This window comes from Nicotiana tabacum, chromosome 6 (assembly GCF_000715075.1).
Source record: "Nicotiana tabacum cultivar K326 chromosome 6, ASM71507v2, whole genome shotgun sequence".
Lineage (NCBI taxonomy): Eukaryota > Viridiplantae > Streptophyta > Magnoliopsida > Solanales > Solanaceae > Nicotiana > Nicotiana tabacum.
This window is the reverse complement of record NC_134085.1, coordinates 83,929,755-84,073,933: the sequence shown is the minus strand read 5'-3', so window position 1 is coordinate 84,073,933 and position 144,179 is coordinate 83,929,755. Positions and strand designations below refer to the sequence as shown.

Sequence of the window (144,179 nt, the reverse complement as noted above, 5' to 3'; positions counted from 1 at the left end):
TACTCCTAAGTTCAAAAACGTACCGAGCAAAGAATTTCAGTATACCTATAGATGTCTAGAGAGACAATTTATCAAGCTCTATATGTGTTTACAAAGAAGACTATTTTTATTTTATTCCTCCGAATAAAACATGGCCATAGGGTAGATACCCCTACTATCTGTAGAAAGACCTATAGATAGTGAAGGAAAAAGCTGGAGGAAAAAGGAGAGAAGTGTCGCATAGGCGCACTTACAAGGTCAGTATCGTATAGGTGCATGATAGAAGGTTAATGTTAGTTTAAAGTATATATATTTATATGTATATCGCCTCATGTTTTACTTTTGTTTCGTGGATTTAGGATGTAAAATGTGTTGATTTACATTAATTTGAGGTGTTTTTATTTGTATGAATGATCCGAGAACAACTGGGGGCGAAATGTGCAAAACTAGAGCCAAAACGAACGAAAACAGTAAAAATTGGAATTTGCAGCGCCTAGCCCTACCTGTGACGCCAAAAACAGAAACTCCAAATTGGCAGCGCCATGGAGGGAGCTAGGCACTAGGCAGGGCACCGGTGGCATGAAACTTGTCCAAATTCGCCTGGGACACGGTTATTTCAGCCCAAAACCTACCCAACACATATAAAAGCAAGACTAAAACATACTTTTTAGGCGAATATGCCACTTTGGAGATATCCAACATACATTGAAGGAGAATTCATGTGGGCGAACACACACCACACTTGGAGGAGGCTTCTAACTAGTTTCTCTTCTCTTCTCTTCCTTTAATTTCATAGTTCATTAGTTCTAGAGTTTTGGGTGCTACATAAACGTTGTAGTTTGAAGCTTTAATTGTTCTTATTATTTTACCACAATCATTTATTTATTCAATCTTGTGCTTAATTATTTGATTACTTAATCACCAATTGAATACTCTCTACGAATCTAGGATTGAACTCGGGAGAGGGAATTCTAGATTGCATATAAAATTGAGTAGAGCAAGATCTTAACTCTGAGGGGGGCGAATTTGCGGTTAGGATAGGAATATACCTAATCACCTTGGTTGGTTACTATACAGAAATTGTTAATGTGTTCTTGTTATTTACAAATTCCATAGGAATATAGGCATTAGATTAGCATGAATAGGCGAGTTGTACTTCGGGAGAAGGCTACGAGCAATATTAACTCTGTCAACCAATAAACCAGATAAATTAATTAGACTATTTAAATGGAAAATTCAACGGGATTGTTAGCTAACCCATAGCTCAAGAATATTCACTCACATTGAATTCTTTGTTAAGCTTGTTGTTGCTTTCTTTAATCTCCTTATTTGCTACTCTAGATTAATTTAGTTAAATATTCATATGTTAGAATTCACTTGAATAGATTAATTGTTTGGTTTAATTTAGTTAATAGTTAATCACAAGTCCCTCTGGGTACGATATCTGGACTTACAATCCTATATTACTTGACCATGTATACTTGCATGTGCGTTTGGGAGCAACAAGTTTTTGGCGTCGTTGCCGGGGACTTAGAAATTAACTAGTCTACTAGATTATATTTTCTCTTTCTCTACTCAAGCTTTTAAATTTTTATCTTTGTTTAATATTTACTATCTTTGTTGATATGACATCTTGGAATGAAAGTTATTCGAATGATAGTTATTCTTATTTTAATGATCTCTGTCCATATTGTGGAGGACCTCACTGGTGGAAATATTGTCAGAATATTTCTGGGAGCGATTTGTGCGCACAATCTCAATCCTTTGAGTGGAATATTTGTAATATGTTTGGTGGTCAAGGTGGCCATTGGGATGATTGTATAATTCTTCTTATCCTTCTCTGAGCCCTTATTATGATCTTTATAATGATGTTTGTGAGTTTGATAGGGGCAATGAAGTGCAGGATATGGAACTTGATGCATATATTAGGGATATTTTGAGGCAAGTAGCAGAGCAACAGGATGAACTCAAAAAAGATATGAAAAGAATGAGGGCAGCAATCACAAGAATGAAGGACAATATGGAAGTATTGAATGAAGATAGCGAGTACCAGCAAGAGGGAAATTTTCAAAAAGAGGAGATTTTAAGTCAAACTTGGCTGGTAGAGCAGGCTGAAAAGTTTGAAATATATGAGGCTCAACGTGAGAAAATTACAGATGGGATAAAAGACTTAATAGAAGGAAGAGCTGAACTGGGACAAGAGATCGAAAAATTTGGCACTGTTATTCACAACGTGGAGGCTAAATTGAATGCAAAAGTTGATGCGTCTAATGCCCATCAAAATAGTAATGAGTTGTGTGAAGCTGAAAAGGAGCTTATACGCCAAATTGAGGAGCTAAAAGTGAAGGGCCAATCATTCAACATACTTTTATTGATAATGTCCATGTTGAAGAAAGCACTCTAGAGTCATGTGAGCAAATAGATAATATTATATTTGAAGACTCTATTGTGTTTACATATGAGGATGTAAAGAGTAATACAATTCTAGAGTTGGGGTGTACTGGTCCTCATTCAATACATTTTTCAACATTGTGTTTGGATGATGACATGGAAATCGATTCATCTGAGCCTTTGGAGGAGCCAATGGATGAGGAACAGGGTGCTTATATTCTTGAATTCGTCGTGCCAGAGTGACAGAATTACATTCCTCATCCGAAGGCCAAGAAGTATAAAATGCGAAATTAGTTACTTGGCCCAATTACATTTGTCCCACCACCCCGGGAGCATAACAGAAAGCTTGAAGCCATATTAGGGGCTCAATTCATAAGTTCGAGGTGGAGGCAAAAAGTGGTTCACGTCGTGACGCGATGTTAAATTAGGCGCTTGTTGGGAGGTAACCCAGCTTTACTGCTTTCTTTTATTTTTGAATTTTTTTCTTATTGTATTATTTTTATATTATTATTTTATTTTGTAGGATTTTGAGCATAGGGAGCAAAGCTATAGGAAGTGTGCAAAAGTGAGCAGGTGGTTGAAACTAAGTGTGAGGTACCCGCACAACGGACCATACCTGGGAGAAATCTGAGTATCCCGTGAGCTGCTAATTCTTCGGCCTTTGGCCTTCCACGGAGTCTCTTTTACCCTCTTGTTATTTTAAGTGTGCATTGAAGACATTGCACAATTTTAAGTGTGGGGTGAGGAGATTGTTTGGGCAATTTTCGTGCGATCCTAGTTTAATTGTAGTACTCTTTCTTAGTATACTAGCTTTTGTGTTAAAAAACGGAAAAAAAAAATAACAAAAAATCGGAAAATTTGGACTTTTCTCGACGATGGATTTTGTGGACAGCTTTCTTGAGGGATTAAGCTCTAATAAAAAATTAAAAAAATGAAAAAAGGGTGAAAAATCCAAAAATATGTCTTTTATTTTTCTTTAGGTAGCAATAATCCCCCATGATTTTTCTTTGTGCATCGGTTCTTTTCCATGTGATGTAGTTTGAACCGGGTAGTAGTTTTTTTTATTTTTAGAATAGATTAGGACTTTAGGAAATAAAAAGAGGAAGGGTGATGAACTTAGGTCCCTTTGACTTGTTTGATAGTAGCATATTTAAGCTTTGGCGTGTGGAGTATTTTCCCAATATTTTGAAATTATTCATGATGCCTTGATGAAATTAGATAGCATGTTTTTTGACGCCTTTGTCTCTTTTGCTTGACTAATATTCACTTTGTGCTTAATGCTTAATTTCTTGTGGCTCCATGAATACTTGCATTGTTTGAGAGTCGGAATGAGACTGTCCTTAGTGAGTCATTTGCCATGTGTGAAGTGAGGTTTGTGTAGTCCATGTTATTATGATTGAGTCAAGAACTTGCCTGGTATGTGAGTTGAAGCGAAATTTTGGGCGATGCTCGGTTTGAAAAATGATTTTAGGCCTTCTTTGATCTTGTTGAGCTTAATTGCTTATCACAAATAAAAATTGAACCCTAGTAAACCTTTTTGAGCCTACAGACTTTTAATTGGCACCCACATTACGAGCCTATATCTTTTTGTTCTTAATTGACATTATTTTGATCATGTTACCTCTGAAAGCACTTTAATTATAAAATGAGAACTAGAAGAAGTAAGGACTAAGTGTGGGGTGGCATTTGAGGGGAACCAATGGAAGAAGAAATGTGCACTTGTTTTGTAAAAGAATACACCAGTAGTAGAAATTGAAAAAGGAAAAAAACTAGTTGAAAGAAAAAAAAAGAAGAAAAAAAAAAGAAAAAATCGACAAAAAAGAGAAGGAAAAATTGAGAGGAATAAATTGTTGTCTTGTTCTTGCCAGTGAAGTATAGATTAAAGTAGTGCATAAAGAAAGAAGAAATAATTTTGGGGAATGATCTTGTTTGTGAATTTGAAGTGGATTGAAGAAATTGCGGTAAAAGTTTATTATGTGATGTGTTAAAGTGCTTATGAGGGTGAACCACTAATCTTAAATATATCATACTCGTCCCTTAGCCCACATTACAACCATATAAAGTCCTAATTGATTTTAGACCGAATGAGCCTACATTAGTGGAGAATTTACATTATGGGCAAGCATATGGTACTTTTGCATGCATGTGACTTCTTTGTGAGAGTGAGAGATTTTCTTTGATGGATGTGAATCCTTAAATTTTATTTGATCATGAGATTCGAATGTGTGGATTAAACATACTCTCTTGTTCTTGTTGTGAGGGAACATGGTTTCACGAGGGATAGGTAATATTATTAGACTTCTCCATGATATTGGGTGTTCAAGCCATGAGCGCATTATGATATTGAGTCGGTTTTGGAGGTTAGGTTTGTTATGAGCATGCTGTCTTCGATGTGAATATTTCTTTTGAAGAATGGTATAAGTAAAGGGAAGTGTAAGTGATTGCAAATGTCATAGTTTAATTGTTGCTATCAACCATGGTCATTGGTAGAGTGTATGTTTAGAAAAAAATCGAATTGCCCCATTGTTTATATGCACGTTGTTGGGGGTATATTTGTTAGTCCCATTGCTTGAGGACGAGCAAGAGTCTAAGTGTGGGGTGTTGATATTAGCTCAAAGTATATATATTTATATGTATATTGCCTCATGTTTTACTTTTGTTTCGTGGATTTAGGATGTAAAATGTGTTGATTTATATATATTTGAGGTGTTTTAATGTCTAGGAATGATCTGCGAGCAATTGGGAGCGAAATGTGTAAAATTATAGCCAAAATGGATGAAAACAACAAAAATTGGAATTTGCAGTACCACAGGCAGTGCTAACCCTATTTGTGGCGCCAGAAATAGAAACTCCAAATTGGCAGCGCCATGGAGGGTGCCTGGCACTAGGCAAGGCGCCTGTGGCGTGAAACTTGTCCAAATTTACCCTGAGACATGGTTATTTCGGCCCTAGACCTACCCAACACGTATAAAAGCAAGACTAAACATATTTTGAGGGGAATACGCCACTTTGGAGATATCTAACATACATTGAAGGAGAATTCACGTTAGGGAACACACACCATACTTGGAGGAGGCTTTTAAGTAGTTTTCTTCTCTTCTCTTCCTTTAATTTCATAGTTCATTAGTTCTAGAGTTTTGGGTGCTACATGAACGTTGTAGTCTGGAGCTTGAAGTGTTCTTATTATTTTACCATATTGGTTTATTTATTCAATCTTGCGCTTAACTATTTGATTGCTTGATCACCAATTAAATTCTATTTACGAATCTAGGATTGAACTCAGGAGAGGGAATTCTAGATTGCATATAAGATTGAGTAGAGCAAGATCTTAACTCTGGGGGGGGGGGGGAGTGGTTAGGATAGGAATATACCTAATTGCCTTGCTTGGTTACTATACAGGAATTATTAATGTGTTCTTGTTAATTCTAATTCCATAGGAATATAGGTGTTAGATTATCTTAAATAGGCGAGTTGTACTTCGGGAGAAGGCAACGAGCAATATTAATCATGTCAACCAATAAATCAGATAAATTTATTAGACGATTTAAGTGAAAAATTCAACGGGATTGTTATTTAACCAATAGCTCTAGAATATTCACTCACATTGAATTCGTTGTTAAGCTTGTCGTTGCTTTCTTTATTCTCCTTATTTGCTACTCTAGATTAATTTAGCTAAATATTCATCCGTTAGGATTCACTTAAATAGATTAATTGTTTGGTTTAATTTAGTTGATAGTTAATCACATGTCCATGTGGGTACGATATTTGGACTTACAATCCTATATTGTTTGTCGACCACGTATACTTGTGTGTGCGTTTAGGAGCATTAAAGGTAGCAACAGTTACGAAATTGGAAGAATTCCGATCACGAGCCATGGTGTGGGAAGGAGGCCTAAAGGGGGGAATGCCCTGGCCTTTAGATTTATTCACCGAACAGTTACTTAAATGGCAAGAAGAGTATTAAAGTATTTGCAAGAGCTATGGGTTATAAGAATGATAAGTGCATCAGTCAACATTCAAGGACGAATGTTCCAAAGGGGGAAATGATGTTACACCCCATATTTTTGTACGTGAAAGTACGCCATAAGTAAATTGATGGAAGCTCAAAAATGAGATATTACATCCCACATTTTCATGTGTTAAAGTTTCGTCGTAAGTTAATTGACGTAAGTTCGGGGATGAGATTTTCTTGAAATTACAAGCATTATGCTATTTCAAATACATGATGAGTAATTTTGTGAAGGAGAGAAGGTAAGCAAATAGAAGAAAATGAGTTTCGTTAAAGGTTGTCGATTTGAGTATAAAATACAATCCAAGTATATACCTCGTATTTATGGACTAGTGTAACAGAAGGTACCACGTGACAATGATAGTAAGGTGTATAAAGTGTCTTAAAAGTAAGTAGTATTTTAAGTAATTTGAGATAATTCCTAAATTATAGGGATAATTGATTAATGGTTGGGATAATTATGATATTAAGAAGGATTATGTGGATAAGGATATTCTTTTGGGGTTTCCATATGGCATTAAACCAAGCCAAAGTGGCAAAATGTAACGACATGAGATTGCCTTGATTACACGTTCTTCTTTGTATAAATTAGAGAATTGGATATAAGTTGCGTAATTTGGTTTCTTACTTGAATGCCATTTAGAAGATATGACCAGCAAGCTAAAGCCATGGATAATCTTCCGACAACTTTAAATAAATGGCTTATAAAGGAAGTGATTTGAAAAAAGAAATGCATACAATCTTAAGGGACTTCCAACTAAGGGTCTTCTATTTAATACGACTTGAAAAGTCCAAAATGGAGGAATTCTCAAATTAATTCATATGAATTTCATAATGCTACAACAGTGTGAGACGCAATTCGGTGATAGCACGGCATAATCTTTCTCAGGAATATCATACAGATTTTCTCCTACTTCGATCTGCCATTACATATTTTATCGCAATCAATGTGTATTGGAGGGATTGTCAAGAAAATTGGTTCAAGTATGTTAAGGCTATCTCTTCTTTCTTTTTGGCATGATCTATACGACACAAACGAAATGAGCAAATGCATAACTTCCATAAATAACTCTACTAATAGAAGTATTAGAGGTGCCTATGTTCTTAAATTCACATATGTCTTATTGTTCTATCATCTGTTCATGGGTCTTAGAAAAATAGGTGTGACGACCCGGCCAGTCGTCTCATGAGTTACCACTCTGTTTTCCTCATTTCTGCTTTCTTATGCCTTGTTATCCGTGTTTAATGGTATCGGGTTGGTCGGATCGAATCTGGAATAATTTTGGCAAGGTTTGAGACACTTAGTCTCTTTTAAGGAAGTTTAAGTTGGAAAGGTCAACCGGATGTTGACTTATGTATTAGAGGGCTCGGATGTGAGTTTTGATGGTTTGGTTAGCTTCGAGAGGTGATTTGTGACTTAGGAGCATGATCGGAATGAATTTTGGAGGTTCGAAGTAGATTTAGGCTTGAATTGGCGAAGTTGATATTTTGGCAATTTTCGGTTGGTAGGCGAGATTTTGATAAAGGGGTCGGAATGGAATTTTGAGAGTTGTAGTAGTTCTATTGTGTGATTTGGGATGAGTGTGCAAAATTTCAGGGCATTCGGACGTGGTTTGGTTGGGTTTTTTATCGAAAGTGTAATTTGGAAGATTTTAGGAAATTTGGCTTGAATCCGATGTGTTTTGGTTGATTTGATGTTGTTTGAGGTGTTTTGATGATTGGAACAAGTTTGAATAAGGTATTGGGATATGTTTGTGCTTTTGGTTGAGGTCCCGGGAGCCTCGGGGTGATTTCGAATGGTTGACGGAAAGGTTTGAGACTAGTGAAGTTGTAGAATCTCAGCTGCTTCTGGTATTTCCGCACCTGCAGATTGGGGACCGCAGGTGCGATGCCGCACGTGCGGAAGAGGAGCTGCAGAAGCAAATTTTGGAAGAATCGTCAAGAATCGTAGATATGGCAGTGTGACCGCACCTACGAAGGCGCAGGTGCAGAGAGTTGACCGCAGATGCGGATTGGGACATCTAAGTGAAGAACCGCAGAAGCAGTACTTTGGCCGCATATGCGGTATCGCGGAAGCGGGTATTGTGTCGCAGGTGCAAAAAGGCCTGGGCAGAAATTATAAATTGTGGCCTTCGCGAATTTTAAGCTATTTCATCATTTTTATCTCGGCTTTAGAGCTTTTTGGACAATTTGAAAAAGGGATTTCAAGGAAACTTCATTGAGGTAAGGAAGCGTATTTGACTAGAATCTATTTGCTATCATTATTATTTGGGTTGAATGTATATTTGGGCTCCGTTCCAACTATTTGAACCCTTCGAGGATTTTTAATGATATTTCCTCAATGTTTTGATTTTTATACTTGAACTCAGTCATGTTATTTTCCACTATTTTCGTACTCAGCCATGTTTACTCAATTTTAATACTTAAATGATATTCTAAATGATGTTTGGGCTGAGAAACACTGTTTTACTATTGCCCGAGTGGCTTGTGAGGATTTTGACTGAGTAAGGCCGATGGTCTATGTTGTGAGAAAACATTTGATACTGATTATGAGGCCGAGGGCCTGAGACAAGTACGCCACGAAGTGGCTTGATTGATATGAGGCTGAGGGCCTAGTGATGAAGCCACGAGGTAGCTTGATATTGCGCTTGGGCCATAAGGGGCCCCTCCAGGAGTCTGTACACCCCCAGTGAGCGCGGGTACCCATTGTGATGTGATATTAAGCCCTAGGGGCTGGTATTGTTCTATGTGATTGCCCGAGGGGCTGGTACTGTTCTGAGATGTTGCCTGAGGGGCGGATTTGTTGATATTGTGCCCGAGGGGCGAGCCTTTATGTGTTTACTTTTCACAATTGACTGTCAATTACCTGTTTAATCATTGAAAAGGCTTTTCATGAAACTACATTTGACTTAAAGAATTTTACCTATCTTTCATTGATTTACGGATTTTAAATGGTTTTACTACTTCATTATAGCATGCTTTGTGCCTTACGTGATTTCTTGCTTTCAGTCTTTATTTACATTTGTTACTCACTGAGTTGGAGTACTCACTTTACTCCCTGCACCCCTGTGTGCATATTCAGGCGTTACTAATCTTACCAGTGCGAGTTGAGAGCTCCCGATGGACATTCGGAGTTCATGAGGTAGCTGCTTGACGTCCGCAGTCCCGTGTTTCTCCCTCTTTATCATTTCCATCTCTTAGCAGACATTTGTAACGGTTGTGGATTTGTCAGACTTGTATTAGGTTTTATAGATGCTTATGACTAGTGACACCCCGGTTTAGGCCTGTGTTGGGGGTTATTTTCCGCAAATTATGTTTTTTTAACTGCTTAAACCTTGGTTTGACTGCCTATGCTTATTATTGTTTCTTAATGTTTAACTGCTTAAAGATTGAACTGGGAGTAGTTGGCTGGCCTTGTCTTCACGAGAGGTGCCATCATGATCGGGTCTGGGTTTGGGGTCGTGACAAGTTGGTATCAGAACCTAGGTTACATAGGTCTCACGAGTCATGAGCAGGTTTAGTAGAGTCTCGCGGATCGGTATGGAGACGTCTGTATTTATCCTCGAGAGGCTGTAGAACCTTTAGGAAAAACTTCATATTCTTGAAATTCTTGTCGTGCGAACTTGTTGATCCGAGTATTAAACTTCTATTATTCTATTCTCTCAAAGATGGTGAGGACACATGCAACTGGTTAGGATGGACGACCACCAGTACCACCAGCTATGGCCACCAAAGGCCGAGGACGCGGTCGTGGTCGTGGTCGTGGTAGGGGCAGAGCAGCTAGGGCAGCACCTGCAGATCCACCGGCTGCCACAGTTCAGGATCAAGTCCCAATTTTTGGGCGCTCCAACAACACCAGCTCAGGCAACAGTTGTGCCCATTGTGATTCCGGGTCTTCAGGAGGCCTTGGCTTAGATCTTATCAGGCGGTTTTAGCCACTACAGCCGCAACTACTTCTCAGGCCGGGGGAGGCAATCATACTCCCACCAATCGCACACCTGATCAGGTCGTGCAGGGACTTCAGATGTCGGGGGCACATCCAGCCCAGCCGGTTACAGCTGCTTAAGACTATATAGTTCCTGCTATGCTAGAGGACTAGCAACGTAGGTTGGAGAGGTTTGGTAGACTATAGCCTCCGACCTTCCGTGGTGCAGAGGGCGAGGATGCCCAAGGTTTCTTAGATAAGTGCTAGAGAATGTTTTGTACATCGGGTACTCTGGAGGCCAGCGGGGTCACTTTCACTACTTATCAGTTTTCTAGAGCTGCCTTCAATTGGTGGGAGGCTTTTGAGAGGCGTAGGCCTGTTGGTGCAACACCCCTTACCTAGAAGCAGTTCTCGTTCTCTTCCTGGAGAAGTATGTGCTGCAGTCCCACAGAGAGGAGCTGCGTAGGGAGTTTGAGTGGTTGCATCAGGGAGAGATGACTGTGATGCATTACGAGATGAGGTTCTACGAGTTAGCTCGTCATGCTCTTTGGATGGTTCCGACATATAGATAGAGGATAAGGAGGTTTGTTGATGGCCTCACTTATCAGCTTCGCATTCTCATGACCAGAGAGAGGGTGATTGGTGCTACTTTCGAGGAGGTTGTAGATATTGCCCGTGAGATTGAGTCTGTTCGTCACTAGGAGCACGAGGAGAGGGAAGCCAAAAGGCCTTGAGGATTTGGTAGTCACAGTGGTACTCCTTCGAGGGGTCAGTTTCAGCACGGCAGAGGTCGTCCATTTCGGCATGCTTAGATAGCTCGCCCAGGTTATCGTGGGGTATCATCGGGTCATGGTTCTCACAGTTCTTATCAGGGCCAGTCATCACTTAGTGCCCTTCCAGCTCAGAGTTCGTCCCGTGCTCCATCAGTACAGGGGTATTCTATGCCGAGTGCAACTGCTAGTCACTCCGGTGTGAGGGGTTCCCTTCAGTCCCCTTCTCCAGCATCTGAGAGTTGTTATGAGGGTGGTGAGATGGGTCATATGTGGAGGTATTTCCCTCGTCGTCTTGCGAGTTCATCTTAGAAGAGGGGTTAGTCATCGTCTTCAGCGCCAGTTACTTCACCACCACTCGCCCAGCCAGCTAGGGGTGGAGGTCAGTCAGCTAAGGGTCGTCCTATAGGGGGAGATCGATAAGGTGGCGGTCAGGCCCATTTCTATGCACTTCCAGGCAGACCCGATACTATTGCTTTAGATGTTGTTATTACAGGTATTGTTTTAGTCTTCCACAGAGATGCCTCTATATTATTTGATCTCGGTTCCACCTTTTCTTATGTGTCATCATACTTTGCTCGTTATTTGGGTATGCCCTGTGAGTTTCTTGCTTCACCTGTTCATGTATCTACCCCGGTGGGCGATACTGTTGTTGTAGACCGTGTGTACCGGTCGTGTGTGGTGACTATTGGGGGTCTGGAGACCCATGCAGATCTTTTATTATTGTGTATGGTGGATTTTGATGTACTTTTGGGCATGGATTGGCTATCTCTGTGTCATGCTAAGATAGTCACATTGGCTATACTGGGTGTGCCATGGATTGAGTGGCGAGGTGTGACTGATTATGTTCCCAGTAGAGTGATCTCATTCTTGAAAGCCCAGCGTATGGTTGGCAAGGGTTGTCGTCCATATCTAGCTTTTGTGAGGGATGTCCGAGCTAAGACTCCCAGTATTGATTTTATCCTAGTTGTGAGGGATTTTTCCGATGTGTTTCCTGCAGACCTGCCGGCCATGCCACCGGACAGGGATATTGATTTCGGTATTGACCTGGTGCTGGGCACTCATCCCATTTCTATTCTACCGTATCGTATGGCACTAACGGAGTTGAAGTAATTAAAGGAGCAACTTCAGGAACTCCTTGAAAAAAGGTTCATTCGGCCTAGTGTGTCACCTTAGGGTGCGCATGTTCTATTTGTGAAAAAGAAGGATGGCACTATGAGGATGTGCATTGATTATAGGCAATTGAACAAGGTAACAATTATGAACAAGTATCATTTGCCTTGCATTGATGATTTATTCGACTAGCTTTAAGGAGCGAGAGTGTTCTCCAAGATTGATCTCCGTTCAGGTTATCACCAGTTGAAGATCAAGGACTCGGATATTCTTAAGATAACTTTCAGGACCAGATATGTTCATTATGAGTTCTTGGTGATGTCTTTTAGGCTGACCAATGCCCCAGCAGCATTCATGCATTTGATGGACAGCGTGTTCCGGCCTTATCTTGACTCGTTTGTCATAGTCTTCATTGATGATATTCTGGTGTATTCACGTAGTCAGGAGGAGCACACGGAGCATTTGAAGGTTGCATTGCAGAGATTAAGAGAGGAGAAGCTTTATGCAAAATTCTCTAAGTGTGAGTTTTGGCTCAATTTAGTGGCGTTCTTGGGGTACGTGATGTCCAGCGAGGGTATTTAGGTTGATCCAAAGAAGATAAAGGCGGTTCAGAGTTGTCCCAGACCGTCCTCAGCCATAAAGATTCGCAGCTTTCTTGGTTTGGCGGGTTATTATCGCCGTTTCGTTTAGGTATTCTCATCTATCGCATCCTTGACCAATTTAACTCAGAAGGGTACTTCATTTGTATGGTCGGACGAGTGTGAGGAGAGCTTTCAGAAGCTCAAGATAGCTTTGACCACAGCTCCAGTGTTAGTTTTGCCATCAGCTTCAGGTTCATATACCGTGTATTGTGATGCTTCAAGAGTTGGCATTGGTTGTGTATTGATGCAGGAGGGTAGAGTTATTGCTTATGCTTCTTGTCAGTTGAAGCCTCATGAGAAGAACTACCCCGTTCATGATTTAGAGTTGGCTGCCATAGTTCACGCGCTAAAGATTTGGAGACATTACTTGTATATTGTGTCTTGTGAGGTGTTTACTGATCATCGCAGCCTCCAGCACTTGTTCAAACAGAAGGATCTCAATTTGAGGCAGCGGAGGTTGTTGGAGTTGCTTAAGGATTATGATATCACTATATTGTACCATCCGGGAAAGGCCAATGTGTTAGCCGATGCTTTGAGCCAAAAGGCGGTAAGTATGGGGAGTTTGGCATATATTCCAATTGGAGAGAGACCTCTTGTAGTTGATGTTCAGGCCTTGTCCAATCGGTTCGTGAGTTTAGATATTTCGGAACCCAGTCGGGTATTGGTTTGTGTGGTTTCTTGGTCTTCCTTATATGATCGCATCAAAGAGCGCCAGTATGATGATTCTCATTTGATTGTCCTTAAGGACGGAGTTCAACATGATGATGCCAGAGATGTGACCATTGGTGATAATGGGGTGTTGAGGATGCAGGGCCGGATTTGTGTGCCCAATGTTGATGGGCTTCGGGAGTTGATTCTGGAGGAGGCCCAAAGCTCATGGTATTCCATTCATCCGGGTGCCGCGAAGATGTATCAAGATTTGAGGTAGCACTATTGGTGGAGGAGAATGAAGAAAGACATTGTGGGATTTGTAGCTTGGTGTCTCAATTGTTAGCAGGTGAAATATGAGCATCAAAGACCAGGTGGCTTGCTTTAGCAGATAGATATTCCAGAGTGGAAGTGGGAGAGGATCACTATGGACTTTGTTGTTGGACTTCCACGGACTTTGAGAAAATTTGATGATATTTAGGTGATTGTGGATCAGCTAACCAAGTCCACGCACTTTATTCCTGTGTGTACTACCTATTCTTCAGAGCGGTTGGCAAAGAGCTATATCTGGGAGATTGTTCGTTTGCATGGTGTCCCAGTTTCCATCATTTTAGATAGGGGCACTCAGTTTACATCACAGTTTTGGAGGTCTATGCAAGGAGAGTTGGGTACTCAGATGGAGTTGAGCACAGCTTTTCACCCTCAGACAAACGGGCAGTCTGAGCGCACTATTCAGATATTGGAGGGCATGTTGCGTGCTTCTGTCATTGATTTCGGAGGGTCATGGGATCAGTTTCTACCACTTGCAGAGTTTGCTAATAACAACAGCTACCAGTCGAGTATTCAGATGGCTCCATATGAAGCTTTGTATTGGAGGGAGTATAGATCTCCAGTTGGTTGGTTCAAGTCCTGTGAGGCTAGACTATTGGGGACACACTTGGTGCAGGATGCCTTAGAAAAGGTAAAGGTGATTCAGGAGAGGCTTCATACAGCACAGTCGAGGCAAAAGAGTTATGATGACAGGAAGGTTCGAGATGTGTCCTACATGGCTGGTGAGAAGGTTCTATTGAAGGTTTCTCCCATGAAAAGTGTTATGAGATTCGGGAAGAAAGGGAAATTGAGTCCGCGGTTCATTGGGCCTTTTGAGGTGCTTTGTAGAATTGGGGAGGTGACTTATGAGCTTGCTTTGCCACCCAGCTTATTGAGCGTGCATCCGGTATTTCATGTTTCTATGCTCCGGAAGTATATTGGGGATCCGTCTCATGTTTTGGATTTTAGCACGGTACAGTTGGATGATATTTGATCTATGATGTAGAGCCAGTAGCTATTTTGGGTCGTCAGGTTTGAAAGTTGAAGTCGAAGGATATAGCTTTAGTGAAAGTGCAGTGGAGAGGTTGGCCCATGGAGGAGGCTACCTAGGAGACCGAGCGGAGATGCAGAGCAGATATCCTCACATGTTTGAGGCTTCATGTATGTTTCTTGACTCATTCGAGGACGAACGTTTATTTAAGTTGGGGAGGATGTGACGACCCGGCGAGTCGTCTCATGAGTTACCGCTTTGTTTTCCCCATTTCTACTTCCTTATGCCTTGTTATCCGTGTTTTGTGGTATCGGGTTTGTCGGATCGAATCCAGAATGATTTTGGTAAGGTTTGAGACACTTAGTCTGTTTTAAGGAAGTTTAAGTTGGAAAAGTCAACCGGATGTTGACTTATGTGTTAGAGGGCTCGGATGTGAGTTTCAAAAGTTCGGTTAGCTTCAGGAGGTGATTTGTTACTTAGAAGCATGATCAGAATGAATTTTGGAGGTTCGTAGTAGATTTAGACTTCAATTGGCAAAGTTGATAATTTGGCGATTTCCGGTTGGTAGGCGAGATTTTGATAAAGGGGTCGGAATGGAATTCTGAGAGTTGTAGTAGTTCCGTTGTGTGATTTGGGATAAGTGTGCAAAATTTCAGGTCATTCGGACGTGGTTTGGTTGGGTTTTTGATCGAAAGCGTAATTTGGAAGATTTTAGGAAATTTGGCTTGAATCCAATGTGTTTTTGGATGATTTGATGTTGTTTGAGGTGTTTTGATGATTGGAACAAGTTTGAATGAGGTATTAGGATATGTTTGGGCTTTTGGTTTAGGTCCCGGGGGCCTCGGGGTGATTTAGGATGGTTGACGTGTAAAGCCCCAGAAAATTTTGCTTAGTAATTTAAGATTTCGTGGTGCCAAGGTAGGCCAAATATTTTATCTTGCGTGCAAATGAGGATTAAGGAGATTATGGATATCAATTGGATATGTTAATAAGTGTATAAGTCATAGTACAAGTGAATTGGGGTCTAAGGAGAGGCCTAAGTCTAAGCCAAGTTGGAAAATTTCATAAGAGACGAAAATTACAAATGAGTGCTCACAAGACCTCACTTTGGACAATCATATCTCCATTTATATAAGGATTTGTGTGATGAACAACCTATCAAGTAAAAGGTCTTTGAGTCTAGTTTCCAACGCTTCAAACCGTTCGTCATTCGGACACTCCTAACAAAAGTTATAACCAAATTACCAAAAGCACAGCAGAATTTTACACTACCATGCCGTCCCATACGGCGCGGCTGTGTAAATTATTAGAGCACCTCCAGTTTCGTTTCTAAACACATTTTTCATTACCACGCCGCCCCATGCGGCGCGGCTGTGCAAAAATCGGGATTTTTGTTATAAAAAGACCTCATTTCGTCAAATAGATTCAAGGGACCATTTCTTGAGCAAAAATCAGATATTTTTAGAGTGAGAGAGTGCCCTAGAGTGAGAAAGTATCCCTCATCAATTCTTCTACAACTCTTGCTAAAATCTTAAAGGATTAACAAGGAAAACCACACTAGGCCTTCATCCTTGAGGTAAGATTCTATACCCTAACCTTTAATTTCGAATCTAGCTAAAGATGAGTAATTATAAACAATGTTTGTGGGTATTGGAGTTGTTATCTTGTTTGCATGTGTTGTCAAAGGTTGTAGAAACATTGTTGAGCTAAAGATGGTAAAGTATGGGTTGAGGGTTGATGAAATCCTCTATAAAAGGACCATAAAGATTTAACGCACATATGGTGTTTGATAAAATGCTCGAATGAGCTAGAATTATAAATATCTTCCTAATTTGTGTTCAATTTTGTTATGTCTCGAAGTAGATTGGCATTGCTAGAATTTCCAGAACATTGTAGTAACTTAAGAAAAGCTCTTTGAGGTATGTATGGCTAACTTTAACTCTTGTAGAATCCCCTTGTTGTGACGAGCATACGGTATGTGTACCTTGTATGAAAATATGTGTATTGATTGTCTTAGTTGATTTCCATACCACCGTGTTATATGTGATTGTGAAAAGTGATTTGATGTGCCTACCTTATTATGTGCTAAGCTTGTAAATGTTTGAGGATGACGATATGGGAGTATGTGTTAACGAATGAAAGAACGTTAATGTGTCCAAATGTCGGAATGTGTATAATGGCTAAAACCATGCGTGGTAAGTAATGAAAGATGGTATTGTGAAATGACGTAAATGAGTTGAACGATTACGACAACACCTTGTACATGAATTACTGCTTGGTGACATCTATGGTGTCCTGGGCCCAAATGTATGAATTGTTGATATGAACTTGTGCTTCCTTGAAATGATGATTCTTGTGATTAATATGCTTTGAACGTTGTTGGTTAAGTCTCGCGATATAATGGTGTAAGTAAATGGCAACAAACCAAGTGTGTGTGTGTGAATGTGTTCATGTGGTAAGAACTGTGTAACAAATGATGGAAAGAAATCATAATTGATGCAATTGAAACAACTGTGGTAATATCATACATGACTTGTCGCGGGCAATTATCGTTGTGACTTAAATTATATATGGGTTGTTGCATATGATGGAAATGGTATTGATGTTATGAAAATTCTTTGTGAATTATTGTTATTGTCGTGTGAAATTTGATTGTCCGGTGGGATCGGGTTGCGCGCCGCAACACGAAGTTATAAGGTGTGGGTTGTGGTGATAAGGGTGGCCGAGGTAATAAGGGTGGCCGAGGTAATAAGGGTGGAAAAGTGATCGAAATCACTATTGAAATGAAAATATGTGAAAGTTGTGAAACCATTGATGTGATGAAATAATGTTGAAAGGGGAAAAGGAGAGATTGTGGAACTTGTTTGGCTTTGGTTGTTCCTTTCATGTGCATTGGATTGTTGATTCTATTACTGTTTGTTACCTGTGTATTTCTTGATTTTACTTGGGGTAAAGTTTGTTCATACATACCAGTACAATTCAAATGTACTGACGTCCCTTTTGCCGGGGGCGCTACATTCGTGTTATGATTGTAGGTGGTTCTATAGCGGGTACTCCAGTCCACCAACAATAGCACTCCTTCACTTTCCGTCAGCTGTATTGGTGAGCCCCTTTTTCCTCTCGGGGCCCTGAATGGCTCATGCCGCTTTTCCTCCCGGAAATCTTATTTTGGTATTTGCGTAAGGTATAGCCGGAGCCTTGTTACTGGCAAGTATTGTTACACTCTTTTGTATCCCTAGAGGATCCGTAGACAGGAAATATGAGTTATGTACTTATGTATTTTGTATTTGGGTAGTGTAACTTGTAAACCACGCATATGCGGATTGGGCCATCTAAGTGAAGAACCGCAGAAGCGGTAATTTTGCCACATATGTGGTACCGCAGAAGCGGGTATTATGTCGCAGGTGCGAAAAGGCCTGGGCAGAAAGTATAAATTGTGACCTTCGTGAATTTTGAGCTATTTCACCATCTTTATCTCGACTTTGGAGCTTTTTGGACGATTTGAAAGAGGGATTTCAAGGGAACTTCATTGAGGTAAGGAATTTGGACCTAAAACTCGTTACTATGATATTATTATATGGATTAGAGCTAGAAATCATGGAAGTTAAGGATGAAAATTAGGGAAACTAGGGCTTGGGAACTTAGGCCTTTGATTGAGGATTTGAAGGACCATTTGGGGTCGGATTTGAGAACTTTTGATATGTATGAACTCGTGGGGAGATGAGGAATCTATTGATGTAAAAATCATCGAATTCCGAGACGTAGGCCCGGGGGTCGAGTTTTGGTAATTTCGGAATTTGGGTAACATTTTGATTATTTTTGCTTGGGCTTCGTTCTCTTAGCATATTTTGATGCCGTGATTCTGATTTTGGATAGATTCGACGTGAGTGGAGGCCAATTCGAGGGACAAAGGTGTCGCGAGCTAGAGATTTGACTAGTTCGAGGTGAGTAATGATTGTAAATGATGTTTTGAGGGTTTGAAACCCTAGATTTACACATCGTAGTGCTATATTGAGGTGAGGCACACGCTTGATGACGAGCGTGGGGTCGTGAACTATTGGGGATTGTGGCTTGGTCCGTCCCGATTGATGGTTTTATTGCATATTTGACTGGAATCTATTTGCTATCATCATTATTTGGGCTAAATGTCATATTTGGGCTTCGTGCCAACTATTTGAACTCTTTGGGGATTTTTATTGATATTTCCTCACTGTTTTGATTTTTATACTTGAACTCAGTCATGTTATTTTACACTATTTTCGTACTCAGCCATGTTTACTCAGTTTTAATACATAAATGATATTTTAAATGATGTTTGGGCTGAGAAACACTATTTTACTATTGCCCGAGTGGCTTGTGAGGATTTTGACTGAGTATGGCCGAGGGCCTATGTTGTGAGGAAACATTTGATACTGATTATGAGGCCGAGGGCCTGAGACATGTATGTCACGAGGTGGCTTGATTGATATGAGGCCGAGGGCCTAGTGACGATGCCACGAGGTGGCTTGATATTGCGCTTGGGTCGTAAGGGGCCCCTCCAGGAGTCTGCACACCCCTAGTGAGCGCGGCTACCCATTGTGATGTGAGATTGAGCCCGAGGGGCTGGTATTGTTCTATGTGATTGCCCGAGGGGCTGGTACTATTCTGAGATGTTGCCCGAGGGGTGGATTTGTTGATACTATGCCCGAGAGGCGAGCCTTTATATGTTTACTTTTCACAATTGATTGTCAATTACACTACTTAATCATTGAAAAGGCTTTTCATGAAACTACATTTGACTTACAGAATTTTACCTATCTTTCACTATTTTACGAATTTTAAATGGTTTTACTGCTTCATTATAGAATGTTTTGTGCCTTACGTAATTTCTTGCTTTCAGTCTTTATTTACATTTGTTACTCACTGAATTGGAGTACTCACTTTACTCCCTTACCCCTGTGTGCAGATTTAGGCGTTGCTGATCCTGCCAGTGCGAGTTGAGAGCTCCTGACGGACATTCGGAGTTCATGAGGTAGCTGCTTGACGTCTGCAGTCCCATGTTTCTCCCTCTTTATCATTTCCATCTCTTAGCAGACATTAGTAACAGTTGTGGATTTTTCAGACTTGTATTAGGTTTTATAGATGCTCATGACTAGGGACACCCCGGTTTAAGGCTGTGTTGGGGGTTATTTTCCGCAAATTATGTTTTTTTTAACTGCTTAAACTTTGGTTTGATTGCCTATGCTTATTACTGTATCTTAATGTTTAACTGCTTAAAGATTGAACTGGGAGTAGTTGGCTGGCCTTGTCTTCATGAGAGGCGCCATCACGATCGGGTCCGGGTTTGGGGTCATGACAATAGGTAGTTGATAAAGTTTATCCGAAAAGTATATTGATCTTATTAATATATTTTTATGCACTTTATTCATTTATACATTTACATTGACCCATGACCATTTGGCATTATATACGTGTGTATATGTATATTATATGTATATGGGATATGGGAAAAGGTTACGGCATTATATACGCACCACCACCTGATCAGCTGGTATACGTTGATGATTTTGCCCACAGTGGCCGAGATGATATGATGGGATGTCCTTAGAGGCTTGATGATGTTATGAACGCATATACCTATGCATGGTATGACATTTATACGCATATGCATGACATTATAAAAATGAAATGATTCACAGAGCTATGCAGACGTACATGTAGAGTCTTTTTCTCCATGTTTCTCTCATGTCTATTATTTACTGATTTTCATTCCTTACGTACTCAGTACATTATTGTAATGGCATCCCTTTTGCCTGGGGACGCTATGTTTCATGCATGCATGTCTCGATAGATAGGTCGAGAGTCCTCCAAGTAGGCGATCAGCTCAGTGGAAGATGTTGGTGCACTCCATTTTCTCCGGAGTTGCTTGTTTGGTTAGTATGATTTAGATGTGTATTTTTTGGTATGGCGTGGCTCTGTCCCAACCTTTATGACAATTATGTATCCTTAGAGGCTTGTAGACAGATGTCATATACATAAAAGATTGTATGTCCTTGTCGGCCTATGTTCGGTGTATGAGTGGTTATTTTTGTCTTAGAGGCCCATATGTCTTATGTATAAGTTGGTATTACATGTTGTATTCTACCTATTTCACGGTAGCCTCTCCAGCTCAGTTGTCTATGATAGTATGATATGAAAAGATACGTTATGTTGGTACTCGGTTGAGTAAGGTACCAGGTGCCCGTTGCGGCCCATCGGTTTGGGTCATGACATCATCGGTGTATTAGTGGGTTATTATGGCTAAGGAAATAAAAACATTAGGGGTAATTCGAGCAAAGGATTTAAGGAATGCGTGTTATATTTGGACCTTATTGATTCATGTTCAGGTTTTGGGAAGATTCAGAGTTTATGCTTCTTGTGGGTGTAATGTACAAGAAAAAGAATTTAGTCGGGTGCTTCTTTGATAGGGTGTTCATGTGCTGGCAGAGCACTAGAGTTTGTCTTATATTCGAGGCCACATCAGAGTGGGTGACTCTCAACGGTGGTCCTAATGGATTCAATAATTTAAGTGCAATGCCTAAAGACTTGGAATGATTTACATTATCATTGGGTATGCCTTGCAGTATTGGAGGAATGGAAGAAATAGCTTCGGATTCGCGGAAGCTCTTGCAAAATGGGTATACCAGTTGGTGATGCTATTGTGTGCGTAAGGAGAATATAAGATTGTTCATGGGTACTGAGATAATGTGGTCTCGTGGATTGGGTCTCTCGGGATGAGTGTTGTTGGGTTTCGTTATGTTTTGAATGGAGCTATTATTATTTCTAGGGCAAGTCCTGAGTAAATTTGAAGATATGGCTCAGTTGGTAATGGTTAAATCAGCACGATTGTGGCAGTGATCAGTTTCTTCAGCGTGAAGTTATACATGTAGGTTTGTGGTTGTACACTTGGGCTTGAGCGCCACCACAACTTGGTTGATTTGGGAGGTATGTGATTCGAATGGCTTTGTTATGTAAAGGGATTCCAGAAGAGTTATGGTAGTTTAGATCACGACCTGAGGTTTGTATTTTATGCAGTTTGAGAATTTAGTTGTATATTGCATTGGTTCTTCTGAAATGAGCTAAGTGAAAGTTCTCTAGCCAATAAAGTGTTTTACTCCACTAGTAGTTCAAGGATTATGGTGAATACGTGTGTTATCACATAGCGGAAGGATAGGTGCAGTGAGCGGCATAGGGACTGGAAGTTGAAGGTGAAGATTGTGATTTGGTGTTGATAGAATGTTACGATCTTGGATGAGTAGGAGTGAATTCAGATGTTCAGAGTAAGCTGGCATTTTTCTTTAATGTCACGTGAGAATGATTTTCTGTGGAAGAGGCTTTGTGTATTGACTAGCGTATTTTGGATTTGCTTTATAGAATTAGAACGGTAGGTATGGATGCGCGGACTTTGCTACCTGAGTGGAAGGTCGTGGGAGCGTGCCCTACAGGGAGATTCGTATAAATGTGACATGTTAGTAACTTGATTGTTAAAGATTGAAACCAAGTATGGAGGTTATGGTAATATCGCAAATGCGAGAGTTTATGCCTGAGAGGCATTCTATTCCTTGTGATGTGGACCGCGTGAGTTTGTTTCGGATTTGACGGTTATTCTTATGTGTCATGAAAAAGGTTTATTGTGGATCCTTCAATATTATTAGCCCAGTACGGTACGATCAGAATCGTCTTGAGGTCCGTTGATGGGTCAAGATATGGATGTGTGCTCTACACCAGGCTGGGTGTGTTCATTCAACATAGCATTTCTTATGGAGGAGTATTCGGCCATTAGATGTTATTTTCATCGTTATATATTTCAAGTAATACTCTATCATGCCATGTGAGTTGTGAGACGGCTTGATTATTCGCACATGTGTTATAGTCCCGCATAGCGGTGGTGTTATGTGAGCAGGATAGCTCTCGAGATGCAGATCACATATCGCACCTTAGTTATGCTTGAGCTTCGTCGAGTATGGCACTATCTGTCTCCCCAGGATTTGTATTATGCACTTGGCATGCTTGTGGTTGATATTTAGACATTTCGTGAGTATAAGCTCACAACTTGATGTGTGTTCACTTTTGATTGTTATGTGCGGGTCGGGTGGCGTGCCGCCATAGGTATATTGTTTGGATCGGTGGCTTGCCGCCACGGGTATGTGGTGTGGATCTGCCACATCATTATCATGTTTGGATCGGGTTGCATGCCACAACAATGTCACATTGGATTGGGTTGCACACCGCAATAGTGAGATGTTAAGCACGGTCCCTGATATTTATTTTCTGTGTCATGTTTCTTGCCTCTAAGAAAGGCTCATAGTATTTGATGGCCGTTTTATTCATTATACGGGCTGGATAGTTCTTTTCCAGAGTTCGTTTTTCCTTATGTGTCATATTCCAGTTGTAACTTACGGGCGCATTAATGGCGTTATATGAAATCTTGGATAGTGTTTGCGGTGGCTTATTGTCGGAGTAGCTTATACTGGGTGAGACGAGATTATTGAACCTAGGATAAGTGCGATTAGATTTATATAAGGCATATTAAAGAGTAAATATCATTATGTTGTTCAGAATGAGGTAATGGTTCTTGTCAGGAGGAGAGACTCAATGATTAGCTGATTCGGTGGGTGTTCATGAATTTCTACATATCTTTTCCGTCGAGGAAGAATTGTGAGAGTTGGAACAGGACTTACAAGCATCATTGTGACCACCCGGCCGGTCGTCTTAAGAATTAACGCACTGATTCCCTATTAACTGCTTTCCCCGTGTTTATTTCTGCTATTTGGATTTGTCAGGATGTTCAGTTTTGAGTTTCGGAGAGTTTTGGGACACTTAGTCCCTAAATGAGAGCTTAAGTGTTGGAAATTTGACCGTAGTCGGAACAGTGTGAAGACAGCCTCAGAATGGAAATCTGATGGTTCTTTAGCTCCGTTGGGTTATTTCGGGCTTAGGGGCATGATTGGATTGTGTTTTGGAGGTCGGTAGCTAATTTAGGCTTGAAATGCCGAAAGTCAAAATTTTAAAGTTTCCGGTCCGATAGTGAGATTTTGATCCGAGGGTCGGAATGGAATTCCGAAAGTTGGAGTAGCTCCGTAGTGTTGAATGTGATGTGTGTGTAAAATTTCAGGTCATTCGGACGAGGTTTGATAGAATTTTTTATCGAAAGCGTATTTCTAGAGTTTTGGAGTTGTTAGGCTTGAATCCGTGGTTGATACGTTGTTTCAATGTTGTTTTAGGTGTTTTAAGGATTGGTATAAGTTTGGACAGTGGTATTAGACTTGTTGGTGCCTTTGGTTGAGGTATCGGGGGCCTCGAGATGATTTCGGATGGTTGACGGAAGGATTTTGGAGTATGGAGTTGCAGCTTCAGCTGCTGATATCTGTCATAACCGCACCTATGGTTGGGGTTCCGCAGGTGCAGAGCTGCAGTAGCGGCGGAGCAATCGCAGAAGCAGAATTAGGGAGGATCAACAGGTTCCGCAAATGCGGAAGACTTACCGCAGAAACGGTACTGCATCTACGAATGGGTAATCACAGGTGCGAAAGCTGGTCTTTAAGTGAAAGGTTGTAGGTGCGATCATGTCCTCGCAGAAGCGGGACCGCAGATGCATTCCCTGGGCCGCAGATGCAGAAATCATTGGGCAGATAAATACTTGCCTTCGCAAAATTTAGCTATTTTTCACCACATTTCAAACGGGAAGAAGCTTGGGAAGTACTTTTCAAGAGGGATTTTTAGAGGAGTTCATTGGGGTAAGATATTTGGTCCCTAAACTCATTATTGGAATGATTTTTATCAACTTAAGCATGAAAAATTAAGGAAAATCAATGGTAATTTGTGGGTTAGGGCTTGACTAATTAGAGGCCTTTGAATGATGATTTGAGGGACCAATTGAGGTCCGATTTTGGTACTTTTGGTATGACTGAACTCGTGAGATGTGAGGATTCTGGAAATGTAAATTTTACCTGATTCCGAGACGTGGGCTCGAGGGGCGTTTTGGTCATTTTACCTAATTTCGCGTATTAGCTTAGAATTTCTTTATAAAATCAGTTACTTGAGGTGTTATTTACATTATGAAATTGAATTGAATAGATTGGGGCCATTTGGAGTCGAGTACTCATGGCAAGAGCGTGGTTTCGGATTGATTGAGCTGGTTCGAGGTAAATGGCTTGTCTAACCTTGTGTGGGGGACCTTCCCCTTAGGATTTGGTATATTTGATAATTGAAATGCCCTGTACGTGTGGTGACGAGGGCGTACTTGAGCTAATTGTTGAAAATCCGATTTTCTTTAAACAATTTCACTTGTGTTCCTTTTTCCTGTTTCATTTTCCTTGCAATTTAAACCTACTGTTAGCCTAGAAAAAGCATGTCTAATTGACTTAACTGTTTATTTGCTTAAATTGCCTTAATTGAATTATGTGAAGCATGTTAAATTAGAATTACCTGTTTTTACTTGGTACGAAATTGAGCTTAAATGAGTATTCTTGTGCTTCTGCTGTGTGTTTTACTTTGGGACTACGGGACAGCATCCCCGGAGATCTCTTGCATGTCTTCATGATTTGAACTGAGGTGCGGGATACCAAGAGATCTCTGACACGTATATTGAGTATACCAAGAGATCCTCAGGATACCAAGATATCCCTAGCATATATTGAGGATACCAAGAGATTCTCAGGATACCAAGAGATCCCTTGTATACATTGAGGATACCAAGAGATCCCCGGCATATATATTGAGGATACTGAGAGATCCCCAGTTATCATCCTTGTTATGAGTGGTCTTTCCTTGTGTTTTGTCTTTATCTCTGTTTCAGTTATTGTATTCCTTATTATCTTGTATTAAATTCTTACTGTAGATTCTCAATTGTACTGCTTATCTTATTCTGTCATTTCTATATTTATTTAATCTCAGTAGGGCCCTAACCTTCCTTGTCACTACCCGACCGAGGTTAGGCTTGGCACTTACTGAGTACCATTGTGGTGTACTCATGCCCTTTCTGCGCATGTTTTCCATATGCAAATCCAGGTACTTTAACTCAGACTTACCATCCTTGAGGCGAGGCGACCCTTCGGAGACTTCGAGGTATATCTGCCGCGTCCGCAGATCGAGGAGTCTCTCTCCACTCTCTCTTATAGTTATAGCCCTTCTATTTTTACCTTGTTTTAGACTATTCTGGAGTTAGAGCACTATGTAGTATCCTTATCTTGTGATTCATGGGTTTTCGGGTTTAGAGAATATGTATTGGTTTTTGAGGGTTAAATATTGTGTATGCCGAGCGGCACTTTTAAATGTTGTTTTATTACTCCATTTCTATTATAAATTGTTTCCTTCCGCAAATTGGTTTGTTTTTTCGCATTATTAGGCTTACCTAATCGTAAAGACTAGGTGCCGTCATGATGGTTAAAGGAGGGTGAACTGGGGTCGTGACAAGTTGGTATCAGAGCTCTAGGTTCATAGGAGTCATGGATCACAAGCCGGTTTATTAGACTCTCGCTGATCGGTACGGACACATCTATACATATCTACGAGAGGCTATGTAACTGTTAGGAAAATTCCACTTCATTTGATTTCCTTGTCGTACGAGATTTTGACATCACAATTCTAAACTTTTGTCTTCTATTCTCTCACAGATGGTGAGGACACGTGCTACCCGAGATGATCAGGCACCCGCGCCCCCTACTACTGCCATCAGAGGTCAGGGCCGGGGTAGAGGCCGAGGACGCGCACGTGGTGCAGCCAGAGCACCTGCACGAGCTGCCGCCGAGTTACCACCAGCAGTTCCAGCTGATGTCCAGGCACCTGATACGCCTACTATTACTACTACTCCAGCTCTTCAAGAGACTCTTGCGCAGTTCATGAGCATGTACACCACTTTGGCTCAAGCAGGGTTGTTTCCCCTTGCTATAGCCACAACTCAGGCCAGAGGAAGAGCACAGACTCCCGCCGCCCGCACTCTTGAGCAGCGAGTGCATGTTGATCAGGTCCTATAGATTATTCATGTACCTCCTGCAGTACCAGTTCAGCCCGAGGACAGGGCAGCGGCTTCAGAGGATGAGCAGCGGAGACTTGAGAGGTTCAAGAAGTATGATCCTCCAGTGTTCAGTGGGTTTGCATCAGATGATGCCTTGGGATTTCTGGAGGAGTGCTACCATATCTTCCACACTATGGGATTTCTGGAGGAGTGCTACCATATCTACCAGATGATGCCATGACTTAACTGTTTATTTGCTTAAACTGCCTTAATTGAATTATGTGAAGCATGTTAAATTAGAATTACCTGTTTTTATTTGGTACGAAATTGAGCTTAAATGAGTATTCTTATATTGCTGTTGTGTGTTTTACTTTGGGACTATAGGACGGCATCCTGGGAGATCCTTTGTACGTATTCATGATTTGAACTGAGGTGCGGGTTACCAAGAGATCCCTGACACGTATATTGAGGATACCAAGAGATCCCTAGCATATATTGAGGATACCAAGAGATCCTCGAGATACCAAGAGATCCCTTGGATACATTGAGGATACCAAGAGATCCTCGGGATACCAAGAGATCCCCGGCATATATATTGAGGATACTGAGAGATCCCCGGTTATCATCCTTGTTATGAGTGGTCTTTCCTTGTGTTTTGTCTTTATCTCTATTTCAGTTATTGTATTCCTTATTATCCTGTATTAAATTCTTATTGTAGATTCTTAATTGTATTGCTTATCTTATTCTGTCATTTCTATATTTATTTAATCTCAGTAGGGCCCTGACCTTCCTCGTCACTACCCGACCGAGGTTAGGCTTGGCACTTACTGAGTACTGTTGTGGTGTACTCATGCCCTTTCTGTGCATGTTTTCCATGTGTAGATCTAGGTACTTCGACTCAGACTTACCATCCTTGAGGCGAGGTGACCCTTCGAAGACTTCGAGGTATATATGCAGTGTCTGCAGGCCGAGGAGTCTCTCTCCATTCTCTCTTGTAGTTACATCCCCTCTGTATTTACTTTGTTATAGACTATTCGTTAAAGTGCTATGTAGTATCCTTAACTTGTGATTCATGGGTTTCCGAATTTTGGGAATATGTATTGGTTTTTGAGGAATAAATATTGTGTATGCCGAGCGGTTGGTTTTTTCGCATTATTAGTCTTGTGACTCTATTTCTGTTTTAAATTGTTTCCTTCTGCAAATTGGTTTGTTTTTTTGGTATTATTAGGCTTAACTAGTCGTAGGGACTAGGTGTCATCACAATAGTTCACGGAAGGCGAACTAGGGTCGTGACAGTCATGAGGTGTGTTGTGGGCATCGGATTCGTGGAATTGCGGCCATTGTTGTTAGAGGATGTTATTATGGTCATGTGTATTATGCAGTGCATTGTGTGAATTTAGTAAGGGTATACAATCATGTTTTGGTGCAGGGTGTAGTGACTGATACGGTATTCATATGATGAAAGCAGGCCTGGTAGAGAACTCCGAATGTTAGAATTTGGCTCTAAGGCTTATTTGACTAAATAAAAGGGAGGATCTTTAGACTAGGTTGAGCGAATGTTGTCAACTAGGTTTTGGTAGCACAGATAGGTGCACGAGGTCTTAAACAATGAGTTTGGACAACTCCGGAGCAATTCTTAGCACGTTCGAGGACGAACGTATGTTTAAGTGGGAGAGAATGTAACAACCTGACCGGTTGTTTTGAGCTCAAGCGTGTCGTATGACAGTTTGAGGCCTTGGGTAGCTTCACTTCAGGCATAATGACTTGTACGTTTTGTCAAAATTGAATTTCAGGAAGTTCGGAGTTGATGTTGAAAGAAAATTCTCATTTCAGAAGCTTTAAGTTGGAAGAGTCGACTAAAGTTTAACTTTTGAGTAAACGACCTCGAAATTAGGATTTGAAAGTTCCAATAGGTTTGTATGATAATTTCGGACTTGGGCGTATGCCCGGATTGGGTTTTGGGTTGACACGGGAGCATTTCGGTGCTTATTATGGAAAGTTAGCATTTTGGAAGAATTTCATAAGTTTGGTTTGAAGTGTATTTTAATAGTATCGATGTCCGTGGGATTCTGAGAGTGGGAATAGCTCTGTATGGTGATTCTGGTCTTAGAAGCATGTCCGAATGTGGATTTGGAGGTCTGTAGGTCATTCCGAGGTCGTTTGGCGAAAGCTGGAAGTTGAAGGTTTTTGGAAGTTGACCAGGAGTGGACCTTTTTATATAGGGGTCGGATTCCAATTCCGGAAGGGGGAGTAGGTCTGTAATGTCAATTATGGCTTGTGTACACAATTTGAGTTCAATCGGAATTGATTTGATAGGTTTCGGCATCGAATATAGAAATTGGAATTTCTTAGTTTCATTAGGCTTGAATTGGGGTGTGATTCGTGTTTTTAGCATTGTTTTATGTGATTTGAGGCCTCGACTAAGCCTGTGTTATGTTTTGTTACTTGTTGGTATGTTTGGACGGGGTCCCGAGGGGCTTGGGTAAGTTTCGAGGTGGTTTCAGACCATTTCTAGGCCATTTTTAGCTGCTGGTTTTTGGCTACAACAGTATTCTATGTGATCGCAGGTAATTGCTCACGATTGCGATCAGTAAAATGAGAGAAATCGGCCAGTGATTGTAGCCCTTTATGTCTAGTTTTTATAAAATCAAACCATTTGTAATTTGGAGTTATGTACAAAAAGTTATGATTGGTACACTACAGCCTATCCGGGAAGAGTTTGGAAATCGCGAACAAGAAATTTGTGTTGCACATGGCTGCTTTGGCAGCTTATATCTCCTAATCTATAAGGAATTGGGAGAGGAGAAAAGGAAGAAAGTTGTAGTCCTTGGTGTCAAGTTTGCAAAAAGTTAAACTTTTTGCAATTTCAAGTTTTGTACTAAACGTTATGACTATTATACTAGAGGTTGTCTGGAAGACCTGGGCACTTGTTCTTCGCGATCGCGTAGCATTTTCCACGATAGCGAAGGGCGAATATTGGGCTGAAAAAATTTGTGCTTCACGATCTCGAAGCATTTTCCGCGATCGCGAATAGTAAATACCTGGGCATAAGCTATATTCGAGGTTTAGGCCATCTTTAACATATTTGGAGCTATGGAGCTCGGATTGAAGCGATTTTCACCATATGGATTGGGTTAACTGTTCTATATCTGAAAGTGATTACACTTCATGATTCTATGGTTATATTCATTATTTATTTCGGATTTAAATAGAAGAAATCAAGATTTTTTGCAAAACTTTTCAGGAACGAAAATTTAAGATTTGAAGGTCATGTTGTTATACGAATTTGATAAAATTTGTGTAGTTGAACTTGTGATGTTCCGAGATGTGGGCCTCACTGCCAAATTTTCGAGCGGATTTGAGAATTTTTATAAATTGTTAAATTTCAAGCATTGGAGTATATTTTTGATTAATTTGCATGTTGTTTGAATAGTTTCGGATTGAACGACACCAAGTTGAGGCTTTAGAGCGAAATTGTGACTGGAAAGTGGTTTTTAAGACGAGGTAAGTCTCTTTTCTAACCTTGTAAGAGAGAATTAACCCCATAGGTGAATTGATTTAATATGTGCTTCTATTTGTGGCAGCTACGTACGCACGAGGTGACGAGAGTCCGTACGTAGCTACTAATTATGCCTATGTCTGGGTAGTCTAGGACCCAAATCATATTATACTTGTGATGTTCGCACCCTACTTGTTAATTTAATTTCGTAAATCATATTGAAACTTGATAAAGTAATTTTAAAAGGTTAAACTTCATTTTACTTGAGTTTTGGACGGGTCACTTGGCCATTGATGAAAATTGGTATTTCTTTAAATATTAGCCCCTTAATAAATCTTGAATTGGTTGTTTTAATGTATTTTCTCTTTTGTGGAGCAGGACGAACACCCCGGTAGCAGATAGATGCATCTATGGTTCACGTTGTTCGACCCTCAGCAGTGCATAGTTTAAATATTTTATGTTGGATCGGTCCGTACGACCTCGGCATGACTTGCGCATGATAAATCTTTGGAACTAATAATGACTGATATTGCTTCATTGGCTTGAGATATAAACTGTTAAATGACAAAAATAAATTTGGAGAAATTTCCTATTAGTAAAAAACTTGTTTACTTACTTCTTGTTATTGAGCTTTCAGCTATTTTAATACATTCCATGTTTAAGTATATCATCGCTATTTTATTGTTAGCCCATAGTAAGTGTCAAAGTCGACCCCTCGTCACTACTTCTTCGAGGTTAGACTAAAAATTAAATTTGTCTTTATTTTGTAAATGGAACTCTAAAAATATGTGATCTAATTTTATGCTAGTTGTTAGAGCAGTAGATGCTAAGAGTATGAAGTTTAACAAAGAGATTCAAGCTAAAACGGGATAGTAATCAAACCTATGAGATTGCAGCCCGAGCCTCGGACTGGTTGATGGAGGACCTCGAGATCGATACCTGGCTCGATCTCGAGCTATCGGGGTAGTCGAGAATGGGGAAATAGTTAAAATATGATCAAGCAATGCTCTTTATGGCCAATACCAAGCAATAAATGAAGAACAAGTGAGAAGGTAATAAATGTTAAAGTGGCCTCGAGCGAGTAAGTTAGAGAGAAGAAAGAGAGAGATATTATTGATATTGTGTAGAGTACTTGGAGCTCTGCCTTACAGAGTGTTAACGACTCCCCTTTTATAAGAGGGGAGAGCCGAAACTTAGTACAAGATATGTTGACTGATAAAGGAAAGGGGATGGGACAACTACCTAGCTTCATGACGTATGCGTAGGCCAATGTTGAGCCGCTCAAATAGACTTAATCGACACTGGATGCATTCTTTGGAGGCTTCCTGTGTTCGTTGGGATTTAGGCCATTGTTATCCTCGGCTGGGTATCGACAGATCTTAAGGGAAGTGACCGGCTCGAGATCCCAGGCCTCCGGGGTGACCTACTGAAGCAATTTGTCAATGAAAAATCAGTCCTCCGATTTCACCATGCACAGATAGTCTCCGTGTTTCTTAGAGGGAAGCGATAAGAAATGATTTTGACACCCCACTTCGTGAGCTCCCGTAATGACGTCGTGCTGCCGGTGCAACCCCTTTTTATAAGTGCCGAGGTATTGCACCCTTTTGCTTTTTCAGGATCATCTGACATGTCGTGACTCCTCATTCTTCGGGGTCATATCATTGTCGTCGATTCAGCTTCCATGAATGCATTGATTGCGCCTGCTGTTACCCTTTCGAGGGCAATAATGGCACTATCGATTACTTTGCCCTCCCCCTAAAAATGGGGCTTCTTGTGATCAGTTTTTCATCCAAACTTCCTTTGATACCCATATTTTCCTCCTTTCTTGCCATTTTTAGTTTTTTCCATCTCGTCATGTTTGTGGCCCACGGCCTCAAGATCTTACGTCATGTGTGTCATGGCCTAACTCTCAGTCCTTCTTTGGTTGGAAGAAGTTGTGCTGCTATGATGCTATTGTTATTGTTGTTGTTGTTGTTGTTGTTGTTGTTGTTGTCTCTGTTGGCTTGGGGCGATGAAGCAGGGGACAAATTTCCCCTGACACGGGGAGATACTTGGATTATGAACCGCTGCTCAAGAGGGGGATCGGATTATACACCATTGCTCACCCTCCTTCCTTAGCTTGGCATGTTACACCCCCTTTAGATTCCTGGGGGGTATGGCGACAGTCTCCACTGGTTGTTGCCTCCCGAGCCGAGGCAACATCTCAAGAAGTGGCTTCATAATGGTATTACTGGCGGGGTTCATATTAGCCAAATATTTCACCCAGCCACTTCTTGTCTTCTTCCGGCCTCTCCTTCGTCATTTTGCTCTTCTCCCTCGCCTTCCTCTTCTATATCCTTCCTTTTGAAGATGCCATTCTAGGAGGATCGGGATGAGGTCCCCAAGGGATTGGACTTGGAATATATTGTCTTTGAGGTCATACGCCTGGGGAGATGATGCCGGAGATGCCGCATTTTGGGAATAGGCTAGATTCTTAGGCTCTTGTTGTATGCATATCCTTGAACTTCTTTATTTCTGTGTAAGGATCCCCTTGCGGGCTTTTTTAATCATATGTAAGGACCCCCCGAGGGTCGTTGTAAGTGAAAATTTTTATGAATACAAAGATATTTCCTTGACTCCTGCCTTTGATACTTGTTGTATTTCTTTATGTTTGCGGCAGCTCTTAATGCACGATCCTGTTTTGTCATTGCTAACACTGAGCCCAGACGCGGGTACTTCTTCCGGCCCTTGGTTGATGGAAATGGCCTCGCGCGGGGCTCTTCGCGGTTCCTAGGACCGAACCCGAATAAGGCCAATAACCTCGGGCCGCCGGAATCTTGACTTCGAGTGAAAGCGAGGATAGTGTTTTTGGGCCTCATAATGACCTTTGAGAAGAAATTTGCTCGGAACCCGTGGATGGGGGATGATGATGATTTCCTGAAAGCAGCCTTTGAGCAGAGCCTCGCTCGCACTTGGACCATTCTGGACAGCACCCGAAACTCAGTTCGTACGGGTGACGTTAAAATCGTTTATTTCTTCATAGGCTGGTTTCCCTTGACAGAGATCTTCGAAGTTGCGTGCCATCCTTGTGTTGGTGTAGGCATTGTTGGCTCTCTAGAGCACCGCCTTACTATGATGGAGGTCTTCGAAATCAGGTATTGCCTTGAGGCTGGAGATGGTGCTATTGGTTAGCGTCTCCGGTCAGCTTCGAATCGTCGTCGCTCTTCCAATGTATGATATGAGGTTGTTTCCGCCCTCTCAGAGATTTCCCTGTCTCACACAGTTGCCATTTTTTGTGCCATGTTTCTAGTATCAACATGCCTGTATGTCTTTCCGCTTTTTAGTCTTTCAACTTTACGACTGTTATGGCGGTAATGACGGGATTAATCTGATAGGGGAAAGGAAGAAGCTCCCCCTCCAGTTTTTGGGGCCATCGGGGTCTGCTGATTTCGTGGTGCTGGTTGACTACGCCCTCAATCGCTATCGTCGGGGACAGTAGAGACTGGGCATGGGCAAGTCGCTCTGCTTGGTTGCTGACTGTCGGTATTATACCTTAGGAACCTGTATTATTTGCTTAGAAAATGGAGCAATACCTTTTAGGCGGCATGCCCCGCGCTTTGCCAGTTCTGCCTATGGTGAGAGCGAACTTAGTAGCCATGTCTTTGCTCTTCTATTGTGTTTATACAGGCGTTGCTGGTATCGGATGATCCCCCAGGGGCGGGGTCGTGCTCCTTCGGAGAGGGGGAGGTAGTTGTAGGATTCCGAACCCGAGGACAATGGCGATAAATGGGATATGCGCTCGTAGTACGATGGAGCTTTTAGTGGGACTAAATGGGTATGTTCCTCCTGTGAGAGAACATCATCCGAGCCTGCCGTTCTTGAAGTTTTTGACTCCATAGTGGTGGTTCTTCCGAGTGAACATGCTTTAACCGAGATTGGTTCTTTTCAAGGCCAAGGGGGCTAGGCCAGCAGGAATGTGCTTTGGCTTTCGTGGGGGTCCGCCGGCTTTACTTTGTGGTGATCTTAGCCACAGTTCTTCTACGTCTTGCGTCTTTCCTTCCTCATCAAGTTTTCCTTCTGTAGGACTTTGATAGGATCAGGTTTGAGTTTCTCTGCCATGGGGCTAGATATTGGGAAGCTCTAGATGAGGGTAAGTCCCTTAGGCTCCTTGGCATGGAGAAAGAGGTTGAGTTGATGCTTTGGCGATATGGGGCATATCGGAGCTCGAATTACGAGAGCTACTCGATGAGGCAGGTGACCTCTCGTAGTAAGCTTTTTGCTTTTTTAACCTTTGAGGTTAGATTTTTGCTTATTTTTCAGTGGTAGATAAAAGACGAAGGCTCAGGAGTACCTTAGGGGCGAAGCCGACTGAGTTAGGAATGCTTGTGGCGAGCTGAGGACTCTGGTGCAGGCTTAAGCTTCAGAGGAGAGGGGTGTTTTGGCCAAGGTTCCTGCTTTCGAGGCCTAACTCTGCCTGTCTCATGACAATGCTATATTTCAAGCGGATATGATCGCAAAGCTCGAGTCCGATCTCTCGAAGTTCAGGGCTGAGATAATCGATGCCCGGGCTGAAGCAGCATTAAGTCAGACCAAGGTTGATTAGGAGATGGCAATTCATATGAAGGACGTTGCTGATGCCCAAGCCGAGTTGAAGCGGGCCCTCGATCATGAGAATAGGATCGAGGAATATGTTCGTTGCAGATCCCGAAGAGAGGTACTCGAAGAGATCGGCGCTAGGGGCTTTGTTCTCTTGGAGGAGTTGGCTCAAGCAAGGGCGGACGAGCACAATGCTTGGTCACTTCTTGCTAACGTCATGGAGGGCGAATCTGGGGCTGGTAGGCTATAGCCTTCTGGAGCGGAGCATGGATTTCGCCGCTTTTCAATTTTGTATTTGATATTTGTAGAGCATGTTTGTCGATAGAGAGCGCGCCTTTTGCGTATGTAAATAAGAGAAAACTTGAAGCTTTATCTCTTTTGTTTCTCTTTTTTGCATTGCTATCGACTAGGCAGGCTGGTTTCGGTGTTTGGTGGGAGCCCTGTGGATTCGGATCTCACTAGACAGGCCTGGAGGATCTTAAGTGCGATTTTTTATGCGAGTAGGCGTCAGGGCCTTTGTGCTTTGCCCGGCTGTTTAAGCCTTGTCTTCGAGTCAAGCTTTGACTCGAGCTTACCTGACCTTCAATCTCTTGTGCCTGCATGGGCGGATGACTATTGTTCTTATTCCTTGCCCTTGGGCATTTGTGTTTCAACTATTTTGGGTTCAGTCTCCGAGTCGTGTTGCGACTCGAGCTTTAATTGACCCTCAAGTTTTTTCGTACATTTATGGGCAAATGATGATGGCTCTTGCACTTCGGGTCGAAGTGACCTTTTAAGTGTGTGGCCCAGAGGCTTGTTTGGTTGTCGACAATGGCACTTATGTTGTGCCCTTAGGCATGTGTAGTTAACTATTTTGGATTTGGTCTCCGAATTGGGTTACGACTCGAGCTCATTTTAATCCTCAAGTTTTCAATTTTCAAGCTGGCGACAGTGACTCTTACGTTGTTTGGTCGTTGAGACCTTTTAGTGTGCGGCCCGGAGGCTCATTTGGCTGCCGACAATGGCTCTTACGCTTTTGCCCGTGGGCATTTTGTAGGCTTTGTTTTCCTCTCATTAAGGTCTTTTTGAAATGATTTTGCCTGACCCGTCGTCAGTTCGGGAAGAACCTTGATTTCAAGTCGTTAGCGGCGATGTTCGAGCACCTCGAAAGGTTTTTAGCTCGTAGGCTTAGTAGCTAGAAGCCTTGTGATTTGGAGCTGACATGGTCGAAGCTCATTTGCCTGTTGAGGGAAGCATGTTTTAACCGGTTCTTTTCGAAGTATATTCGAAGTAATGGCCTGCGATTTTGTTAGCGACAGTCGGGCGTCCCCGAGTCGTGTTAATTTGGCTGGTGCAGCCATTTTGACCATAGTCATATGTGTTTGGCCGGAGCCATTATTGATCTCGAGTGATAGTTTAGGCATCTACACCGAGGGTATGCCCTTTCAAGATTCTTACAAATGCGATGTATAGCCTAAACTTCGGGATTGGGTTTTATGCCTATAGTAAGGTCTTACAAAATTTCCATGCATGTTGAGGTCTTACAATTTTTTCATGCCTGTTGAGGTCTTACAGTTTTGTCATGCTTGTTGAGGTCTTATAGTTTTTGTTGCTATGTAAAATAGATCTGGTTATACTGAGTCTGCCCGCTCGGGGTCTTACAGTTTTGGGTTTTCCAATGTATGGCGATTGACGATAGTCTCCGAGTCATCGAGTTTGTTTAGGCTCGAAGGCCATTATTCGTGAGCTCGGAGTTGCCTTGTTGGGGCCTTATGAGCTCGGAGTTCCGACCTTGGGGTCGTGCGGGTGCCAAATTGTTGACGCTAAGTCTCCGAGCATTTCGGGACGCATTCGGTGGAGGGACCCCTGCTGCAAGCATGCTGAACTTTCTTTTTGGAGTACGAGGTGCTTTTGGTGACAGATACCCTTTGATCTATTGATGTAGCTACATGTTGTTGTGTTTAATAGTCCTTTTCTAGACCAAGTTTACTCTCTCGGGGTCTTATGGCCTCGGATTTTCAAGCGCATGGCGACTGGCGAAAATCTCCGAATACTCAAGGTACCCCTGATGTTGGTGACGCTGGGCAATTTCTGCGTTGCCTTACCTGAAGGTTCCGTGATTTCGGAATTTCGACCCGGAGGTCGTCTGAGCGTTGAATTGCTGGCGTTAGTCCCCGAGTGTTCGGGATGTTTTTGGCAAAAGAATTGTTATCTTACTTTGCGAAGGTGTATTTGACAAAAGGTATTCTTTGATTGCTTGGTACAATAGTACACGTATTTGCCGATGGGTGCCTTACTATACGGACACGGTTCTTTCGACCATTTGGCCTGATACATTGCTTCCCTATAGGAACCCCATTTTTTGTTACAAAAACCTTTTCGAGCGGGTAGCTTTCTGGGGGAACGCCCCTCATTGTTCAAAAGTTGTCTGCAAGAGAAGTCTTGAGCATTTGCGAGGTTTTCCTTAGGCAGCTCGTAGACGTTGCCTCATTAAAAACCTTGCCGGTAAAACCCTTCTTTTGGGACAAAAACTCGGTCGAAGGAAAAGAGTGCAATGGGTGCAGTTTTAGACCCTTGAGGTCTTCAAGCAGTGCCAGCGCTATGACAGCTCCGGTCGGGTGCCTGCGCAAGGGTTAGTTTGAATTCAAAACAAAAAGGGAGATGGTCGTACCTTGAAGTGAGATATGCTGGCGATGCCTCGGGATTTGATTTGTTATAATTGCCTGAGGCGAATACGCGGCATGGAATTTCTGCTTCGTTTTGTCAAGTTCGATCGAGGGTGAGAACCGATTCGCCCTTTGGCTTATTCGGGGGCGGAGGTATGAACGTTGGTACCACATCGTGTATTGTGAACATTTCCCTTGTTGCGTGCTATTTCCTGTAGACGGTTTTAATCCAGTCCTTTGTTGGGAATTTTATCATCTGGTGAAGGGTGGATGGCACTACTCTCATGCAGTGTATCCACGGTCACCCGAATAAGGCGTTATACCTCATGTTTCCCTCGATGACATGGACTTTGGTGTCTTGCGTCGTGCCGGCCATGGTAACCGGGAGGATGATTTCTCCTTTTGTTGTTTTGCTTGCCATGTTGAATCCGTTGAGGACCCGAGTGGCTGGCACGATTTGGTCGAGCAGTCCGAGCTATTCTATTACCCTCGACCTGACAATATTGTACGAGCTAGCTAGATCCACGAGTATACGTTTTATCTTACAAGAATTTACAAGGAAGGAAATTACCAGGGCGTTGTTATGGGGTTGAGACAAGGTCTGGGTGTCCTCTTCACTGAATGTGAGGGCGTCTCCGGGGATATATCCCCGAGTCTGCTTTTCTCTGGTGATGGATATTTTTGTTCTTCTCATTACGGGTTCTTGCAGGGCATTGGTGCCCCCCATGATCATGTGGATGACGTGTTGCGGCTCATTTGGCTCGTTCTTCTTTGTTGCCTCCCTTTCTCGGAACTGATTTTTGGCTCGATCGCTGAAGAAATCTTGGAGATGTCCTTTGTTAAGCAGCCGAGCTACCTCCTCTCGTAGTTGATGACAATCCTTGGTCTTGTGGCCGTACGTGTTGTGAAACTCGCATACTAAGTTGTAATTCCTCTACAAAGGATCTGACTATATCGGTTTGGGCCATTTGGCATCTCTGATCTTACTGATAGCGAACACGATGTTCGATACATCGACATTGAAGTTGTATTCTAACAGGTGGGGTGCACCCATTGGCACTACGTTTCGATCGAACCTGGTTCTGTTAATGAGATCTCGAGGGTCCTGTCCTCGATCCACCCTCCTATCATTGCGGGGTAGGTTTCACCTCGGGGTATTCCTCCTATCCTCGAGGTATGGTTGATACCTTTCTTTGTTTGGCTTCGGTTCCTTTGCTAGGAGCTTATTTGGGTACACTGAGCCTGAAGGGGCTCCCAACTGGTCATCCTTGGCTCTGATCTTCGACTGGTACCGGTTGTGGACGTCCGACCAGGTCACGGACGGATACTCGATTAGGTTCTGTTTCAGCTATTTTGAAGCAACCAAGCTTCGTTCATTCAGGACTTGGGTGAAGGCTTGTACTGCCCAGTTGTCAGAGACTGGCGGTAGCTCCATCTGTTCCATCTGAAAGCGGGACACAAATTCCTGCAACATCTCATTCTCTCTTTGCTTGATTTTGAAAACGTTAAACTTCCTTGTTGCTACCTTGATGGCTCCAGCATGTGCCTTTACGAAGGAGTCTGCCAGTATGGTGAATGAATCTATGGAATTGGGAGCCAAGTTGTGGTACCACATCATGGCCCCTTTCGAAAGTGTTTCCCCAAATTTTTTCAGCAATACGGACTCAATTTCGTCATTCTTTATATCGTTGCCTTTACTGCGCAGGTGTAGGAAGTAACGTGTTCATTAGGGTCGGTGGTGCCATTGTACTTAGGGAGTTCCGGCATTCTGAATTTCTTTGGAATGGTTTTTGGGGCCGCTTCCTCGGGGAATGGCCTTTGTATGAACTTCTTCAAATCCACGCCCTTCAGGACCGGAGGTGCACCCGGGATCTGATCGACCCTAGAGTTGTAGGTCTCAACTTTCTTATCGTTGGCTTCTATCATTTTCTCACCTGATTCGATCTTTTTGGTGAGGTCCTCTAGCATTTTTACTATAGTAGGGTTGGCTACCGATCCGTTATTTCTTGATCTTTCGGGTACTTGTTCGACAGGGGGAGTTTTTCTAGTGCTGCTGTGCTGGGAGTTTTCAGATGGCTTTGTAACTAAGCAATGGCCAACTGTTGTGCCTGCAACATTTCAAAAATAACATGAAAACTAACTTCCTATTCTTCATGGGTTGGGGTTTTTTGGGCTTCCTATCGGTCGCTATACAGTTTGCTTCTGTCAGTATGTGAGGTTTTGTCGACCTGTGAATCCGCGTCCTCTAGAATTGGTTCGGGCGCGTTATCGGGGTTCTGTGGTTGCATTCTGGTTGTCGGATTAGCCACGCCATTTTCCCCGTGGTTTTTGAGGTTGTCGTTCTCGATTTTATTTACCGAGCCAGACATTTTGACCTAAATTCAAGAAATCTTAGATAAGAAAAAATGTGAAAGATAACTTGCATTTGTGCAATGAAACCAACAAGAAAATAATCACTATTATTTTGACCCACGGTGGGCGCCAAACTGTCTACCGTGAAAATGGTAATAATAATGAAATTTGTAAATAGGACTCTAAAAATATGTGCTCTATTTTTATGGTAGTTGTTAGAGTAGTAGATGCTAAGAGTATGAAGTTTAACAAAGAGATTCAAGTTAAAATGGGACAGTAATCAAACCCAGGGGCATGCAGCCCGAGCCTCGGACTGGTCGATGAAGGACCTTGAGGTCAATACCTGGCTCAATCTCGAGCTATCGGGGTAGTCGGGAATGGGGCAAGAGTTAAATATGATCAAGCAAGGCTTTTTATGGCCAATACCAAGCAATAAATGAAGAACAAGTAAGAAGGTAATAAATGCTAAAGTGGCCTCGAGTGAGTAAGTTAGAGAGAAAAAAGAGAGAGATATTATTAATATTGTGTAGAGTACTTGGATCTCTACCTTACAGAGTGTTAACGACTCCCCTTTTATAATAGGAAGGAGCCAAAACTTAGTACAAGATATGTTGAGTGATAAAGGAAAGGGGATGGGACAGCTAACTAGCTTCATGATGTATGCGTGGGCCGATGTTGAGCCGCTCAAATAGACTTAATTGAACCCGGATGCATTCTTCGGAGGCTTTCCGTGTTCGTTAGGGTTTAGGCCGATGTTATCCTCGGCTGGGTATTGACAGATCTTGAGGGAAGTGCCCGGCTCGAGGTCCCGGGCCTCCGGGGTGACCTACTAAAGCAATTTGTCAATGCAAAATCGGTCCTCCGATTTCACCGTGCACATAGATACTTACTAGGTACGCGTTGATTTACGTACTCATACTACACTTGTTGCACATATTTGTGCAGGTACACATATGTTTAGTGGCCTTATGAGCGCAGAGGGGTGATTATGGCAGGGACTTAGGTGAGCTGCATTATATGTCGCAAATTTGCAGCACATAGAGTCTCCATCAGAGATATTTACCCTCTCCTATCTAATGATATTCCAAACAAATATTGTATTTTTACTATATTTCCTAGTTGATACTCATGCACTTGTGACATCGGGTTTTAGGGGTGATTATAGGTTGTTCAATATTGTAGTTGTGAAAATATTATTATCTACTCTGTAAAATTCTATCTCTTACTATTTAATTGAAGCAATTATGATATCAAAATACTAAAATGAGCAATCAAGTTAATCAATTATTGTTGGCTTGCCTGACAACGGTGTTAGGTGCCATCACGACTTTTAATGGATTTTGGGTCATGACAATACTAACATGAGTTGCAAAGTATGCCCATTTTATTGAGGAAATATGTACAAATATTACTTTTTTTGATGCACCACTTATATTTTTGCACATATTTTGGTTTAACCATATTAGTGCAATACAACTATATATCAATAAGGTATACAAATATATCAGAATACCTTTTTTCCTCCAGTAAGTAATTAAATGTAAATGGCTTCCAATTTGTTATACTTCAATACTGACATGAGTTGCAAAGTGTGTCCATTCTATTGAGGAAGTATGTACATATATTGCATTTTTTGGTGGACCACCTTTATTTCTGCACATATTTTGGTTTAACCATATTAGTGCAATACAATTATATCCCAATAAGGTATACAGATATACTATTTGGGTATCACATTGTATTTAAGTATCTTTTTTCTCTGTCGTAGTTAGATGTAAATGACTTCCAATTTATTAAACTTCAATACTGACATGAGTTGCAAAGTGTGCGCATTTTGTTGAGGAAGTATGTACAGATATTGCATTTTTTGGTGGACCACTTGTATTTCTGCACATTCTTTTGTTTAACCATATTAGTGCAATACAACTATATACCAATAAGGTATAAAAATATACCATTAGGGTATCACATTGTATTTGAGTACCTTTTTGTTATAATTCAGTATTTACATGAGCTGCAAAGTGTGCCCCTTTTATTTAGGAAGTATGTACAGATGTTGTATTTTTTTGGTGCACTACTTGTATTTCTACATATATTTTGGTTTAGCCATATTAGTGCAATAAAAATATATATCAATAAGGTATACAAATATATCATTTGGGTATCACATTGTATTTAAGTACCTTTTTTCCCTAAAGTTGTATGTAAATGTCTTCCAATTTGCTATACTTCAATACTGACATGAGCTGCATAACATGTCCATTTTGTTAACGATGTATGTACAAATGTTGCATTTGGGACACCACTTCTATTTCTGTACATATTTTGATACCAATAAGGTATATAGATATACTACTTAGGTATCACATTATATTTAAGCGCTTTTTTTCCTACAAAAACTAGATGTAAATGCATCCCACATTTATATAATAAAATTGCAAATAAATAGATTCTTATTGAAAACACAAGTAGCCATATAAATTTTTTGCCGAAAAGTGATTTGGCAAAAAATCACCATACCAAATATAGGTCTAGTGAAAAACATGCATTTTATTTCTTTGCAATTCAAATGATATGATTCTACGATATATGAGTTCTATAAAAATATTGAAGCATTATATCAATCTCTCTTTGGAATATTTCGGCATGTTCTCTGATTGTGTCCTTTTTTCCTGCATAGTGCACATGTAACTGTATTTTCTTCCCAACCCACTATGACTCTCTTCTTTTTAGGTCTTTAGGTCTTCCTGGTTTGATTTTTCCTTTTGCTGGCAGTACCACCTGCGAAGGGACATGTTCTGAAATTTGCCATGTTGTTTCATCCGCCAAAGGGTTTACTCGTAACGCATATGTTTTTAGCAAGTAGTCTATACTGTAGTAATCTAAGCAATACTTATAGGAATCCATACAAAATTTTGTGTAATTGCCATTGCATTTGGACATGGAATACCGTCTAGCTGAAACCTTCCACAAGTGCAATTTTTTTCATGTAGGCGCACCACATTGTTTGTTTGGCTATCAATTACTAAATGTAATAATTGAGTTGATGGTAACACCTAATATAAATATAATAAAGAAAAGTCATTAGTTGTATGAAGTAATAGTATTTTAAATAATAATATGCAGTTGTTTAGTGAAATCTCTAAGGTGCAGAAGTAAAACTACATACATGTAGTGTTTTTATGATTCTAAAAATGCATACCGTCATCGTCTGTGATAAGGTAGTATTATCTACTAATATTTTTTTTATACTTTACACCGATCTTCATAAGTGATTCCACGGCATCTTTTTGATTGGTGAATTTTATTTCTGAATTAATATCTTCATAAAGTCAAGCAATGGGAGGTCTCTTGCGTACTTGTTTGCTGCATTTACTAATTCTGCAATATTCAATGTCATGAGCATGGTTCTATTTGCCTTGGAATGTGCCCTGGACCATTTATCATATCCAATATCCATCAGGCATGTTTTTACTCTACTAATAATAGCTTTAATTCTGCCATATGCCTATTGAATTCTTCAACAGTGTATGCTCTTGCTAACACAAAGTATACTTCTATGATTTGTTTTTGGCTCTTCCTGAAGTTAGTCTCTATTTTGTTCCACAGATGGAATATACCTGCACAATGAGGGACTTCTAGATAAATAATTGATGTTACTCTCCATATACCATCATGCATGTCTAATACAATGCACATTTTCGCTCTTTGTCCATAGGTTTCTCTTAACTGCACGAAGAACCACTCCCACGATGCATTATTTTCCGAATCAACAATTGCATATGCTATGGGTAGATTTTTTTCTTGTAAAACCCACGGAAAAAATATTAGTTACAACACACAATATTAATATATCATTTCATATAGTAGTATAGTTATAGGTAGGTGCAGGTATGTAGCAAAATAATTAAATACTTTGTTGGTATACATGTATACTATATTGGTATCATATGATATTTGAGGATCTTTTTTGCTGCTTTAACTGAATGTAATTGGATATCAATTTTAAAATAGCAAAGTACATCAGTTATTCAATACTAATTTTGAGACAGCTTTTTTCTTACCCTGTGTGTCTTGCATAGAAGCCGTGAGTATAGTCCCTCTGTATGTTGACTTTAAAAAACTTCCATCAACTACAAACGTTGGCCTACAATAGATCCAGCCTCTAATCGGTGCATACATAGATATGAATGCATACAAGAAGCTCCCATCTACTTCAGTGTCTGTATCACTGATCCTGGGTTAGCTTACTCTAACACGTATTGGTATGTTGGTATTTTCTTGTATAACTCACTTGGTATTCCTATCAACAATTGCATTGTTTTTCTTTTGATCTCCATGCTTTCATGTAGCTTAAGTCCATACCATATGCTTTTTGGATGTCTCTCTATATATCTATTGGTGCATATATAATTTTCGAGTCAACAAGTTTATCTTGTACCACAGTTGCAACAAAAGCTAAGACATCTTGCTTTTGTAAACAAAATCTCTTGTCATTTAAACAACTGTAGACAGAATTGTAATCCGTCACTTTAAAAAGATTTGATGCTCGTAGCCTTGATGCTTTAAGTCTCTAAGTGCATCTTTCATCCACACAAATATAAGGTATACCTATTTATAATACAAATACAGTTATGTGCAGAGAAGATTTGTGTACTCAAATAGTATATTGATACGCTAAATATATATAATGTTTATATATTTATGTCGTTGTTTGCTATCAACATAGTATACTAATATAGTCTACTTATATATTATATCAATATCATGTTTTACTGATAAAAACACAAACAAACCAGTACAATTCTATACTCACATAGTATACTCATATACCATACTTATATATTATATCAGTATCATCTTTTACTGATAAAAGACACACACATACAAAAACCAGTACAATTCTATACTTATGTAGTATACTAATATAGCATAGTTATATACTATGTTGGTATCATGTTTTGCTGATAAAAGAACACACACAAACCAGTACATTTCTATACTCACATAGTACACTCATATAGCATACTTACATACTATATCAAGATCATCTTTTACTAATAAAAAAACACACACGCACAAATCAGTACAATTCTATACTCATATAGTATACTGATTTAGCATACTTATATACTATATCGGTATCATGTTTTATTGATAAAACAATATACACACAAACCAATATAATTCTGTACTTACATAGTGTACTAATATAGCATCCTGATATACTATATAGGTATCACATAGTCTTTTACTTCAAAAATTGCAAACAAGCCTTCTTAGGCATGATTTATTAACCCGATATTGACATTTTATCTAACAGCATACTGTTTCATAATGAGAGCTAGAAGGTTCTTGTCTTTGTAAATTTATCCTTTTTCAACTTTTTGATGAAATTCATTAGTTATGATGTTTGCATCATCAAGTTTTATACCGGTGTCCTCTCCTTCTTGCACATCAAAAGTGCTAATCATATTACCGCCTTCAAATTGTCCAATTTTTTATGAAATTGTAGCTACATTGAAACTCGAGGTGCTTGTATAAACGACACACATAGTGGGAGTGTTGCTATCCTTGTACTTGATTATTTCAATTCCATGTAAACATTACCACTCATATTGCTGCAAATTATAATTGGCGGATATCTTTGAGCAATAGCATACTGAATAACTATTGTGTTACTGTCCTTTAGGAGTTGCTTTGAAATTTCCCTGATAAGTTGTTCAAATTTTCAACAGGTCTTTATTAGAATTGCATCAACATAAAAATTTATGAAATTATTATCATCCCATTCTCTACTACATTGCAGCAGAATTAGTATATTTTCCATGATTATATAGATTCTGAAGTTATAACTACTTTTATTTCCAATCGAATCTTGACCGTGCAAATTTCAATATTGTTAATGTCAAATACTGAATTTCAACAGAAGATTTTTTGAAATCAAACCAACTGTTATGATTCAAACCTCCAGATCTCCAAATTAAGAACGGACTTTTCAATTAAAAATTCAGAAGTTTGAGCGTTAAACTTCTGTAATCTGCAAAATCAAAATCTGAACAACAAGATGTGAATTTGAGCATCAAAAGTTTCAGCATCTTCAAAAGTTAAATCAGTTGTTATGATTCGAATAGATTGATACTTCTAGGGAAAAAAGTCGAATTTTAAAGAGAAATCAGCATCTTCGCTCTGTTTTTTCAGGCTTGCGATCTTCAAATCAAGATGGAAATCTTCAAATATTCAACAACGATTCTGTGATGCTGGTGGAATCCCAATTTTTGTGCGCTAATTTTTGTGAAATTCTGCCAAATTTGAGCAGCTTTTCCTTTTTATAGGTGGGACATTAGCGTGGGTAGTTATTTGAGATACTCCTCTATTTACTAAATGGGTAGGGAATTGTAATTATTTAATGAATAGAATTCTTTTATGGGTAGAGCAGGGTAAATATTTTAACTTTTATAGGTACTCCTATATTTTTCCCTTTTCCTTATACATGTGTGTGGACCAATAGAGTTAAGCCCATAATTAATATTTAATCAAAGGGCAGATCTCGTCCATTCAACTGGTTACTTGATGGAAGTACCAGATTAAGTCTCAATTTCTATAAATTGGTCCTCCCTCCACCTTATTAGGGTTACCACCACATTTACACATACAACTCCATCATTGATGACTGTGGTAACATAATTCTAGGGTAAGGAGGTAAAAACTGATTTATCAATTGACGCTTCCGCTTACTGATTATGTCTTTAAAGCCCTGAAAAACTTTTGCTAAGTATTATGTTCTAGCTCAAGCTCTAAGTTAGAAACAAAAGTGTGTGAAAAGATATGAAGGCATAAAATACATAAATCTTATGTTTATAAGGTTGAATGGATGGTTATAAGAGGAGAGGAGTAAATTTGAACACATTGGAGATGTTTAAGGGATGAACATGACCTTAGCCACACTTGACCTACGTTTCAATAAGTATATCTAGCAATATGTAATGAATTGAGATTTGAGATATATATCAAAATAAAGCTCTTAAAGTCTTGTTTCTAACACTTCAAAATGTTTGTCATTGTGATGTTCCTATAAAGAGTTATAGGCCTTTTACCGAAGACTATCCAGTCAGAAAAATAGGTCGCGCTTTGGGCGTTCTGGGGGGTGCCAAGCGCAAATCAAAACATCAAAGTCAGAAGTAAAACTTTTTGGGGTGTTTTGGATGGCGCTGGGTGCAGACCGTGATGCCAAAGGCATGAAATTGAAATAAAACGGGCTGCGAGAGAGAAAATAGCCTAATTTTTTAAAGACTAAACCTTCCCTCTCATCCTCAAATCATCCAAGAGTTATCATACTACCTAAGGTCATTTTTCAATATGATTATCATTAGAATACTACTCCCAAACATCGATTCTAACAATATTCCATCTCAAAGTTGCTAGATTCTCAACAAGAACTCAAGAACAAGGTCACTCCGCTAACCCAGGATTTCATGATACAGGGTAAGTTTCATATTCGCTTTTAACCACAATTGCTAGAGAGATTTATGATTTATATTTGTTCCTAAAAACTACTATAAGAACTTAGATTAACGATGAACCCTAGAAGGAGAGACCAATCAAACCTAGTTCTATATTTTGGAAATCTTGAAACTTTTGGTATTGATTTTTAAATTAACTATGTATAGATTTGTTTGGTGAGTTGAACCCATTAGATTGGATCAAATGAAGGTATTAAAAATCAAGGAATCAAGGTGAGTAGAGACAATTGTTTTACTAAATTTGTCTTCTCACAAAGATCATGCCATAAGTTATTGTTAGACTGTATAGGGTTGTTAATGTGGGCTCTGAATAGAATGAGTGGACTCACATTATACATTATAATTGCAGAAAATGTCTTAGATGATTATCATGGTTAATATCTTAAGAATAATCTGGTGTTCCATAAATCATGTCTCATGCATTCATGACTTGCATACAACAACAACAACAACAACCCAGTATAATCCCACAAGTGGTGTCTGGGGAGGGTAATATGTACGCAGATCTTACCCCTACCCCGAAGGGTAGAGAGGCTGTTTCCAGGAGACCCTCGGCTCAAAAAGTAATAGGATATGATATATTAGTACCATAAAAATGCGTATTAAAAAAAACAACAATATATAAGAGATATGAAATATGAAATACAGAATACGAAATACGAAATACAAAATAGATGGCTGGTATAGTACAACTAGAAGGTAAAGCCCTGCATTAATAGACGACCAATGACATTCCTAATCTAACTCCTAACTGGATAGTCTCACTCTATTGTGCTGTAGAAATATTCACACTCTCCCCTAACCTACAACCTTAATGCTCGACCTCCATAATTCCCTATCAAGGGTCATGTCCTCAGTAATCCTAAGTCGCGCCATGTCCTGTCTGATCACCTCTCCCCAATACTTCTTAGGTCTTCCTCTACCTCTCCGCATGCCCACTACAGCCAGTCGCTCACACCTCCTCACCGGTGCATCAGTGCTCCTCCTCTGAATGTGCCCAAACCATCTGAGTCTTACTTCCCGCATCTTGTCCTCCATGGGGGCCACACCCACCTTCTCTCGAATATCTTCATTCCTAATCTTATCCATCCTTGTATGCCCGCACATCCACCTCAACATCCTCATCTCTGCTACTTTCATCTTCTGGATGTGTGAGTTCTTTACCGGCCAACATTCAGTTCCATACAACATGGCAGGCCTAACCACTGCTCTATAAAACTTACCTTTTAGTAACGGTGGCACTTTCTTGTCACACAAGACTCCCGACGCTAACCTCCACTTCATCCACCCCACCCCTATACAGTGTGTGACATCCTCGTCAATCTCCCCGATCCCCTGAATAACCGATCCAAGGTACTTGAAACTACCTCTCTTGGGAATGACTTGAGAGTCAAGCCTCGCTTTAACTCCCGCTTCCGTCGGCTCAACTCCAAATTTGCACTCGAGGTATTCCGTCTTCGTCCTACTCAACTTGAAACCTTTAGACTCAAGAGCATGTCTCCAAATCTCTAGCCTCTCGTTGACGCCGCCTCTTGTCTCGTCAATTAGAATAATGTCATCAGCAAATAGCATGCACCATGGAACCTCCCCTTGAATATGATGAGTCAGTGCATCCATCACCAGGGCAAATAGGAATGGGCTGAGTGCAGACCCTTGGTGCAACCCCGTAATAACTGGAAAGTGTTCAGAGTCGCCTCCTACTGTCCTAACCCGAGTCTTAGCTCCATCATACATGTCTTTAATCACCCTAATATAGTTACTCGGGACCCCTTTATCCTCTAAGCAGCTCCATAAAACCTTCCTAGGAACCTTATCGTACGCTTTCTCCAGATCAATAAACACCATGTAGAGATCCTTCTTCTTATCTCTGTACTGTTCCACCATCCTCCTAATAAGGTGGAGATCCTTCTTCATGACTTGCATATGTTTCTTTAATGTATAGACTATATTGAAAATTTCTTTTACATGATTTTATGAAACTATTTTGATGAGAGCTATGAATATGTATCATTGTTCTAACTTTTTTGATTCAAGAATTATTCAAAAGAATATTTTGGGAGTTTCTTTAGATCTCTGAGAAAGGTTCATAGCCAATAATAGTTTATGTTACCCCGAATCTAGTTATTCCAGAGTAGGAGATTAGTATATCGTGGGTTCGGGCACTATGATAGAAGTGCCCTGGTAAGGCACAAGAATACGAGCATGCTAGAACCTTGAACTGTGAGGCACCACAGGAATGGGGTCCAGGCGATCGGGTTGGGATCGTGCACCATACCGATCATAAGGTGATATTTTTAGAATCAGAATCAGAATTAGAAAGAATGTCAGAATCAAAGGAACTCCCCAGAAAAGAAAATGCTTTAGAAAATTTACAAGGGTTGTTCCGAGAAAGTTTATGTATTGATCTATATGAATTTTATATTTTTCAGAAAAGAAAGAATTTTTATGAATGACATCAAGAAGAATTTTACAATAGATATATGAGTTGTTTGTTTCAACTCTTTATTGGAAGCTTTTAAAATTTTCTTTATCATGCATACAGACCTCTTTTAGAGTCCCATTATATCTTTAGTGGGTGGATTGCTTTATTTACTGAGTACCGCTGTGGTGTTACTGGCGTTCTCTTCATGGGAACCTATATTGACACATGTCAATGTAGGCACAGATATTCTCCTCCCATTACCAGAAGATTTGGAGAGCTTCGTTTTAGTTTGTGGAGTTTGTTAATTCCAGAATTTTGTCTTATTATTTCAGTATTTCTTAGAAGCTTCATAGACAGAGTCAGAACAAAGTCATGGGTGTCCACTTTGCACGCCCCGTAGTATTACATCGATGTTATGCTCTGCAGTAATATATTACGATGATATTACCCTCTGCAGTAATATATTACGATTGATGTTACATCCTGCAGTATTAAGTTACGACAATGTTGCACCCTATAGTATTACATTATGGTGATGTTACACTTCGCAGTAATAAGTTACGACGATGTTTCACCCTGTAGTATTTTACGTTGAATTTGTCGTAAGGTAATTGACATCAGTCCAAGGAAAAGATTATTTGGGGATTATATGGATTATGCTATTTCACAAATGATTAGTAAATTCATGAAGGTGAGAGGAGGAGCAAGTCTAAGAAAATAAATTTTGTCAAAGTTTGGCATTTTGGGATAAAATACGGCCTGAGCTAAAATACCCGGTATTTATGGACTAGTGCCATACAAGGTACTACATGGTCATGATAGTAAGGTGTACAAGGTATGTTAAAAGAAAGTAGTATTTAATTAAGTTGAGACAATTTTTTTAAAATTATGCGGGTAATTAATTAATTAATTACCAGGTAACGAGACGTTACACAGTTAACTAATAAGTGGGTAATGACTTATAATCTTCACCCACCCTTCCACGTGGCATAAGGCCACAATAGGCAAATGATGACTCTTAAGTCACCTTGCCAGATGGCTAGTATGTAACCAAACCAAGAATTAAGTCTTAAAGATTTATAGATCTTATCCATGGATTTGATTAGAATTCTTTGAAAAGGCCAAACAAATCTGCCTTGGCTTAAAAGCTAAGAACATGGAAACAGAAGCAATTTATTTTCAAACAAAAATGGTCTTGTTCCATTCAATCTTAGACATTGACAAAACAGAACCAAAAGAACGTCAAAATCCTATCAATATACATACTCCTCCATTTCTTTCCTAGTTCAAAGACTTCACGGAACAAACAAACGTAATTCGTTCCAAAATTTAAAAGAAAGGGAAGAGGTTACGGCGTTATATATGCATCTCCACCTGATCAGCTAGTATATGATGATGATGATGATGTTGCCCATAGTGGCTGAAATATGATTCAAACGGCGTTATATACGCATATATATGTATGTATGTATATGTATACGGGATATGGAAAGGTTATGGCGTTATATACGCACCACCACCTGATCAGCTGGTATACGATGATGATTTTGCCCACAGTGGCCGATATGAAATGATGGGATGCCCTTAGAGGTTGATGATGTTATGAAACATGTACCTATGCACGACATGACATTCATACGTATATGCATGACGCTAAAAGTAATTTATGATTTACAAAGTTATTCAGACTTACAGGTTGAGTCATGTACTCTATATTTCTTCCATGTCTCTTATGTCCTTAATTATGTGCCTTACATACTCGGTACATTATTCGTACTGACGTCCCTTTTGTCTGGGTACGATGCATTTCATGCCCGCAGGTTCCGATAGACAGGTCGAGAGCCCTCCAAGTATGTTATCAGCTCAGTGGAAGATGTTGATGCGCTCCATTTGCTTCGGAGTTGCTTTTTTGGTTAGTATGATTTAGACGTGTATTGTTTGGTATGGCAGGATTCTGTCCCGACCTTTATGGCATTTATGTACTCTTAGAGGCTTGTAGACATATGTCGTGTACGTGAAAGATTGTACGGCCTTGTCAGCCTATGTTTTGAGTTTATAAATAATCATGTTGGCCTATTAGGCCCATATGTCACATGTATATGATGATGTAATAAGAAAGATACGTTACGTTGGTACTCGGTTGAGTAAGGTACTGGGTGCCCGTCACGGCCCATCTGTTTGGGTCGTGACAATTGTAACGATACGACCAGTCGTTTTGCTTTTTAGAATACCGTTACCCTAAATAAGACTTCCTATAGGTGCTTTTAATACTTTATGACTTGTGGAGAGGGTTAGTTCGGGATTTGGAAGGGTTCGGATTAAAATTGGAACACTTGGTTCCTTAAGGTTGGCTAAAAAGGCTAAGTTTGACTTCGGTCAAAATTTTGAGCAAAAGACCTCGGAATCAGGATTTGATAGTTTCAAAAGGTTCGTGTGATGATTATGGACTTGGTAATATATTCGGATCCGGTTTTGGATGACCGGGGAATGATTTGGGGCCTAATAGTGAAAGTTGATTCTTTGGAGGTTTTTTCACTAATTTAAATTTTGTTTGGAGTAGGTTTTGGTGATATCAAGGTCCAAATACAATTTTGAGATGGGGAATAGTTCTATAATGTCATTTAAGAATTGCACGTAAAATTTGGTGTCATTCCGAGTAGTTTAAGTACATTTCGTCACATTGGGACTAAATTAAAGAACTTGACGTTGATATTTTTATTCAATTGGTTTGGATGTGATTCTCAGTTTTAATGTTGTTTGGTGCATTCCGAGAGTTCAAACAAGTCCGTTTTGTAATTTCAAACTTGTTGGTATGTTCGGGTGGGGCCTCGGGGGCCCTAGGTGTTAATCGACGAGGCTCAGACCAAGTTGGAGATTTGGAGCAACAACTGAAGCTCTTAGTTGCTGGTGTAATTGCACCTGTGCTTGGCCAGCCGCAGGTGTGAGCTCGTAGAAGCAAGCATTTTACCGTAGAAGTGACCCATTGTAGGCTTCCTAGTGACTGCAGAAGCAGGGCAAGTGCCGCACCTACGGCGCGGCAGGTGCGAGGAAGTCCATCGCAGGAGTGGACTGGGATTGCAGATGCGACGCATGCACCGCAAAAGCGGTCTCACAGAAGCGAGCCGCTAGTCGCAGAAGCGAGGGAGCCGATTGAGGGGAAGGACCGCATCTGCGAGGCCATTTTGCAGATGCGGCTACTGAGCCACAGAAGCGCAAATCGCTGGGCAGAATGGTTCATTTAATATGGGACTTAACCCATTTCTCTCACTTTTTGGGCGATTTTGGAGCTTATTGATAAAGGTTTCCATCTAGCATTTTGAGGTAAGTAACTTCTATACAATATTAGTTAAATACATAGTTTATGGGTAGATTATAACATGTAAATTTGTGAAAATCATGGCTTTAGATGAAGACCTAGGTTTTTGATAAAAATAGGACTTAACCATGAAATTTATTATGGAATTTAGTAAAAATTACATATTTGAGTTCATGAGGCTATGGGTAACAACTTTCTTCAAAATAATTCGGAATCTGGGCACGTGGGCCCGGGGTGAATTTTAAGAATCCTATATTCGGGGTTGGGTAGTCACTTTAATAGTTTAATACAAACTTTTCAACGCGTAATGATTTATTTATATACCATTTGATTAATTTTGGATTGTTAGGTACCGAATTGAGGGTTTGAGTACAATCTTGGACCGGAAAGTAGGCTTTGACACGAGGTAAGTCTCTTTTCTAACCTTGTAAGAGGGAATTAACCCCATAGGTGAATTGATTAATATATGCTCCTATTTGAGGGGCTACGTATGCACGAGGTGACAAGAGTCCGTATGTAGCTACTAATTATGCTATTATCCGAGTAGTCTAGGATTCATATCATGCTATACTTACAAATGTTCGCAGCCTATGGTTTGTGCCGTTCGACCCTCGACAGTACATCTATTGTTCGGGTCGTTCGACCCTTGGTAGTGCACAATTTAAATATCTTTATGTTGGATCGGGCCGTATGACCTCGGCATAATTGCGTATAATAAATCTTTTGAACTATCCATAATTGATATTTCCTCATGGGCTTGATATTAAATTGAGAAATAAACTTGGAAATTACTATTAGCGAGAGGATTGTTTATTATTTCCTGTTATGGAGTTTTCAGCTATATTTATGTAATCCATGCTTTGCTATAATTTATGACATTTTATTATTATCTCATAGTAAGTGTGAAAGTCGACCCATCGTCACTACTTTTTCAAGGTTAGACTTGATGCTTACTGGGTACATGTTATTTATGCACTCACGCTACACTTCTACACTTAACGTGCAGGATCTGAGGCAGGTGCATCTGAATATCAGTCTGGTGCGCACACTTGATCAATCCTACGAGACTACACGGTGAGCTGCCTTTCCGAGCCGTTCTGCAGTAGCCGGAGTCTTCCTTTTGCATATTTTTCTGTCTATTTCATTTCAAACAGTAGAGTAGTATTCTTTTATATATTCTACTAGTAGCTCGTACACTTGTGACACCAGGTCATAGCACACACTATAGTTGTAACGACCCAACCGGTCGTTTTGAGCTTTTGCACTTCGCTCGCTAGTTCTCGGGCATGACTAGCCCCATGTGATGTATTATGACTTACGTAAATCATCGGTTTTGGTTTTCATGATAATTGGAATAAATTTAGAAGAACAGTTCTCAGTTTGAAGCTTAAAATTTGAAAGGTTGACCAAGTTTTAATTTGTTAGTATATGATCTCGGATTGGAATTTTTATGATTTGGTTATCTCTGTTAGGTTATTTGGGACTTAGGAGCGTGATCGGAATGTGTTTTGGACGTCCGGAGTAGATTTAGGCTTGAAGTGGCGAAATTGGAATTTTGGAGATTTCCGATTGATAGGTGAAATTTTGATATAGGGGTCGGAATGGAATTCCGGAAGTTGGAGTAGGTCCGTTGTGTTATTTGTGACGTGTGTGCAAAATTTTAGGTCATTCGGACGAGGTTTGATAGACTTTTTGATCGAAAATAGAAGTTGAAAGTTTTTGGAGTTCTTAAGCTTGAATCCGATGTGAATTTGGTGTTTTGATATTGTTTTGAGCGTTTTGAAGGTTGGAACAAGTTTGAATGATGTTATGGGATATGTTGGCATGGTTGGTTGAGGTTCCGAAGGCCTTGGGTAAGTTTCGGATCATTTTAGGCTACTTTGGATGCTGATTTTCTGATATCTGGTGTTGTTCTTCGTGTTCGCGTGGAGCCTCTCACGTTCGCGAAGAAGAATTTGGCCTCTGGAAGTTTGTTCTTTGCGTTCGCGAATAAGGAAATCTCGATTGTGTAGGTCTGACTTTGGAGGCTCATAACTCACAATCTATAAGGAATTTGGAGATGATCCAAACATAAAAGTTGTAGCCCTTTGTGTCTAGTTTTCAAAAATGTAAATTAATTGGCATTTTGATTTGTGTACAAAAGTAAATTATGGTAGTAACACTACAGGCTGTCCGGGGAGAGTTTGAAAATCTCTACTGCACAGGGCTGACTTTAGAAGCTTATATCTCGCAATATATAATGACTCAAGAAATAAGCAACCTATGAAATTATAGCCCTTGGTGTATAGTTTTCAGAACATCAAACCATATATCATTTGGAGTTGTGTGCAAAAGAGTTATGTCAATTATACTAAATGTTGTGTGGAATGAATTTGGAAATCGTTGATGAGAAATTTGCTTATCGTGAACGCGAAGAACAAACCCTTGGGCAGCAGAATAAAGTCCAAATTTGTCCCATTTTTCCATTTTTGAACCAAGGAAGCTCGGGTGGGGTGATTGTTCGAGGTATTTTCAAACAAAACAACGGGGTAAGTGTTCTTAACACAATTTTTGATAGATTACTCGAATCCATCATTGTTTTTAACATTTAATTGGTGATTTTAAGTTGGAAAAGTTTGAAAACCCTCTTGGATATATTTGAGGATTTGAGGGTCGAAACGTTATCGGAATTTAGTAATTTTGGTATGGTTAGACTCGTGGTTGAATGGATTGTTGGATTTTGTGAGTTTTGTCAGATTTCGAGACGTGGGCCCCATGGGCGATTTTGAGTTAAATTTCGAATTTTGTCAGAAAATTAGTATTTTCATATTGAATTAATTCCTATAATTAGTATTGACTGAATTGAATTAACTGTGGCTAGATTCGGGTCGATTGGAGGCCAATTCAAGGGGCAAAGGCATTTCAGAGTAGGATTTTTCTCGGATTGAGATGAGTAATTATTGTAAATGTTGTCATGAGGGTATGAAACTCCGGATTGCACATCGTGGTGCTATATTGAGGTGACGCACACGCTAGATGACGAGCGTGGGGCCGTGCACCATTGGAGATTGTGACTTAGTCCGTCCCGAATGACTGTTTTACCGCGTATTTGATTGAAAAATTGTTTGTTATCATCATGTTTTGGGCGGAATGCCATATTTGGGTCTCGTGCCACCTATTTGGACCCTTAGGGGATATTTACTGATATTTCCTCACTGTTTTGACTTTATGCTTGTGCTCAGTCATGTTATATACTACTATTTTCATAACTCAGCTATGTCTACTCTATTTTAATACATTAAATGATATTTTAAATGATAATTGGGCTGAGCAACGTTTTACTGTTGCCCGAGTGGCTTGTAAGATTCTGATTGAGTAAGGTCAAGGGCATGTGTTGTAAGGATACATTGATTATGATTATGAGGCCGAGAGCCTGAGATTATACGCCATGAGGTGGCTTGTTGATTATGAGGACGAGGGCTTGAGATTGTATGCCAAGAGATGGCTTGATATTGCGCTTGGGCCGTAAGGGGCCTCTCCAGGAGTCTGCACACCCCCAGTGAGCGCGGGTACCCATTGTGATGTGAGATGTAGCCCGAGAAGCTGGTGTTGTTCTATGATGTTGCCCGAGGGGCGGATTTTTGTTGACATTGTGCCCGAGGGGCGGTTCTTTATGTGTTTATCTTTCCTAGTTGCTTGTCATTTACTTGCTTAATTGTTAAAAAGGCATTTTCAAGAAGTTTAAACTGAACTAAAGTGACTTCACATATTTCCACTATTTCATTGTTTTTACTGGTTTTTACTGCTTCTTTATAGCCTGTTGGTGTGCCTTTACGTGATTTCTTATTACTCAGACTGCATTTATTATTATCACTCACTGAGTTGGAGTACTCACTTTACTCCCTGCACCCTGTGTGCAGATTCAGGCACATCAGGTCCTGCTTACGAGGGTTGAGAGTTGTCCAGTAGATTTTCGGAGATTCACTAGGTAGTTGCCCGGCGATTCACAGCCTAGTGCTTCTCCCTCTATCTTATTTTTCCTCTATTTTAGTTATGTAATAGTTGAGTAGACTCTTTCAGACTTGTAGTATTGTTATAGATGCTCATGACTGGTGACACCCCGATGTCGGGTTATGTCTTTTTCCGCAAATTGTATTGTTTACCTTAATTTGGGATTTTTATTATTATGTTAGGACTTGGTTTTATTACTTAATTGCTTAAAAATGAATTGGGAATGTGTCGGCTGGCCTTGTCTTCACAGGAGACGTCATCACGACCGGGTCCGGGTTTAAGGTCGTGACAGTAGACTTATGATTTTTGTTTTTATATTGTTATGATTGCACTCAGTTGCTTTTGTTTATTTATTTTAAATCTGTTATTTCTTAAATATTTTAAATTAAGGAAAGTCTAATTACTTGAAAAGTCTATTAAAAAGGGAAGTCACAAGATTGTTCACTGTTGGCTTGCCTAGTGATGGCGTTGGGCGCCATCACGACCTATAATAGAATTGGGTCGTGACAACATGGTATCAGCGCACTAGGTTCACATAGGTCTCACAAGTTAAGGGATGGCCTAATAGAGTCTTGTGGATCGGTGCGGAGACGTCCGTACTTATCTTCGAGAGGTTATAGGGTGTTAGGAAATTACTCTTTATTCATCTCCTACCGTGCAGTTGATGGTGTACTAAGTTTCTTTCTCTTATTCTATCACATATGGTAAGAACGTGCACGGCGGATGTTCCAGACCAGGGAGGGGTTGTTCCCCCTATTGGTAGAGGACGAGGCAGAGGCCAAGGGAGGGCACCGGCCCGAGGTAGGGAACGAGGATGTCCCAGAGTTGCCCAAGTTGTACCACCAGAGGATCTAGTGGAGGGTACCACTATTGAGGAGTAGGGCATGGTGCCTGCAGCAGAGCCAGCCCTGCTCGATTTCATGTTAGCACCGGGCTTTCAAGAGGTTATAGGTCATATGTTACAGTTCATGGATACTATGACCCAGGCTGGTTTATTTCCAGCAGACCTAACAAAATCTCAGGCGGGAGGGGAGCACAGACCCCTATTGCTCAGGCTCTAGGGCATTCAGCTTTTGTATATTAGACCTTAGGTCCACTACTCGTAGGTAGGGCCCAGCCAGTAGCAGCAGCCACACCTGAGACCAGACCTGCTCCGGCCGGCGAGCCGTAAAAGCTATTGGAGAGATGGACTAGGCTACGCCCTCTTGTCTATGGGGCAGAGCAACATGAGGAACCCCATGACTTCATTGATCGGTGTCGGGACAGACTGCACAACATGAGGATATTAGAGTCCAATGGGGTGGATTTTACTACTTTCCAGCTGGAGGGCAGGGCCCATAGGTGGTGGCAGTCTCATCTTCTCGGCAGACCAACAAATTCTCCTCCCATGACTTGGGATCAGTTTACATGCCTTTTCTTGGATAGGTATATTCCAAACTCCCAGAGGGAAGAGTTGCAGTTTCAGTTTGAGCAGGTTCAGCATGGGCAAATGTCAATGACCTATTATAAGGCAAGGTTCTCTAAGTTGTCTTGCCATGCACTTATGATACTTCCTACGGACGCAGAGTGCGGAGGTTTGTTGCTGGGTTGCACTCAAGTATTCAGGCCACTATGGCTCGGGAGGTTAAGATGGGGACTTCTTATCAGCTAGTAGTGGAGATATCTCGGAGTATCGAGGGTTACCATCGGAGAGGTAGAGAGCATATGCAGTGAGACAAGCGGATCCGTTATTGTGGAGAGTTTAGAGATGCCCCGGCTGGGGGCAGAGATCAGTTTGGGAGGGGTCAGCCTAGCAAAGCCACATACCCAGCACCACATACCCAGCACCACCACATACCCAGCGCCGGGCGCCATCACATCCTATAATAGAATTGGGTCGTGACATCCACTTTGTTTTACATTTGTTTTTCGATGTATTCAAGATAGTAGAATTAATTTCTTATCAGAGTAATATTTCATTTGAAGATTCAGAAAAGTATTTACTCTAAATCATATCGAATTGTGTTGAGATGCATTACATGACAGAAATAGAATAGATTAGAAAAGTCAAGATGGTTCGCTCGGTCAAGTTAAGATACCAAGTGCTGGTTACGACTTGGTTAGAAATCGGGTCGTGATAATGTCTTTCTCTACAGATATGTCTTCTCAATTAGGTTTTTTCGTAAGATTATTTTGTTAAGATCCTTGTATGTACGTGATATGTAATTGCACAATTGTTATGCGTTAAGGATTTAGCTTACACGGCGAACCAGATTCATTTGAACTCTCTTAATTCTACATCGGTCTGCCCCCAGTTACGATCATTGCCAGTAGTTTCTTTGAGAACTCTTCTGTAAACATCTGTAGATCGAATGATTTGAAGAAAAATAACTAGGGGTTAAGAGAAAGTGAGAGAGGAATTGAGAAGCATCTGTTCATTGTCTTTCAGAAAAATATCCATCGTTCCTTACATTTGTATGCTAAAAGCTATATATATACAAGGGTAAAATTGGTAATCCACTCAACTTCTTGGGCCACTGCCCGACCAAATTATTAAGAAATCAAAAATTGGGCTTAGCCCAGTACAAATAAATACAAAGGTGGCCCAATCCTTCAAGTAATAGCATTATCTCTAATACCCCCCTCCCCCCTTAAGTTGGAGGATGTGCACACGCCCAACTTTCCAAGCAAAAAATGATGATAAGCACCTACAAGAGACTTAGTGAATATATCAGCTGGTTGGGAAGTAATATTAATGTGACTCAAAGATATTAAACCATCATCCAACTTAGTGCAGATAAAATGGCAAACGAGGTCAATGTGTTTAGTGCGCTCATGGAATACCGGATTCTTAGCAATATGAATCGCAGCCATACTGCCAGAAAAACAGGTATAGGTGCTGATAGAGGCATACCTAGATCAGAAAACAAACGAGCCAACCAAGACAATTCAGCCACAACTTTACTTAGGGCCTTGTATTCTGCTTTAGCGGAAGAGAGAGACACCACATGTTGTTTCTTAGACTTCCAGCTTATTAAACTACCTCTAAAAGAAACACAGAAACCAATAACAGACTTGCAAGTCTCAGGGCAGGCTGCCCAGTCACTATCACAGTAGCCATGGAGAGAAAGATCAAAAGAATTGTTCAAAAAAATACCAACATCAGGAGTACCCTTTAAGTACCTTAAAACATGCAATGCAACTTCCATATGAGGAACTCGAGGGGTCTTAAGAAATTGACTAAGATGTTGCATAGCAAAACATAAGTTGGGCCTAGTATGAGTGAGAAAATTGAGTTTAGCAATTAAGCTCCGATAAGTATCAGGCCTAGGCAAGACATCCCCAGCATCAGAATGTAACTTGGTGGACAAAGCAAGAGGACACACAACAGGAGAGACATCTGAACACTTAAACTCAGTCAATAGGTCAGAAATAAATTTTCTTTGGTGTAGAAGAACCCCTGAGGAATGATAAAGCACCTCAATTCCAAGAAAATAGTTAAGGTGGCCCAAATCCTTGATCGTAAATTCAGCATCCAGAAAACTCTTGAAAGCAGTAATTTCAGCTATATCATTGCCAGTGGGGATGATATAATCCACATAGACAACAATGAAAACAGAGAAAGCAGTAGTTCTTTTGAAAAATAATGAATAGTCATTCAAAGAATGAGTGTACCCTCTATAACAAAGAGACTGAGATAGCTTTGCATACCATTGTCGAGAAGCTTGTCTCAAACCATACAAGGATTTCTTTAATTTACAAACCAACTAGGAGACGAAGAAGAAGAAGGAAGAGAAGAATCAACAGAAAGACCCTGTGGCAATCTCATGTAGACTTCCTCATCTAAGTCTCCATGCAAAAATGTGTTATTCACATCCAATTGAAATAATGACTAGTTATGTTTGACAGCAAATGCAACGAGGCATCTAACAGTACACATCTTTACAACTGGTGAAAATATTTTAGCAAAGTCTACACCCTCTACTTTAGTGTCACCTCTAGCTACTAGCCTTGCTTTATACCTCTTAATAGAACCATCAGCCTTATAATTAATTTTGTAAACTCATTTGCACCCAATTGGTTTCTTACTTTGAGGTAAGTCAACAATGTTCCATGTGTGATCAGCCTTCAAAGCCTCAAACTCTTTTTTCATGGCCTCTTGCCAAGCAGGACTTATAGCAGCCTGATGGTAAGAATGAGGCTCAACTGCACTAGTTGGTGCAGCAGTAGTGGTGGTAGTAGAGGAGCAGAAAGAGGAAGGAAGGGATACTACATAATCCTGAAGGTAAGAAGGAAGATTGTGAGTTCTGGTTGATTTCCTAGGAGCAGCAAGACTGGAAGAAATAGGTGAAGGAGGGGAGTGAGATGGAGATGAATCAGATTGGGAAGAAAAAGAAAAACTGGAAGGAGGAGAAGCAGGGGTGGAAATGGGTGAAGAAGTAGAAATAGGTTAAGAAGGGGAGAAGGAAGGGGAGAAGGAAGGAGGAAGAGAAGGAGGAAGAGAAGGAGGAAGAGAAACATCAACAACTGAAGAACCAGAAGGGTCGGAAATGATAGGAGATGGAGAAGAAGGCAAATGAGAAGGTATAGAATAAGGAGAGCCTGAGAGATGAAATGGAAAAATAACTTCATGAAAATGGACATCTCTAGAAATAAGTACATACTTATTTTGCAAATTGTAAAGCTTATAGCCCTTCTTCCCAAAAGGGTAACCAATGAACACACAAGGGACAGACCTTGGCTGAAATTTGTCCCTTTGGCACTTGGGAACTGAAGCATAGCAAAGGAAGCCAAAAGGTTTCAAATGGTTATAGGATGGTACAGCACCATATAAAAGTTCAAAGGGAGTTTCGTTTGATATTACAGTTGAGGAAAATCTATTTATAAGATAAGTGGCAGTTAATACGCGATCCCCCTAGAATTTTATAGGAAGTTTTGACTGAAATAAAAGAGCCCTTGAAGTTTTTAAAACATATTTGTGTTTTCGCTCAACCACACCATTTTGTTGCGGTGTGTAGGGAAACTTGTTTGGTGTAAGATCCCATTATCAGAAAAAATTTGAGACATGGAATGAGAAGAGCCAAGCTCTAGGGCATTATCACTTCTAATAGTTTTAACAGGGAGGTTGAATTGTGTCTGGACCATTGCGATGAATGCCTTGAGAAGAGGAAAAGCATTACTTTTGGCATGCATTAAATGAGTCCAAGTGGCTCTACTATAATCATCTATAATTGTTAAAAAGTATTTTGCACCAGTATATGTTTGTGTATGATATGGTCCCCAAATATTAATATGATTTAGTTGAAACAAGGAAGTGGAACTAAAGGTACTATTTGAAAAAGGCAATCTAGATTGTCTAGCTAGAGGACAAATTGGGCAAATGAAAGATTGCCTAAAGGAAATAATAGGAGAAATAGTATGAATGGCCTTCATTTTAGCAGATGGGATGTGACCCAATCTATGATGCCAAAGAATATCAGAACTGGTTACAGCATTCACAGAATTCATGCAAGAAACATCAGATTTTACTCAAGAAAGAGTAGAAGTAGTACTGTCATACACAACAGAGACATTATTATTCAAAGGTGAATTATTTACAACTGATGTAGTACCATTTAGGAAAGAGGCAGGGGATGAATTCATGGAGAGTACATTAGCAGCTAAATCTGAAATAGAGATACAATTCAGTTTAGGGAGAATAGTAAAATGACTAGAAGTGGAAGAGATAGAAGTGGTAAGTGGAAGAAGCTTGTAAAGACCATGGTACACTCTACCAAGTTCCAGAAGCTTCTTCTTGGAAGGGTCCTGTATATAACAGGAAAAAGATATGAAAAGGACAAAACTGTGAAACTGTTGAATCAACCTATAAATAGATATGAGATTATATTGAAATGATGGAATATAGAGCACATGATGCAAAACAAAGGAAGGAGACAAAGTAAGTGAACCAGTGCATGTTACTTTCACTTTGTAACCATTTGGCAAAGAAACTAAATAGGGTACAGGAAGTGATTTAATGTCAAAAAGAAAATCTTTACTAGATGGCATATGGTCAGTTGCTCCTGAATCTACTATCCAAACACTCCTAACAGCACTAGACAACATGCAAGTAGCAAAGATATCACAATCAGGCAAAGGTTGAGTAGAAATGTTACCAGCAAAGTTTGCAGATCCCATAAGATTTGCAGATCCCATAAGATTTGTCTGAGAGTCAGAGTCCAAAGTTGAACTTTGTAGAAGCATTAACAATTGACTATACTGTTCTTTTGTCAATCCAGGCATCATAGATTCTTGACCAACAGATCCAAAAGTAGTAGGGGCATCAGGAACTCCAGAAGTAGAAGATTCAATGTTGGCAGCAGTACCATACTTCCTGCCTTTTGTAAATTTAAAGTTTTGTGGAAAACCATGCAGCCTGTGACATGTCTCAATGGTATGTTTATTCTTCTTGCAGTACTTGCAGAATAAAAATCCTTTATGCTGCCCAAGATTCATCCTTTGATTGGAGTGGTCAAAATTAATTCTCTGATTGTATTGTTTATTAAGACTTGGTTGAGAAGGAGGTTTATTGTTGGCACTCGCATGGAAAGAAGTCATATCAAAACTAAAATGAGTGGTATGAATGACTTGTCTTTGTTTTTCATCTTGTAAGAGAATGTTATAAACATTGTCAAGTGAAGGCAGTGGGTTTATGAGTAGAATGTTGCTTCTAACATTAACATATGTCTCGTTTAACCCTATTAGAAATTGATGCACCTTATTCTCTTCTTCTTCCTGCTCCAGACCAGGCTTAGCAGCATAATTACAATTTTTTTGCATGATTGGAAGACATGACTATCAGCTCATCTCAAAGCTTCTTTAACTTGTTAAAATAAGATGTAATATCAAGAGCCCCTTGACATGTAAAAGCCAACTCCCTCTTAATTTCGAATTTCTTAGTTCCATTAACTGTTCCATACCTAGTATTTAATTGCCTCCAAATACTCTCAGCAGTCTCCGAATATTGGAACAGTTTCTGCAATTTCAAGGGACAGTGAGCTTGTCAACCAAGAAATTACCATGTTGTTCACCCTATCCCACTGTTTGCACTCGGGTGAATTAATAGGAGGCCTAGGGAGAGTTCCATAGATAAAATCTATCTTATTTCTAGCTGAAAGAGACACGATAATGCTCCTTTTCCAACCTCCAAATCCAGTACGGAGAAAGGAACACCAACCAGTGATGTACCAGGGACATCACTAGGATGAAGGAACAGAGGACTTGAAGCACGAGGAGTAAATTCAGACTCATTACTAGTAGTACCACCCATTTTTGTGAATTAATACCAATACAATTCAAATAACCAAAATAGAGATTGTATAACACTACCTCAGTTCAAAATATGCAATGAAGATGAAGACAAGCAGGCAAGAAAATTGATGTTACCCAAATTCTTCACAACCAGAAGATACGTCCTTTTGACAGAAGCTCTAGCTCCGAAGAAGATCAAAAACACGGAAACTCTCGAACCAGTAAATGATGAAAAATCCAAAAAAAGTAATCGTTCCTTGCTGGAATACTAAGAAGATTAGCGAAAAATCCAAAGAAAAACAAGCTTCACTGGCAAAAAAGCTCGAATGACGGCAAAACCGAGAAATCGATGCACATGAAAAACTCCACCAAAATAGCTCGAGGGTAATATCGATCGATAGAGAATGACGAAATTCATCAGGATAGACTGCTCTGATACCATGTAAACATCTGTAGATCGAAAGATTTGAAGAAAAATAACTAGGGTTTAAGAGAAAGTGAAGAGGAATCGAGAAGCATCTGTTCATTGTCTTTCAGAAAAATATCCATCATTCTTTACATCTGTATGCTAAAAGCTATATATATACACGGGTAAAATTGGTAATCCACTCAACTACTTGGGTCACTGCCCGACAACTTATTAAGAAACCAACAATTGGGCTTAGCTCTGTACAAATAAATACAAAGGTGGCCCAATCCTTCAAGTAATAGCATTATCTCTATTCTCAAGAGAGCTCGTTGAAGAAAAGGTATACAAAGATAGAAAATATTGATTCAAGGATTCAAATTCGGAAAAACAAAATTCATATTTAAGAAGTAAACTGGTGCAAGTTACTGGTCAACAAGCAAAAAAAAAAATTAATACTAGAATTGTCCGTATCTGTTAACATTTTTGGATGTCGTTATCTGTTAACTTTTTTGAGATCTAGATCAATAGTGATAGGTTGGTTGACATGAGGACTAAATCAGAATATAACATTAATGTAGGGACTAAAAGTGTTATTTGCTCAATGATAGAAGTAAGTAAATATCTGAAAAGGGTAATTTGTCACTACTCCAAAATAAATAAAGGGCAGTCAAAAAGTAAACTACTCTAAAATGGAGAAATTTTATTTTGAGTGAGATATGTCATGTAATACTTGAGTGAGGTCATTGATTGTTTGTCAAATGGCACCTGTGGGACCCGCAATTAATGAAAATTTTAAAAAAAATACTCCCCCTCTCTACATTCACCTTCAACTAATAGCGCTATCTCTATTCTCAAGAGAGCTCGTTGAAGAAAAGGTATACAAAGATAGAAAATATTGATTCAAAGGATTCAAATTCGGAAAAACAAAATTCATATTTAAGAAGTAAATTGGTGCAAGTTACTGGTCAACAAGCAAAACAAAAAAATTAATACTAGAATTGTCCGTATCTATTAACTTTTTTGGATGTCGTTATCTGTTAACTTTTTTGAGATCTAGATCATTCACGTAATATAATTGAAGGTCAATAGTGATAGGTTGGTTGACATGAGGACTAAATCAAAATATAACATTAATGTAGGGACTAAAAGTGTTATTTGTCACTACTCCAAAATAAATAAAGGATGGTTTGGTGAATGGAAAGAGAGAGTGGGAGTATTTATTTTTTTAATTTTTCATTATTGTGAGCAATCAATATCCTCACTCAATATTACGTGGCAACAATTTATGGAACAAAAGTGCCACAGCCTGGTTGTAAAACACGCTGATTTTAAATTAAGATTTGCAGGGTGGCAATGGTGAACCACAAAGACAAGCATTTCCAGGGAAAGAATTAGCCCCAAACTTTGATGGTGGAAGCTGACCACACAAATGGTTACTACTCAAATTCAACTTCTGTAGTCCAGAAATTGCCTTTGGAACTTTCCCATAAACCATATTCCGAGACAAATCCAAATCTTATTTTTTTAATTTTTCATTATTGTGAGCAATCAATATCCTCACTCAATATTACGTGGCAACAATTTATTGAACAAAAGTGCCACAGCCTGGTTGTAAAACACGCTGATTTTAAATTAAGATTTGCAGGGTGGCAATGGTGAACCACAAAGACAAGCATTTCCAGGGAAAGAATTAGCCCCAAACTTTGATGGTGGAAGCTGACCACACAAATGGTTACTACTCAAATTCAACTTCTGTAGTCCAGAAATTGCCTTTGGAACTTTCCCATAAACCATATTCCGAGACAAATCCAAATCTTTCAATGTCTGAACAATCCTTAACTTCTCCAAATTGAACTTCAATTTGTTCCCAGAAGCATAAAATCCAATCAAGAAATCAGTCTTGTTCAACAACCCAACTGGACTTCCACTAATCTCATTATTCGAAAGATCAATATAATCGTAAAAATAAGTAGTCTTCGGCTTCCAATCATCCAATTTAATCTTGATCCCACATTTAGCTAGCTTCACTGAGTAAATAATTGGAGAACTAGTGATCCAACTTGGTATTGTACCTAAGTGGAAATTATTGTACGATAAATCCAAAGACTCGATACCTTTTACAAACAATTGTGGAAATGGGTCGACAAGGTGATTGTGAGAGAGATCAAGATTGAATATTTTGGTTAGATTTGCAAAGGATTTCGGTACAGTTCCTGAGAACTTGTTCGAAGAAAGATCTAATGTGTCTAGAGTACGGAATTTTCCAAGAAAATCTGGGATTTGACCAGTTAAATAATTGTGTCCTAGCTCAAGGTACCTTAATTGTGGAGCTAAAGTTGCAATAGAACTTGGAATTTTCCCAGTAAATTTGTTGTTAGAAAGTTCCAAAATTATTAGCTTAGACAAGGAAGTAAAGAAGTTTGGTATTGACCCAGTGAGCTGATTCTTCTCTAAACTCAAAAAAGTTAAGCTCTTGAGCTTGCTAAATGTCTTGGGTATAGTGCCAGTGAGCAAATTGTTACCGAGTTTGAGCTGGCTCAGTTGAGTTAACTGGCCGATTGAACTTGGTATCGGGCCGGTTAAACTGTTACCCGAGAAACTCAGTGCAAAAAGTTGGGTCAAGTTCCCAATGGTTGCGGGTACACGACCCGATAACTTGTTGTTTTCAATGTAAACAATTTGAATTTCAGGTAGAGAAACGAGAAAGTTCGGTGTACCCGATAAGTTTATAAGATTTACAAGATTTATACTTGTTAATCTTTTTAGTTTGGAAAGAGAAGACGAGATGGTACCCGACAAGATTTGTTTTTTCTCGGGTTGTCCATAGATCTGTAGTCCTGTGACCCGATTGTCTTCCCCACAAGATACACCCGACCAAGTACAACAATCAGTACCCGTTTTCCAACTTGAAAGAAGACCTGACGGGTCGGATTTGATACCTGACTTGAAACCTAACAACCCGGCTTCATCGTCCACGTGGCATTTTGCTGCTAGGCCTGTGAGACACTGGAGGGTGAGAATAGAAAGGAAAAAGAATTGAGAGACAGATAGCATTGTAAATATGGATGTGTGCTTGTGCGTGTGCTTGTGCTTGTGTTTGCTCAAAGTAGGAAGCATTTATAGAGCGGAAGTTGGATACTGGGTCCCAATACTTTAATTATTGGTAGTGAATATCTTGGGAAGATGGAAACTTCTATTACTCAATTATAGAATATGCTTGAAATAAAATGTGTGTTGTTATAAATATATTATATTATGGATGTTCATTTAGTATTCCGTTGTAAATAAGCTTCCTGAAGAAGCTTATTCATATGGGACTCTGCCGTAAATATGTTTATTCATTCAGTACTCCGTTATGGATAAACATAGCTCTCAGTAGAAGATTATTCATATCTGGTATAATAGCAGCTTACACATCAGCTTGTAGTAGCAGCTTGCACAGCAGCTTGCAGTAGCAGCTTACACAGCAACTTCCTTTCTTCTATTTAGAGATTTCAGTTCATTATGTACATCAGTTTGAATTCGAATAATATATCAGTTTCTCTCTATACTAGTCTTTACTTTACAATCTTTATTTTATAACACGTTATCAGCATGAGACTCTGCCATCTCGAGTAAATATTTTAAAAGTATTGAGGTAGGAACTTTCTTTTCCTAAATAATGTCAAATCTTTCTAAACTTGAATTTGTAGCCCTGGATATATCGGGCAAAAGCTACATGTCTTAGGTGCTTGATGCTGAAATTCATCTTGATGTGATGGGTCTGGCAGACACCATCAAAGATCAGGCATCAAACCAAGACCGTGCCAAAGCAATGATATTCCTATGCCATCACCTTGATGAGGGCCTGAAAATGGAGTATCTTACTGTTAAAGATCCAGTCATACTGTGGAATAATTTGAAAGATAGATATGACCACCTGAAGATGGTCGTTCTTCCACAGGCACGATATGATTGGACTCATCTAAAGCTATAATATTTTAAATCTATCAGTGAGTATAATTCTGTTATGTTCAGAATTATTTCCCAATTGAAATTATGTGGTGATAATATTACTGATCATGATATGTTGGAGAAAACTTTCACCACTTTTCATGCCTCGAATATGCTCTTGCAATAGCAATATCGAGAGATGGGATTTAAAAAGTATTCTGAACTTATCTCACATCTTCTTATAGCCGAGCAACATAATGGCCTATTAATGAAAAACCATGAAAGCCGACCTAACCTACTGGTTCTTGTCCATTCCCTGAAGTGAATGAGACGAACTTCCACCAAGCTAAACGTGGAAGAGGTCGTGACCCCAGTCGTGGTCATGGCCATGGCCATGGTCGGGGAAAGAACCCCAATCATGGTAATAATAATGCACCAAAGAAGCCTCCTCACCACCAGCAGTGGAAAAGGAAGGAACAAAAGCATGAAGCGGTGCAAGCACCAAATGCAAAAAATACATGCTATAGATGTGGAGGAAAATGACACTGATCACATATCTGTCGTACGCCAAAGCACCTGGTTGAGCTTTATCAAGCCTCCCTGAAAAAGACAGAGAAAAATGTTGAAGAAAATTTTATTTCTGAATATAATTTAGACTTCATGCATTTGGATGTAGTTGATTACTTTGCACTCCCAGAAAGAGAAACAAGTTATGTAATCGATAGTGAATCTGTAGAAATGTAAATATTTTAATTTTTGTTGTTTCTAATAGATAGTATGGTTATGTAATTGTTGTACATAAATAAAAGTTATGCTTTGATAATGATGTTTACTGTAATATATTTTATTTATGACATTTTGAAGAATATGGATAATCCTCAAATTATGTTTGGATCAAAGACAAATCATGAAGATATTTGTGTTATTGATAGTGGAACAACTCATGCCATATTCAAGGATCATAAATACCTTTCTTATTTGCATAAGGAAAAAGCAAATGTTTCAACAATTTCTGGTAATATAAGATTGATTGAAGGCTCCGGAAGAGCCATTGTATTTCTAAGGGAACAAAACTTATTATAGACAATACATTGTTCTCCTCCAAGTCCCGAAGAAACTTGTTGAGTTTTGTAGATATCCGCCGAAATGGGTATCATGTTGAGACAATAGATGAAATGAACAGGGAATATCTTTATATTACAAAGAATATTTCTGGCTAGAAATGCATTGTAGAAAAGTTACCAACTTTATCTTCTTGATTATACTATTCAAAAATTAGTACAGTTGAAGCACACTCTATCGTAAACCAGAAGTTTACGGATTCAAATACTTTTGTGCTTTGGCATGGCCGTTTGGGCCATCCTGGATCAATAATGATGAGACGAATTACTGAAAATTCGAGTGGGCATCCATTAAAAAACCTGAAGATTCTTGCAAATGACGAATTTTCTTGTGATGCTTGTTATCAAGGCAAAATGATCACTAGACCATCACCAATGAAGGTTGGCATTGAATCCCCTACCTTCTTAGAGCGTATACATAGGGATATATGTGGACCTATTCACCCACCAAATGGGTTGTTTAGATATTTTATGGTCCTAATAGATGTATCTTCAAGATGGTCTCATGTATGCCTATTATCATCTCGCAACCTGGCGTTTGCAAAGCTATTAGCCCAAATAATTCGATTAAGGGCACAATTCCCAAATTATCCTATAAAGGTTATCCCCCTTGATAATGCTGGAGAATTCTCATCTCAAGCTTTTGATGATTATTGTCTATCAGTTGGGATAAAAGTTGAACATCCTGTAGCTTATGTCCATACTCAAAATGGCCTTGCAGAGTCATTTATTAAACGTCTGCAATTGATAGCGAGACCACTACTTATGAAAACAACATTACCCACTACTGTTTGGGGCCATGCTATCTTGCATGCAGCATCACTTATCCGTCTCAGACCGATACATTATAATAAATATTCTCCGTCACAATTAGTTTTTGATCATGAACCAAATATTGCTCATCTACGAATTTTCGGATGTGCTGTATATGTGCCAGTAGCACCACTACAGCGCAGTAAGATGGGACCACAGAGAAGGATAGGAATATATGTTGGGTTTGAATCACCCTCTATTATTCGCTATCTTGAACCATTGACAGGAGATTTATTTACTGCTCGATTTGCAGATTGTCGGTTTGATGAAACAAATTTCCCACAAATAGGGGGAGAGAAAAAGGAAATCAAAAGATAAATTGTGTGGAAAGTTTCATCATTATCTCACTTTGATCCCCGTACCCCTATATGTAATCAGGAGGTCCAGAAGATCATCCATTTACAGAATATAGCAAATCAAATGCCAGACACATTTACTGATTTGAAAAGGATAACTAAGTCACATATCCCAGCAGAGAATGTGCCTATCCGAATTGATGTCCCAGTAGGACCATCTACTAGCATGAGAGCTAGTGAACCTAAAGCACGCCTGAAGCGTGGTAGGCCTTTGGGTTCTAAGGATCGAAATCCTCGAAAAAGAAAACCGACAAATGATCAAAACGATACTATGAAGGGATCTCCTGAAGAGACCCAATGTCTGATTAGTTCTGAGATTCCTAAAGAAATCAATGAACCCGAAATTCATGTGAGTGAAGAACTTTTAATAAATTCAATCGGTGATGGGATTAATTTAAATCGATCTGAAATAGTGGTGGATAATATATTTGCATATAATGTTGCACTTAATATTATGCAAGATAGTGAGGATCTTGAACCTCGATCTGTCGAAGAATGTCGACAAAGATCTGATTGGCCAAAATGGCAAGAGGTAATTCAATCAGAATTAAAGTCATTTGCTAAAAGAGAGGTCTTTGGACCAGTAGTCCAAACACCTGCTGGTATAAAACCAGTTGGTCATAAATGGATTTTTGTGTGAAAAGGAATGATAAAAATGAAGTTGAAAGATATAAAGCTCGCCTTGTTGCACAAGGATTCTCACAACGACCTAGAGTCGATTTTGATGAAACACATTCACCTGTTATGGATGCCATAACATTTCGATATCTCATCAGTTTAGAACTGGATGAAAAGCTTGAAATACATCTAATGGATGTAGTTACAGCTTATCTGTACGGTTCACTTGATAATGAAATTTATATGAAAATCCCTGAAAGATTTAACATGCCTGAAACAAATTCAAAATCTCAGGAAATTTATTCAATAGATTACAAAGATCTTTGTACGGTTTAAAGCAATCTGGGCGCATGTGGCATAATCGCCTTAGTGAATATTTGCGGAAAGAAGGTTATATAAATGATGTTATTTGTCCATGTATTTTTATAAAGAAAATGGCATCAGAATTCGTTATACTTGTTATTTATGTTGATGACATAAATCTTGTTGGAACTCCAGAAGAGCTCCAAAAGGCAATTGAAGATCTTAAGAAAGAATTTGAGATGAAAAATCTTGGAAAGACAAAACTTTGTCTTGGTCTGCAAATTGAACATTTAGCAGACAGGATTTTTATCCATCAATCTGCCTATACAGAAAGGGTCTTAAAACGATTTTACATGGACAAAGCGCACCCATTGAGTACACCAATGGTTGTTCGATCACTTGAAGTGAATAAGGATTTGTTCCGACCTCTAGAAGAGGACGAGGAACTCCTTGGTCTTGAAGTACCCTATCTCAGTACAATTGGTGCACTAATGTATCTTGCTAATGCTACAAGGCCTGACATAGCATTTTCTGTTAATTTACTAGCAAGATATAGTTCTTCTCCTACATGGAGACATTGGAATGGGATTAAGCATATATTGCGATATTTAAAGGGAACTCTTAATATGGGTTTGTTTTATGCTAACAAAGATAGTGCAGATCTTGTTGGTTATGCAGATGCAGGTTATTTATCTAATCCCCATAAAGTTAGATCTCAAACCGGGTACGTATTTACATATGGAGGTACTGTAATTTCATGGCACTCCACAAAGCAATCTATTGTTGCTACTTCTTCAAATCACGATGAGATAATAGCTATTTATGAAGCAAGTAGGGAATGCGTATGGTTAAGATCAATAATTTATTTTATTCGAGAAAAATGTGGTTTGGAATGTGAGAAAAGACCCATAATTTTATACGAAGACAATATTGTATGCATAACCCAATTGAAGGGAGGATTTATAAAAGGAGATAGAATGAAGCACATTTTACCAAAATTATTCTACACACACAATCTTCAGAAAAGTGGTGACATTGATGTGCAACAAATCCATTCAAGTGATAATCCAGCAGATTTATTTACTAAATCTTTGCCAACTTCAACTTTTGAGAAGATGATATACAAGATTGGAATGCGAAGACTCAAATATTTAAAACAAGGTTTTCATCAGGGGGAGTAAAATACGCGATGCACTCTTTTTTCCTTACTAAGGTTTTTTCCCATGAGATTTTCCTTATAAGGTTTTTAATGAGGCACATAGCAATGCGTATTACTAAATATGTGTACTCTTTTTCCTTCACTAGGATTTTTTCCCACTTGGTTTTTCCTAGTAAGGTTTTAATGCGGCACATTATCTTTGAATGAACATCGAATGGGGAGTGTTATAAATATATTATATTATGGATGTTCATTTAGTACTCCGTTGTAAATAAGCTTCCTGAAGAAGCTTATTCATATGAGACTCCGCCGTAAATATGTTTATCCATTCAGTACTCCGTTATGGATAAACATTGCTCTCAGTAGAAGATTATCCATATCTGGTATAATAGCAGCTTACACAGCATCTTGCAGTAGCAGCTTACACAGCATCTTGCAGTAGCAGCTCACACAGCAGCTTACACAGCAGCTTGCAGTAACAACTTGCACATCAGCTTCCTTTCTTCTATAAATAGAAGAGTTTTCAGTTTATTATGTACATCAGTTTGAATTCGAATAATATATCAATTTTTCTCTATACTAGTCTTTACTTTACAGTCTTTATTTTATAACATGTGTAAGCCTTTTGACCTTTTCCACGTTCTAATTTCTTGCATGAGTTCACAAATTCTCATAGAAATTCTGCCATATGATTAGCTTGATTAATTATGCATATGATGTTAAGTGTTGTACTCTTTTATTCATACGTTTTCTTTTTCTAAATCATTTTAGCTAAACATTACAAGGAAACTCATGATAGAAATAAAAATGCTGATGCATTTTGAAGAGATTTTACATTCATGTGTACATTTACCATATTTAGATATGCAGTTACCATCTCTATAAATATTTCCTAGTATTATAATTGGGTATACAGTCATAGAACATGTCCATTCTTCAATATTGATGGCTATATGTGGGACAAAGCCAAGATAATGTTAAAAAATATGTTTTGTAATAGTGCAGCATGTTCAAGATCCTTTAGATTTACGGCATTAACTGTAGCTTTTATGCGTGAAGTGTACTTGAAAGCGATACTTGCTTATTGGATATGAAATTAGTTCCTTCATAGAAAAACTAATGATATGAGAGAACAATAATATATTTAATGTCAATGCTAGTAGATTTTTCTTTTGCAAATCTCGTAAACGCTCAATTTTATGAGGAAGAAAAAATGAGATAATGAATACTTAAGCCTATGCTAAATGGCCAAAATTAAAATTGATAAAAGCTTCTCTTTTTTTTTTCATCCTCCGCCTAAATATGATTCCCAAATCAGTTAAATTAACAGAGTGACAGAGTCAAACTAAAGAATATATATGAAAAGTAAGGTAGATAAAATTACACGTCTTAACTTAATAGGAAAATGAGCAGCGAGTAAATATAGCTGACAAGTAAGCAATGATCTTATACTGATAGTGGGCGGCCCATTTTAATAAACGCGTTGGTGCTGGTCGCCTTCCACCAGTTTGCTGGCAAGTTGGCCACTGGCCCAATTCAAAGAAGTGCGTCGTGAAAAGGGATTATTTCTTGTAAAAATTAGCTAGGTTTGCCACTTTTTGAACCGGTTATTAGAGTATAGCTATATTTAAATCATAAAAATAAATTAACCAATAATCATTTAAATTAATATTTTTGCCTCCAATTAAACACGGAACATAACTTCAGTAATCGGTATTGGAATTCGAAATTCTGACAAGTGGAACCCCAGTAAACTATGCTGAAATTAAAAAATTTGCTGAATTTTCAAACTCAAGAATAACTCCTAATGATTGGATATTTACAAGTGAACAATCCATCGATTCTTATTCAAAAATCCATAAACGATTCTAGATTTTTTATCACATTGTACTTCAGCAATATTGAATCTTTATTAGTGCAAATCTAAAATCCAGGAACAATTCCTAGTTTTTGAATCTTTAATAGTTCAAAATCCATGAATGATTTTGAACCTTTTACTAGTGCAAAATTTAAAATTCAAGATAAATTATTGGATTTTGAATCTTTACTAGTACAAAATACGAGCTAGGATATTCTTCTCCCATTATCAGAAGATTTGGTGAGCTCCATTTTAGTTCGTGGAGTTTGTTGATTCCAGGATTTTGTCTTATTATTTTAGTATTTCTTAGAGGCTTCATAGACAGAGTCAGAACAAAGTCATGGGTGTCCACTATGCATTACATTTGTTTTTCAATGTATTCAAGATAGCATAATGAATTTCCTTTTAGAATATTATTTCATTTGAAGATTCAGAAAAGTATTTACTCTAAATCATATCGAATTGTGTTGAGATGCATTGTATAACAGAAATAAAATAGAATAGAAAAGCCAAGATTGTTCACTCGGTCAAGCTAAGGCACCGAGTGCCGGTTACGACTTGGTTAGAAATCAGGTCGTGACAATGTCTTTCGCTACAGATATTCCTTCAAATTGCCAACTTTCGACAAATAGAGAACATCCAAATCTAAATTTGGACATACGCCTAAGTTCAAAATTACCGTATTAAACTATTGGGGCTATCAAATTTCCAATCTGAGATCGTCTACTCAAAAGTCAAACTTTGGTCAATTTTTATATCTTAAGCTCCATAAAATGAAACTAAGTTTTCCAATCTCTCTTAAACCTTCCCGAAACCAACCTAACCATCCTCAAACATCAAACATACATATTGTAAGCATGTGATTTTTGCTCTATGAAAGAATTACTCCAAAAAATTCAAAATAAAACGATTTTCCTTGGTGTGCAATTTTGAGAATTTTTGTGACATTTTTGGATAATTATTTGTATTTGTCTGTGCGTGTTTATTTGTTAAATCGATAAAAATATATAAAATATGTCGCATTTGCATTTAATATTTAATTCTACAGTTAGGAGTAGTTAAGTTTGTTTTACAAAATGAAAAAATCATAAAAATATGTATTTTTGCATTTTTAGCATTTAATGTCCAATTGTACAATTTTATGCTTAAATTATGTATGATAGTTGTCGCTAGGAATTAATTAGTATTTTTGATAAGTTAATTTAGTTTATAACTTAATTTAGAATTTTAGTTTTATTAATTAGAAAGTAGAAGAAAATAGAGCAAAAAATATAAAGAAAATCGGAATTGGGCCTCGTCTTCAATTTCAAACCACATGCCAAAAAAATACCCAACCTTTCCCATGACCCGATCCATTTCAACATGGGTCGACCCGGTCCGCCCCATAACCCCAAATGACCTAACCCCCCCTAATCCTCATTTTTCATTTCCTAAAACCTAAACCAATCCCATCCGCCCCCTCTCTTTCTCTCTTCTCCTTCACCATCTCCAAAACTCCAAAACACACATCCATGGCTGCCCCTTTCACACACATGCACAACCCCTTCCATCGACCACCCTTCACCAGTCGTCGAACCTCCATAGCCACCGGACAGAGAAGCAACGAACACCATAGCCATCCGTTCGTTGCTTCTGCTTCTGCTTCGTCAACCACGAACAACCACAGCAACAACCTTCACCCCCGTTTCCCGTCGTCAATACCACCTTAAACGACGACCATGACTGCCTGAAACTGGCGACCACCAATAGTCCGCCACTCCAGCCATGGACGTGGGGTTGGTTTTCTTCTTCATGCTCCACCAACGAACCTTCCCACATCGTTTCTGCTGCTTCTGCTACGTCCAAACAAACCTCGTCGCTGCTGCCTCATCTTCTTCGTCTCTGTCGAGCTCGAGCCCGAGCTCCCATGGCTGCCTCCGCTCACCACTGCCATTTCCGAGCTCATTTTTCTCCATCCAAACAACCAGCTCCGCCAACAAACCTTCTGCTACGTTGCTGCTGCCTTAGCCCCGTCCAGCATATGCTTCTGTTACGTTGTTGCTGCCACGTCGAGCAGCTGCTTCAAAACCAAACCTCATCGCTGCTGCTTCACTTTTGTTTTCGTCGCTTTCAGTCCAAAACCAAAACAAGGCCTCACCATCTCGTTTGTTCGAGCTTTGGTCGGGGTCGTCGAAACAGTTCATACGCAGTCGAGGTCCGGATTGTTAAAGGTTTTTAAGGTCCGTCTCATCTCCCTTTCTCATTTTTATGATCTATATAGGTTTAAGGAATTTGAATCGTTCTTGGTTTTGAGAGGTTTGACCGAGAGTTGACTATATTGATATAGGGTTAGGATTCGATTTCGGGAGTTGAAATAGCTCTGTTGTGTTATTTGGGACTTGCTTCAACATTTGACGTTATTCATGGTTGATTTGATATAATTCAGCGTGAGTTGTAGAAGTTGAAAGTTCATAAGTTCATTAAGTACGATTTGAGGTGCGATTCATAGTTTTGATATTATTTGATGTGATTTGACGCCTCAAGAATATCCGCATTATGTTATGGAATTAGTTGGTATGATTGGATGGGGTCCCGGGGGCCTTGGGTGTGTTCTGGATGTGCTACGGGCCATTTCCTTCTATTTTTGGACTATTGATTTCTGTTATCTCGTGTTCTTCATTGCTATTGTGATGAAGCAATCACATTCGTGGAAGTGTTTTGTGGAAGCTAGCATTTTTGTTCTTTGCAGTCACGAAGATGTGACTACGTTCGCGAGGCTTGAGGATTTTTGTCTTCACGTTCGTGTTATAGGATACACAATCGCGTATAAGGAATAACAAGGGGTCATTAGGAATTTGCTCTCCGCATTCACGTGGTAAGAACGCGTTCACAATGTTTGTTGGGGGTTGAGATGTCGCTTTTGCGACTGTACTTACGCATTCGTGAAGCATGATTTGGCAGCTAAGTGATGGTTGTTCCGCGATTGCGATGTATAATTCACTGGGTTAGATATAAGTACTCTATTTCGAGGGCTTTTGATATTTTACACTTATTAGTTAGAGAGCTCGGATTCGGGAGATTTTAGAGGGGGTTTTCACATTTTGGATTGGGGTAAGCATTCTTTACCCTAATTTAATTATATCTCATGATTCCATATTTATTTTTATCATTAAATCAGTGATTTGTATAGGAGAAAATGAGAATTTTTATAAAAACTTTAAAAAATGTAAAATAAGGATTTGAAGGCCAATTTGATGTTAGAATTAGATAATTTTGGTATGGTTGGACTTGTATCAGAATGGATGTTAGAATTTGGTGAATTTTATCGGGTTCCGAGGTGCGGGATCGGGGTTGACTTTTTGGGTTGTATTTTTAGTTTCACTAAAGATCGAAGCTTTATTATCCTGAATTGTTTCCTATGGTTTTTAATTATGACAGTGAGTTATTTGGCTAGATTTGAGCCGTCCAGAGGTATGCTTTACACTAGAAGGTTATTTTAAAGTATTGATTTGGTTTCTTTGAGGTAAGTATCTTGCCTAACTTTGGGTGGGGGGACTACACCTTAGGATTTGAGTCGTTTGTGCTATTTTTGTTATGTGAAAGACGTGTACGCGAGGTGACGAGTGCATACTCGGGCTTATATATGAAAATTGACCGGTTTAGACTCTTAGGCTTGTTTCATGTATTTATTGGGAATTGTTAGCACATTTTATATCTTCTATTTGTCATGTTTACCTTCACATGCTTTATTTGTTGTTGTTGTTATTATATGTCACATCCTTTACCTGTCAAGTCTACTCTTTTATGCTTTATTTGAAGTTGTTATCTCTTTTATCATTATGTGATTTCCTTTATTGTTGAGTTACTCTTAATTGAAATTGTTGTTACATGAAACCCTTTTGTTGTCGGTTTATTCTCATGCATTTAGATGTAGTCGCTAGTTCGTGCCATCTCTTTCATTGTTAGCCTATTTCATACATTAGAATCTGAAGTTTTCCATTTCATGGAAATACCTTCATTATCGAGTTTATCCTTAAGAAATTAATTGAAGTTGAAGTTATCGAAAGTTATGTAATCTATTTTAATTGAAGTTGTTTTTAAAGAGGGTGTAGTTCATAGTTGAGTTACTTTCTCATTCATTTGGTTGTTATTGCGATTCTATACACATTGTATTTGAGCTGTGGGTTATTTGTTGTGGAAATATTGATATTGTTGGTTCTTTTGGAAAGGTTGTGTCTGGCACTTGTGGTACGAGTTGATATGTGAGTTGGTTGTTGTTATGCGAAGCATAAAAGTAGCATTACACTATTGTTATGTGGCGCATAACGGTGGTATCTCACTGTTGATGATTGTGTGGAGTGGCACGGGTGGCTATTGTGTTATTATTCGGGCGGAGCAATAAGGTTGGCTATTACGCGAAGTGATACGGGTGTCAATCAGAGTGATACAGGTGGCTAATAATATTGTCAGGACGGAGTGATACATATGGCTATCGGAGTGATAAAGGTGGCAACGTCAGGGATGATATGTGATGTCCTAAGGGAATTATGATGATGAAGGTGTGATTTTCCTTGTGTATATTATACACCTTACGTGACTTGTTGTGCTGCTTTCAATAAGCTACTCGATGTCTTCGATATTACTTGTTGACTTTGGCTACACGAGTACACTCACACAAGCATACACCGTAGCATGCCACCTATACTAGTTCGGGAGTATAGAACTTGATATTTATTGATCATGCCTATATATTCTTGTATTATCTACTTTCATGTTGATATGAGCCTATGACCATACCGGACGGATTATGATATTGAGCCTGTGACCATGTCGGGCAGATTATGATATTGAGCCAGTGAACATGATGGGCGGATTATGATAGTGAGTCTGTGACCATGTCGGGCATTGTGATTGTGAGTATATGATTGTGATTAGATGATTGTGAGTATATGGCAGGCGGATTATGATAGTTGTCCGTGTGGTTATGATTAGAAATGTGGGCACATGATAGTTGTCCGTGTGGTTATGATTAGAAATGTGGGCACAAGATGTCATGAGCTTATGATTGTGGGTTGAGACTTGTGACTTATGATTATGAGATGAGACATCTCGGAGTAATTTTGTTGCGAAACTTGTGCTAGAATGGCTTGAACTAATTGGTTGTTATTTGTTTTCCTTATTTGGTTTAAATTGTACTTTCACGGTGTTCGTTTAATTTAATGTTTATATCATATGTTGATTCTTGTTGTCATTTACTGATTCTTGCTTTCATTATTAACTTTATACTTCTATACTGCACATGTCATTTTGACTAGTAGGTGTCTTGACTTGTATCTCATCACTACTCCACCGAGGTTAGTCTTGATACTTACTAGGTACCAATAGTGGTATACTCAATACTACACTTTTGCACCTTTTTGTGCAGATCCAGGTATTGAAAATATTGAACTCAGGCAGAGTTAGCTTATTGATCGCAAGGATTCGAAGTAGAGCTGCTTGGTCGTTACAATCCCTTGGAGTCCTTTCCTTTCATTGTACTGCCAGTTTGTTATTTGAATAGTATTGTATTTCGATCTGTTAGATCTTTTCATGTATTCAGCTGGAGTTCGTACTTTGTACCACCTAGTCTTGGGAGGTTGTAGTGATTATTGCCACGTAGGCTCATTTCACATTTATTTCGGTATTTTATATAATTCTCTGATCTAGTTGAGATTTTTTAGACATAGAGTCTCCGATCCATTCCCTAGTCACCTTTTTCCAGTATAGGGTCTCCAACCCCTAGTTGGGATATTTTAGATATAGGGTTTCCATCCCCTAGTCGCCTTTTGCCAACATAGGGTCTCCAATCCCTAGTTGAGATTTTAGACATAGGGCCTTCATTCTCTAGTCGTATTTTCCAACACAGGGTCTCCACTCCCTGGTTGAGTTTTTATAGATATAGGGCTCCACTCCCTAATCTCTTTCTCCAGGATACACAATCCTAACTTTTATTGCTTTCAATAAAGAAGTAATTTAGAATTTTGTTACAATAACTCACGAAATTTTTCTAGTGAAAACTGGGGCGGAAAAATTTCGTTCGTTTGCTTGTTTTGGTGTTTGAAAAGGTTTTACCTTGAGGCACAGAGTTTGAGACGACCAAAGAATGAGTCTCAATCCAGAATAAAGAAGAAAAAAAGAAGAAAAAGAAAAATAAGTGAACTCAAAGTGCAGAAGCGGAGAAAAAATGTGGACTGCTCAAGATGTGATTGAAGTCACAAGCTTTACATGTCCCGCCTTGATTCGAGAAGTTGAAAAGGTAAAGAATCAGCACCTGCAGCTAACAAGCATCAAGATTCAAATCAGGGTCCGCATGAAGAACCAACCAAGACTCAAGATCAAGCTTCAGAAGACTCATAGATAAGAATCTTGTAACTCGTAGCTGATAGGCTTAGTTAGTCTTTTTTATTTTTGATTTTGATGTAATAACGGGACCGCGGACCGGAACCTTGACGGAACGGCACCTCGCTCGGCTCTCAACCTCGGTACTCCATCACCTCATTCACTTTTGAACTACACGTGGCATGATTCCTTTATATCCAAGGATATGTAGGCAGTTCAGATACCAGGGCTCGGTCACATTCTTCTCTCTCTTAGCTTTCGGTCTCTCTAAATAAGGGTCGGGTCAAAAATCCTGTCTAGTCATTCTTTGTCTGAAAACTCTTCGCGTTTCCAGTCAAAGAGGGGCAGTAGTAGACATGTAATTTTTGACCCTCCCCAAGATTTTTCATAATTTAGAACGTAAATATTTAATTTAGGCCTAATATAGCTATTTCAATTAATTTTGACTCTTTTACTTTATTTTATTACAAGAAAAATAAAAATTACAAAAATTATTCCATTAATGTTTTGTAGTCATTTTTAATCTTGAAAAATACAAAAAAATAGTTTTATTTTAACAGTTAGTCTTGTTTTAACAGTTATTTTACTTAAGTAAGACTAATTAATAAATGAGATCGTATTTTAATCTCGTTCGCGGGGAAAGAATAAAACTTGGGCTCGAGCAACCCATTTTTAGGCCTAATTTTGGACCTAGCCCATAATTCCCAAGCCCATACCCCTAACCTAATCCCTACCCCTATATAATAGTACCTAATCCCTAAATTGACCTAGATTCTATTTAACCCAATCCGCAGTTTTCATCAGCAAATACACAAAAAATGAAGACAAAAAGCTGACTCTAAAGGACTGAAAAAAGCTGCAATGGCGGACTCCTAAAAATCAAAAGACCCCCCGGGCGACTTCATCTTCTTCAACTGAAGATACACAAAATACAATCAAAAATGACCAGCACCCCATATAACACAAGCTAGCGCCGCTGACACCGGCGAAACCCCACCCCTTCAACATCTTCTTCTTCTCTTCTTCCTCGTCCTCAATCACCATTTTTCCTCCATCATGTCAGTTATGTAAGAACTCAAAAACTCAGCTCTTTTACCCCCAAAACACCATCCAAAAACACTCCAAGGTGTTCCAGTAGTTGGGTTTTAAACGAGGTCCAGTCAAGTCGAATTTGCCGACGAGGTTTCCGATCGTGAGTCTATCTTGTTCGTTAGCTGCTGTTCAAACTTCTATGAGTTCCCTCTGTCATGCCAAAGATGCTTTTATATTAATGAAGGTCCAGTTGCTCCTTCTTCACCATTTGATTCTTCGTATACTTTTCTTGCTATGTGTTGTATTTGTTTTTTTTTTGTTGAAAGCATGTTAGTTATACTAGTATGTGTCCTCGCTTTTAATTTTTTTTTGGTTCTGTGTCCGTCCCTTTGGCGTTCTCTGTCGAAGAAGGGAACAGGGGAGGGGTCTCTTGGTTGAAAACGTGGGACATGGAGCCTTTCAGGATCTGTTTGTTTTTTTAATACCCCATTATCCCATATGCTTTAATGTTTATGAATAAAGTCCAAAAGCATTGGACTAAATCACTGTTGCCTTTATCCCATATGCTTTAATGTTTAAGATGTTAATGTGTTTAGATCTAGTTTTAATTCATAAGGAGTGAGCCACAACAGTGATTGAGAAATGAATGTTGGGAATGGATTTGATCTAATTTTCAATGCATGAATTGATGTGTATAAAATTTTGTTTAAGAGATAAATTGTCTAATGCTTTAGGCACGATTAATAAACCATCGTGATTATGGGTACGGTTCCCGTGACATAGTCATGATGCCTAATTCCCAAATTCGGGGTGCATTTCATGTAACCCAATTATAACAACTTCGAATAATAAAATCTTTAGAAATAATTTGAGGTGTACCATGCCAAATAAAATCCCAAAACCCATGGCCCTCACTTAATTAATTTTAGCTCTTTAAAAAAATCGAGGTGTGCATTTTTCATGGCCCTCGAAAATTAAAAGTGCGTAGTTGCTTTAGGCGTGCTATTTAAATTAATTTCCTTAAACTCGAATGTGCATTTCATGTGACCCAACTCCAATTCTCAACAACGTTAAATAAAATGTGTCATAGATCGCGGGTGCATTTCATGTGGCGTGGTTCAAGGCGTGTTTTAAATAACGTTGAATCTTCCTAAAAAATAGTTAAAAGCGGTTTAATAAAGTTAAAATGTACCATAGGCTAAAACTTGTATTAAAATCAGATAATAGGCAAATTATAATAGTTTAAGCGACCGTACTAGAACCACGGAACCTGAGAATGCCTAACACCTTCTCCTGGGTTAACAGAATTCCTTATTTAGAATTTCTGGTTCGCAGACTTCAAAAGGAAAGTCGAATTTTCCTCAATTTGGGATTTAAAATAAACCGGTGACTTGGGACACCCAAATAAAATTTCCCAAGTGGCGATTCTGAAAAATTAAATAAATAATCCAATTTCGAATAATGTCACTTAAATTGGAAAAACTCCCTTATATACCCTCGGGTGTGTAAAAAGGAGGTGTGACAGGAGGTTCTCGCCGGTGATGGCGATTAGGGTTATGGTGAGTTGAGAGAGAATTTGGAGATGAGAGAGTTTGAGTGCGGCTGTCTCTGAATTATGAGACTAGGGTTAGGGGTCGGGTGAAATTAAAAAGGAAAGGGTGTGTTTGGACCGTTGATCTGGGAGATCCACGATCGAGATTAAAAAGGGTAGGTCAGTTTCGGGTTTGAGTAAGGGTTAATTGGGTATGGGTCGGGTGATTCGGGTGTGAAATTGGGCCGGAAGGGGTCCAATTTTGGCTACAATTGAAAGCCAAACTTGGCTGTTATTTAAATAGCCAATTTTCCTCATTTAATTTATTAAAAATAATAGGTAATTTCTGGAAAATAAATTAAGGTGCCAAAATAATTTAAAATACTAATTAATAATTTAAAAATACAGGGTCCAATTTTATGCATATAGAACATAACTAAATCTTAAAAGGGCTAATATTGCAATTATGTGCAATTTAGCTTTAAAAATACTAAATGTAATTATAAAAATATATAAAAATTACCTTAGCCAAGTTTAACCGAGCGAAACGGTTTGGGAAGATTTAGGCCACACCCTGGCTTCTAAGTTGCATACATATTACTGATTTTACAGGAATCAGGCCGTATGAAGTTCAGGATCCATCGGTGGAGTATACCGTTGAAGCGATTTCAAGAATGGACGTAACATCTAGGGCTGGGTGAGTGGACGGTTTACGGGAATGGTTAGGTTTGATATGGCTTGAGGGAACTGGAGCAAGATCGCTCCTGCTGGGATAGCCGTTGCTCACCGTTTTACCTGCAAATAGAAGCATTACAAGCATATACTGTGCATAAATTTAAACATGATGCAAATTCCCGTCGGACCATGAATGTTGTCTTTGGACGGTTAGGAATGACGTCCTCAGACCATGATGTCCTGGGCCATGGGTTGTTTGATGCAGGATTCGCAGGCCATGAAATGATGTTCTCGGGTTATGAGGATAGTGCCTCCAAACCGTGACGCCTTTGAATAATGATATGCAAAAGATTGAAAGAGATCTTCGGGCCATGACATGGTGTTCTCGGGCTATGAAGATGGTGCCTCCGAACGATGACGCCATTGGATGAGTTGGTGATATTTCAGCCCATGAAGGATGCAGTAGTATGATACGGATAAGGCAGAGCTCAATCTTGCGAATTGAATGATAGAGCTTAGCCCGTAAGAGATACGAGATAATTGGTGCTTGGGATAGTGCTTAGTTTCGAAGAAAATTGGAGGCAGAGCTTAGCCTCGAAAGGCAGAAGAGTAGCCTTATGCAAAGATACGAATGCAAGTGGAGGTAGAGCTTAACTTCAGAAGGCAGAATGGTAGCCTTATGCAATGCAAATGCAGATGGAGACAACGTTTAGTCTCAGAAGGCAGAATGGTAGCCTTATGCAGATTGGAAGGCAGAATAGTAGCCTTATGCAATGTGAATGCAGATGGAGATAGCGTTTAGTCTCGGAAGGCTGAATTGTAGCCTTATGCAGATTGGAAGGCAAAATAGTAGCCTTATGAAATGCAGATGCAGATGGAGGTAGAGCTTAACCTCGGAAGGCAGAATGGTAGCCTTATGCAAGGCAGAATAGTAGCTTTATGCAATGCAAATGCAAATGGAGACAACGTTTAGTCTTGGAAGGCAGAATGGTAGCATTATGCAAGAAATAAGATAACAAATGACAGTGGAGTTTTCTTATCTGATAGCACATTGCGGCATTGTGACATACGGAACATCACTGGTGTGTGCTGATAGCAAATGTTGGTAAGTGCAATGGTTCTGAGAATCGTATTTTGAACAATGTTTGTCCTGTGGGCGTATAGTATGTCTAATGATTTCTCAATCCTAGTGCCTGCATCCAAAGGAAAATTGTGAGTTTTGTAAGGGGGCAGGTCAGTTCATATCCCCACTGGCTTTTGCTTGACCCATTCAGCTTTGATCTGGTGATACTGTCTGTATTATTAGGGGTAGCGTTGCTAAACAAAGCAGTTTTGATAATAACATGCATGATTTTGTAAAAGTATGACATAAATTAAAAATAGCTTTCAGATGAAACAATGACTCTTCTGCTACGGAATTGTGAGGGTCCTCCTCAAAATTTTGCTCCAGTTTGATGGGTTGACGTTTCTGACTGTTGCTCGTGCAACGATCTACTAAAATTACTTCAGAATTTTGAGGGTCCTCCTCAAAATTCTGCCCCAGTTTCCAATTGCAGGGGGAGGGGGGGAGAGGAGGAAATGAAATTTTATTGAATTATGACCGAACCCATAAGGCTGCCTACCTATCCCCTCTTAAACGGGAATCAAGTCAGGTGTAGTTCAATTTATATCAAATAAGGAAAGCATAAAGATTACACATAGTAACGCTTGACTGCATCTAAATTGATCGGTTTTGACCGGACTTCTCCGTCCATTTCTGCAAGTATGAGGGCTCCTCCTATCAAAACCCGATGAACCATGTATGGACCCTGCCAGTTGGGAGCGAACTAGGCTTGTATCTTTTGTTGAAGGCTTTGGACATTCTATTTTAATAGAGTTGACCATGGCAAACTGCATTCATTCTCTTTCCGTCTATAAGGGCTAGTTGTGCCGCCTCGCCAAACTCCTTACTGATTTTGCCGACTAAGCGGCCACAACCGACTAAGCAGCCACAAACCGAGTCAAACCTAGCTGCCAAAAACCAGGGAATCTTGGCACATAGAGGGCGCGGCCCCACGGCCCGCTGGGACAATCATGGCAGCCACCCTCTGCCAAGAAAGACAAGTGCTGCCCAGCTGGGTAAGACCACAATCATGGAAGACAACCTGGGCCAGCAGGAATTATTGGACAGCAGCTGGACGGGACCACTGGCAGAAAGTCTGCCAGCACCATGATGGAAGGCACATGTGCCAGCACAAAGCAGTGCCACACAGCTGGACGGGGCCACTGCCAACCACCCCCATCAGGGGATGTTTTTGTATATAAATAGGCATGCTTAGGCCTTGCTAGAAGGCATCTCATACATACTTTGTATTCTCCCCTTTTGTATATCAATTAAACCAGAAAATTGGCCTTGGCCTCCCACTCTTTGTGTGCCTTTTCATTTCATTATCTTTCCAGCCTTGTGTAGTACACGTTTGCCATTCCTTAAGCACGATTTTGTGCTTGATTTGGGGTAGGACTGAAACTAGAAGCCGATAACAGCTGTCTAGTTGTCCGCACATAGCTTACTGGAGTTAAGCTTGTGACACTAGTTGCTCATAACGACCTTTTACCCACTCTGCGTCGTCGAGCTCAGCTTCTTGTTTGATCTTTAGGGAAGGAATTTCTACCTCAGCGGGAATGACAGCCTTTGTACCGTAAACCAACATATAAGGGGTTGCCCCGGTTGATGTGCGGACTATGGTGCGATACCCTAATAGAGCAAATGATAACTTCTCGTGCCATTGTCTGTGATTCTTTATCATTTTCCTCAATATCTTTTTGATATTCTTGTTGGCAGCTTCTACAGCTCCATTCATCTGAGGTTTGTAGTCTGTGGAATTCTTGTGTTTGATCTTGAAAGTTTCGCACATAGCTTTCATCAAGTCTCTGTTGAGGTTGGAGCCATTATCAGTAATGATTGACTCTGGAATCCCGAATCGACAAATAATGCGGTTGCGGACGAAGTCTGCCATGACTTTCTTAGTCACTGCTTTGTAAGATGCTTCTTCGACCTATTTGGTGAAATAGTCGATGACTACTAGGATAAACTTGTGTCCATTGGAAGTGGCATGCTCGATTGGTCCAATAACGTCCATTCCCCAGGCGGCGAACGACCACTGTGAGCTTGTTATGTTAAGCTCGCTTGGAGGTACCTTTATCATGTCTGCATGTATCTGACAGCGGTGGCATTTCTGGACATACTGGATGTAGTTTGTTTCCATAGTCATCCAAAAGTAACCAGCTCGGAGTATCTTCTTTGCTAAGACAAAACCATTCATATGTGGACCGCATGTCCCAGCATGAATTTCCTCTAGTAGCCTGGATGCTTCCTTTGCGTCGACACATGTTAATTATCCTAAATCAGGAGTCCTCCTATATAGGATTCCTCCGCTATGAAAGAAGTTGTTGGACAATCTCCGAAATATGCATTTCTGAGTAGGATTCGCAAACTCCGGGTACTCTTCCTTTGCCAAATATTCCTTGATATCATGAAACCAAGGCTTTCCGTCTGCTTCCACTTCAACATGGGCACAATAAGCCGGTTGATTATGGATTTTCACTGGAATGAAATTCTTGTTGGATGTTGTATCATAGATGATAGGGTAGCCAATGCATCGGCGAACTCATTCTAGATTTTGGGAACATGCTGGAATTCCGTCTCTGTGAACCTCCTTCTCAATTCCTGTACGTGATGCAGATACAGGAGTATCTTGGAGTTCTTGGTCGTCCATTCTCCTAGTACCTGATGTATAAGAAAGTCTGAATCTCTAATTACTATCAGGTCTTGAAGTAATAAATGGCTTGCTCCTTCCTCCCTGTTTCATCGTGCTGCCCCAGAACGCAGCCGAAAGCTCAATCTAACACTGCAAGGTAGAGTAATAAGGGTCTACCTAGTTCGGGCGGGACTAAGGCTGGTGGTGTTGACAGGTACTCCTTGATTTTGTCGAAGGTCTTTTGGCAGTCATCGGTCCATTTGGTGGCGGCGTCCTTCTTTAACATCTTAAAGATTGGCTCACAGATAACCATAGACTGTGCTATGAATTGGATGATGTAGTTAAGCCTTCCCAAGAAACTCATCACATCCTTCTTGTTCCTTGGCGGTGGTAATTCCTGAATGGCTTTGACTTTCGATGGATCCAATTCTATTCCTCGACGGCTCACAATAAACCTAAGCAATTTCCCAGTAGGAACCCCAAATACGCACTTTGCGGGGTTTAGTTTCAGGTTGTATCTCCTCAGTCTATTGAAGAACTTCCTCCGATCTCCTATGTGGTCAGTGGCCTTCTTGGATTTGATAATAACATCATCCACATACACCTCTATCTCCTTGTGTATCATATCATGGAAGATGATAGTCATAACCTCGTGTAGGTGGCCCCTGCATTCTTCTGGCCGAATGGCATCATCTTGTAACAGTACACTCCCCATGGCGTAATGAAAGCTATTTCTGTACGCGGTGAAATAAAAGGATTTGATTTCTCGCTCTCAAGTCATTTCGTAAGAATGCCTCCAGACCCCGAGGACAGGAAGCCACAACCGAGTTCCAAACCTTGGGGCTCGTCAAGGCCTGACTTAGAGAAGACGAAGATCAAAGCTAGGATAGAGGGGGAAGCTCCCAAGGCACACAACTGGGTCTGACAGGGCCGACCTATCTAGAGCCTATGCTGAGGCATCGCATCAGGCCATCCCATCTCCATACTTTGTAATTAATGCCCACGTACTTGTAGCCGAGTTCCCCTCCTATATAAAGGGGACTCACCCTATCTTGTAAAGGACTGATGTTGCTCCATTTCTCCACGAGTGCAATAATCTCTCTCTCTCTCTCTCTCTCTCTCTCTCTCTCTTTTCTTTCTAACTTGCTTGTTCTCATTGGCCCGAGGTCACCTCAATACCCATCGCTCTTCTACTTGTTCTTCATCATATAGCTTAGTATTGGCCGTGAAGAGCCTTGTTTAATAATATCTTCAACTGTTATCCCATCCCCGACTATCCCCGATAGCTCAAACTCAACCCTGACGTCGACCTTGAGGTCCCCTATCGACCAGACCTATACCCGGGCAGCAGGCCCTTCGGTTCGATTACTATCTCGTTTTAGCTCACATTCCATTATTAAATTTCATATTATCAGCATCAACTGCTCTAACAACTAGCTCGGAAATAGATCATGTATTTTTAGAATCCCATTTACAAATTTAATTCTTGTTACCATTTTCATGGTAAACAGTTTGGCGCCCACCGTGAGGCTAAAAATAATAGTGATTATTTTCCTGCCAGTTCCATTGCACAAACGCATGCTATCTTTCACACTTTTTCTTGTCCAAAGATCTCTTGATTTCAGGTCAAAATGTTTGGTCCGGTAAACAGAGTCGAGAACGGCTACCCCGAAAATCACGACGGAAACGGTGAAGTTGTTCCAGTGGTTGGCACGACACTGCGGAACCCCAATAACGCATCCGGGCCAATTCTAGCGGACGCAGGTTCGTGAGACGCACAACAAGTCGATGAAACTTCTCACACCGGCAGGAGCATACAACACAACGACCGATAGGAAGCTCAAAAAACCCCGACCCGGGGAGAACAGGAAGTTAGTCTTCATGATATTTTTGAAATGTTGCAGGCACAACAGTTGACTATCGCTCAGCTGTAGAGCCATCCGAAGACTCCCAACACAGTAGCACCGAAAGCGTCTCCCTGTACCGAATGAGTACCCGAAAGATCAAGCAACAACAGATCGATAACAAACCCTGCTACAATGAAGACGCTTGAGGATCTCTCCAAAAGAATCGAGTCAGGTTCATGGAGGTTCATGCAACAGTTATCTCCCTGGGAAGCGATCCCGAAACCCGCTTGAGGACATTCAAGATGATGAGCTCAAGTCTGTCTCATTGGAGAAGTTCGGGGAAACACTCTCGAAGGAAACCATGATGTGGCACTGCGGCCTAGCGCCCGACCTCACATACTCGCTTAACCCAATGGATTCCTCCGCAGAAGCACACACTGATGCCATCGAAGCAGTAACGGAAGAGACCGACACATCGGAGGTCGAACGAAGAGAGAATGAAATACCACAGGAAGTCACGCCTCATTCACCGATATGACGAGTGAGATCGTCTTGGTTTCGGATGACTGGGCAACACAGGCCTTCATCCGAAGCTTAAACGAAGCATGCCCGACGCCAGGACATTTCAAACGAAGGTTGATCAGATATCCAGCCGAGATCTGGTCAGATGCCCGCACCCGGCACCAACCATGAATTAGGGTCGTGAACAACCGTCCGGGAAAGAAACTAATGCCAAACAGATGGAGGTACCATCCATGTGCCGCGGATGGGAGGAACGCCACAAGATGCAACCTACCTCGCAATGATAGGAAAATAGCTCGAGGGCAACATCCTCGAGGAATCTTCAGTGGAGCTAGATCCGCCGAGGCACAGCCGGTAGGGGAACCCTGCCCGGCGGAGTACGATTTCAGCATTGCTATACCAAACATCGTGACTACCATAAGCGAAACCAGGGATGCTGAATGACCCAGACCTATTCAACCAAGACCCCTTCAAAAGAACCACAACCTGGCGCGGGAACCGCAGGGCGCGCGCGGCCACGGGATCAAAAATGGCCACCAGCTCAGAAGGACGACAGCCATGCTACCCAATAAAAATCACCACCAAGTACCATCGAGCGGTCAGGCTCAAATCCAGCCCCAAGGGAGGAAGGCAACCGGGAAGAATGAAGCAAACAAGCCACGACGTATTACTGCGACAGTTAAAGAGCGGTGACACCCTCCGAGGACTCATAAAATGGAAAGTGAAAATGTTCGCCATCAGGGAAAAACGGGTCTAGGGAAATATTCCAGAGGATATCTTTACATCTAAGGAAAAGGACACCTAGACTCTGCCTCGGCATCACACTGACGCATTGGTAACCCTCTCCCTCATTTGATCTATTTCAAATAAAACATGTGTTCATGAATTCAGGTGGTTAGATCACGTACAACAATGATGTCGGACCAAAGTCAATGGGGCGGTCCTAACTAACAGACCAAATCTCTCCTGCATCCCGAATCCCTGGCGAATTCCAAACGACAATCGCCACAAAGACCATTCTCTTGATACAACCAGTCAGCACCTTCTCTGATGGTACAGAGCTCGGCGTCCCGGCCGAGGAACAACGTTGGCCCCATTTCGCCAAAAGAATGAGATCCCTCGCAAGGAGAAGAACTAAAAAAAGTTGACAGAAAGTAATACGCGACGAGAGGAAATTTTTCACCATATGGCGCATCGTCGGCATCAATGCCCCTACCCTCAGAAGGATCAAAGGGTAAGTAAACCACATCTTCGACCAAGCCTGATAAGGCACAACGGAGGGTTGTATCGGGCTCACGCCTCGAAAGGGTAGGAACATACCAAATCTCAAAACGTCGCCTACGCGTCCCGCGGTGAGGAAGAACTGCTTTATTCCCTATTTATTTTTTCACTAACCTGTATGCAGACAGCTGGCCAGGACACTCGGAAGTTCTAACTCTACCCGGAGATCCCTAGGCCTTAAAAAAGGGCCCGCTGCACTCTTTCCCCTCAATCGGGCTTCTGCCCCGAAGAGGGACTCGTCAGAAAAATAACTAGCGGAGCAACGTACACCCAGAGGAGGATCCGATAAGGTCGTAGGCCTTCTCCTATAGTCCAACGACGAGCGATGGTCTTCTTTTAAGGGCACCGTCCCTTCGGGAGGACCGGGAAATGGCAGACTATGACCCAATCCAGAATTATGTACCGGATCGAATGATCCGAGGAGCCGCACCCACGCGGGCCGAGCTCACGACAATGAAACAATGTATGTTTACACCAAGCAATAAAAGGATATCTTTTTAGCATCTTATTCTCCAAACAAGGAAATCTCAAGTATACTCCTGGTAGGGACCTCTCCACCAAATACGTCCCGAGATACTCGAAGACTTAGCATCAGCAATTCAGCACCCGCACGACCCTAGGGTCGGAACTCCGGGCTTATAAAGCCCCTACAAGGCAACTCCAAGCTCATGAAAAGTGGTCTTCAAGCTTAAACAAATTCGATGACTCGGAGATTGTCATTCATCGCTAATCGCCATGCACTGGGAAACCCAAAACTATAAGACACCTAGCGGGCAGACTCAGCGTAACCAGATCTATTCTACATTACAACAAAAACTGTAAAACCTCAACAGGCATGACAAAAACTATAAGACCTCAACAGGGATGACAAACTGTAAGACCTCAACAGGCATGACAAACTGTAAGACCTCAACAGACATGAAAATCCCAAAGTTTAGGCTATACGTCGCATTTGTAAGAGTCCCGAAAGGGCATACCCTCGGTGTAGACGCCTGAACTATCACTCGAGATCGAAAATAGCTCCTGTCAAACACATATGACTACAGTCAAAACGACTGATACATCCAAACTAACGTGACTTGGAGATGCCCGACCGTCGCTAAGCAAAAATCGCAGGCCACTACTTCGAATATACTTCAGAAAGAACCGGTTAAAACAGACTTCCTTCAACAGGCAAAAGAAAAACGAGCTTCGAGCACGTCGACTCCAAATCGCAAGCCATCGATCTACTCGACCTACGAGCTATGAACCTTCTGAGGTGCTCAAAACATCGCTGATAACAACTTAAAATCGAGGTTCTTCGGAACCAACAACAGGTCAGGCAAAACTATTTCAAAAGACCTTAACGAGCGGAAAATAGAGCCTACAAAATACCCACAGGCAAAAACAACGTAAGAGCCATTGTCACCAGTAAAACGAGCCTATGAGCCGCACATTGAAAGGTCTCTACGACCAAACAACATAAGAGCCATTGTCGCTAGCTTAAAAATTGACAACTTGAGGATTAAAATGAGCTCGAATCGTAACCTGATTCAGAGACCGGATCCAAAATAGTTAACTATACAAGCCTCCGGGCCACATATTAAAAGGTCTCAATGACCAAAACAGTGTAAAAGGCACTATCGTCGGTCTAAACATCGAAAGAACTGAAGGGTCAATTAAAGCTCGAGTCACAACGCAACTCAGAGACTGGACCCAAAATAGTTAAACTACAACATGCCTAAGGGCACGGCGTAAATGCCACTATCGCCAGCTGAGTGAGCCTCCGGGCCACCCACCTGTAAGGTCACTTCGAACCGAAGCACAAAAGGTAATCATCGTCCGCCCATGCAGGAAGGAACGAACTTGAGGGTCAATTGAAGCTCGGATCGCAATGCGACTCGGAGACTGGACCCAAAATAGTCGAAACGGCAAATGCCCAAGGGCAAGAAATAAGAACAACTACTACCTGCCCGCATGGGCATAGAAGATTTAAAGGCAGGCAAGGACATAGAAGATTTAAAGGCAGGCAAGCTCGAGTCAAGACCTGACTCGTAGACTGGGCCTAAACAGCTGGGCAAAACACGGAGGCCCCAACGCCTACTCTCGTCAATAATCACACTTAAAAGCTTCCAGGCCAGCCCGATAAATTCCGGACCTACAAGGATCCCGCCAAACTCCGAAACCAGCCCGCCTGGTCAAAAGCAATACAAAAAGAGATCAGAAGAAATAAAGCTTCAAGTCTCCTCTTATCTTACATACGCAAAAAAGGGGCACTCCCCATCTACAAATATGCTCTACAAATATCAAATACAAAGCGGGAAAATGGCGAAATCTACATTCCGCTCCAAAGGGCTACAGCTTGCCGGATTTGCTCTTCGCGTCGTCAGCAAGAAGTGACCGCACGTCACGCTCGTCCGCCCTTGCTCAAGCCAATTCCTCCGAGAGAACGAAGCCCCTTGCACCGATCTCCTCGAGTATCTCCCTTCAGGATCTGCAACGAACATATTCCTCGATCCTTTTCTCACGGACGAGGGTTCGCTTCAGCTCGGCTTGAGCATCATCAACATCCTTTATGCGAATCGCCATCTCTTGATCAGCCTTGGTTCAACTTAGTGTTGCTTCAGCCCGGGCATCAATTATCTCGGCCCTGATCTTCGTGAGATCAGATTCAAGTTTTCCGATCATATCCGCTTAAACTTTGGCATTGTCATGAGCCAAGCGGAGTTGGGATTCGAAGGCAAGGACCTTGGCCGAGGTGCCTGTCTCCTCTAAAGATTGAGCTTGCACCTGAGCCCTTAGCTCGCCAAAAACAGTTATGACGTGGCCGATGTCGCCCTTGAGGTACTCCAAGGCCTCCGTCTTTTTCTGCAACTAATATAACAAAAAGGGGTTAACCTTAAGGTCCAAAGGGTGCAAAGCACGAGATGAAAAAAATTACCTGCTCCATCAAATAGATCTCGTAATTCGAGCTCCAGTACGCCTCATATCGCCAATACAACAACTCAACCTCCTTCTCCTCGCTAAAAAGCCTAAGGGACTTGCCCTCGTCCAGAATTTTTTGAAGTCTGGACCCTTGACGGAGCAACTCAGACATAAGTCTATCACAGACCTGCACAAGGAAAACTCAATAGGAGGAAGAGGACGCGAAATACAAGAAAACTTCGCCTAAACTCACCACGAAGTGAAGCCGACAGACTTCCTCGAAGTCAGAACACACTCCTGTTGATCCTGCCTCTTCGGCCACAAAAAAACCAACTTTGGGAAAAGCATATTCACTCGGAGGAACCGCCGCCCGGGAATCAGATACTCCGGGAGCATCAGACTCGGACGATGCCCTCTTCTCGAAGACATGGGCCCATTCGACGCCACTAAAAGCTCCACTACACTACGGGTGCCAATCCCGTTTATCACTGTCGTCCCTCAGATCGGAGGCCGACGCCTCTTCCTCCCCTTCGGAAGAGCACTGCATCATCCCAAAGAACCGCTCGATACCTGCAAACGGCAAAGCCAGTACAAAAGAAAGGAGGGAAATGTTACCTCAAATATACGAAGGCCAAGGCAAAGGCAGCGTGCGCGCATACCTTGGTGTTTTTCTCCCTATCTAGCACGAAATACAGCTCGCCACCGATGCTCATCGCAGGTCGAATGGGTCACCAGCCTCCGGATCCATCCGGGAAGGTCAATGACTTCGCCCGACATCCATAAAGTTGCTGCAACAAGGGAAAAACACTATTATTCAACCGATTTTATGTATAGGCAAAATCTAAAGAGGCGCCAGACGCTCCGCTCACGTGCATAATTCCATCCTTCGGGAAATGGCAAAAGCTCCACAGGGATAATGTCAACCGTTCGGACCCGGATAAACCAACTGGCCCACTCTCGATCCCTGTCCTCTTCCTCATCAACTACAAAGGGCATGGATGAATGGCATCTCAGGGTTAGCAGGCCCTGGTGGTGAAAGGGTCGGGATAGCCTGACGAGGTGGTTAAGCGTGAAATCAAGCCCAGCCTTCTCCGCAAAGAACCTCATCATCAGCACCACTCGCCAAAATGACTGATGTATCTGCACCAAAGTAACCCGATACTTCAAACAAAAATCAAGCACAACCCTATCAAGGGGACCAAATGCGAAAGGATATAGGTATATGCTCAAGAATCCATCAGCAGAGTCTGTAATAATCTCATACGGGGGAAGCACCTACATCGCTACCCCCTCGCTCCATCCACAGTATTTTCTCACCATCTCCAGATGTTCCCCTCTTATCAAAGACACCGTCTTCAGAGCGAACTCCCGCGGTTCCCGAGCGCCGAGAATAACACTCCCCACTCCCTACCAGGCCGGCCCCGAAGTGGTTGCCATGGCTATGGTAAAACTAATAGATCAGAGCAAGGACGTGTGCCAACACTTTTTGCGCCTAAAGAAATGAAGAACCCTATGCCAAAGCGGAAGGGTAGCTATCTAAAAATAGTGAGTTCTTGTGAAGAACCCGAAGCCGCCCCACATATATGCGAGAAGTAATGACGACTCGCCTACCCGGAGCGATCCTCGGGAAACCTACAGCCTTGATGCAGATCGACGGAGTGATACCCGATCCCGAAAGCATCCTTCGACGAGAAGCCAAGACTCAAGGAATCGTCCGTATTATCTCCAATCTCAAGGAAGCACTCTACCCCGAGGATCCATACCAAAAAGAAGTCGGACTTCGGGAAGTTTTCAACGCCATCACTCGACGCGAGGCGGTACCTGATCTCATGGTTCCCTTTCTAAAAAGAGGAATAAGCACAGGAAGCTCCAATCACGAAAGCTCCATGAAGGTCCGAGGCAGCGCCTGAGTAACATGCAACTCCTCAGCAGAAGTCTATCCTATACGTTTTAAGAAGTCTATCTGCAACAAGATCAAAAGGGGCCCCCAAGTACCCAAATCTAACCTTCATTCAGGATAATATCCTCGAAGGCCCCGAAATTCGGCATATTATCTCTATGCAACTCCGAGGGCCCCGACAGCCCAAGCATATTAGATCAATTCAGGAACGGTCTGAGGTTCGACGATGGGTTCGGAAGAGAGCCGTGTCGATCGGTAGAAGATCGGAAAGAACGCTCGCGCCCAAGTCAGATATCAGCGGTCAACAATAAAAGAAGACATTCAAAAGGCCTCGAAGGGCATGAAAGCATACAGAAATAAGGCAAAGACAAAAGAATTGAATTATATAATTTATAATTGTATAAATATAGCATGACAATCATATTCAAATCTAATATTCATTTGAAAGTAGAAGTCAATATAATATATTCATATTCGTAAAAATCCGTGTACAAATAGCCCTCGAGGGGTCATTACATACAATTACAAAAGCCTACGGAGGATCTCTACGCATAAAGGAAGAAACAAAGGGTTGTACACGCAAAGTAAAAGCCCGAAGACCAGTCCACCTTCAAAGGTCCAAAACAGGTGCCTCCGGACGCACGTCCTCGGAAGTTTCATCCCAGCCTTCCACACTGATATCCCCAAGGGGTAAGGCGAGTGACAGGAAGGGATGAAAAAATGCCATAACTCTTCGAAGCTCGAGGGTTGGCCAAGAGAATCTCGGAGAGACAGCGGACCGAACAAGCCTCAGTCCCGCTTGCACGGCTACTTAGAATCCACTTCTTAGAACATTTAGCTGTGCAAGCCCCCAACCCAGGGCAGAGCACTACGTCGAGTTGGGGTATGATGGTGAGCAACGGTGTGTAATCCGAGCCCCTTTTTATGCAGCGATATGTAATCCAAAGAGCTTCCTGCGAAAAAGGAAAGACGACCTTCGTATGTCACCATCTCGAGCCAACAGCAGCAGCAAAGACAAGCATGTCAATGACCATAGCAGTAACGGGACAACATGAATATGATTGACAAAGGGAAGCCCCAGCAGAAGGCCGCAACGCGATCTAAGGAAGTTCCGCTAAGCGGGCTTGAGGCCATGAGCCCCAAGCATGATTTCTAAGGATAGAAGAAGATGATAAGAAGGAATGGGCAAATAATCCAACAAAAGCACTGGGATAGGAAAAACAACACTAAAGCACCCGCATTTATAGGGGGTTACGACACGGTAGTTGAGGCTTTGAAAGATTGACCGACGGATGCAGTTAATACATCCTTGGAAAACCGAATCGACGGCGGTACCTTCACCTTGGAGGGCGGGAATTGGGAGTGCATTGAATGAAGTCGAAAATACACAAGCCCATGAATGCCCCGGTTACCACAAAGCTTGCGCCAGGAGTCACATCATCGAAATGATGTCGCCGAAAGGAGCTCGAGGAGTCAAGCATCAAAATCATTTCCCATCACTTCGCTTTGGGAAACGTAGAGACTATCTGTATACGGTGAAATCAAAAGATTTGATTTCTTTCTCTCAAGTCATTTCACAAGAATGCCTCGAGACCCCGAGGACAGGAAGCCACGGACGAGTTCCCAACCTCGGGGCTCGTTAAGGCCCGACTTAGAGAAGACAAAGATCGAAGCCAGGACAAAGGGGAAGCTCCCAAGGCACATAGCTAAGTCTGACAGGGCCGGCCTATCCAGAGCCTATGCTGAGGCATCGCATCAGGCCATCCCATCTCCATACTTTGTAATTAATGCCCACGTACTTGTAGCTGAGTTCCCCTCCTATATAAAGGGGACTCACCCTACCTTGTAAAGGGATGATGTTGTTCCATTTATCCATCTCTCTCTCTCTCTCTCTCTCTCTCTCTCTCTCTCTCTCTCTCTTTTCTTTCTAACTTGCTTGTTCTCATTGGCCCGAGGTCACCTCAATACCCATCGCTCTTCTACTTGTTCTTCATCATATAGCTTAGTATTGGCCGTGAAGATCCTTTTAATCATATCTTCAACTGTTATCCCATCCCCGACTATCCCCGATAGCTCGAACTCAACCCTGACGTCGACCTCGAGGTCTTCTATTGACCAGACCTATACCCGAGCAGCAGGCCCTTCGGTTCGATTACTATCTCATTTTAGCTCACATTCCATTATTAAACTTCATATTATCAGCATCAACTACTCTAACAACTAGCTCGGGAATAGATCACATATTTTTAGAATCCCATTTACAAATTTAATTGTTGTTACCATTTTCACAGTAAACAATTTTCTCAGCATCTTCCTCATCCATCCAAATCTGATGATAACCAGCGAAGCAACTTACGAATGAATGTGGCTCATGCTTGGCGCAATTGTCAATCAGTATGTGTATAGTTGGCAAAGGGAAGTCATCTTTCGGATTGGCCCGGTTGAGATCCCGGTAGTCGACACAAACTCTGACCTTCCCATCCTTTTTTGGCACTGGCACAATGTTGGCTAACCATGTCGGGTATTCTACTACCCTGAGAACCTTAGCGTTGATCTGCTTGGTGACTTCTTCCTTGATTTTCAAACTCATATCAAGCTTGAACTTTTTGAGCTTTTGCTTTACCAGTGGACACATTGGATCGGTTGGCAGTTTGTGAGCCACAATAGACGTACTCAGACCAGTCATGTCATCATACGACCAGGCGAATATGTCCTCATACTCCTTTATAAATTCTGTGTATTCTTTCTTCTCTGATGGCGATAGGTGAATGCTGATTCGCGTTTCCTTGACATTTTCTGCATCTCCCAAGTTGACAATTTCGGTCTCGTCCAGGTTGGACTTAAGTCTGTTCTCAAAGTTCTCAACTTCTTTGACAATCTCGTCAGGTATGTCATCTTTCTGAATCCATGTCCATTTTTTACGTTATCTCATTGCATGTCATAGTCATTGGTTCATCAAGACAAGTAATAGTAATGCTGTATTGGCAAAGAAAGGAGAGAAAACGATAGCAATAAAAATTAATTCATAAGAAAATATAAAAAATATTTTTGATAAATTGAATAACTATTTTGAACATCGAAGATCTTATTGCGAAAATTTGAAAAATGCGAAAAGAAAATCATTAATAAATAGAATAGTGAATAATGCTTGTTTTAACCTTGCTACCCCGAGGCACGTCCGACTTTGGTTGTCCTGATGGTCCAATTCTTGAGATGTGCCCCTCTGCTCACAGCCTGTATGGAAGGGCCTTCCTCCCCCTCCTTCTCGAGAATAATGCAACAGCCCATATCATTGTCCTCTAAAAACAAGTTCTTCACTACTGCAAGTGCTTCTTCCTCATCTGACCCATAAATTATGTCAGCCTGTTGGAAGGTCTGCTCCAGATGTGGTATTGGCTTCTCTAGTGGATAGTAAGGACCGCGCTATGGTGGAAACCAGTTATTAAATTCTTCCCAGGTGTATTCATATCCCAAACCGAAGGTAGTTCCATGTTTCTTGAGTTTTATGGGTTTAGAGATTTCTTGGAGGTTCTTGTCGAGCCCTTTGCCAGGTTCGTACCCACTCCAACTTAGTATACTTTCGATTTTGCTATCCCACCATTTGTCTTTGTCGATAGCATTAACCTGCTCAATGTGGTGGTAAGTTTCTCCACCCAGCTCCCTTCTTCCCTTGATCGCCGGAATGGTCTGGCGACTATATATAGGGTTGCTACCGTCGTCGTGGATGATCACTTTCTGGTGATTCCATTCGAACTTTACTGCCTGATGCAATGTTGATGCTACGGCCCCAGCAGCATGAATCCATGGCCGTCCTAGCAGCAAGTTGTAAGACGCTGGTACATCTATTACCTGGAAATCAACCTCGAACCAGGTTAGTCCCATCTGTAGGCATAGACTAATCTCACCAATGGTGGACCTCTGAGAACCACCGAAGGCTTTCACATTGATTGCTCCATCCTTTATCTCATGCAGCCCTTTACCCAACTTCTTGAGTGTTACTAGTGGACAAATGTTAAGACTGGAACCTCCATCGATCAGGATTCTGGTGATGAAATAATCTTCGCATTGCACGATGATGTGTAGTGCTTTGTTGTGGCCCAGCCCTTCAGGTGGCACCTCATAAAAGGTGATCTTATGGCTTTCCAGCATTTTTCCTACCATATTAGCCACTTCCCCGCTAGTGATATTACTTGGTACGTATGCTTCATTTAGCACCTTTAACAGAGCATTCTTGTGCGTCTCAGAATTCTACAACAAAAAGAGAATGGATATTTGTGCTGGCATCTTGTTTAACTGTTTGATGACCGAATATTCCTTGGCCTATATTTTCCTCCAAAGGTCGCCCGGACCTATCTCAATGAGGGGCGGCCGATTGGAGGCTTGCTTGCTTGATTCAGCTAGATGTTCAGGGGTATAGACTCTACCAGTTCTGATCATACCCTGTGCTACGACAGTTTCTTCAATCCTGGCCTTGCCTTTCCTTCTCGCCTCGGCTATATCCCAGGGTAGAACATTTGTATAGAATGGTGGCATGGTAGACATCGCCACTGGGATCAGTGCAGCTATCCTCACTTCGAATGGAACATGTGCCTTGGGTGGCAAGATTGCAACCTCAAATGGTGCGGGTGCATTTGTCGGAGACACGAATTCAACCTCAATTGGTGATGGTGTGTTTAAGGATGGCGCTGCTTTAAACTCAAGAGGTATAGACATATTCACCTCAGCATCCTCAGACGGTTGGATCTGAACTATGATTGGATTGAGAGTAATTGTTGTTTTTCGGGTTATCACCTTTTGTGATCAACCCGATTGATCCCTCGGGATCCCAGTCATCTTCTACTTCAATCATGTGGATACCTCCACCCTTATGGTTTGGAAGAGGGTTGTTGCAGACATTTGGAGCGGGTTCCTTTGCCAAAATGACATTGTTATCAATCAAAGACTATATCTTGTCTTTCAAGGAGTGGCATTCATCGATGGTATGCCTTTTCATGCCGGAGTGGTATGAACGGTATTTGTTTGGGTTAACCCACCGAGAAGGATTCTCAGGGGTTACAGTAGGGATAGGGGTGACATAACTAGCAGCTTTGAGTCTCTCATACAACTGGTCTATGGGTTCAGTGATGGCTGTATACTATTTGGGAGGCCTGCGATCAAAAGTAGTTGGGGTCTAGGGAAATTTTGGCGTGCAGGCGTGATTGATAATAGGATGGTTGAGTATTATAAGTTTTGTAGACGTGAGCGGGTTGGGATTATCTGGGTGAAGTAGGTTGATATGTAGGAGGTGGAGATCACTGATAAGTTGATGGCGGAGCTTGGTATGAGGGTGCTTGGTAATTTGGGGTTGGCTGGTATGTGAGTGGAGGAGTTTTGGTATTTAAGGGGAGACTTGGTCCTTTGTGCAACCATCACAGCCCCTACGTCCCTTTTATTGGATACACCACCGGACCGTAAAGCCTTATTCGTAGCTTGCAAGGCCTCGAAATTTGTAACCATACCACTTTTGATACCTTCTTCAATTCTTTCACCTAATTTGATAATGTCGGAGAACTTATGGTTTTCAATCATCATCAGCTGTTCATAGTACTGCAGGTCCTGAGCCTTGACAAAGAACTTGTTCATTTGCTCCTCTTCTAAGGCGGGTTTGAGCTTGGCAGCTTCGGACCTCCAGCGAGTAGCATACTCGCAAAAATGTCTCCGTAGGCTTCTTCTTCAAATTCTAGATATAGAACACGTCTAGTGCATTCTCTATATTAAACCTAAATCTGTCCATAAAGTCAGATGCCATGCCTACCCAGCTTGACCACTTCTTGGGATCTTGGCTGATGTATCAAGATAATGCATCTCCCTTCAAACTCCTCATGAACAACTTCATGTGGATCCTTTCATCCTTCCCTACTCCAACCAACTTGTCGCAATATGTCCTCAGGTGGACCCTTGGATCACCCGTACCATCAAACATTTCGAACTTAGGAGGTTTGTACCCCTTAGGCAGTTCGACATCAGGCTGTATGCAAAGGTCCTCATAGTTTATCCCCTCGATTCCTTTGCTTCCCTCAACGCCCTGAATCTGGCTGGTCAGTTTCTTAAGTTCCTCGGCCAAGTTCCTGATAAGCAAATCCTTTTCATCAGACTTAAGTATGCATGCGATAGGTTGGGTGGAGTATGGCATGGTCTCCACGTAGATAGGACTGTTATGGTAGCCTAGTGTATGGGTGTGGAAATGGTCGTTTGTGGAGTTCTGAGGTTCTGGGATTAGTAGTGGAGTGTTGTTTGGGGTATGGCAGGTGTTGCATTAGTTCTTTGGTGGAGCAACGTGATGATGAGGCGCGAGATGATTCTGTTGTTTTGAGATATTTTGAGGAGGTGTAGGGTTTTAAGTGTTGGGGAAGTTGATATCTGGAGTGTTGAGGGAAAATGATAGGTTTGCCAGATTCCGAACCTGATCGAGCTCTTCCTGGAATTTCAACAGTGTCTATTCAAGTTGTGACACATTCTCATTAGGAACCCGAATACTCTGGCCATCAGTGACCTCTACCCGTTCAGCTGTGTTCTCCTTCCTAATCTTCCATTTTATTCTTGCATTTGTTCTTGCCTTTAATGGGACTAAGAGGAGGAGTGGGTGGAGGTCCCTTGGATCTTGTGAAATAAGATGATGATGCTAGAGTGCACGAACTAACCTTTTGGGAGGGGAATAATAAAAACAAAAATAAACAAAAGGTAATCACGTCAGTGAGGATTATAAAAAGTATTGCAATATTTAAACACATAGTGCGGGAATGTAAAACATGTCCTGATTTGGGAAAATCTTTGTTCCCGAGGTAGGCCTAGCGACAAATAGATTTGGAGAACTTCAAATGCTAAATGTCTCATTTTATTGATAAAGATAGGCGAATCCCAAAATGACACTAAATAAGCAAGAAATAAAAGTCACTAATGGCCATTGGCCTTATTACATTCATAAAGCGAAAAAGTAAATTCCTATCTATTTGGTCCTAGAAGTACTTTCCTCAGGTTGAATGTTCTCGTTGATCAAATCCTCCAGTTCGCGTAGATTCACCAGTAAAAATGCCTTTGCTAAATGTTCTCCTTCATTTCCCTCAACGTTCTGGCAATCGGTGATTCTCTTATTCACTTTTCGCTAGCTTTGGCGGCCCTCTCATTCCACTCATTGATTTGGTCATTCGATGGAAGACTCCTCCACCAGTCTAGCAAGAGTGGGGGCGTGCTAACCATACCAAAACTGGGGACCTCGTGCCTCATTTTCGGCAAAACAAAAGGGTTAGACCCTACCCCCACAGGACTCGACTATTTAATATCATCAATTAGCATGAAGCATTTAGTTCTCCAAATAAATGCACGGAACGTGATGATGTCCGTTTGGGTTTAGGGAAACCCAGTGGACTTTTGGACAAGGCTATCTTAGAGGATCATTATGTGAACAATATAACTAAACTGACTAGGTTTGACCATGATGCATGCGTGATTTAAAAAAAGTAAGGTTTCTATGGGATTTTAGACTGATACCCTTGAGTGGACAACTCAAGGGGGAAGACACGGAACTGTCGACTGCACCGCAGATCGACTAGTTTTACCGCAAATAAGCCTTTCCGAATTTAGGGGGTAATGATATAGGAAAGGTGCAATCACTCATCAAGCGTTGCTATAGTATTTGTTTGGCACGAGTGGAGTATGATGTTAAGCATAGTTATGCAATAATTAAAAGCATGTTGATATGTATTTACATGTTAAGAAAGTGATAAATACAACAGTTTTATAATTTAAAGCAGTTATAAAGGAAGGAAACAAGAAAGATATGTCAGTTTTGCTTTTGAAGAAGAAATTAAATGCTTAAAGGAATTAAACAAATAATTGCACATAGGGAGGGCACAAATTCACAAAAACGATATGAAATGGTAAAAGCCTGAATATCCTCAGCAGGGTCGCCATGCTGTCGCGCCCCCTTTTTCCTTCGCGGAATCGGGTTTATGACATTTTGGTTGGGACAACTCTTTCCTTTTGGGAAAGGAGGTTTGCATTTTTGAAGAGTCGCCACCTAACGATTTAAGGTGCGTTAGAGCACCTATAAGGTTCATTTATAACTACGTTTAGTAACCAGAGACAGGGTAAATGCTTGAAATTATCCTAAAGGGAAGGTGTTAGGCACCCCTCAGGATCCACTAGTGTGGTTCTCGGCCAGACAGTTTTTGTGAATTTGTACAATTAGCAAATAACAAGTATGGCTCATGTAGACATGTGATTTTTGACCCTCCCCGAGATTTCACCCATTTTAGCGTAAAATATTTATTTTAGGCCTAATATTGATATTTCAATTGGTTTTGACTCTTTTTCTTTATTTTATCAAAAAATAAAAATTACAAAAATATTTCTTCTTTTTAGTTGCTTGTAGTTTATATACCTTTCGTAAAACTAAAAACAAATAATACAAAAATAGTACCTTATTTTTTATTTTAATATGATATTTGAAAACACCAAAAAAATTAGGTCTGTGTTAATGATTAGTCTTATTATAATAATTATTTTATTTAAGTAAAGATTAATTAGTAAATAAGGTAGTATTTTAGTCTTGTTCACGGAGAAAGAAAAAATTTGGGCTCAAACAACCCATTTTTAGCCCTAATTTTTGGACCTAGCCCATAATTCCCAAGCCTATAATTTCTAGGCCCATACGCCTAACCTAATTTCTACCCTCTATATAATAGTACCCAATTCCTAAATAAAAGATATACACCCTAAGAACCTAGAACGGCGGAAAAATTTAGCAAAAGGGGACATTCCCCATTTTTGGAAAGGAGCCGCATCAAATAAAGAAAACAAAGAGACAAAAAGGAAAAGGAATGACCTTCCACACCCCTAGAAATCGGCAACAACCTTCCCATTTTCCAATACAAAAAGCCTTCCATAGCTGATCATTGTTGGCTGAAGAATCGAAAAAAAAGAGAAAAAATGAAGGGATCAAAAGAATAACAAAAGAGAGGAGTCTTGGAATTGGGGAAACAGTAGGGGGTGGGGGGAGGAGCTATCTTCTTCTAATTGGGGGCAAAAAAGACGCCTAACACAAATCAGAGAAATCAGTTCTTTGCGTTCAAAATACAGTGATTTGAAATACAATTCTTTGCATCCAATTAACATAGCTTCTTATTTCAAAAATACAAAAAATATTCTTTGCGTTCCCCTTTCCATTTTCGGTTCTGAAGCTTGTTTGAGGTCGCGTTTGGATTTCGAGCTTTTCGGTGTCGATTCGAGGTTTCGGTTTGTTATTTCGGTGTTTTGGTCCAAAGATTGTTGCTTTGTTTAGCCTGATTGACTTGTAATTTTCAGCTTTGTCCATCAATAAAAGGTCCATTTTTTAATTTTCATTCTCATTTTATTGTGTTATGATAGCTTGGTGCACGTGTTGGTTGATTTGAGATTTTACATTAGTTGAGTAGTATGTCTTAGTTTTCATTTAAATTGTTTTAATTAGTTTTATTTCGACTGTGATGTATGTAGTCTTGGTTCTTAAATAAGTGCTTTTAATTGGGTAAATGGAAAAAATTGAAGTTGTTTCTTTCTTGGCAAGGAATTGTATGGGCCATAAGGTGGGTTTTGGACCATAAGGAATCTAGCCAAGTAATAAATCATGTTAGCTATCTTATTTGCCCCAATAATGTCTTGTTCGTAAATTTGGTATCACAACAATCTCAAAGATTAGGAAAATAATTCAAATGCGCTAGTTTCTTTAGGTGCGATTAATAATAAATCATCGTGGTTATGGGTACGGTTCCCGTGGCATGGTCACGATACATAATCCCCAATTCGGGTGTGCATTCTTGTGACACGACCATAACGTCGAATAATAATAAAAATAAACATGTTATCAATCTGGGTGTATATTTCATGTGACCCGATTCTCGCAGGTACATTTGATGTAGCGATAGAATTCGCAAACATTTATACACAAAGTAAATTCACTATCGATCGTGCCATCAGATACCGAATATAACTCCAGCTAAGAAATATGCTACTCTTATTTGCTACTCGCTCTTTGCATGGGACTAAGCCTTGTCCCGCATACTCGCATGAGGCTAATCCCTGCCTTCATATCTGCATGCGGTTAATCCCTGCCTCCATATCTGCCTGAGGCTAATCCCTGCCTCCATATCTGCATGAGGCTAATCCCTGCCTCCATTTCTCCATGAGGGTAATCCCTGCCTCCATATTTGCATGAGGCTAATCCTTGCCTCCACACTTGCATGAGGCTAATCCCTACCTCCATATCTATATGGGGCTAATCCCTGCCTCCATATCTGCACGAGGCTAATCCCTGTCTCCATATCTGCATGAGGCTAATCCGCGCATGCATATTTGCATGAGGCTAATCCTTGCCTCCATATTTGCATGAGGCCAATCCTTGCCTCAACATCTGCATGAGGCTAATACCTTTCTCCATATATGCATGAGGCTAATCCCTACCTCTATATTTATATGAGGCTAATCCCTGCCTCCATATATGCATGAGGCCAATCCCTGCCTCCATATCTGTATGAGGCTAATCGCTTCCTCCACATCTGTATAAGGCTAATCCCTGTCTCCATATCTACATGAGGTTAATCCCTACCTCCATATTTGCATGAGGCTAATCCTTGCCTCCATATTTGCATGAAGCAAATCCTTGCCTACACATCTGCATGAGGCTAATCCTTGCCTCCATATTTTCATGAGGCTAATCCCTGCCTTCATATCTGCATGAGGCTAATCCCTATCTTTATATTTGCATGAGGCTAATCCTTGCCTCCATATTTGCATGAGGGTAATCCTTGCCTCAACATCTGTATGAGGCTAATCCCTGCCTCTATATCTGCACGAGGCTAATCCCTGCCTCCATATCTGCATGTGGCTAATCCTTGCCTCCATATTTGCATGAGGCTAATCCTTGCCTCCAAAATCTGCATGAGGCTAATCCCTACCTTCATATATGTATGAGGCTAATCCCTGCCTCTACATCTGCATGAGGTGTATATGCTGAAATCGGATGGACTAAATTCTCGTTCATAAGGTACTTCAGGAGATCACCTCGGAGGCTCGAGACCATGGATCGGGTACCTCCCTCAAGATCAATCGACACTCGGCCTGGGGATAATGTTGGCCGAGACTTCGACGGGTGTGGGAGGCTTCCGAAGAATGCATCCGGGGCTAGTTAAGTCTGCCCGGCTAGTCTAACGCTGGTCCACATCTACATCATGAAGCTAGTTAGCTGTCCTATCCCGTTTCCTTTATCATTTAATGTATCTTGTACTATGTTTGGATTCCCCTATTATATAAGGGGAATCGTGGGCACTTTGTAAGGCAGTTGCTCTGACTATTCTATACGAAATATACAAGAACTCTTCCTTTCCTCTCTAACTTACTCGCTCGAGACTACTACTTTCATTTATTGCTTTTGTATTTGTTCTTCACTTATTGCTTGTTATTGGCCATATAGAGCCTCCCTTGATTATATCCTAATTGTTATCCCTTCCATGATTATCCCCGATAGCTCGAGCCCAAGCCCAGGTACCGACCTCGAGGAACCTCATCGGTTAGTCCGAGGCCCGAACAGCAAACCCCTCGATTTGATTTTAACCTTGCTTTAGTTCATGTTTCGTTGCTAAGCTTCACATATCTAGCATCAACTGCTCTAATAACTAGCATAAAAATTGATCACGTATTTTTAAAGTCCCATCAACAAATTTAATTGTTATTTCTATTTTCACGGTAAATAGATTAGCGCCCACCATGGGGCTAAAAATAATAGTGATTGTTTTCTTGCTGGTTTCATTACACAACGCAAGTTATCTTTCACACTTTTTCTTGTCCAAGATCTTCAATTTCAGGCCAAAATGTCTGGCTCAGTGAACATAGTTGAGAACGACAACCTTAAAAACCATGGAGAAAATGATGTGGTCATTCCAATTATTGGCACGCCACCACAAAACCCTGATAATACACCTGGACCGATTCCAGTGGATGCGGTTTCGCGAGATGCACAACAGGTTGATGAAACTTCACACACTGATAGGAGCGTACGACATTGCGACCGACAGGAAGCCCAAAAGACCCCATCTAGGGAAGAACAAGAAGTTAGTCTTCACATTATTTTTTAAATGTTGCAGGTACAACAACTGGCTATCGCTCAGCTGCAAAGCCACCTGTAGACTCCCAGCACAGTAGCACTAGCAACTATTCCCCCGGCCGAACAGGTACCGGAGAGATCAAGCAACAACGGATCGATAGCCGACCCTACCATCCTAAAAATGCTATAGGACCTCATCAAAAGGATCAAATCGGGCGAGAAAATGATAGCAGCCAACGATAAGAAGACTGAGACCTACAACTCCATGGTCAACCAGATCTCGGGCGCTCCCCCGGTCTGGAAAGGTGTGGATTCGAAGAAGTTCATACGAAGGCCGTTCCTTGAAGAAGCAGCCCCGAAACCCATTCCTAAGAAATTCAGAATGCCGGAGCTCCCAAAGTACAATGGGGCATCAGGCCCCAATGAACACGTTACCGCCTACAATTACGCAGTAAAGGGAAACAACATAAAGATCGATGAGATCGAGTCCATATTGCTGAAAAAGTCCGGGGAAACACTCTTGAAGGGGGCCATGATGTGGTATCACAACTTGTCTCCTAACTCCGTAGATTCATTCGCCATGCTAGCAGACTCCTTTGTGAAGGCGCACGCCGGTGCCATCAAAGTAGCAATGAGGAAGTCCGACATTTTCAAATTAAGCAAACAGAGAACAAAATGTTGCGGAAATTCCTGTCCCACTTTCAAATGGAACGGATGGACCTGCCACCAGTCTCTGACGATTGGGCAGTACAGGCTTTCACTTAAGGTCTTAATGAATGAAGCTCGGTGGCTTCAAAACAACTGAAACAGAATTTGATCGAGTACCCAACTATGACCTGGTCAGACGTCCACAACCGGTACCAATCAAAAATTAGGGCCGAGGATGACTAGCTGGGAGCCCCCTCGAGATCAGTATACCCAATCAGGCTCCTGGCATAGGAACCAAAACCAAACAGAGATAGATATCAGCCATATATCGAGGATAGAAGGAACGCTCCGAGGTGCAACCCACCTCGCAACGATCAGAGAATAGACCGAGGACAGGATCCTCAAGGACTCATCAACAAAGACAGAATCGATAGGAACACAAGGCCAACAGATGCACCTCACTAGTCGGAATACAACTTCAACATCGATGTATCGGACATCGTGTTTGCCATCAGCAAAATCAGAGACGCCAAGTGGCCCAGGCCTATACAATCGAATCCTTCATAAAGGAATCACAACTTAGTGTGTGAATTTCACAACACGCACGGCCACAAAATCGAGGATTGTCATCAGCTATGAGAAGAGGCAGCTCAACTACTTAACAAAGGGCACCTCCGGGAATTCCTTAGCGATCGAGGCAAAAATCAATTCCGGGAAAGAGAGGCTACCAAAAAGAACGAGGCAAACGAGCCACAACATGTCATCCACATGATCATGGGGGGCGTCGATGCCCCGCAGGAACCCGTAATGAGAAGAACAAAAATATCCATCACCAGAGAAAAGCGGACCCGGGGATATATTTCCGAGGATGCCCGCACATTCAGCTAAGAGTACACCGAGACAATGTCTCAACCTCACAATGACGCACTGGTAATCGTTTTCCTTGTAAATTATTTTCAAATAAAATGTGTACTCATGGATCCAGGTAGCTCGGCAAATATTATTAGGTCAAGGGTGATACAGCTCGGATTGCTAAACTAAATTGTGCCCGCCACTCGAGTCCTCAACGTATTTAACATGGCAAGTGAAACAACTAAAGGAGAAATCACCTTTCCGGTCACCGTGACCGGCACGACCCAAGACGCCAAATCCCATGTCATCGAAGGACACATGAGGTATAACGCCTTATTCGGACGGTCGTGGATACACTGCATGAGAGCGGTATGGTCCACACTTTACTAGATTATGAAATTCCCAACAAAGGACGAAATTAAAACCCTCTACGGGGAATGGCATGCCGCAAAGGAAATGTTCGCAGTACACGACGTAGCACCAGAGCTCGCGCCTCCGCCCTTGAATGAGCCAAAGGGTAATCGAGCCTCACCGTCAATCAAACATGATTAAACGAAATAAAGGACCCTACCGCGTCCTCACCTCGAGTGATTGTAACATATCAATCCTTATAATTGGAAAATATCGATACTCAAGGCATCACCGACATATCTTACTTAAGGTACGACCTTCTCCCTTTTTAATTTCGTATTTCAGACTAACCCTTATGCAGGCACCCGATCGGAGCGGTCAGAACGCTAGCCCTGCTCAAAGACTTTAAGGTTTTAAAGCATCCGTTGCACTCTTTTCCTTCGACCGATTTTTTATCCCGGAATAAGGGTTTTACCGGCAAAATTTTCAACGAGGCAACATCTTCATACTACCTAAGGGAAACTCAACAAATGCTCGAGACTTCTTTTGCAGTCAACCTTGGACGCTGGGGGGCATTCCCCCAGGAAGCCACCCGCTCAGAAAAGTCATGAAATGTCAAATGGGGCCCATATAGGAAAATTAATGTACCGGGCCAAACGGTCAAACGAATCGTGTCCATATAGCCGGGCTCCCATCGGCGAATACATGTACTCTTGTACCAAATAATTGAAGAATATATTTTGTCAAGACACCTTCGCAAAATAAGGCAACAATTCCTCTGCCGGAAACATTCGAAACACTCGGGGACTGGCATCAATAATTCAACACTTAGAAAACCTTCGGGTCGGGACTCTAAAATCATAAGCCCTCGCAGGTACTTCTTGTGCTTGGGGACTGACATCAAAATCTCAAAAGAAAAATGCACAAGCCCTCGACGAGGCAATGCAAAGTTTAAAAAGAATGGCTCCCGAGTCAAAAAGCTCTCGACAACTTGGGGACTTCTGTCAAAACACCATCTCCATTGACTCACCAAAACACGAGGCCATAAGACCCCGAGCAAGCAGATTCGGTCCCGTAAGACCTACATAAGGCAACAACTACATCTGTGAGACCTCAACGGCATGAAAAATCTTTAAGACCTCACCTGAAAAATCTGTAAGACCTCAACGGCCTGAAAAATCTGTAAGACCTCAATGACATGAAATTTGTAAGACCTCAACGGCCTGAAAAATCTGTAAGACCTAAACGACCTGAAAAATCTGTAAGACCTCAACGGCCTGAAGAATCTATAAGACCTCAACGACCTGAAAAATATGTAAGACCTCAACAGCATGAAAAATCTATAAGACCCCAGTGGCATGACAATACTGTAAGTCCTCAAGCAAGGCATGAATCACACTCGTACCGAGTATCGACAGCATAAATTGTAAGGCATCAAGCAAGGCATTAATCACACTCGTACTGAGCATTGACATCACGAACTGTAAGACCTCAAGAAAGGCATGAACCATACTTGTACCAAGTATTAACGAAACTATAAGCCCCCTAAAGGCATGAAAATTTGTAAGACCTTACTACATGCATAAACCCAATCCCAAAGTTTAGGCTATATGTCGCATTTGTAAGAATCTTGAAAGGGCATACCCTCAATGTAGATGCCTACACTACTACACGCGAGATGAAAAATGGCTCCAGCCAAACGCAAATAACTACGGCCACTCGGCTTTACCAACCCAATTAACACGACTCGGAAATGCCCGACCGTCGCTATAAAATCATAGGCCATTACTTCGAATCTACTTCGAAAAGAACCGGTTAAATAGGCTACCCTCGACATGCAAAAGAGCTTTTACCATGTCAGCCCCAAATCACAAGGCTTCAAGCTACTCAGCTTACGAGCTAAACCTTCTGAGGTGCTCAAACATCGCCACAAACAACTTGAAATCGAGGTTCTTCCCAAATTGATGACGGGTCAGGAAAAATCATTTCAAAAGTCCTTAACGAGAGGAAGGCAAAGCCTACATATGCCCAAGGGCAAAAGCGTAAGAGCTATTGTTGCCAGCCTAACGACCCTCATGGCCACACACTAAAAGATCGTAACGACCAAAAGTGTAAGAGCCACTGTCGCTAGCTAAAAAATCTCAAAGCTTGTGGGTCAAAGTGAGCTTGAGTCGTAACCCAATTCGGAGACCAAATCCTAAGGGCATAGCGTAAGAGCCATCGTCGCCAGCTTCGTGAGCCTCAGTGCCACATACATAAAAGGTTGCTTCGACCCAAGGCGTAAGAGTCGTTGTCGCCAGCCCACAAAAATACAGAACATGAGGGTTAATTGTGCTCGAGTCGAAACCCGATTCGGAGACTGAACCCAAAATAGTTAAAATACAACTGCCCAAGGGCAAGCCGTAAGAGTCATTGATGCCCGCCCATGCAGAAACAAAAGCTTGAGGGTCGAATGGGCTCGAGTTGAAGCCCGACTCGGAGACTAAACCCAAAATAGTTGAGCAAAAGCATAAGATCTCTAACGCCAGCTTACACTAAAGGCCGCATCGACCGAACACGTAAGAGCCCTCGGACATGCACGATAAGCCCTGGAGCCGTAATACAAATCTAAGGATTCTCACCAATTCTGAAACTAGTCCACCTAGTCAGAGGCGAAGCAGAAAGGGGTATGTAGGAAATAAAGCTTCAGGTTCTCTTCTATTTGCATACATGAAAAAGTGCATCCTCCATCTACAAATGCGCGTCCTAGTTCAAAGGCCTAGTTCAGGGTTTGGAGGGGCCTAGTTCAGGGACCTTGAGTTGATAAGGGATGGTCCTGACAAACCTTTCCAATGCCGTGGTTGTGATTGAATCTTATCAGGGAACGTCCCTACCTTTTAAAGGACTGCAAGATGCCTCGTGCGAAGAATCACCCGATGCGGGGATGCCCATCAAAGTCGGAGATGTGCTTGAAAAGTTCCCAACTATTTCCGAGGGAGTTCCTAAGGTCGATGCTTCCTTCATCTTCGGTAAAATGAGCAGGCTTTGTGAGCAGGTAATCTTCAATTTCCCTACCTGCCACTCGGGCCTCGGGTTCCTTGACCTTTGTCTTTCTAATTTGTCTTTTTTTGTGGCTTCAGGCCAAGGTGCTTTACAATCAGACTTTCACCCGGTATCAGGTCGAGGTGACCCATATCGATCATGAGAAGTCCCTCCTTACTAAACAGGTTATCTATTCCCCGTTTGCCTTTATCTTAATGTTTTTCTAGTTCCCAGTATTTTAACATCTTGGATCTGGTTTGTGTAGTTTAAGAAGGAATGTGCCCTGCTGAGGGAGGAGCTTCGGGTCAGGGACTCTGAAGTCTTCAAACTTAAACGGCGTGAGAGAGAGATATCTTCCGAGAGGGATTCCCTCAAGGAGAAGGTGATATTAGTTTGGCGTCATCTTAGTGAGGCGAGGGAGGATAGCGGCATGTACAATGGTCTCCATTACGAGATGGTGGCTGCATTATCCAGGATCAAGATAGAAGCCGAGACGCTTATATCTTTGCATGGAAAAGATGCTATTGTGACAAGCACCCAAGCCAGAGGGGCACCCGAGGGTGCCGAGCCAAGGTTGACTCAGGAAGTGGACATACGTATGAGAGATATCATTTTGCCTGTTGAGTTTGAGAGAGTGGAGATCTTGGAGAAGAGAGACGCTGGCTTGCTTGTTTTGGTGGTACGCCGAGCAGCGGTTCAGAAGGTGATAAAAGAGAATGCGGAGCCCTTGGAGGGGAAGAGTCCATCAAAGAGGGGCCGTTGAAGGACCCATAGTTGTTGGGGTGCAACCTTTGGTAGAGACACCGAAGACCTCCCTTTCGATGGTAGATTAAAATTTTGTTTGGTTCTCTCTTTTCAAGACTTGTAAACATCCCCCTGGAGGTTATAAGGAGGCTTTTTATTTCCTATTCCTTCCTTCACCCTTGTTTTTCGAAAATACTATGTGATGTGCTTTGACTTTCGACCAAGTGTCCCGGTCTTCCGGTTACATCCTCGGGATTTACTATCGTCGAGACTAGTGACAGTGACTCGTACACACTGAGTCGGTTACTTATTATAGTAATATGTCATTTGAGCTCTTGTGTTTTTTCTTTCAAGCATTTTTATTAGGTCGAGCTCAGTCTCCGAGTCGGATCTCGACTCGAGTTTATCTGACCCTCAAATTTTGAGGATTTCGAATTGGCCCTTAGGCTCTTACACGTTGGGTTGGATTGACCTTATGTGCGGGGGGCCCTAGGGCTCATTAGGCTGGAGACAATTGCTCTTATACATGTTTAACTAACTATTTTGGGTTCAGTCTCTGAGTCGGGTTCTGACTCGACCTCATTCGACCCTCAACTTTTATGGGGGCTGGCGACAATGGCTCTTACACCTTGGGCCGATGCGACTCTTTATGTGCATGGTCCCGAGGCTCATTAGGCTAGCGATAGTGGCTCTTACGCTATGCCTTTAGGCATGTATAGTTAACTATTTTGGGTCTAGTCTTCGAATCGGGTTACTACTCGAGCTTATTTTGACCCTCAAGTTTTAAGATTTTAGGCTGGCGATAGTGGCTCTTACGCTTTTGGTTGATGCTACCTTTTAGTGTGTGTGGCCTTGAGGCTCATTAGGCTGGCGACAATGGCTCTTACGCGCTTGGTCGATGCGACCATTTATGTAGGTTTTATTATCCTCTCGTTAAGGGATTTTTAAGTAATTTTTTCCTCACCCGTCGTCGGTTCGGGGAGAACCTCGATTTTGAGTAACTTGCGGTGATGTTTGAGCACCTCAAGAGGTTTGGCTCGGAGGCTGAGTAGCTCGAAGCCTATGATTTGGATCTAACATAGTCAAAGCTCTTTTGCCTATACCGAGGCTAGCCTGTTTAACCGGTTCTTTCCGAAGTAGATTCGGAGTAATTGAAGGCCTATGTGGGCTGGTGACAATGGCTCTTATGCCTTTTTGCGATGGTCGGGTGTACCCGAGTCGCGTTAGTTTGGCTGGTACAACCGTGTGACCAGAGGCACTAGTGTTTGGCCAGAGCCTTTGAGTCCCGAGTGAAGTTGTTTTGGTATCTATATCAAGGGTTTTTAGGGATCTTACAACTTCGATATATAGCCAAAAGTTTGGGATCAGGTCTATGCCTTTAGTGAGGTCTTACATTTTTTACATACCGTTGAGGTATTACAGTCTTTACATGCTTTTGAGGTCTTACAGTATTTATATGTCGTTGACGTCTTACAGTTTTTACATGTCGTTGAGGTCTTACAGTCTTTACATGTTGTTGAGGTCTTACAGGTTTTACATGTCGTTGAGGTCTTACAATTTTTACATGTTGTTGAGGTCTTACGATACCGAGTCTACACACTCGGTATCATATGGCCTCGAGTTTTGACAAGTTGATAGAGGTGGCGCTTGACAACAGTACTCGAGCCGTCGAGGGTTTCTTGACTCGGGAGCCATTATTTATGAACTTATATTGCCTCATCGATGACTTACGATTTTGGAGATCTCAACCCTGAGGTCGCACGTTTTTTGCGATTTCGGCATCAGTCTCCGGGTGTTCGTGGCACCTTCGGTTTTAGAGACGTTTTACGATCTTGGTGTTGCCTCGTTGAGGGCTTACGAGTTTGGAGTTTTGACCCGGGGGTCGGTCAGTTGTCAATGTGTTGATGCTAGTCTCCGATTGTTCGGGACATTTTTTGACGAAGGAGTCCTCTTTGCTGAAATTCGAGTTGCTTTTGAAGCGTGAAGTGCTTTGTCGAATAATGTTCTTTGATTACCTGGTACAAGTACACATGTTTTTGCCATCAAAATCTTGGCTGCTATACATGGGCACAGTTCGTTCGACCGTTTGGCCCGGTACATTGCTTTCCTTATCGTGGTCCCATTTGAGGTGCCTTGGCTCTCCCGAGTAGATGACCTTCCGGGGGGGCCCAGTATTCGAGTTGGATGGTAAAAGAGATCTCGAACACTTGTTGAGTTTCCTTTAGGTGTTGTATGGTCGTTGCCTCGTTAAAAACCTTGCCGGTAACACCCTTTTAGGGACAAAATCCGGCCGAGGGAAAAGAGTGCAACGGGTGCTCGAGGATGTTTCCAAAATTTTCCATCGGATGCCCTAGCAATAATATCATTATAGCATTGATTTGTAAGACCCTTTGCCGACTACTCCGAGGATGCGGTACGGTCCGTCCTAATATTTGCCCAGCTTCCCTTCATTGGGGATTTAGGTGTTAAGGGTGACCTTCCTTAGAACCATGTCCCCAACTCCAAAATATCGGAGGTTTGTTCTCCTGTTATAATATCTTTCGATCCTTTGCTCTTGGGCAGCCATTTGGACCATCGAGGCTTCCCGTCTTTCATCCAGCAATTCGAGGGACGCTGTCATGGCCTCGTTGTTTGAGCACTCAATGGCGTGTTGGAATCTGGCAATCGGCACCCCGACCACCACTAGTATTAAAGCCTCGGCGCCTTATACTAGGGAGAAAGGTGTTTCCCCTGTGCTCGATTTTGAAGTTGTTCGGTATGCCCACATCACCTCTGGCAATATTTCTCTCCACTTTCCCTTGGCACTTTACAATTTTTATTTAAGTTTTGGATGATGGTTTTGTTTGTGGATTCGGCCTGGCCGTTCGCACATGGGTGGTAGGGCGTCGATAGGATTCTCTTGATTTTGTGATCCTCAAGGAATTGTGTTACCTTGCTCCCGATGAATTGCTTCCCATTATCACATGTTATCTCGGAAAGAATTTTGAATCGGCACAGGATGTGGTCCCAAATGAAGCTGATGACTTCTTTTTCTCTTATCTTTTCGAAGGCCTGCGCTTCCACCCATTTGGAGAAATAGATAGTCATAAATGAAATAAATCTAGCCTTACCAGGTGCCGTTAGCAAGGGTCCAACGATGTCTATTCCCCACTTCATGAACGACCATGGCGATAAGACCGAGTGCAGGAGTTTACCGAGTTGGTAAATCATCGGGGCAAAACTCTGGCATTTGTCGCATTTACGAACAAATTCTTTGGTGTCCTGTTCCATGTTGTTCTAATAGTAACCTGCTCTGATTACCTTTCAGACTAAGGCATCAGCACCAGAATGATTTCTGCAGATGCCCTCGTGAATTTCCCGGAGTACATAATCTGTATCCCTTGGCCCCAAACACACTGCTAGAGGGCCATTAAAAGTTCTTCTATACAAAGTCTTGTTCTCATTTAGAGAGAGTCGGGCTGCTTTGGTTCGCATGGTCCTCGATTCCTTTGGATCCTCGGGCAATTATCCATCTTTCATATAATCAATATATTTATTTCTCCAGTCCCATGTTAGACTGGTGGAATTAATCTCCGCACGACCTTCCTCGATTACTGATTTAGATAGTTGAACGATAGCCCCGGGGAGTAGGTCGTCTTCTTCAACAGATGATCCCAGGTTTGCGAGGGCATCGACCTCACTATTCTGCTCTCAAGGTACATGAACTAAAGTCCATTCATTGAAGCTAGGTAAAGCAACTTGGAGTTTATCCAAATATCTTAGCGTCCTGTCTTCTCGGACCTCGTAGCTCCCATTCATGTGGCTCTCTACCTGGAGTGAATCGCATTTTGCTTCAATGGTCTCGGCTCTCAGGATTTTGGCCAGTTCTAAACCTGCAATCAAAGCCTCGTACTCGGCCTCGTTGTTAGTCAATTTTGCAGTTTTTATGTATTACCTGATTACACTGCCAGTAGGTGGCTTTAGGACCATACCTAGTCCGAAACCTCTCACGTTTGTGGCATCATCAGTAAACAGGGTTCATACCACGAAAGACGTGCCTGATTTAAGTAAAAGTTCCTTTTCTACCTCGGGCAAGAAGGAGGGCGAGAAATCGGCCACGAAGTCTGCCAGAATCTTGGACTTGATTGTTGTTCGAGGTTGATACTCAATATCATACCCCCTGAGTTCGATGGCCCATTTGGCCAGTCGGCCCAATAATCGAGTTTGTGTAATATGCTTCGGAGCGGGTATGTCGTTAGAACACAAATATGATGGCATTGAATATAGGGTTTCAATTTTCGCGATGCAGTTATTAACGCAAGAGCCAATTTTTCGAGATGTGGATACCTTGTTTCAGCATCCCCTAGGGTCCATCTTACGTAATAAATAGGGAATTGTGTACCTTGCTCTTCTCGAACTAGCACACCACTTACCGTTATCTCGAATACAGCCAGGTATACATTTAATGTTCCATCCACCTTGGGCGTGCGGAGCAGAGGTGGGCTAGTCAGATATCGCTTCAGCTCCTATAAGGCGCATTGGCACTTTGGAGTCCATTCGAAGTTGTTCTTTCTTTTTATTAAGCAGAATAAATGATGGCTCCTGTCGGATGACATGGATATGAATTTTTTCAGAGCCTCTATCAGACCTGTTAGCCATTGCACGGCCTTTACATTGTTTACCACCATGATTTCTTCGATGGCCTTGATTTTATCGGGGTTAATCTCGATCCCCCTGTTTGGTAAGAGGGTTTCTCCATTGCCATCACCTATTTTTTCCGACGATAGAATTTTGGGAGATACTATTAACCCCGGGTCATATACACCGAGCAACCATGTTTTAACCGAAGTAGGCTCTTTCAGGGCCGAAGGGATTGGATTGGCAGGTATGCTTTCGGCTTTAGAGAAAGCCCAGCGGCTTCACTTTGTCGTGAGTTTCGGCACAGGTTTTTTGAGCTTTGCACCTTCCCTCCCTTATTGAGCTTTCTTTTGTTGGCATTTGACAAGCTCTGGGCTACTTCGTTGTGAAGCCAGACTAGGATCTGGATGAGGAGAGATCCCTGAGGTTCCTTTGTGATGAAAAGGAAGTCGAGATGGAACACTTGCATTATGAGGTTGGCCGGAGCATGAATTACAAGAACCATCTGAAGGAGCGGGTAGTTTTCTATCCTGGGTGATTGTGGATTCGGCCTCCTGGTTCCCGGGGCTAATATTTAGTTTATTTTAGTTGCAGAAAAAGACGGTGGCCTTGGAGCGCCTTCGATATGAAGTTGGTCGGGCTAGGCGTGAGCATGATAAATTGAAAGCTCGAGCGGAGGCTAAGTCTTTAGAGGGGAAGGATGCTCTGGCCAAAGTTCCTACTTTTGAAGCTTAACATTGCATAGCTTGTGACAATGCTTTGGTTCAGACAGAAATGATTGCGAAGCTCGAGTCTGAGCTTTCAAAAATCAGGGCTGAGATAGTCGATGCTCGGGTAGAAGCTGCGATGAGATGGACTTAGGCTGACCGGGAGATTGCGATCTATTCAAAGGTCATTGCCGATGCTCAAGCTGAGCTAATAAAGATCCGTGACCGTTAAGGGAGGTTTGAAGAATATGTTCACTGCAAATCTCGAAGAAAGACCCTCGAAGAGATCTATGCTAAGGGCTTCGCCCTCTCGGAGGAATTGGCGCTAGCAAGGGCGGACAAGTGTGATGCTCGGTTGTTTTTTCCTGACGTTGAGGAAAGCAAAGATGAGGCTGACAAGCCGTAGCCCCCGGGGGGGGCGTAGATTTTTCCATCTGTATATAGCATTTTCGAAACACATTTGTAGATGGAGATTGCGCTTTTTCGCACATGTGTATGAAAGAAAACTTTGCGGCTTTACTCCTTTCGTATCCTTTTCTGTCTCGATTTTGACTAGGCGAGCTGGTTTTTGCGTTGGTAGGAATCCTTAGAGTAGTGATGTGGCCCCGGGGCTCATTGGACTGGCCCGTAGGCTCTTACATACTTTCACTCTTAGGCATACTTGGGCCACCTGTTTTGGGCTCAGTCCCCAAGTCGGGCATCAACTCGAGCTTATTTGACATTCGAATAGCCGAATTTTAAGCTGGCAATAGTGGCTCTTACGCTTTTGGTAGATGCAATCTTTTAGTGTATGGGGGCTGGCTATAATGGCTCTTACGCCTCGGGCCGATGTGGCCTATTAGTGTATGCGGTCTGGCGACAATGTCTCTTACGCCTCGGGAAGATACTGCCTTTTAATATAAGTGGGATGGTGATAGTGGCTCTTATGCCATGGGCCGATGCTGGCTGGCGACAATGGCTCTTACACCTTGCTCTCAGGCATATTTAGTTTACTACTCGAGCTCATTTTGGACCTCTAGTTTTTAGATTTCAAGCTGGTGACAGTGGCTCTTGCGCTTTAGGTCGATGCGACCTTTGGTGTGTATGGCCTTGAGGCTCATTAGGTTGGTGACAATGGCTCTTACGTTCTTGGTCGGTGGGGCAATTTATGTAGGTTTTATTTTCCTCTCGTTAAGGACTTTTGAAGTAATTTTTGCCTAACTCATCATCAGATCGGGAAGAACCTCGATTTCAAGTACCTTGCGGCGTTATTCGAGCACCTCGGGAGGTTTGGCGATAAAGGGTCGTAGAACAACTTGGCCTGCAAGACCAGATTGTACTTACGGTTCAAGTCCTAAACGGATTCAACATGGAATGCAAGACTACTAAAGGGGAGATAATATTACTGGTTAACATCACCAGAACCGTGCAGGAAACCATGTTCTAGGTAATCGAGGGGGATATGAGATACAACATTTTGTTCAGGAGGCCATGGATTCACCACATGAGTGCAGTGCCCTCGATACTGCACCAAGTGCTGAAATTCCGAACACCTAGTGGAGTCAAAACAGTTTATAGGGAACAACCGGCCGCCAAGGAAATATTCGCGGTCGATGAAGTGATCCCGACATCTATGCATTCAACATCGAAGGATTTGAACTAAATAGTCAAATACGGGGCCAAATAGCAATCATCGATACCAGCCTCGACAGAATCGAAGGAACGAGGGGTAGACAAGGATGATGACTGCGGAGTCCCCAAATATTTTATAGCCCCCTGATGATTCCTACGCCACTAAATCGATGGTCGAGAAGCTGAAATTGGTCATATTGATCGAGCATCTACCAGATCGAATGTTATACCTGGGCACGAGGTTAAGTCCCGAGCTTAGGAAAACACTCATTCAATTTCTTATAGCTAACACAGATTGTTTCGCTTGGTCCCTGTGATGACCCAAAAGGCCATCACTTGCTTTAATTTAGATTCTGTGTTTTAAGGCCTTGAAAACCTCATTTAGAGTCACCGCAATTTGCGTGCGCAGTACGGGCGCGTAGCCGGAAAGTTTAAATATGAAATTCTGTGAAAAATGATAAAATTTGGTTATAAAATGAGTTAATTTGACTTCGGTCAACGTTTTGGGTAAATGGACCTGGACCCGTGATTTGACGATCCCGGAGGATCCGTAGGAAAATATGGGATTTGGGCGTATGCCCGAAATCAAATTCCAAGGTCCCAAGCCCGAGAAATGATTTTTTTTTTTAAAAAGAAATTGTTTTCTAAATCTGTTTAAGGAAAATTGAAATGAAATTTGCTTAGAACATGATGGTATCGGGTCCGTATTTTGGTTTCGGCGCCTGGTACAGGTCTTATATATGATTTAAGACATTTATGTGAAATTTGGTGAAAAACGGAGTTTATTTGACCTGAATTGGACTTTCGGTTGAGGAGTTATGGACTTTGAGAGTTCTTGATGAAAATGTTAAGTTTTGAGGTTTAATTCATGATTTTACATGTTATTTTGATGATGTGATCGCACGAGTAGGTCTGTATGATGTTTTTGAGTTAGTATGCATACTTGGCTTGGAATTCCGAGGGCTCGGGTGAGTTTCGGGTAGGTTTCGGGATGTTTTAGGCTTAAAACCAGAAGTTGCAGGTCTCTAAACCTGCCAGTGCGGTCCGCGGTTGACCTTGTGCGGTGCGCGGTGGAGGCTGTACGGCCACAGTCGACTATGTGCGGTCCACACAGGGCGCTGCTATACGGCCGCAGTCGACTTTGTGTGGCCCGCACAGGGCACTGGACCGCAGTACCCTCAGGAAGGCCTGTGCAGCCGCAGTCCATTTTGTGCGGTCTGCACATGGGGTCTTTGAGGGGTATAAATAGATGGGATTTTCAGTCTTTTTTCATTTTTCAAAACCCCAAAAACATAAGAGGTGATTTTTCAAACAATCTTTCTTCTCCAAATCAATTGTAAGTCATTTTTAACTAGTTTTCTTCAATCATTAACATCTTTCGACATGATTTTAACTTCAAATCAATGATTTTCATGGGGGAAATTGGGCGTTTTAGGTAGAACCAAGGTTTTACAAAAATTGGGGATTTGGACCTCGATTTGATGTCCGATTTCAAAATAAATTATATATTTGAGTTTGTGGGGGAATGGGTAATCGGGTTTTGGTTCGAACCTCGGGTTTTGACCATGTGGGACCTGGGGCAATTTTGACTTTTTGGGTAAACCTTTGGAAAATTCATTTTCATGCATTCAAATTGATTCATTTAGCATTTATTGATGTAATTAAGTAACTTGTGGCTAGATACGAGCGAATTGTCGGTGGAATCAAGGGGTAAAGCTATAATTGAAACTTGAGTTGTATTCGAGGCATCGAGGTAAGTGTTTGGTATAACCTTAACTTTAGGGATTAGGAGTTGTGTCCTATTTACTATTTGTTTCATGTTGAGTACGACGTATAGGCATGGTGACGAGTATCTATACGTTGGTGTCAAGCATGACCGTGAGTCTTATATTGTGATTTTTATGATTTCGTTGTATTATTCATGCCTTGATGATGATTTCTAATTGTTGTATAAAGTTTGTGGAAATAATTGTGACCTATGAACGTTGAGGAGAGTTGGCTCAAGTTGTATAGTGAAGTTGTGAAAGTATAAGTGATAATTGAAACTCTTGAGAATTGGCTCGAGTTGTGAAGTGAATTATGAAGTAAGAGTGAGAAAAAGAAGAGATCACTATGTTACCCCCTTGCCGGGCTATTGTTGAATTGTGGTTCCCTTGCATTGTATATAAGGGAGTTTTTTCAACTTAAAGTGACAATCAAAACGGGATCATATTATTAAAAGATTCTTCAAGTTAGACCAATCCCCAGAGCTACCCCTAATGTTTTCCTAGTTATGCACTTACCCCCTCCTAAGTTCTGAATGCTCACAATCACAATAAACAGTAAACAAACGAGCTGACACTTTCAACCGGATTGAAATTCAAAACAATTGTTGAAATTATGAAGAACTAGCCTAAAATCCTTCACACATAGACATGAATTCAGAAAATGCTCTTGAAACAAGAATTAATGCAAACGATGAACTATACTTGACTAATCTTAATGCTTCAGTTCCAAAATTAATTCACAAACATAAAATGAAACCTAGCAAAAAGAAGAAAGTCTCACGAATTGAAACCAAGTTAAACTCAAACCCTATGAAACCGATTGTCATTAACAATTAAGCAAACAAGCTAACTAGGGAACTTAAAACCAGAAACATAATGCAATTAAGCAAGAAACGAAACTTCTAAAGAAAGAAACTGGAAATACAACAAACAAACAAAAGAAAAGATCAAAAGGAAGCCAATCGACACAAAGGAAATTATCCCAGACCTGCTTTAGCAAGAACTGCATGAGATCGAACAACCTTTTGAAGAAGAAAGTGAACCTTTGACGGTCATTAATTGATTGTCCTTAACAAAAGACAAAAGATTAATGACGGTTTTGGGTTTACTAAACTTACTGAGCTAGAAAAGAAACCAGGGAGAGACCTAGGGCGTTCCAGACCTCTGCTCCACCACTTACGGACCGGTTTGAGATGAAACAATCACGTATTTGAGGAAGGAAGGAGATGAGGGGTTGCGTGGTGTAATTCTGGGCGGATTTTGGGAATTTTAGGGTTTTAGGCGCTGACCTTAGATCTGAAATTCGAGGCGATGGAGATGGATTTGAGAGGAATTATTTAGCGATTTGGGATGGGGAGGTGGAGGGGAGTTCATGGTGTTAATTTGGTAGTGATTGGACCACCAGAACAACCGTGAGGCGATTTCCGGTAGGCGGACTAAGGAGGAGCAAGGTGGAGGGGGTGGAGGATTTGAGGGCGGTGGTCTCTAGGGTTTGGGAGAGTGGCGTAATGAGAAGGGAAGTGGAATGGCATGGGGGGGTAGGGGTCGTTCGGACAGTAATATACCCTAGGGAGGTTTCCGATCCGTTGGATCAATGAGATCCAACAGTTGAGATGAGAAAGAGTTGGAACGACATCGTTTTGTTTGTAGGAGGGACTGGACCGGATGAGGCGCGGATTTGGGCCGGGTTTTGGTACTTAACAATTGGGCCTGCGGTTCTTAATTGGATTTGGCCCAACAGATTTTTAAGAACAAATTCCCTTTCCCTTTTCTTTTGTTCTATTATTCCTCTCTTTTCTTCTTTTCTATAATTAATTGAAATCCCAAATTAACTCCTAAATTGATCTAATCTTTAAAATTAGGCTAATTATCTACTATAATATTTACAAAAAATTAATTACTCCTAAATTAAAAGAGGAAATTACTAATTTAAAGCTAAAAGGCTAAAAATGCAAAAGTAAGTCAATTTTTGTAATTTTTTCCATTTTTATAAAACAACTAATTTGCTAATTAATCTTAACATGTAGAATTAAATCCTAAATGCAAATGCACATATTTTGTATTTTTCATTAATTAAATAAAATGAACACGCATGGACAAAATTCAAACAATTAATCAAAAATGCTACAAAAAATCTACGAATTTGTAAATAATGGGAAAATTATTTTGTTTTGAATTTATGGGAATAATTCACATAGGGCAAAAATCATGTGCTCACAGCTGCCCCTCTTTGCTCGGAAACACGAAAAGTTTTCGTGCAAAGATAAAGTGAGCAGATACGAGCAATTGTTGCCCATTTGAGTATTCTGTGGGAAGCATTTTTCAAAGATTTGACCTCACCCTACTTCCGAGGTTGCCTACATATCCTTGGCTAAAAAGGAATTAGGTCAGTGTAGTTCGGGAAGTTTTGGTAGCTGGGACTACCATGAAGCTGGGATTTCACTGTTGCTGCTGCTGCTTACTGTATCCCCTTATTACACCATGTTAAAATAAAAAGAAGCTAGACTATGCTATGATCTATATATTACAAAATCCTATATATATCTTCAAACTTGCTCTTGTAGTTCTTGCTGTCTTGCTGACTTGTATTCTCCTGGTGGAATCCCTTTGTTGCCGCCTTGAATTGTAATCTGAGATGTTTTCATTTTCTCCAGGTGGACACCTGACTGCCAACTACACTTTGAGATATTTTCTCTTTCTCCAAGTGGACACTTGACTGCTGAACTTGAATGTATTCCCTGCTCTCCAGGCGGGCTCCTGATTGCTGAATTTGAAATGTGTTTCCTGCTATCCAGGCGGGCTCCTGATTCCTAAGCTTGAAATGTATTCCCTGCTCTCCAGGGGGGCTCCTGACTGCTGACTTGAAATGTATTCCTTACTCTCCAGGAGGGCTCCTGACTGCTGACTTGAAAGTATTCCCCGCTCTCCAGGTGGGCTCCTGACTTCACCAAAATAGACGAAAACAAAGGAAATTTTTCTGCCCCAGTTTGGGTATCTGGGAACATATGTAAGTGTAAAACAAATCACATTACCAAATATCAATAAGAAATTGAAAACTAAAACTTGAATTGTACTCCCTTGTTATCCAGGCGGGCTCCTGACTGCTGAACTTGAATGTATTCCCTGCTCTCCAGGCAGGCTCCTGACTGCTGGACTTGAAACGTATTCCCTGCTCTCCAGGCGGGCTCCTGACTTCTAATCTTGAAACGTATTCCCTGCTCTCCAGGCGGGCTCCTGACTGCTGACTTGAAATGTATTCCCTGCTCTCCATGCGGGCTCCTGACTTCTAATTTGAAATGTATTCCCTACTCTCCAGACAGGCTCCTGACTTCTAATTTGAAATGTATTCTTTGCTCTCCAGGCGGGCTCCTGACTTCAACAACATAAACAAAACAAAGAAAATTTTCTGCCCCAGTTTGGATATCTGGGCACATATGTGAGGGTAAAACTAAATCGTATCATCAAATATTACTAAGAATTTGAAAGCTAGGTCCCATTATTCAGGGGGGTCCTAAAAACTCTTGACTAAACGACAATTTTAAATCTACATTATATCTTCTACAGGTGTGACTTCTGTTAATTCTTGCTATCAAAGAGGATTTAAACTACTACCCATTATCCAGGAGGGTCCTGAAACTCAAAGGTCAAATTTTATCTTAAGAGTGACAACTTTTATGGCTGAATTATACTATCCTACAGCAGAATTCACGCTAAATGTTGTTATCTAATCGGAATCTTAAAGCTAAGTCCCATTATTTAGGAGGGTCCTGGAAACTCCTAATTGAATCCTATCTCGAACATGCAAATTTCTAAGCTAACTTATATTCATTTGGGATACATTTATGCTAGATTATTTTATTTCTGAACTTTAAACTAGGTCCCATTTTCTAGGAGGGTCCTGAAAATCAAAAAAAATCAAACTTGTTTGGTGACTGCCTTTCTCCACGGAGGGTTTCTCCGAAATAAACGAAATTTCCTGCCCCTATTTAATCAAAGAAAAACTCATCAATTTAAAATGTGGTGTCTAATTGATGGCATTCTTTACTGAAGGTCCCTCTGTTGCATTGTTTTGCTTTGTCTGGCTTCCCCGAACTGGCCCTGAACCACTTGACTTTCTGACTGACTTTCCAAACCCCATGACTTTGGATGACCCGAGTGTTCTATACCCAAACCGTTGTTTCACACCTCTGACCCCTTTAACTGAACCTCTGCATCTCCCATGAAATTACCAAATCATTTTGCCGACGGAACTCTTGCTGGCATTTTATCCCCTTTTACATCATGCTATATTTGGTATGCTCTGGACGCACTGTGCTTTGCAATTTTGAAGCTGGTAGTGAGCTTTGAAATTCCTTCTTATTTGCTTAAACATAACTGACATTGGGAACATCTTATAGAAATAAACCCAAAGAACTGAAATGCAATGACTTTCTGAGTTAAGGATAAAGAAATCCAAAATGGAAGACTATCTGAAGAGAAAAAGAAAAGAGACTTATCTGAGTGGAACAGCTGGCACCAATGATCATGACACACATTTTGGATTACTCGGCCCAATCTGTCCAACCCATCAATTTCCAATTGCCACACTTTGTTACCCCAGAATTTCCATAACCTGATTTCTTCAACCAAATCCTGACCGTGTTCATCCTGTGGTGCCTTGGAAAGTTTCCACCAGCAGACCTCTCTCATCCATTCATCTCTCAACTCACTTTCGCCTTACGGTGCCCGTGAGGGTTTTCACCAATAAGACTCTCTCATTTTTTATTTCTCTCAACTCCCGTCGCCTTACGATGCCTGTGAGGGTTTTCACCAATAAGACTCTCTCATTTTTGATTTCTTTTCCCTCTTTGGACCGGAGTGTTGCCCCTGATGTGAATCACCACTACCTGCTTGCCTTGGCATTTCTTGAAGACTGATCGGAAGGTCTTTGTTTGGACCGTAATGTGGCTTTTGGATGGGGTTAAAAAGAAAGGATATCAAAGGCTAAAAAACAATTCACATGGGTTCAAAATTACAACTTTCGGAATCAGATTTCTTACAACAACCACAACTTCTGCCCCAGTTTCTTGTTTGGGGACTTTTGGATTTTATTTTGATGGGACCGAACCGTGAGGCTACCTACGTATCCTTAGAAGGAATCGAGTCGAACATAGTTCATGACATAGGAATTACTTTGTTGTTGTGATCTTCTCATTTCTCCTTCTTTTCTTTCTCTTTTTTGCTTTCTTTTTCTCTATTTGTTGTTTTTCTTCTTTCTTTCTCTCTTTTATCTTTCTTTTCTTTCTCTTTTCATTCTTTCTTTCTCTTTTCATTCTTTTCTTTCTCTTTTATTTTCTTTCTATTTTTCTCTTCTTCCTTTACTTATCTTTTACGCTTGTGTTTCTGATATTTGTTACTGATTCCGAAGAGGGGTATGAAAGAAAATAAATGAGGCTCAAAGGGGTAATGAGGGATAAAGTGTTTAGATAGTAGAACAAAATGCCTTCATCATTTCAATATTCAAGACATGTCAAATACAAACAAGCACAATCAAAGAAAGAAATCATACATAGTATCTCTTGACTGCATCAGAATTGATAGCCATTTCTACACATTTGCCTTCTACATCTGTCAAATACAATGCACCATTGGACAACACTCTAGTCACAAAGAACGACCCCTGCCAATTTGGGGCAAATTTTCCTTTTGCTTCAACCTGATGAGGAAGAATGCGTTTTAATACTAACCACCCCACTTCAAACTTTCGTGGACGCACTTTCTTATTGTATGCTCTTGCCATTCTCTATTGATACAACTAGCCATGACACACTGCTTCCAGTCTCTTCTCGTCGATCAAACTCAATTGTTCCAAGTGGGTTTTGACCCACTCCTCATCATCGATCTCAGCCTCCGCGACAATTCGAAGGGATGAAATTTCCACTTCTGCGGGTATCACTGTTTCGGTGCCATACACCAACAAATAAGGAGTCGCCCCTACTGAAGTATGGATAGTAGTGCGATAACGTAGCAATGAAAATGGCAGCTTTTCATGCCACTGCCTAGAACCTTCCACCATTTTTTGAACTATCTTCTTTATATTCTTGTTGGCCGCCTCAACTGCTCCATTTGCCTTAGGGCGGTATGGGGTAGAATTGCGATGTGTAATCTTGAACTGCTGACCTACCTCTTTCATCAGATGACTATTGAGATTAGCCCCATTGTCTATAATGATCACCTTCGGTATCCCGAACCGACAAATGATATTTGAATGAACAAAATCAACCACCGCCTTCTTGGTTGCAGACTTGAATGTTTTAGCCTCTACCCACTTGGTGAAATAATCAATGGCCACCAGAATAAACATGTGCCCGTTAGACGTTGTTGGCTCGATTGGTATAATGACATCCATTCCCCAAGCAACAAAAGGCCATGGTGTAGATATTGTATGTAATTCAGATGGTGGAGAATGAATCAAATCTCCATGCACTTGGCACTGATGACATTTACGCATGAAACTGATACAATCTCTCTCCATAGTGAGCCAATAATAACCTGCCCGGAGAATCTTCTTTTGCTAGCACATAACCACTCATGTGCGGTCCACAGTCTCCAGAATGTACTTCGATCATGATAGTTGCGGCCTGCCTGGCATCTACACATCTTAATAACCCGAGATTTGAGTTTTTTTGTACAAAACTCCTCCACTGAAGAAAACTCCACTTGCCAAGCGACGAATTGTTCTCTTTTGATCACCTGTGGCTTGTACCGAATATACTCCCCTTTGGATGTATTCGTTGATATCGTGAAACAAAGGCTCCCCATCGAGCTCTTCCTCCACCATATTACAATAAGCATGCTGATCATGGACCTGAATATGCAACGGGTCAACATAAGCCTTATCCGGATGATAAAACATCGATACCAGAGTAGCCAAAGCGTCAGCGACCTCATTATGAATCCTCGAAATATGCCTGAACTCTATTGCTTGAAACCGTTGACAAAGATCATGCAAACATTGCCGGTACTGTATGAGTTTTAAATCCCGTGTTTCCCATTCTCCCTGGATCTGGTGTACTAGAAGGTCCGAGTTACCCAAGACCAAGACTTCTTGGACACCCATATCCACAGCCATCCTCAAACCCAAAATGCATGCTTCGTATTCCACCATGTTGTTAGTACAGTAGAACCAAAGCTGAGTCGTAACAGGGTAATGATGCCCTGTTTCAAAAACAAGTACCGCTCATATCCCAACGCCTTTCATGTTAGCAGCCCCATCAAAGAAAAGTTTCCATTCTGGACTTTCAGTCTGTTCCAACTCATCGATGTACATTACCTCTTTATCAGGGAAGTAAGTCTTCAAAGGTTCATATTCTTCATCCACAGGATTCTCAGCCAAATGGTTGGCCAATGCTTGTGCTTTCATCGCAGTCCGAGTCACGTAGACAATGTCAAATTCTGTGAGCAAGATCTACCACTTTGCGAGCCTTCCCATGGGCATAGGCTTCTGGAAGATATACTTCAACGGATCCAAACCAGCGATGAGGTAAGTAGTATAAGATGAAAAATAGCGTTTCAACTTCTGGGATACCCAAGTTAGGGCGCAACACGTCCTCTCAAGATGAGTGCACTTAACCTCGTAAGATGTGAATTTCTTACTGAGATAATATATGGCCTGCTCCTTCCTGCCAGTGATGTCATGCTATCCCAACACACATCCAAATGAATTGTCCAAAACCGTCAAATACAGAATCAAAGGTCTCCCTGGTTCTGGCGGGACCAACACATGTGGGTTTGACAAGTACCCCTTTATCTTGTCAAATGCTTCCTAACATTCATCTGTCCACTTGGTTGCAGCATCTTTCTTTAACAGTTTGAAGATAGGATCACAAGTTGTCGTGAGCTGAGCAATAAACCGGCTGATTTAATTTAATCTTCCCAACAGACTCATCACCTCAGTCTTGTTCTTTGGAGGTGGCAATTCCTGGATGGCTCTGATTTTTGATGGGTCTAATTCAATACCTCATCGGCTGACTATGAATCCCAACAACTTTCCAGACGTAACACCGAACGCGCATTTTGCAAGATTGAGCTTGAGATTACACCTGCGAAGCCTTTGGAAGAACTTTCTCAGATCTCTGACATGGTCAGACTGCTTTCTAGACTTTACAATCACATCATCCACATAAATCTCGATCTCCCTGTGTATCATGTCGTGGAATATGGTCGTTATTGCCCTCATGTAGGTTGCCCCAGTATTTTTCAAACCAAATGGCATGACCCGATAGCAGTACGTTCCCCATGGCGTGATGAATGCTGTCTTTTCTGCGTCTTCTTCATCCATTAAGATCTGGTAGTAGCCCGCATAACAATCCACAAAAGAACCAACCTCATGTTTGGCACAATTATCGATCAATATATGGATGTTCAACAATGGCAAGTTGTCCTTGGGACTCGCCTTGTGGAGGTCACGATAATCAACACGCACCCTAGTCTTGCCATCCTTCTTCGGCACAGGCACTACATTGGCTAACCAAGTGGGATAACGAGTGACCCGAATGACCTTGGCCTCAAACTGTTTGGTGACCTCTTCCTTAATTTTCACACTCATATTAGTTTTAAATTTCCTCATCTTCTGCTTGACAGGGGGGAGTGCCGGATCAGTGGGCAATTTGTGAACCACCAAGTCAGTTCTTAGACCCGGCATGTCGTCATAGGACCATGCAAAAATATCTTTGAATTCAAACAGTGCTTCAATTATCTCCTCTATGAGTTGTGGTTCAAGATGGACACTTATTTTAATTTCCCGTACATTATCTTGGTCCCCTAGATTGATCGCTTCTGTATCACTCAGGTTAGGCTTGGGTTTTTCTTCAAAATTGCTTAATTCTTTACTAATCTCTTCAAAGGCTTCATCCTCGTCATATTCCGATTCAACATCACATTCTATTTCTTGAATTACTATTTTAGAATTAGATTGCCTTTTAAGACTGGGCCGGAGATTCCGCATGCATGTCATATCATTGAAGCCAGCATAAAAAGAACAAAACTCCCTCCTGGTGGGGGAGAGGAGTAGCTTCCCAATTGTTAATCTTTGCACTGGGCCCAACAAATTGCACATCCGCCTTGCTAGAACCCTCTCCAGCTTCCAACACGTTCACATCGACGAATATCCTCTCGAACCTTTCCATCAAATCTCCATCCACATCAACCACCAAACTGGGCACCGTCGTCACTGGATGCTTTCTGGTACCAGGCCTGACAAACAATCGGGAAAGATGCGGGACTGGCTTTGGAAGGGCCCATGCTCTCTGTTTCATTTTTCTGGCTCTTCTCACGTCTGCGACTGTGGGCTTGAACCCCAGACCAAATGTATCTAAGTTTTTAGGAAGAGAAACCGGTTGTACGATACCTTGCAGAGATGCACCCAAACCCTTCCCCGGCACAAAACCATTTTTCAACATTTCAATAGCTACCATGACTGATGCAGCAGCTACCCTTGGAGTCGGCACGCTCTTCCCTTCAGGAATTTTCTCTACTGATACCGTGTCGAAAACCTGATAAACCCATGGCCCCTTGTCATCTTCAAACTCCATGAGCGGAACAATGGAATCATTGGGAACACACAAATTATTTTTGCCGTGTACAATAATTTCCTATCGATCCCATTCAAACTTGACCACTTGGCAGAGTAGACGGGACCGCTTTGGCAGCATGAATCCAGGGTCGACCTAACAATAGATTATAAGAAACAGCTACATCGAGCACCTGGAATTCCATAGTAAATTCAACTGGCCCTATTGTAAGCTCAAGCACTATGTCCTCGACTGAATCTTTCCCTCCACCGTCGAATCCCCGAATACAGATACTGTTCTTGTGAATTCTTTCATCATCCACCTTCAACTTGTTCAGAGTGGAAAAAGGGCAAATATTTGCACTGGAACCATTGTCAACCAGTACCCGAGTAATCACAAAATCTTCACATTTCACCGTCAGATAGAGGGCTCTATTGTGCTCAGTACCCTCTACAGGCAACTCATCATCAGAAAAAGTGACTCTGTTTAGCTCAAATATCTTGTTAGCTATCTTTTCCAAGTGGTTTACTGAGATTTTGTCAGGAATGTGGGCTTCGTTCAAGATCTTCATCAAAGCCCGACAGTGCTCGTCTGAATGGATCAATAATGACAATAACGAGATCTGAGCTGGTGTCTTCCTTAACTGCTCCACAACGGAATAGTCCTGTACTTTCATCTTTCTTAGAAATTCTTCTACTTCTTCCTCGGTCATAACTTTCTTCACCAACAGTGGGTTATCTTTTGAGGTCTTAGCTTTTCTCAACTCTTCGGGGGCAAAGAATCTCCCCGATCTAGTCAAACCATGGGTCTCACACACTTCTTCTTTAACCTATTTCCCATTTTAAGTCACTGTCACTCGTTCATAATTCCATGGGACTGCCTTGCTGTTGACTATGGGTAATTGAGTTACCGGTTTGATAATGACAGGATCTGTGCGGGCGCCTTTCATATTACCACAGGCTTGTTCGTCACTCTTGGCACAACTACTTTTGTTCTTTCATGTTTTCCTGCAATGTCACTCGAGGACCTCTTCTTGACCTCAACAGATGGTTTATTATTTGCCCCGTTCAGCTTGATCACAGACTTCTCACTTGTTAACTTTTCAAACGGCTTGGCTTCACTAGCCCGAATCATCATGACAGTTTGCGAAGGCTTCTTAGGTTCCCCTCCCTTATGCACAATCTCAATCATATTTGTCTCATGATGGACCGGCAACGGGTTCTGGTTGATGTTGGGTGCCTCCGGGGCTTGTACCTCAATTCGATGAGTATCAATGAGCTCTTGAATAGTTGTTTTCAATTTCCAGCATTTCTCTGTATCATGACCCGGGGTCTCTGAACAATAATCACAACTCATCGAGCTGTCAATATTTCTAGGAGGGGGATTTGGCAGTTTAGCCTCGATTGGATTCAACATACCCAACTGTCTCAATCTATATAGGCTAGTATATGATTCTCCCAAAGGTGTGAAAGTCTTCTGTTTTTGCAACCTCTCATTCTTAAAGGCTTGATTGGGCCGAAAACCTGTTCTAGGGGGATTCCTGTAGGCTTTTGGGGGTGGATAGGTATTTTGGGGAGCTGGGTATGGATTTTGTGGAGCTGGCGCACGCCATTGTGCGTGAGCAGGGGGTTGGGTATAGGCTTGTGCGTGATGGACAGAAAAATGGGGATCGGGCGGTGGGTAGTAGTGTTGTGGTGGGCTATATGGAATGTGGGGGTAAGTTTGATGATAGGGTCTAGGCTGGTTGTAGTAACGTGAAGGGCCCCTGGACCCGACCCAAGCTCCCGACTCGATTGTCGCAATATCCTCTTTTTTCTTCTTCCAGAGTACACCTCTAGTACCGTTTTGAATGGCCTGGGTGGTCGCTTTGATTGCTGAATAACTTATGATCTTGTTGGACTTGAGTCCCTCCTCAACCATGCCTCCCATTTTTACAACCTCATTAAAGGACTTACCCACTGCTGACACCAAGTGACCAAAATAAGTGGGTTCCAAAGCCTGCAAGAAATAATCAACTATCTCACTTTCTTTCATCGGAGGGTCAACCCTCACAGCTTTTTCCCTCCAACGGAATCCATATTCTCTGAAACTCTCGCCGGACCTTTTCTCAATCTTTGTTAATGACAGACGGTCTGGGATAATTTCAAGATTATACTGAAAATGGCAGGTGAAGGCTTGGGCCAAATCGTCCCATGTGTACCACCTGCTGTGATCTTGTCTGGTATACCATTCTAATGCCCATCCACTCAGACTTTGGCTGAAATATGCCATCAGCAGCTCATCTCTTCTGCCTGCTCCTCTCATCTTGCTACAGAATCCTCTTAAGTGTGATACTGGGTCATCATGCTCGTCGTATAGATTAAACTTGGGAATTTTGAACCCTGCAGGTAACTGAACATCTGGGAACAAACATAAATCCTTGTAGGCTACACTTGACCTCCTAACCCCCTCATATCTCTGAACGATTGTTCTAAGCTTTTGACCTTTCTGATCATCTCCTCGTGTTCGGGATTCTTGGGTGGCTTCTCGGTTTCTACCGTGAGATCAAGATGAGGGGTGTAACAATATGGTTCTGGAACTTTGAAGGTGGTTTCATGGGGATAATACTGGTTGTCGTGAGTTTGAAACAGAGGTTCACTGGAAGATCGGTGTAATGTAGCAGGTGGAGGTGCCACAAAAATAAGTGTGATTGGTGGCGGAGGGTATGAGACTTGTTTGGGTGGTGGAGCTTGAGAAGTATGGGAAGTGGTTCCATAGCATTGTTGGTAGAGGGGAAAGGCTGGAGATGAGTTCACAGTGGGAGGCTCCTGAGGTTGGGCCGATGGTGGGTCATAAGCAGGGTTGGCGGGATAAACCGGTGGTGGATGCCCCTTTGCCCAGGCTTGGTACATTTTAGCCATCTACTGCTTTAACTTATACATCTCTTCCTTCATTGCATTAACATCCAGTTCTTCCACCTCTTTTGACGGGTCAACAATACTTGTCTCCAGTTCTTGGTTGGCCATATTCAACCTATCTTTTGATCGGGTATTGTATGAGTGAGTTGCCAGAATGACGATCAACTAACCACCTACTTGAACTCAATACATCAACAACAACCTTGTTAGTGGTTAGGACTTTAACAAATTGGTAACCACACATTTGGGGAATGAATGCACCTAAGCAGTTAACCATTTCTATCATGCATTTGATTGGATGCTTGCGTCATCCCGGCTTTTCCACTTACAACTTTCCTTCTTTTCCTATTTCTTTTCATTCTGGCCTTTGCTCTTCTTTTTCATTTCCCTCTTGTTTTGCCATTGTTTCTTTTCTCTTATTTTCTCTCTTTTTCTTTTCTTGTTCTCTCTTGTTTTTCTCTCTCTTTTCTTTGGTTATGGTCGAATCCTATGGAGATTGCCTACATATCATGACCCCACATGAATCAGACCGAGCGTAGTTCTGGGAGATAAGTGTGAAAGTAAATAATAAAATATTTTTTGGGATTTTCAATTTTCATAAAAGCAAATGCTTTGATTACAAAGACTCAGAACTAACAGACTCCAAGGGAAACTAACAAACGCTGATGAAAAGACGAAATACAAACTCCAAAAATAAACTATCATACTCGAAAGAAGAAAATGCAGACTCGAAAACAAATGACAGATTCCAGCATAAAGGAAATACAGACTCAACACAACTGACAGACTCTAACGGAATAGGAAATACAAACTCAAAATAAAAAATCATGAATACATCAATGCTCCTGGTGCCCGCGGGACATCATTCGGTCTCGCCACGGGCCTATATGAAAGATCCCTTTGAAGTCGGTCCAAGTCACTCATTATCTGTTTAACAAATGTCATCACTGCTGCGAAGAAGGTGGTGCGAGTCATATCCTCACAGACTTGGGACTTCACAACAATGTAATCGGCGATGTTTCTAATTCTCTCTCTTATGACACCCTTTCCTTGTAACAAACGTCCGATCTGCTGGGCCCTGGCTTCCAAAGTTTGTTCGGTCACATGATTTTGCTCCTGAAGTTGTTGCAAATATATTTATAATTGTGCCAATGCTGTATAACAATGTTCTCTTTCAACCTTGAAGTCTTTCAACTATTTGATCATTTTGTTTTCTGTGGCGATACCCTTTTCTTTAATCCTGCGACCTCATTGTCGAACTTTCCTTTCTACTGCTTAACCAGATGCGCTCGTTCATCTGCATTTTTAGCCAATTGCTTTAGAGCCCTAGCTAGTTCACTTTCTGCTTTATTCAAATCAAAACTTTAGTCATTCACTTTTTGCCTCAGGTTATTGATGAACTTTTCATCTTTGGCACTTCGGGCGGGGTTTTCTGCTGCTATTTTCATTTTTTGAATTTGGGCTCGTAGGGCCTCATTTTCTTTGGCTAGCCTTTTCTTTTCTCCTTTGTCCGCCGCGACTTGCAATCCACTCTCGAATTGAATCTCTCTGACTTGCTTTTACAATTTTCCTATTGTGCCCATATACTCATTCTCCTTAGCCAACCAAGCCCACTGTTCTTGCGACGCCTCAACGAATTCCTGAATGTGAGGCTTTTTGGCTGGTCTTTCTGGTTCGGCCCTTTTAGTGTTCTTCTTTCTATACCAGGCAAGATAGGTGGGTGAGACTTCGCCCTTAGATAGGTCACGCACTCGAGTGTTCACCGTCAAATACTGGCATTCATTCCAATAGAACGAACTGTTTCTTCATGAAATTGGCCGTCGGAACTAACCTCGATCGCATAAATGCTAAGATCTTCATCTGGGTGCATCACCTAACACCTTTCCAACTGTCTCATCACCCGGTAAGGAGCGTAGGGATGAATACCTTGCAGACCCATTAGGAGGAAGTAAGGACCAGTGGCGGGCATATACACAATTTCTTCTACAGGAAGCCAACCCAATGTCCATTCTATTTGTCCTGCAGTAATGGAACGAAGGCGGGATAACCAATCACCAAACCCCTCTGGCAGGCCGATCCCGTTAACCCTTGTGTAAAATTCTTCTACGCATGTTTTCTCTGTCGACCCATAGCTCATAAATTGAGGACGATGGCATAAGTGTTCGATCATCCACATATGCAACAACCAGTTGCACCCCTCGAAAAAGTCTCCTCCGACTTTGCAGGTTGTGAGAGCGCGGAAGATTTCAGCTACTATCATGGGTGCGAGGGTGCTATTGGCCTGAGTAAGCAAAGTTCTGACAACTCCGTCTACTCATATGTCAATATTCCCATCTTTTCTAGAAAACACCAAAAGTCCCAAAAAGACCACCATAAATGCGAAACACCTGTGTTCTTCCCACTTAAGGCAGTTTCCTTTGCTGCAGATTTTATTTTCCGGTTTGTTGAACCCTCCTACATGACCATATCTATTGTATATAAACTGCAAAGTACAAAAACCATCTGCCAAGTCTTGGTTGTGGACCCCCCTACTTATTTTCAAAGAGTCTAAGAACCTGTGTACGGCTACGGCCCTTGGAGCAATCAGGTACTGATGTCTCAGAGGAACTTTGGGACCCCCAATATATCTGGCTATTTCCACCAATGTTGGGGTAAGTTCAAAATCTGAGAAATGAATTATGTTGTGGGCCAGGTCCCAAAATGTAACCAACGCCTTTATGATGTCTCCCCTAGGATTAATCTTTAACAACCTAGTGAGGCCTCCCAAGTATAAATTGACCGTGTCTTGTCCCAATTTACCCAGATCATCCCACCACATATGTAACTCCAAAGGTATCTTGTTCACGATTGTTATTGGCAAATTCTGACTTGTGCTCATTCTCACATTTATTAGGGTGGTTAAGCAAAAATCACGATTCAATTTACTCAAAAACAAATTGACACTTTTTTTCATTTAAAAATAAAATCTCGATTTGCAAATATGGCCTTTCAGCACCTCGGAGTCAAAGATTTTAAGGCTGCGTTGGCTAACCGGTGAAAACCTTAAAAATATGACCACAAGTGGATGTTCTTGCAAAAACAGCCTTCCGGCGCCCTTTTTAGGGACATTCGGCTATTTCTGACAAGAATGACATCACCCTAACTATTTTCAAATAAAAGTAAATTTTTTATTCTTTTGGGCTATTTTTGCAAAAAGAAGTTGAACCCGATCAGGGTTGCCTACGTATCTCACCCCCTGTGAGAATCAAACTGGCATAGTTCGGGCACATTTGTCAAAATAAAACCAACTATTTTTCCTTTCTAAAACACAAAGATTTTCCCTCTTTTTTTCCTTTTCTACAAAATTCTCTTCTTTTTTTTTTTTCAAAATTTCGGCAGAGTTTCGGTATGTTTGGGACATTGGTTTTTCAAAATAGACACTTATCCCTCTCAACCATCTCATTAACCCTTATAATTTTTCCTTATAAGCCGGTCAACATGCAAATCTGAAGCAGATGAATGCACAAGTAGCAAGTAAGATGCATCATAATGGTCTTTACACTTCGGGTACACCTGTCCTAGACAGACCCAACCCCTATGTTGAGTCTCCAAAGTCAAAATGCACATGATGCAAACAAATGTTCCTACTAAGGATCCGGCATGAGGTTGAGTTATTCTAGGTTCAAAACCTGGGTATATGTCCTAGACTGTGTACCCGAGCGGACAACTCGAGCCGAGGAGGGGGCTACGTACCGGGAACCAAAAGGCCATCCTGCTAAGTAACTTGTCCGAGTCTCTTTCTTATTTCAAGGTATGACATTCATAGAATAAGAAGTCTCGACCAGAGAGCACATCCCCGAAGATGAGAAGAGAAGGGTTTCGTAGCAGTTTATATACAATTCAGATAATATCAAAGCGGTAAAAAGTATCACATAGCACATTAGGCCTAAACATGTAACAAAATCAGATAAAGCCGAATATAACAATTTATCTAAGATTGAATTCTGAACCCTGAACCAGAGATTCTGGGTTCGTTCCCCAGCAGAGTCGCCAGAGCTGTCACACCTCCTTTTTACCTACACCCTGGAAGGGTGTATATAAGAGAGTTTTTTCCAACTTAAAGTGACAATCGAAACGGGATCATATTATTAAAAGATTCTTCAAGTTAGACCAATCCCCAGAGCTACCCCTAATGTTTTCCTAGTTATGCACTTACCCTCTCCTAGTTTTGAATGCTCACAATCACAATAAACAGTAAACAAACGAGCTGACACTTTCAACCAGATTGAAATTCAAAACAATTGTTGAAATTATGAAGAACTAGCCTAAAATCCTTCACACAGAGACATGAATTCAGAAAATGCTCTTGAAACAAGAATTAATGCAAACGATGAACTATACTTGACTAATCTTAATGCTTTAGTTCCAGAACTAATTCCCAAACATAAAATGAAACCTAGCAGAAAGAAGAAAATCTCACGAATTGAAACCACGTTAAACTCAAACCCTATGAAACTGATTGTCATTAACAATTAAGCAAACAAGCTAACTAGGGAACTTAAAACCAGAAACATAATGCAATTAATCAAGAAACAAAACTTCTGAAGAAAGAAACTAGAAATACAACAAACAAACAAAAGAAAAGATCAAAAGGAAGCCAATCGACACAAAGGAAATTATCCCAGACCTGCTTTAGCAAGAACTGCATGAACTCGAACAACCTTTTGAAGAAGAAAGTGAACCTTTGAAGGTCATTAATCGATTGTCCTTAACAAAAGACAAACGATTAATGACGGTTTTGGGTTCACTCAACTTGTTGATCCAGAAAAGAAACCATGGAGAGACCTAGGGCATTCCAGACCTCTGCTCCACCACTGACGGACCGGTTTGAGATGAAACAAGCACTTATTTGAGGAAGGAAGGAGATGAGGGGTTGCGTGGTGTAATTCTGGGCGGATTTTGGGAATTTTAGGGTTTTAGGCGCTGACCTTAGATCTGAAATTCAAGGCGATGGAGGGGGATTTGAGAGGAATTATTTAGCGATTTGGGATGGGGAGGTGGAGGAGAGTTCATGGTGTTAATTTGGTAGTGATTGGACCACCGGAACCGCCGTGAGGAGATTTTCGGTGGGCGGAGTAAGGCGGAGGAAGGTGGAGGCGGTGGGGGATTTGAGGGCGGCGGTCTCTAGGGTTTGGGAGAGAGGCGGAATGAGAAGGGAAGTGGAATGGTGTGTGGGGGGAGGGGTCGTTCGGACAGTAATATACCCTAGGGAGGTCGAGTTCTGATCCGTTGGATCAATGAGATCCAACGGTTGTGATGAGAAAAAGTTGGAACAGCGTCGTTTTGTTTGTAAGAGGGACTGGACCGGGTGAGGCACGGGTTTGGGCCGTGTTTCGGTACTTAACAATTGGGCCTGCGGTTCTTAATTGGATTTGGCCCAACAGATTTTTAAGAACAAATTCCCTTTCCCTTTTCTTTTGTTCTTTTATTCCTCTCTTTTGTTCTTTTCTATAATTAATTGAAATCCCAAATTAACTCCTAAATTGATCTAATCTTTAAAATTAGGCTAATTATCTACTATAATATTTACAAAAAATTAATTACTCCTAAATTAAAAGTGGAAATTACTAATTTTAAAGCTAAAAGGCTAAAAATGCAAAAGTAAGCCAATTTTTGTAATTTTTTCCAGTTTTATAAAACAACTAATTTGCTAATTAATCCTAAAATATAGAATTAAATCCTAAATGCAAATGCACATATTTTGTATTTCTCATTAATTAAATAAAATGAACACGCATGGACAAAATTCAAACAATTAATCAAAAATGCTACAAAAATCTATGAATTTGTACATAATGGGAAAATTATTTTGTTTTGAATTTATGGGAATACCTAACATAGGGCGAAAATCACGTGCTCACAACCACAAGATATAATAAAATGGGAGCGGGTGGTATGCCTACCACAAGACAAGTGAAATGGGAGCGGGTGGCACGCCTACCACGAGATATGAAAAGAATGTGAAATCTGCCTTTGTTCCATTTTTCGTGTTAGTGGGTGGTTTTCATTCCTTAATGATTCTCTTGATATTCTGTTTTACCTGCTATTTCCCGAAGCATGTTTTCCCCTCCCAACTTTACTTGTTTATTTCTATATTTCTTTCCCGATGTATATAATTGAACTGCACAGGTTTATTTGGTAGTCTGGTCCTAGCCTTGTCACTAGTTCACCGAGGTTAGGCTAGGCACTTACCAGCACATGGAGTCAGTTGTACTAATACTATACTCTGCACTCTTTTGTGCAGACCCCAGTGTTGTGGACTTCGGACCGCAGTGAAATCGCTGATTCTTCATCATTAGGCAACCTGAGGTAGTCCTGTAGGCATCCGCAGGCCTTGACGTCTCCTTCTATCTACTTTCCTGTTTCTTACATGTATTTCCAGAGACAGTGTTTTAATGAATTCTTTCAGACTTTTATTTGAAGTATTTTTAGATCGTCTGTGAAACTGTGACACCAGTTCTGGGTAGTCGAGACTTCAACAGTTGTAATAGATATTCATGTTCAGATGGCTTATTGTTTTCTTCCGCTTATGTTATATTCCGTTGTTTAAATGTTATTTCTTCATAATTGTTAAAGAGAATAAAATTGGTAAAAAGGTAGATGGTTCAATAATTGGCTTGCCTAGATCACATTAGTAGGCGCCATCATGACTCCCGAGGTGGGAAATCCGGGTCGTGACAAGTTGGTATCAGAGCTCTAGGTTACATGTGTCTCACAGTTCACAGACAAGCTTAGTAGAGTCTAAGGGATTGGTGCGGAGACGCATGTATTTATCCCAGAGGCTACAGAGTTAGGAAAAGTTTCACTTCTATTCTTCCCTATCGTGCGATTTTGTTCCCTTAATGCTAAATTGAAACCTCTACTCTTGTCCTTTCGCCAATGGCGAGGTCATGTACTGCTTCTTCAGCGGAGCAGCAGCAACACAGACCGGTGATAGATCAACTACGTCTTCAGAGGCTTTGTAGAGGTTGGATAAGTTTCACCAAGCTCTTCACTACTACTTTCAGCGGAGCATCTTTTGAGAATCCCCAAGACTTTTTAGACAGTCATCATGAGGTTCTCAGGAACATGGGGATCATGGAGACCGATGGGGTCGATATTGCTACTTTTTGCTTCTCTGGATCCGCAAAGGCATGGTGGGGAGATTATTGCTTGGCTAGACCAGCCGGATCGCCAGCTTTGACTTGGGAGCAGTTCACGTAGCTATTCCTGGAGAAGTTTCTCCACATCACTCAGAGAGAGGTATTAGAGGTGGAGGTAGAGGTATTAGAGGTGGAGGTAGAGATGCTAGAGGTGGAGGTAAAGTTATTAGAGGTGGAGCTGCAGGTACTGTTCTGGTTTGTGGTAGAGAAGCTTCGGTATTATTTTGTGCTGTATCTGGTCATGCTTAGTGATTCTCTGAGTGCCCCTATTTATGTGTCTACGCCGGTGGGTGATTCTATTATGGTGGATCGCGCCCATTGTTCATGTATAGTGGTTATTAGAGATCTTGAGACTCGTATAGATTTGCTTCTTCTGGACATGGTTGATTTCGATGTTATATTGGGGATGGACTAGTTATCACCTTACCATGCTATCTTGGACTGCCATGCCAAGACTATGACCTTAGCTTTACCAGGTATGCCTCATTTAGAGTGGAGAGGGAATCCTGGTCATTCTACCCACAGTGTTATATCATATGTGAAGGTTTGGAGTATGGTCGAGAAAGGTATTTGGCCTATTTGGCATATGTTCGCAATTCTAGTGTTGAGGTTTCATCTATTGTTTCTGTGCCCGTTGTTCGTGAGTTCCCTGAGGTATTCCCTTCAGACCTGCCGGGTATGCCACCCGACAGGTATATTGACTTTTGAATTGATTTGGCTCCGGGCACTCAGCCCATTTCTGTTCCGCCGTATGGTATGGACCCGCTTGAGTTGAAAGAGTTGAAGGAACAATTGCAAGACTTGCTTGAGAAGGGTTTCATTAGACCCAGTGTTTCACCTTGGGGTGCACCGATGTTGTTTGTTAAGAAAAAGGATGGGTCGATGAGGATGTGTATTGATTACCAGCAATTGAACAAGGTTACAATCAAGAATAAGTATCCATTGCCGAGGATTGATGATTTGTTTTACTAGCTTCAGGGTGCCAAGGTATTTTCAAAGATTGACTTGAAATCTGTCTACCATCAGTTAAGGATTAGGGCATCCGATGTCCCTAAGACAATTTTTCTCACTCGGTACGGGCATTGTGAGTTATTGGTGATGTCATTCGGGTTGACAAATGCCTAGCATCTTTTATAGATTTGATGAACTGAGTGTCCAGGCCTTATTTGGATTCGTTCGTGATAGTCTTCATTGATGATATTTTGATATATTCCCGCAACTGGGAGGAGCACGAGCAGCATCTTAGAGTGGTTCTTCAGACCTTGAGGGATAGTCAGTTATATGCTAAGTTCTCGAAGTGCGAGTTCTGGTTGAGTTCAATTGCATTTATAGGTCATATTGTATCAACAGAGGGTATTTAGGTTGATCCGAAGAAGATTGAGGCAGTCAAGAACTGGCTTAGACCAGCATTAGCTACAGAG

The 144,179-nt window shown here is 41.2% G+C and overlaps 1 protein-coding gene and 1 long non-coding RNA gene across 2 annotated transcripts; one reads left to right on the top strand and one right to left on the bottom strand.

Annotated features, from left to right (window-relative positions):
* Positions 1 to 65,966: 65,966 nt before the first annotated feature.
* Positions 65,967 to 68,128, bottom strand: LOC107769731 (uncharacterized). Its single transcript, XM_016588971.2, has one exon. It carries the CDS (start codon positions 67,865 to 67,867, stop codon positions 66,383 to 66,385), a length of 1,485 nt encoding a protein of 494 aa, XP_016444457.2. The 5' UTR covers positions 67,868 to 68,128; the 3' UTR covers positions 65,967 to 66,382.
* A 13,803-nt stretch (positions 68,129 to 81,931) lies between these two features.
* Positions 81,932 to 126,608, top strand: LOC142181476 (uncharacterized). The gene is made up of 3 exons (XR_012710130.1): positions 81,932 to 82,544; positions 125,784 to 126,136; positions 126,219 to 126,608. It is a non-coding gene; the product is annotated as an uncharacterized LOC142181476 (long non-coding RNA).
* The last annotated feature ends 17,571 nt before the right edge of the window (positions 126,609 to 144,179 follow it).

Bases quoted from the DNA above. Each gene is read 5' to 3' on its own strand.
- LOC107769731 (XM_016588971.2), bottom strand. From the start codon at position 67,867: ATGCTTCCTACTTTGAGCAAACACAAGCACAAGCACACGCACAAGCAC.